The sequence below is a fragment of the Fundulus heteroclitus genome, chromosome 23 (assembly GCF_011125445.2).
Source record: "Fundulus heteroclitus isolate FHET01 chromosome 23, MU-UCD_Fhet_4.1, whole genome shotgun sequence".
Taxonomy (NCBI): Eukaryota; Metazoa; Chordata; class Actinopteri; order Cyprinodontiformes; family Fundulidae; genus Fundulus; species Fundulus heteroclitus.
This window is the reverse complement of record NC_046383.1, coordinates 28,148,328-28,292,506: the sequence shown is the minus strand read 5'-3', so window position 1 is coordinate 28,292,506 and position 144,179 is coordinate 28,148,328. Positions and strand designations below refer to the sequence as shown.

General features: G+C 40.3%; 7 protein-coding genes and 1 long non-coding RNA gene across 10 annotated transcripts; 7 read left to right on the top strand and 1 right to left on the bottom strand.

Annotated features, from left to right (window-relative positions):
- Window positions 1-64,047: 64,047 nt before the first annotated feature.
- Window positions 64,048-65,988, top strand: tmsb2 (thymosin beta 2). The gene is made up of 3 exons (XM_036127518.1): window positions 64,048-64,199; window positions 65,192-65,296; window positions 65,531-65,988. The coding sequence occupies exons 2-3, from the start codon at window positions 65,197-65,199 to the stop codon at window positions 65,566-65,568; spliced, it is 138 nt and encodes a 45-aa protein (XP_035983411.1). The 5' UTR covers window positions 64,048-64,199; window positions 65,192-65,196; the 3' UTR covers window positions 65,569-65,988.
- Window positions 65,989-70,536: 4,548 nt separating this feature from the next.
- Window positions 70,537-74,182, top strand: LOC105917074 (protein Wnt-8a). Of its 2 annotated transcripts, none has more exons than XM_021310171.2 (6): window positions 70,537-71,286; window positions 72,351-72,384; window positions 72,532-72,670; window positions 72,877-73,002; window positions 73,105-73,247; window positions 73,347-74,182. In XM_021310171.2, the coding sequence occupies exons 2-6, from the start codon at window positions 72,370-72,372 to the stop codon at window positions 73,911-73,913; spliced, it is 990 nt and encodes a 329-aa protein (XP_021165846.2). In that variant the 5' UTR covers window positions 70,537-71,286; window positions 72,351-72,369; the 3' UTR covers window positions 73,914-74,182. The 2 variants fall into 2 exon arrangements, with proteins under 2 accessions (XP_021165846.2, XP_012707218.2); XM_012851764.3 differs by lacking the exon at window positions 70,537-71,286 and adding an exon at window positions 71,613-72,243.
- A 166-nt stretch (window positions 74,183-74,348) lies between these two features.
- LOC105917077 (protein Wnt-8c) lies at window positions 74,349-76,032 on the top strand. 2 transcript variants are annotated; one of them, XM_012851767.3, is made up of 6 exons: window positions 74,453-74,514; window positions 74,598-74,631; window positions 74,709-74,838; window positions 74,987-75,112; window positions 75,201-75,343; window positions 75,427-76,032. In XM_012851767.3, exons 1-6 carry the CDS (start codon window positions 74,453-74,455, stop codon window positions 75,982-75,984), a joined length of 1,053 nt encoding a protein of 350 aa, XP_012707221.2. In that variant the 3' UTR covers window positions 75,985-76,032. The 2 variants fall into 2 exon arrangements, with proteins under 2 accessions (XP_035983262.1, XP_012707221.2); XM_036127369.1 differs by having other exon boundaries at window positions 74,349-74,631.
- Window positions 76,033-89,712: 13,680 nt separating this feature from the next.
- lcp2b (lymphocyte cytosolic protein 2b) lies at window positions 89,713-98,103 on the top strand. The gene is made up of 12 exons (XM_021310173.2): window positions 89,713-89,790; window positions 91,643-91,705; window positions 91,803-91,849; window positions 91,927-91,989; window positions 92,071-92,099; window positions 92,183-92,217; window positions 92,380-92,584; window positions 96,828-96,912; window positions 97,025-97,103; window positions 97,388-97,462; window positions 97,572-97,721; window positions 97,875-98,103. Exons 1-12 carry the CDS (start codon window positions 89,713-89,715, stop codon window positions 97,998-98,000), a joined length of 1,035 nt encoding a protein of 344 aa, XP_021165848.2. The 3' UTR covers window positions 98,001-98,103.
- A 6,307-nt stretch (window positions 98,104-104,410) lies between these two features.
- Window positions 104,411-105,095, bottom strand: syce3 (synaptonemal complex central element protein 3). Its single transcript, XM_036127486.1, has 2 exons — window positions 104,873-105,095; window positions 104,411-104,779 (listed from the first exon to the last, which is right to left on the bottom strand). Exons 1-2 carry the CDS (start codon window positions 104,976-104,978, stop codon window positions 104,598-104,600), a joined length of 288 nt encoding a protein of 95 aa, XP_035983379.1. The 5' UTR covers window positions 104,979-105,095; the 3' UTR covers window positions 104,411-104,597.
- Window positions 105,096-111,423: 6,328 nt separating this feature from the next.
- LOC118557464 lies at window positions 111,424-114,854 on the top strand. The gene is made up of 5 exons (XM_036127534.1): window positions 111,424-111,482; window positions 111,841-112,797; window positions 113,006-113,173; window positions 113,300-113,395; window positions 114,074-114,854. The coding sequence occupies exons 2-5, from the start codon at window positions 111,844-111,846 to the stop codon at window positions 114,389-114,391; spliced, it is 1,536 nt and encodes a 511-aa protein (XP_035983427.1). The 5' UTR covers window positions 111,424-111,482; window positions 111,841-111,843; the 3' UTR covers window positions 114,392-114,854.
- Window positions 114,855-115,505: 651 nt separating this feature from the next.
- Window positions 115,506-117,936, top strand: foxi3b (forkhead box I3b). The gene is made up of 2 exons (XM_012851771.3): window positions 115,506-116,542; window positions 116,668-117,936. Exons 1-2 carry the CDS (start codon window positions 115,942-115,944, stop codon window positions 117,234-117,236), a joined length of 1,170 nt encoding a protein of 389 aa, XP_012707225.1. The 5' UTR covers window positions 115,506-115,941; the 3' UTR covers window positions 117,237-117,936.
- A 20,989-nt stretch (window positions 117,937-138,925) lies between these two features.
- On the top strand, window positions 138,926-139,593 carry LOC118557424. Its single transcript, XR_004927864.1, has 2 exons — window positions 138,926-139,436; window positions 139,507-139,593. It is a non-coding gene; the product is annotated as an uncharacterized LOC118557424 (long non-coding RNA).
- The last annotated feature ends 4,586 nt before the right edge of the window (window positions 139,594-144,179 follow it).

Here is a 144,179-nt window from a genome sequence, read left to right as displayed (position 1 = left end):
ATGAACAAGAAGCCAGAAACAACATAAAAAGCCATATTAGAGTCTTCAAATGTACAAAGGGACAAATATCTTTGTTTTAAAGACATTGTCTGTGTTGTGGTGAAACAAAGATGTCAGAATCTATCCATAATAAATATTGTTACATTTCCAGAAAAACAGGTGAGTTTGCAAGCCTGAAAACACTACATGAAATATGGGGGAGGCAGCCTCCTGACGTGTGGGAGTTTTGCTGGAGGAATGACTGGTTCACTTCACAAACTAGATGGCATTATGTAGAGAGAACAGTATAAGAGAATACATAAGCAACAGCTTAAGACTTGGGCCTGGAAGTTGAAGCTCTAGTGAAAAATGAGACTTCCAAATGGACAATGACCCCCAAAGATGCATGTCAAACTACTCACAAAGAAGCTTAAAAACACAGAAGCCAATGTTTTGGAGTAGCAATTACAAAATGATAAAGTCATTCTGTATGTTATGCCCATACAGAAAATGTATGGGCATAACATAAAAAGTGTGTGCGAACCAGAGGGCCTAGATGTCTAAACCAGTTGTACCAGGAGAAATTGTCCAAAATGTTATTGTGAGTAGGCTGGGGAAGGATACCCAAAATGTTTGACCCAAGTCATATAACTTTATGTGGATTTCTGTGAAGCACTAGAAATGCATGTGAACTTCTGAATTTAATGAAGGTAAAAACACATCTAAAAACAATCATTCAGCAAACAGAGCAAACTCCAGTGATTAGAACTGACCTAAAACGGGAAACGTTTTGTCTGATTCATTTTCAGACAATGACAAAAAGGTTATATAACTTTATTTATTTAATTTTTTATCCATGTATTTTTTACAAAGTGTACATACATATTTAATTTCAATTGTACTTTCAGGTAAAAATTGCCCACTGGTCATCTCGCTGTTTAAGTTTAGGTTTAGTGGATGTGAGCTTTGTCTGTCAGCGGCATTTAGACAAATCACATTGAAGAGTCATAACACTGCATTACAGTTTTACCCTTTCCCCAACCATTGGATGAGTCATTGTAGTGGTTCAAAACTGAAGCAGTAAAGGACACTAAAGTGTGCCCAAAGTAATGTACTATTTTTCTGCACTGGCAGGGGATCATGTTGGTACTTAGCACTCCAACGAGGACTTGCAAATTTGTCTCATTTATACATCTCTTATGTAACAGAAAGTGTTGCTGTTCTTGGGAGTACTCACAGCCAAGAGCTGCTAAGGCAGTCCGGAAAAAGACGTGTTACACCTTTATCTGGCAAGATGAGCAGTAGACAGGTCACACTTCCTTCACACAAAACTAACTGACTGTAAAAACCCTTTATCAGGCAGCAAACCTGGGCAAAAACCCAACTTACTAAGTTAGACTTGAAGATATCTGTTCATCTGGCTGAGGAGAAAGTTAGAATATTTCCTTCAAGCATTACTGAGATAAAATGGAAACCATAAAGATATGGATTGAGAAAAACATACATACCATAGAGGTTTCTTTTAAAGCTTCTTGTGCCCATTTTAAAAAAAATGGAGTTGGGCTATTAAATCTTCAGCAACAGAATACATTCTATTTTATAAATATTAATCTGAATATCAATATATTTGACCTACTCAATTATACATTATCTTCCAGAGCAACATGGAAAGTCTCCAATTAGATGCTATTTAGTGTGTCATTTTTAATTCAATTGAATTTTATGTATATAGCGCCAATTCACAAAGCGTCATCTCAAGGCACTTTACAAAGTCAAATTCAATCATTCATACACAGATTGGTCAAAAGGTTTCCAATCTAAGGACATTTTAAAGCATTTCATCATCTATCAAAACATGCTGTAGTTCAGAAGGGTGCTTAAGCCTATTTTTTATTCTATTTTTTAATTTTTTAATGGAATAATACTTGAAGTAAAACATCTAAATCAGAGAGGGGACTATCAGTGTCGGTTCCCAGATGAGTAGCTGCCTCCTTGCCTGTTGGAACTAAAATAATAATACGAGCTATATAACTGTCCACCTACACATGTTGCACCAATTCAATTACAAACACTAGAAAAACCCATGGCCTAGCATAAAAATAGATGAGTTTTAGTAATTTTAGTCAGTTTTTTCTTTTTAAAGCCTGGAACGTTATAATTTCAGAAAGACACGCTATTGTAAAGTTAACTAATAAATTGACAAAATAGGTAATTAGTTGTTCTCATACAATTAAGGAGTAGATTTAAAAGGGGGGAATATGTGTGCAAAACTATAGTCTGGCATTAAAATCTGTTTTACATTTAAAGCTATTTTCTAACTGTAATAGGATTAAGAGGAACTCAAATGAGTGTTTCCTTGATGTATTTTAGCTGCCTTTAATGCAAGTCTGCCAATGATATTTTCATTACACTCCTTAAGACAAATAAATATTATAAATGTCAGCATCTGGTACTGACAGGTACGGAAACACAAAACTAACTGACTGTAAAAAAAAAAAAAAAAAATAACAAGAAGTCATTTCTGAGCTCAGATGGAACACATTATTTTGATGTACATTTCCTTTGAATGCATGTATGGACAGGTTTTGTTTTCTTGCTAAAAGTGAGGAGCGCAGACACACCAACAAAACCCTCCGACACGTTTCTCCCTATTTCATTAGTAGCTGCTTGTCTTTGTAATAACCCTCCGGCTAAATTTAACTATAGGACTCCAACGTGAACACAAACCTAACACAGCACAGATGGCTGAGACCGAAAAGAAAAAAATAGCTTTCAGTAGGTTGTTGACAGACACGTAATGATTCATTAACACACACACAACTACAAATACTCTATAATGTTCAATTTGTGAGTTGCTCCGACTGTTGCACAATAGAGAATTATGTATAGTATGATGCTTGCTCATTTAAACCAATGCAGCAGACTGTTGTACTGATGGCTAAAAACCATGCTAGGATTTTGTCTGCAAATCCATTATGTGAAGTTCTGCATTTAGGTCTGTAGCCAGAGTCGCTAATCCAGTTGATGTTAGCATGACTTCTTTTATTGAACTAAGTATTGAAGAATTCCAAATTATTTTCAAATCCTTCTTGAGGGAGCATTTTATGTACCTGGTTGAAAAGAACAATAACCAGGACTATTATGGAAAAGGCATAAAAAATGTATAAGCATTGCACCGATATACTGCCCTACACCTTGGCTCCATAATAGTTTATTTTAGTAATTTTACACACATATGGCATTAACCAGAAAAATAAGCATATTAAGAGTCAAATTATTAACAAGTCATATCAAAACAGAGCCGTCCCAAAGACAGATCACACCTACCACATCGGCAAACTCCTGAACATGCAAACATTGTCAGAATGAGTAAGATGTGAGTTTATTACAGCCAGTAGACGTATGTGTAGACAATTATGGAAAGAGGCCCCAGGGAAGATCAGGACTATGATCAGGACCTTTTGGTCTGGAAATGTTGTTGGACCTCAGGGTAACGCCTGAACCAATTATATTTGTGAACTAATCTAAAATTAGGAAAGGAATGGTGGACAAATGGATAGAGAAGAAATATCCCAAAATAATGTTGAAAATAATATATTAAATAATAATAAAGAATATTTATTGTTACCATGTTCTCCATAGTGAAATATTTTTGAGAGACACCAGCTCAGGATGCAAACAGATAACATGTAGCATAACAGTCCCTTTTTGAACAATATGAATTACTGCGTTGTTGCATGAATGAATCACTCAAAACTCCCTCCATGATTCACTCATGCATGCAGTAAATATTGTGCAATAGTTTTAAGTATACAAATAAACCAGAGGGGTCCATATCCAGTGCCAAAACAGCAAATCTAATACACAACACAGTATTTGTTTTTCAAAGAGGCTAGGATTATGATAGTAATGACATTCTTGCAAGTGGTATTATTTTATTATTTATTCGTTTATCTGGATTTATTTCAATCTCACATCTAATTATGTAAAATATACTTGGTAGACACTGTAAATCTGCCATAAACACACCAAGTAAACTTTCTCGACTTTAGATTTTACATCAACAGTCATATCCTATGCACTACTTTATATTCCCGAATCACTGACTTAAAATTCAAAAAACTGAGCTTTCACTACCCACAGAAGCTCGTCCTCACACTTTTCCTGCTTAGTCTATCCTTCCGCTGCGCCCACCAAAGCCATCGTCTGCTCCACCTCTGCTCTCCAACTCTTTCACTTTTCCATCACTCCATGTCACTCCCCACTCGTCACCGCCTCTATCTGTATGAAGCTGTTCCAGCGTGCGATCAAAGGCACAGTGTGCTTGAGCTCTTTCCTCCCTCTGTCAGAAGCACAGAGATGAGAGAAACAAAGCCCCCACAGTAGTCTACCACAAATAACCTCTTCACAGCGCAACGCTCGCTCACAGACACACCAACGTGCAAGTACCGACACAGCCCATGGCATTGGTAGCAAAAGTGAGGGTGACAGATCTGTCTAACGGCGCTGAGTCTATCCTGCCACTTGTTGGGTCTCTATAGTGATCCCCGGCATAAAAGGATGCGGCTTCTAATTATCTCCCATTCACAGCCAACTGACACGACATCCAGAGAATGACTTGACTGAGAGGGGAGTTGACTCCCTGCTTTGTGGTGCAGATCGGCAGTTTAAAAAATGTTTTGCAGACTAAATGACAGCGTGTACTGCTGAGAAGATATGTCTACGTTCAGACTGGAAAGCGGGCCCGTCCTGTTTTCTGATAAACGGCTACTGTCATTTCTTCACTTCTTCTGTGTTATCACAGGACCATTAAGGGTCACTGTGCGTTACGTTTCACTTTCCACTAGACAGGTCCTGCAGACGCCCATTGTGTAAGGTGGTTAGAGCAGACACACTTTACTGAATACATGCAAAACAGACCGGAGTTTCTTCGGCACATTTTAGCAATTTTCTATCTGCCTCCAAACCAACACCCACCTGCACTCAATTTTCTTCTGAACAAAACTGTCTGAAGTTGACTTTCAACTACAAATGGGCAATGAGCCGCATTGTGCAATAGTTTCGCCTTTGTCTGCGGCCACTTTAGGCTTTTTCCGATCACAGACCTGTATCTAGCTGAAACTTACAGACACAAAGCCTCTGAGAAAGAAAATGTGTTTTGGAAAGGGGGCTGGTACAACTTGATCCAATTTGTCTTCCATAGAAAATGAGCTTAATAAGACATGTGAATGTATACTTGAGGTGGACTCTAATGAGACCTAGTGTATTTTGGAAGTAGTGATGACGGCTCTGGATTCTTGACGACAAACAATCTTTGAAAAAAGACTGCCATGATAAATAGGAGGATATCTTACTCTAAAAATCAGCTGAATCGCAAAGTAGCCAATTTATTAAGGATCAAACACAGTTCTGTGATTGTCCCTAGTGTGGTGATTGTCAGATATGTGGCACTGTCACTCCGTGCTCAATGTCCGTTGGGTACTGGATATACTGTGTGGCTCATTACCCTTTATTAGGACTTTTGGGCGGAATCAGAGAGGAGGAATCTTCTGGCTGTATAATGAGCCTGGCTGAAATCACAGCAACCAGCCAGACAGAGCAGGTGCTGCTCGAACACAAACCGAACTATTCTCAGCAGCACTGTCAGCACTGTGGCATACAGAGTTATACAGATCGACAGCATACAGACTCCTGCTAGTCTCTTCACAGCCACAGAGAAAGGAGGCAAACATGACAGAAAGTCTTTACACAAACTGTTCAAGATAAAAAAAATGCAACATACCATAAATAGATTCCACACTGTAAAGCTGATTATACCTGACACTCTTGAACTACTTTATGGTTAATGGCTTGTACTTGTATAGCGCTTTATCAAGTCGGACGACCCCAAAGCGTTTTACACTACAGTCAGTCATTCACACCCCGATGGTGGTGATCTATGTTAGTAGACACAGCTGCCCTGGGGCAGGGAAACTGACAGATGTGAGGCTGCCATACAACAGTGCCACCAGACCATCAGCAGGCAAGCAGCGTGAAGTGTCTTTACCAAAGACACAATGACTGAGACAGTTGAAGAGGGGGATCGAACCGACAACACGGCAATTGTAGGACAAAGTCGCTAACCCCTGTGCCACTGTCACCCCTTACTTAATGACCATTGATCTTTTCATTCAGAATAAAGTAATCAGACCAGAGATACTGTTCCTTGTAAATCTGTTTATATCCATTAAACGTTTTTAAATATGTTATCCTGTTGCAAGCATAACCTTTAAAGTACTAAACTGTCTATCTATCTGATCAATAAACACAACCTACCAAGATGTTGTAAAAGCACAAAGCCTAAGTGGCTACGATAGTATGTCATGAAGACAAAAATAACTTACGTCTGGTCCGGATGACATACTCCCTTCTCAGTCTCAGCTTACATTCTTGTATTTCTGCACCATCTGTCTTCCCAACAAAATTAAAAGAGCATGACCCAAGTGGAAATCTACTGTATCATCACTGTCCAAACCTGACGGACACAACAGATAATCAGTTAATTAATCAAGAAAGCAACCAAAAGGGCAATGGGAGCTATGGAGGATCTAGAAAGATCACCAGCTTAGGAGGGGAAATGTGTGGACATGATAGCTAAAAGCTGTGCACTCCACAAATCTTTTCTTTATGGAAAGGTAGAAGGAAGAAAGCCATTGTTGAAGGTAAGCTACAATAAGTTATTTTTAGTATTTGACAATAGCTATGCTGGGGACACACCTAAGATGTTAAAGAAGGATATTTGGCTTGATGAGACCAAAATTTGCCTGCATGTAAAACACAATTTTTGGTGAAAAAATATCTATGCACATCACCCCGAACCCCGAGCACACTGTTCTCACTGTGAAACATGATAGTGATACGGTGATGATATGATGATGATAGCATCGTGCTGTGGAGATTTTCATTTCTTTAACTGGGATAAGAGGATTGGTCAGACTAGATGGGGAGATGGATAGAGCTACAAACTGGGAAATCCTGGAAGAAAATCTGTTAGAGGCTGCATAACCTTCCGACAGGACATTAATCCTAACCATACAGCAAGTGGCAATGCAGTGGTTAAGATCATAGCATGGTTATGTGTCAGAGCGACCCAGTGAAAGTCCGGATATAGATCCAATTAAGAATTTGTGGCAATACTTGAAACATGCTGTTCACTGATGTTCTCCATCCAATCTAACTGAGCTGGTTGAGGTGTTTCCCAACAGACTTGTAGCACTAATTGCGGTGAGATGTGGTTCTATAAAGGATTGATTCGCATTGAATCCAGTTGCATATCACACCTCTCAAAATGTGAAAACCATGGTTAATGTGCCTTACTTTTGACAATTTTGCACTACTTTGGTGTATCACACACAGTAAAATCCATTGAAATGTGTGGCTGTAACAGTACAAAATATGAATACTGCAGCTATGATAACTGTGCAAGGCTCTGTAAAACTTTTTTTTTTTTATTGATACATGATGTGTTATTATATGCAGTTATTGGAAGGCAGTATATCTGACTAACCCCTTCAACATGTAAACGTTATATTACTACACTATACTTTTAAATTATTCCTTCCGCACAGTCAGAGGTAGCACTTTGACAATTATTAAGAGATAGATGCATTTTATGACTCTAATTTCTACTTCATGTCCGCAGTAAACTTTGCAAATGGACAGAAAGCAGTTTTATTAGCCCCCTCACTCTGTTTATCTCACTTTACTGACATCAACAGATGGGCCAGCTTTTGTCTCAGCTCCAAATCCCTTTTTGCCAGACTGTAAGCAACTAAGAGCTATATCACCCATCAACAAACCGCCAACATGGGAGATTTAGCTCTATTAACTTTTTCAGTTTTTTTAGTTGTCAGTAAATTGTTTACACGCTGTGGACTGATCTCATGTTTTGTTCGTAATTGTTTTCATCTCAACCATATCAGTTTGAGCAGCTATTTGGAATTGTGTACAAATCTGGTATGAACAGAGATTGTTTGGATGGAATACAACAGGAGACACTATCTGAAGCTGAGCTAAATCAAAATTAGTCCATTACACTTTATCTACTCATAGGTTTGTGTAATCTGAACCACAGTGACCATTTAACCCTTGTACATTTCCTGAAGTTGTTGTAGTTGATGTTAGTTTCTCAGAAAATAATAATAATAATTGAACTTCATTGATCTCTCAATGGATAAATTCACTTCTGCATCTTAACCCATTCCCTTGGGGAGCAGTGGGCTGCCACTGTGCGGCGCCTGGGAAGCAATTGGGGGTTAAGGGTCTTGCTCAGGGACCCAGAAGCTTGTGGGAGTTGAACTCAGAACCTCTGGGACCGAAGCTCTGCACTCTAACCACTAGGCCACCACTCCCCCATACATAAACATAAACTAAGAAATGAAAACAATATATGTTAAAGACCTCATTTAGGAGCAGGACCCATCTTAGCCAATGTGAGTTGTAGCTTTTACAACCAAATATAACATTAAACGTCTGCTTTGTGTTTAAATGGTAGAAAAAGATTTATAGCTTTAAAGGGACAGTGTGTAACAAATCTGGCTTTTAATTGGTAAAAAACAAGTATTGCTTTTATAAATACATATTCTGGCAAAGTCTAATAACATCACATCACAAATGAAAGCATTCTAATAACTTAGAATTAGTAGTTTATAATAAAATAGGTGTTGGTGCACCCACTGTGAGGCACCATGTTGCGCAGCTATGTCTGATTTTAGTAGCGGAAAGGGGACAAATTGTCAACCTTAGGAAGAGTGTTTTCCCTATTTGTCTTCCATTTGAGGACGTGCTGTTGGTGGAGGAGTAAAAAAGGACGACCGTATATATTTTATTGCCGTTCTCGGTTGAAATGGAGGACCAACCATGCTCTTTGCCCAGCAAAGAAAAAGTAAAAACAGGGAAAAAACGAGAGCCTATATCGGAACAGCTATTACTAGGTGGGGTGGAAATAATTCTGAGGGCGAACGGACTCAAAACTGATGCAGAGGTTGCAGGCTTTCTACTGCAAAGGAAAGTTGATTTAATATAACAGTGAAGTTTAGTTTTGCCGTTATGTTATCGGCAACTATTCTGTCCTCCTAGCAGAAATGGGTCGTTTAGGACATGATTACACTGTCACACTTATTATGCCCAGTCATTTGTAATTCATTTAGTGCAACACTAGATGGTGCGGCACTGTGAAAATCTTACACACTGGGGCTTTAAAGGGACAGTGTGAAACTAATTTGGCTTTCAATTAGCAAAAATCATGTGTTGCTTTTATAAATGCATATTCTGGCAAAGTGTAATAACCTTACACTTTTTTATTCTTTTCTGTGGGTTGTCTTAAACTCTATCATGAATGTCAACTGTCTGATTGTGTGTGATCACCAAACCTTGCTGGACATTGGAGCCATTACTGAAAAAGTATTAACTAGGAATTTTACTAGACATAAAACCTTGACCCCAATATTGGGCATCGCAGCTCACCTGTGTCGTGCCTGGATTCCACCTTTCCGTAGAAAGCAAGCCCGCCGCCATGGGAAAAGCAGTGGCCGGCTGGTAAGTTTAAAGGCTGGTTTAGGGCGCTGTTCCCCAGCCTACTTCAAGATATGCAGGCTGGTGCCCCGCCTCTATTTCCCAATACGTGTAATGGACCCCGTGGAAGCCTGTCTGGTACCTGTCGTGGTGGCCAAAATGGAGTGTTCCAGCCCCACAGTCCCTGCTCTCCTCATGAAGCATCATGACCTACGGCTTCTGGGTCGGGAGTCCCGGACAGCAGCTGAAGGCGTAGACCCACTAGTCTCTTCCAGGATCGGTTTGATAAATACTAGGTCACTGGCAAATAAAACCTTTCTTCTCCTCTCAAGGATTAGATTTTTTATGCATAACGGAATCATGGACAAGTGGCTTTGGTGAGTCCAGCATTTCTAATGAGCCTTTACTGCAGAACTGCTGCTATTTTGATTCTCCACGGATGTCAGGTCGAGGAGGTAAAATAGTGACTATTTTTAACAGTTCTTTCACCTGTAAACATTTGCCTCCATTCTCTTTTAGTAGTTTTGAGCTTAACTTATTTGAACTTGGCAGCTCTCACACTGTGCTGTGTGCGGTAGTCTATCGGCCACCAAAGTACAACAAGAACTTCATAAATTACTTTTCTGATTTTTTGCCGACTGTTTTAACTTTACAATGTAAAGAATTATTGTATCAAAGAACAGTGAACATATTATGTCAGTTACTTAAATATGTGTAGGAGTTGACAAGTTCTAGTGCTGTACCATCCAGGGAGGAGATATTAAGATGACAGACAGTCTAAGGCAAATTCCAGTTAAAACTCATGAGTATAGTTTTGTTTGTGTTTGGAATAAGGTGAAGATTGGATAGGGCATGTTGAAGATTGCACTGTAAGGTACTCAGGACAGTGTTCAGAGTTGTACTAGATGTGTATAGAGTTGTGTCATCAGCATATGAAGGGATAAGTGAACAGACAGCATCATGGACAATATTAAGTGTGTATATCTTAAATATGGTTGGAACTAGTACAGGCCCCTGAGAAACAGGGAAGCACCAGCCGGTTGTACACGGTCAATGATGTATTTTTTACTGTAAACATTTCTCTGAGAAACCAGTATTTTTTTATTTTAAGATTAAGATGTGTTATGGTTGATAGAGTCAAATGCCTTAGCAAGATCAATCTACTTAATCTTGTGCTACGCAATGCAGATACTGACTGCACTGGTGAATATTCACACACCTCAGCATGCAGAATGCTTGGAGTGGCTCTCATGAAAACAGAGTCTAATCTATCTTCTGAAACAACTAATCAAATATTTACAGAAATGTGCCCACTTGGGGACATCTCTAGACTTTTTAGAAAGTAATACCATCCCCAATGGTAAGGTGATCATTAAGTAAGGAACTAAGAATATGACTTTGTGGCAAGATATGACTTACTCTCCAGATGTAGCAGCACTGTTTTACATCCTTTGTTTTAAGGGACAGTGTGCAGCTAATTTGGCTTTTGTTAGCAAAAATCAAGTATTGCTTTCATACAATAATACATATTCTGCCAAATTTTAATAACAGTCATATTGAAAATTAAAGCGTTCTCATAGTGTACGTCCAGCTATTTCTCTGTCCTCCTGGCAGAGATGGCTAGCTTGTTGGTCTTCGTCCCCCTATCTCTTCATCAGATGATCACTGAGCCTGCAGGTTACCAAAAACCATTTCAAACAATGGCCGTAGTTATTAGCAGTAGCTTGGTACCAAATACATGGACGATTGACTTGTTGGCATTGTCACATTTATGACACTCTGTTACTTCTGTAGTACTGACGCACTTAACGGCAAGGTTTTGCTGAGTGGTTTTGCCACAGATCTATGTTTAGAGGTAGAGGATGTGTCACTCCCCCCATCATTGGCAGTTAAGGGAGCCCAGCACACACACATATATACATACACATATATACATATACATATATATATATATATATATATATATATATATATATATATATATATATATATATATATATATATATATAGAGAGAGAGAGAGAGAGAGAGAGAGAGAGAGAGAGAGATAGATAGATAGATACATAGACAGACAGACAGAGGAAAAGTATATGGTTATGATAAAGGGGAAGTGGGGGGGGGGGGGTTCAGAGTACAGACTGAGGACCGGGAACAGAGTTTTTGTTTCTGAAAGGAGGGCAACCAGAGGCAAACAGTGAGAACAGGGAAGTCAAAGGTAGCACAGTGAAGTAGGCCTGATTACCAATCTGAGAGTTGGAAAGATCTAGTATCTACCTCAGGGAAACTGCTTCTCTTTAAGCTCATCCTTGTTGGCCTTGATGAGCTCCAGCTGTGAGGACAAACCTGACAATCACATACTGCAGAGAGAAAGGTAAGGCACACACACACCCACACACACACCCTTGTTTAAAAGACAAAATGACGACCTTGCTTTCACTTCCATTCCTTTTCAAGCCTTACAATGGCCTAACCTATACCTAATGACGCCTTAGGGCTAAACCTAACCACTAGCCCAGAAAAAAGTAGGACCAAAAACAAAGGTCTTCACTTTACTTCAAATTTCTCATTTCAAGGCTTCATCAACGATCAACAGTCCACTGGAACTTCTGTGATAAGAAATAGATATTTTAGTTATCAGGCTCCTCTCCTGTGGAAGCAACTCCCAGTTTTGGTCTGTGAGAGAGACACCCTGTCTATTTTTAAGATTGGGCTTAAAACTTCCCTTTTTGACAAAGCTTATAGTTAAAGTGGCTTAGGCTACCCTGAGTTATCTTTCAGTTATGCTACTATAGGCTTAGCCTGCTGGAGGACATCAGGATCTATTTCTCTCACTCTGCCAAGTTCTCCTACTGTTCTCCAATTTGCATTGTTTGTTGTTATTTCATTTTTAGACTTTTGCTCACCGTCTTTTTTCTCTTCATAGTAGGTATACCTGGTCTGGTGTTCTGGTAGCTGTGATAGTATCTAGGTAAGGCAGATCATCTGCTATTACCCTATAACATAGACCGGATTCCTAGATCAATGTGTGGTTCTGTGTTCTTTTGGTGCCTCTGTTCTTGTCTTCTCTAATCCCCAGTCGGTCGAGGCAGATGACCGTTCACACTGAGCCTTGGTTCAGCTGGAGGTTTTCCTCCCTGTTAAATGTGAGTTTTCCTCTCCACTGTCGCTTCATGCATGCTCAGTAGGAGGGATTGCTGCAAAGCTATCAACAATGCAGACGACTGTCCACTGTAAATGGTGCTTGTCAAGACTCAATGCAATCTGCTTGTTTACTTAAATAGGAAACAAAAATCTGTCTGCAGGATTTGATTGAATTTGACTTGGTAAAGTGCCCTGAATTGACATGTGTTATGCGCTATATAAATTATGCGCTATATAAATAAAGTGGAATTGAACTAAATTGAAATAATTTTTTTAATTCCAACTGGGGGTAAATAAAAAAGAGCGGTTTAATAATGGCAATTAAGCAGGCATTAGCCAAGTGAACTTGGAATGTTTTCATTCATAAAAAGCATTCCCAAAAAAACATTCCTTTGTGGTACATCCTACCCGTGTTGACTATAGGTTTGCACATGTAGAGGCTGCCACCCTGTGTAGAAGGCTCGGGCTGAGAAATGTTCAGCAGCTCAGCCATCTAAGCGCTACAAATGACCCACAATATGCCAGAGTGCACACAGGGGAAATAAAGCTTCCAGACATGAAACTCCATCATCACTGCATTCGGCTGAGGGAAGTAGTGGGGCATAGAGCATTTAACCATGCCTGGTTCGCTGGCCTCCCGTGTCTTGTTAAAAGCCAATGGGCACTTATGACAGAAAGGATAACTGAGATGATGAAATGTAATGGGCCAGGAGGAAAGGGGCTTGGCCGAGGAAGGCTGTGGAAGTGGGAAGGATGAAGACACAGGAGCAGATGGGAGATCTGAATGGTCTTAGCATAAAGAGGAAGTTTTTCTTTGCTCAGACTCAGCTAATGGTGATTTTCGTGCCTGGCCCCCTGAATTATTGCTTCATAGAAATAAAAAAGGGCGCATTTAAAAATGTGATTGAGCTTGAAGGTTTGATTTGCAATCAGGGTTTACCATTTATTTTAGATGGTTAGGTTATGGACTCAAAATAAACATGTTTAAATGTATACCGATTCACCTCAGTACATTACAATATCATCCAAAAGTCAATTTATTATAGAAAAGTTGAACACAAATATAAACATAGATAGATTTTTTTTCCCTGTAAACTTTGGTGATTATGGCTTACAGTTAATGGAAGCCGAAAATTGACTGCTGACTTGACAATAGTCTAGCAGGCAAAATTTCATTATAAATGAAGCTGGCCGTTCACAGAGCACTGTGTCCAAGCATATTAATAGAAAGGTGGGGTGGAACTTTGATTTTGAAGAAAAGTTCATTCAAAAATTTTAGTAAGGCTTAAACAAGAAGACTGTTGTTGGAGTCAATGCTTTGAAAGCCACCACACACAGATTTATCCAGGATATGGGCTCCTGCTGTCACATTTTATGGGTTCTGCTATTCATGAACCGGAAACAACATATGAGGCAATTTAGCTGGGCTAAAAACAAACTAGATGGTTGCTTAGTGATTTAAAGTTCTGTTTTCAAATGTATTTGTTTTTCACTGAGAGATCACAGTCCCACACTGAGAAGGAAGAGGTGAAAGAAATTAGAATACCCAATGCTTGAGGTACAGTTTGAAATTTTCATTTTATGTGATTATTTTGGGAGCCAGGTTATTTTCTGTTGTTGGTTGTTCACCATGTTTAATCAATTCCAAAGCTGGTCCGCCAGGAAACATTTCAGCACCTACTGGTTACTGCACTTGAAAAGGTTCATGAAGACACTGATTTTATTTTCCATTATTAAACAGACTTGGCACTTTTCTGGAGCTCCTGAGATTGTGGTAAGGAGTACTGAGTCACTTCCTTTTATCTGTTGCTGCGGTGTGGATTGTGGTTTGGTGTTCCAGACTCTCTCGATTTTATCTTAGATCTCTTTGCTGTGACATCTCTCTGTTTCAAACAAATAAGCATGTTTAAAACACATTCTCCGTTGCTGCACTTCACATTTGGTTCCTTGTATTTCACACGGATGCTTTTTTCTCAGCATGGTAAGAGGTTGCTAGCCTAGCTTCAGCCTTACAATGGCTTCCTTACCTATCGTCCTGTTATCTTCTCCGTCTCTAAGTGTCCCCCTCTCCCCTGCTCTCTGTGTCTGATGTTTAGTTATTTATCTACCTCCTTTAGTGACAATGGTACACGTAATAAATGTAGTGTTTTTGTAGCTTTGGAGGTGAAGGTGTCAGAATTTGAGGCCCTGCTCCGTGTTGTTGAAAAACCAACAGATAGCCAAGGCCCCTTAGCTAGCTAGCAGAGCCACAGAGATTAGCTTCATGTAGCGATCCCCCGCAGTACCCAGCCAGGTTTTCAGGCCAACTGGGTGACAATACGCAGGAACCATAGCTCTAGCGTCCAGCCCTCTGCTCACCGCCAACCTGCCTGCATTTCTAACAGATTTTCAAGACAACAGAGGTTGTCGAGACTAGATGCAATCTGCTGGGTTTTCTTAGTTAGAAAACGTTTTGATAATTTTTATAATTTGATTGAATTCGACTTTAAGTGCCTTGAGATGACATGGGTTGTGAATTGGCGCTATACAAATAAAATAAAATGTAATATTCAACAGTGCCTAAATGTATGTCCACTGACCATTTTCCCAACAAAGTCACCACACACAAGACCAATCAATGCAAATTACCTGAAGGCTGCCATTAAAGGGGCCTAGTCAAGCAGTAGCTCACTCTAGATGCCAACCAAGGTTTTTTTTCCCAAACCCTATTAGCTTAATATATTTTATTTCCGTGTTCAAAGCTTTATTTTTTCTCTATTTGTTAGTAAATAAAGCTCTCTTGTCACTATTACCAGGTGACACGAACTACAATATTGTTCATGCATGCAATGAGTGAACAAGGAGAAGCAATGGAGCCCACAGGCAAATGACTTTATAATTATGTTATAATAAATGAATACAATCATAAGTACTTGTTTATTCTTACCTGTGAAATATAATGCTAGTAGATCTGGTTTGTACTGTGAATAAGTAGGTACAATTCCATGCAGCACATGAATGAGGCCTTTTCTCCAAATCGCCGATCTATGCCACTTCCAATATGGCAGCAACACTGATGCGCCGTTCAGCGCTTAACAAGGCATCTACGTATATGTGTCTGTGAGGGAGCCAAGCGAGTCAGCAACATCCTGCAGAGGTGCAAAAGAAAGCGTAAGTAACCCTAAACCCAGTAAATCGGGTTGGTCTTCAACCACACCAAGCTGTCACTTCCAGCAATGCCTACTGTGGGGCAAATTTCTTTTCAGGATCACAAAGGACTAAGTAAACACTATCAGAAAGAGCACTTGGCACATATTGTTTTACTTGAAGATGAATGCATGTTTTTTTATGTTGTGCAAGAGTTGGCCCCTTTAAAGCAAGCCTTAAAACCTGATTTGTTTTCATGCCACTTAGCACTGATGCAGTAATCCATGCAAAAAGAGCACCAACTAAGTACTGAATGCATTTACAGCACAATACATAGTCTATGTAGATTGACATGTTTTTATTGAAAAATTATTGAGAATTTTTAGTTTTCAAAAGTTGTAAGCCCTAATAAAAAGTGGACTAAATATACACTTAAAATACATCACCCTGCCTTGAATGAATGTAAAGAATAAACAAGTTTCACATTTTGAATTTAATTACTGAAATAAATTAATATTTATAATAAAATTCACCATTTTGTGTTCATAACAAATGACTTTACGGTAAAGACGAATCATAGTATTTTTTTATTTATTTATTATTTTTTTTACAAAAGCTTTAACATAACTTGTAAGAAAAGAAATACTTGCAAGCTTCTTTGTTCCTTATGTTCAGGAAATGTAAAGTCTTACAGGCACAAGCTTAACCAGTTTGCAGTGAAGCCAAACTAGCACAAAGGGATATTGCTTTTGGCCTAATATGTTTGCATAAGGGAATAACATTTGCTCTGCAGGTTACCTACTGGCACATGGGTACATATGAAAGATAAATTTGCTTAGATAATTGCTACATTTTGAGTTATGGCAGATGTTGGCTGCTTTCATGTGAAACACAATAACAAAACACAACAACAAGTAGTTGTGTTGTATTTCTGTTTTTGCATTGATTATGAGAAAACCTTTACCTGCCTCTACATTAGATAAATGTAGGGGCAAGTTTAACTTCACTGCTGTAAAAGCTACAACCTGACCACAAAAGAGGACTTAGAAACCTGGAAGGTGTAGGGAAATGGTAATATATGTCTAATTATGTTTGAGTGTTAAACATCCAATCAGTCTCAATAATAGTTTAACAGATTGCCACCTCTTTCAAATTTGCCAATGATTAATCTTAAGTGTCACTTGTTTTACTTATTCAGTGAGCTCAAAGTGCATACTAGAACAAAATGAGATGTGAGATGAACGTATTATAAAATAGAGAATCACCATATAAACAATTAAACTGAATTTAAAGGGTGAGAAGACAGAGTACACAAAAAACTGGGAACGCTGTTATTTTCTTTGCATTGTGCAAACATGTCAAGCTTTGTGCTGACATAAAACAATATCCCAATAAAGTGCATCAAAGTCTGTGGTCATGACATGTGAAAATATGAAAGATTTAAGTTCAAAGCATGAAAATAGTTGAGCTGGCCCCTATAGTGGCTCTTTGCGGGGAAAAGTTTGCTTGATATTTTCTTAATTTATTTTCCCCAGACAGAATTTGGCTCAATTTACAAGATATTATGTTTTCAGTCCACTGTCAGAACTATGGATTTTTTTATATCAGGATAAAGGTATGCAGTAATTAGTTGTTACAAATCAGGCACTATTTCAAAATATTTCAAAATTCTAATATTATAAAGCAAAAAAAGAGAAAAACTTCCGACTCAAAGTGTACAACTCCTCCAGGAGTCTCCTGCTTCATCCGAATTATCTGAACTTCATCTGAACATGGTTAATTGTTCAGTCTCTGCCAAAGATTGAAACACTCTGACTTTGTCTCCTGACCAGCTCATATATCATGTTAAGGTTAAAAACCCACTTTAGACAGACCTGCTTCCCATCAAGCTCCAGATGGTTCCCTACAGTCCGATTGTCAGCGTACACATGTCGGCGGCGCCTTGTCTCTCACCCTGCTGCTAGAAGGTCAGCACCTCGCTGTTTCATAGAGCTGCGCACAGTCTACTCTGAAAACAGCCCAGCACATATTAACATCATTCAAAGCAACCATTTGGACAGGATAAATTCCCGGGTGAGACAGGCTGACCAATAAGTCACACTCTTTATCATTATAAAGCTGATGGGAGAGAGAGAGAGAGGAAAACATTGCCTGGGTCTGAATATACATAGTTTATACATAGGTGTGGTCTTGAATATGTAATAACACAGTGTATCCAGTAAGAGTGTTACTACTGCTGTGGCTTCGGTAGAAAAATTCCACTGGAGAAATAAGAAATGTCTTTTAGAGTAACATCTTTTGGCCTTTTGCTGACTTGAGCTCATAGGAGTTCAGACAGCTATATCCGTGCATTATTTTATCCACTACTTGTTTGGGAAATGTTTATGATGTAGATGTTTGAATAAAAAAACTGTGTATTCATGGGATGGTGAAATGGGATCTAAGGAACTAAAAGAGAAAAGATTTGAGACTTACAACTAAATCCACTCTAATAGACCCTTGAGAGAAAAACGAAACAATCAGGCCGAATATATTATTGTCTCAGTCTAGCAGTGGGTGAAATCTGCTTCAAATTATAATTGAAAACTGTGCTGCATACATAAAATACATAACACAGCAAGCTGTACAGTATTTATTTCTCTTAAAAATATTCTTACGGTACTTTTTTATTTCTTAAATAAACAAGCTTAGTATTTTGTGAAATGCTTCACTGACCAGTGTGGTCCATGCATAATTTCACATGATCACATTCACAAGCAGCTTTACCTTTTATGGGGAACTTTGAACTTATCGAGCCGAGCACACCCTACTCTAGCAATATTAAGTAGAATTTGGGAGTAACAGAATATAATATAATGGAATGGAATAGAATAGGAAAAAAAAAATACTTTATTGTCCCACAGTGGGGAAAGTTGAGAATGGCTGCGGCAAAAACATGTAAATCGGATACACCAGTGTTACACATTACACCAAACAATATGAATAAAATAGTGGTCCGCTTGATTTATGAATGTGAATAGTTTTATTATGATTCATGCGGGGAATATCTCAAATGATATGGACACTACAATGGGAAAGTAGGAAAGGAAAGGAAGAACAAGAAGAAAAAAACAAAAGGTGAAAGAAAGAGGAGATAAAAGGAAGAGAATGATAAAACAATTATTGAAAAAAACATGTACTTCGTTTAATTGAAAATATGCAGTTCCTATATTGTCCACGAGGGGCACTGTGTTTTAAGAAGATTATGCTTCAGGTGTGGAAAAATTTTAATAATTTCTTAATTTTTATCTGTTTGATGTATTTTGTCATGTAGGACAGCGTTTTTAAGTTCCAAAAAATGTGAATAAATGTTTTTCAGCATTGTACAATCACTGTGATCAGTTCTTATGCATAATGCACAAGTAAATGTTTAACTGAGTAAAAGTATTGTTGAAATTGCACATACTTTTCTTAAAAACGCTGAGGTTATTCATATTATATTGTGTAAAAGTAAAATTAATTTAATATAAAAATCAACAACAAGTTCACTTTTATTAGTTCTATTTAATCTTGCAATGAGTTTACTCGTGTGGCCCTCTTGAGATCAGATTAAGCTGTATGCGGCCCCTCAACCAAAATGAGTTTGACACCCCTGGTGTAAATGATTCTCGATCAGATCAGAACCCGTGCATCTATTAGGATGTTGTAAACACCCAGTTTGTTATGAGCTAGCCTGGCCAGCCAGCCTGAATTACACGGAGCGTAAATCAGTCTGGCAAGGCTCCATTCCCTCCAGCCCAAAACAAACCGGACCAATCACAGCGCGGGAGGCGGGACATAACGATGCGTCACTCTCAGCGGCAGGATTACCCATAATGCAGCAATGCTTTACTGCTACCATAGCAGTCAAGAGATTTTTGTTGCTTGGTGCCTTGGAAGATTTAGAAAGTGCACGTGAGTACACCAAACATTGTTTTCCCTAGAGAGTTCGCTCAGTGGCATGACATGTTTCACAAACTACAAATTAAAAAAAATAGAACGCCTCGCTTGGAGTTTTTTGCATCGCATACGTAGTTATCTGATTGGCTCTAACCTGATGACGCTAACCCCGCTTAGCCCCGCCTTTGAAATCGAGCTCCACCAGCTCCTTACCAGACTTAAAAGCCGTATGCACGGCGTATTAGTCTGGCTGTCCAGGCTAGTTGTGAGCAGCAGAGATTATAGAGACAGCAGCTGGAATGGAGGTTCTGTGGAAGCGCTCTTTTAAGCATCTGGAACGCTGCGGTCTGTCACAGAATGATCTCTCCAGTTCTGCAACAGCTCCATGCACGGACCAGTTTATTGTTCAGGTGACCAACCAGGTACTTATCAGAGTCCACCAGCTCAACATCACTTCTCTGGATGTACACCTGTGTCCGAGACGTGAGTCTGCGCCATCCAAAGTCCACCACCAGAGTCTTTGTTTTCCCTGCATTTAACATGAGATGGTTCCGCTGTCTGTATTCTGACTTGTATCTGTGATGAGACCGACTATGGAAGAGTCGTCAGAGAACCTCTGAAGAGAGATGTTACAGAGAAAGTAATGCAGTGAAAGTTGTAAATATTTCCAGTGGGAGGCTTGATCTGACTGTCTGCTATATGCTCGCACACCAAGGCTGAATAATAATAATTGTATGAGTCTTTCCTTGTTTTAAAGTTTAATATAAAAACACAAGTTTTTTGTTTTGGGCATCAAAACATATAGGTCAGACTGAGTTGTGTCTCAGCTCTTGGTGTCATTGGCGGTCCGAGGGAGCCTGCTCCCTTTAGACAAAGGCCTGCGCCAGTCAAGCTAAGATTTTTCTTGTTTCTAAACCGACAATTTTTTATCATGGCTTTCCTGTAGTGAAAAAAGTGCTTTTATTGAGGTGCCAGAGAAGGAGCCTGAGTTACTTCATGCCACAGTCCTCCCACTTTTTTTGTTTTGTCATGTCCAGCTTCAGCAAAATGGTTCTCTGGCTGCCGTAGATATGCCACGCATATTTGCTTTGCCAAGGGAGGCTTTATACCTGTAAGTCATCCCCTGGAACCCAACGCTTGATGATTTATTGACATTTTTGTTAAGGTATCATGTACAAACTAATGCCAAACATTATAAAGGAAGATGGGAAGATGACTAACAAGGACAGAGTAAAAAAAGTAGCAAAAGGACAGAGACACAAAGAAAACATCTAAACTTACAAATCCCAACCTGATTAAGGAAATATTTCTTAGTTAGTATAGCCTTGAGCTGTTGATATTCTAAGAATGTGTTGCGGCCTATCCCAAAATATGTTTCAGGTATATCAGAGGGAACAAAGTTGCCATTCTGGATTATGTATTTTAAATTCTTTACACCTTTGTGTACCATAACAAAAAATACAAAAAAAAACTAATGTTGGATGTCAGGGTCATTCCAGATGGGTGTCAGCTTGCAGGCAAGGAGTGAAGAATTAGTTATTGTAAGAAACTCCTGGGGCATGCGCCGATGACGCAGGGGCAGTGGGCACAACCCATGTACGGAGGCTTTAGTCTTCGACGCGAGCTAACCGGGGTTCGACTCCAGCCTGACGTCCTTTGCCGCATATCTTCCCCCGTCTCTCAAACCCCCTATCCTGTCAGCCTACATTGAAAAATGTGCTACAAAAACCCAGAAACAGAATAGAAGAGAAAAAAACTCCCACCCCAACACTTCCACTTGTTTCTGCACGTTAGCAGTATTGAAATGTTCCTCATTTTCACTTTACCTCACATGAAAGACACATTTTGGGACATATCATCCTAAATCTACCTTTGTAGTGGTTAAATACGTTGTTTTTTACTTGGAGTCTCTAGGAGTGCTGAAAAGCTGAATGTAGTCTGTCCAGGTGCTATGTAGATATCTTTATATTCTTTTTATGAACGATTATGTTACAGTATTTGCTGCGGAGCTGCTAAACAAGATCATGGACTTCCAGCTTACTAGTCTTTCAAATACGACTTCTTTTTTTTGCCTGAGCAATGTTGGAGCCAAAGCTGAAGGACGGATACAAGTGGATAAGTCAACACGGTCGTTCATTACGTCGTCCTCCAGCATACTACAAAAATGGCTGAACAGGGTGGAGTGACACGCTCTGCCACCTGGAGGGGAGCAGGGTGGGAACTGCCTCCATTTGATTTAAGGAGACATTAACGAGAAAGATTCAGACCAAAGCGTTGCAGTTCCACTTTACAAAGACCACAACTGGATGATTTCAATGTGAAAAGGAAGAACTGAGAGCATGACATGTCCTTTAAGGTAATGCTGGATACAGGTACTGTTTAAGCAGCTGGCTGCAGGCGGGCTGGTAGTCTGCCTGATTGACCGGTGCTTGGTAGTATAGTGGATTTGTGGTACTATATTAAAAGCACAATGACAAGAAAGAGATGAGAAAAACACTTGAATTACATTTCCATTTTTTAGTTTTAGTTACACAGTAAAACTGAAGTATTTATGTATTTATCCAAAAGGTTATCTTACTGTACTAATTTGTTAGCAGCCCATATTGTAAGGTTATGCTTACCCAAAACACAAAGAATGTTGTATTTCACATTTAACCTTTATTTTTTAGAAATGCTGGAAAGCATTCAGTTTTGAATAATTTCTGCCTTACTGAAGTACTCAGGATTTCTAAGCTGTCTGAAATGATACTTGTCAAACCCCTACTTTGGCTGTTTTCTGAAGTGTAACTAGGTGTAAAAAATAATAATAATTTATTCACAAATGCATTAAGCGTTGAAGGTTTGCAATATTTTTTTGCTATTTAGTGTTTTCAGTAAAAGATGTCTGTTAGCATATCCTCCAGCACTGTTGCTTTTTGCCGTGCCACATCTTCCTCTTAGCTCCCTGGAGAATTCCTGCCATTTTTCTGTTAAAGCAGAGTGCTCAGGGACTCATAATCTGTGTTCAGCTGTCAGAATGATTTATCCAGCAAAAACACGTGGACACGGGTGCATGTGTGTGGATGTGTGAGCATCGGTGGGTGCCTTCCACGCTGCGTCCGTCCGCGTTGTGTGCTCGTGAAGGATAGGCCGATCCAAACGGAGGCTGCTGCCGGTGGTGTCTCTCGCCCAAAATATTTTCCCTTCACAGTGTAATTTCAAGCCTCTCAGAGAGTTGTCGTGTGGTGCATTGACTAGGCAGAGATAACAGGCTGAGGCGAACGCGTGCGTCCAAGTCCCATTCAGTCTTCCCGTGCAGCCTGCTGCTCCCCCTTCGTGTGTGTGCGTGTCGTGTCCACGTCTTCAGAGACAGCAAAACAGAGGCTGACATAAAAGAAGAGCTTATGGTGGGGAATGTTTTATGCATGGCAAATAATGACATAGCTCAAGTCACTAGCTGATACCTGCTGTCACATCTTCTGCGGGTATGCGCACCAATACCTGCCATACCCACAGCAAAGTCAGCTAAGCCTGGTGCCCTTGCTCCCAAAGATAAACCCCTAAAAGCTTGAATGACGTGTTGAGGACTTTCAGACCACACAAGTACGCACGTACGCATACATACACACACACACACACTTGTTTTAAATACTTACTGAGGACCTAGCCTTGACTTCCACTCATTTTAACCCTTTCTATGGCCTTACCCTGACCCTAACCCTAAACCCTTGAATCTTATGGACACTTTAGGCCTAAGCCTAACCCGTAGCCCAGAACAAAATGTGGGGACCAACAAAAGGTCCTCACTTTCCATCAAAGTCCTCACTTCATTGACTTTAGTGAGAACTGTGCCTTGATTATCATATGCTTCCATTCCTCTTCAAGCCTATCTATGGTCTCACCCTGACCCTAGCCCTAACCTTTACTGGTTTATACCTAACCCTAATCTAAACAACACCTTAATCCTAAACCTAAACTCTAGCCCAGTAAAAAAAGTGAGGACCTTTATTCCAGTCCTCGCTTTACATCAAAGTCCTCACTTTACTAGTAAAACACACACACACACACACTTTTAATGTTTATTATCCATTGACTTTCTTGTTTTTCTGTGCTCAGAAGGGTCAACTTTGCTCCTCTTAAAGCAGCCGAAACACCGATATCAGTGCCACACTCAGCTCTTCTCCACATTTACGCCTCATAATCAGTGTGTTTTCCTTTTACAGCATCTCAGATTAACATCGATTGTAATAGGACCATCAGAGATTCTTTAAGCAATTAATAGATTGCTGATAGAGATAGCTGAGAAATAGCAGAAAAAAGTCTAAAGTGTAGTCGAAGGAAAATTCAAAATGTTAAGAGGACTTGAACCATCCAGTAATATTAAAGTTCTTTATTGATTGCAATGACCATTATACAGTACTACTTTGAAATAAACAACACATATAGAAAAATATGCAATAGTTTGCAGACATAAATCTAGTGCATAACAAGGAATATTCCTAATGAGCATATTGCATTATGTATAAATTTTATTCTTTTGCACACCCTTTAAAAACACTTTGATGAAATGCATTTAGATTTCGCTTTTCCGCTTTTATTTTCCTTAAGCTCACACTTGGCATCAAACATAGCTGAACGTCATAACCAGAAACAATGTACAGTGTTTTTTTGTTGGGTTTTCTTGACATTTGGTCACTCACATCTTTTATCTAAAGCCGTAGTTTTCAGTAGTTTACAAAGGATCAGGGGGATCTCGTTGTTCAAAGGAATCAGCCAGGGAAAGAATCCAAAAAATCTGATTAAATTTAACACGTCCCTGTAAGGAAAGTTATCAATAACTGGAGAAAATATGGGGTAGTATGGACATTAGAAAAACTGGACACTTCTCAGAAACTCGTGAAGACACTGAAACTAATGCGGAAGGCTGACTTAGAGGTTGACAGCAATTTGTAGTTGATACTGGATGTGGACTACATGTGGCAAAAATCTCCTTTATTCTCTACATTCTTGTGATAATGAGAAATACATCCTCAATGAAACACTTGGGCAACTGGCCACAACTTCTAATGAGAGAATTGGCACACACACACAAAACATGGTTCATCACAACAAGAACCATCTACCCAAGCTTAAACATGAAGTACTGTGACTTTTCATCACAAAGTCATAAACATCATAAACAGCGCTAAATGCAAGGCAGTTTTGACCCAAAACCTTCAGGCTTTCAGAAACTTAGGAACAAAATCTGAGAGAGATCTGTGGGTTCCCCTGAGCTGCGGACAAGATATTTCATCATCATCTGATACATTTTTAAAACCTTTGTAAAGTAGAGAGGGCAACTATTGCCAGGGGATGTTGATAGACTCCTACTAAAGTGGACTGAATGCAGAAATTGAAACAAAAGGTGGTTCAACAGAATATGAGTTTAAGGGTGATGAGAGTTATACAATAAATAGTTTTCATTTTCATCATTGGTGCCTTTAAATGGATCTGTGTTTTGTTGAATTGTGGATGGTAAATATATGGTAATTGTCAAATGATGAAAGATGTGAAATGACATATATTGTTTAGCTTTATATGCAATAAAAATCTGACATTTTAACGGGTGTGCGGATTTTCAAAGGGGACATTTGATGCAAAATTCCCTTTTTTAGCCCTTAAATACATTTTGATGTGTACTTGAAGTTGAATGCCGAAAATTTGAATGCGGTCTGTCTTGGAGCTGCATAAAACTCTTTGTATTCTTTTTGGGTCATAAGTTTTCAAGCTGTTCAGTTTTCTATTGTGTTTATTTTTTTAACAGTTATGTCATAGTATTGGCTCCAGAACTGCTAAACAAGGTCATGGGCTTCCAGATTTTGCAAGTTCGTCATTTTTATTTCTTGAAGCAATTTTGTAGTCCAAGATAAAGGAAGCCGAAGTCACAAGTAGTCAAAAATGGTTATTTTTTCTTAACGCCATAGTTGAACAAACTCCAAAAATGGCTGAATAGGGTGGAGCAGAACACTCTGCGACCTGGAGGGGGGCGAGGTATGAAGGGCCTCCTTTAGACTTAAAGACACAGCACCTCAGAAAAGCGGAAATATGTGCACAATGGCACTTTGATAAAGACATAAATCTCACTGCACAACTGGAGGAACATCTAAACTTTTTTTCTAAAACAATTTACAGTATTTCACATTTTGGAAAAAGATGAATTATACAACTGTGATGTAAAGTATCTGTCATTAAATAAGTGACTACTAACCACACTATTGCTTTCCAAATAAGAAATATGGATACAACTGTACAACTGTACAACAGCTTAAATGTTGGTTGAAATGTAGAGGCCTCAAAATTAGCAAAAGAAGCCCAACAAGCAAACCACCACACTCTAATACAAAGGTTGCTTCTAATCATCACAAATGCATGTATTTAGATGGTACACACCAGGATCTTGTTGTGTGGCACAATAACCAGAAAAGGTATTTAAAGGGGTTTTGTCGGGGGAAAAAAAAACAAGCACAAAAAAGTTAATTCATGTTCCAAAACAAACCCAGAAAAACACAACTACCAACTCACCAAAGTTACAGATGACTTTAGAGAAAAAAAAGCCCAAAGTCGCATATTATTAGCAGACTGTACAACACTGAAGCTCACATAAGCACACCTCATGAATTGTATGATGTTTTTTTCAGCTGAGAAAAGCCAAATAAATGTAGCCAGTCGCTGGTATCAGGTCTGGACATTCAAGTTTTGGCTCCTTACCACAGAGGAAATGTAGAGAGCACACAGGTGCCTTTGGTCAGATTCCGTACAGTAAAGTCATCTCGGTTACAAGCTCATATGCAACACTGTCATTTCTTGCCAGTCCTTCAAGGTTTAGGAATATCATTAAAAAAAACTCCAGAAAAAACAATATGACGATTGGTTACAATCGTCATATTGTGAGTCACTCCAGCAGATACAGGTAATCGATTCAAGCTGTCTAAATAGAATCAGAATTACCAAGTTGATTCATACAATGAATTTGACTTCTGTTCCACTATGCTCTAATTGATGACATTTTTATAAGAATATACAAAAAGTGTAAATTGAAATATTTCTCTTGTTAATGTGGATATATACATTTTCAACAAAATGAAGACTATATCATTGAATTGGTGCAAAAAAAAACATGGTATCGCTTTGCTTCTCTTATTGTTAAATCAGAGGAACCAGTCTGGAGGATGAAACTCATCCTTTGGCGGCTAGTTCTAACACTCTGTAGCATCGACCTGAAAGTAACAGCCTACAAAGTTTGTGTGCAGGATGTATGGGGTCTGTGAAGATGCTAGCTGCCCTTTTTCTGACGCCACACCTGTGCCTCTATGATGGAGGGAAAGTCAGCCCTGATAATCCCCTCTGAAGACCAAACTGTTTGTTGTAGTTGGAAACCTGCCCTCTTTTTTTGGATGAGCCAAATCACACAGTGATGAACGAAAATAGGAAAGACAAAATAACGGGATTGTAGAAGATGACCGGCAGCTCCTGTGGAAGGTTGTACTTGTTGAGTAGTACAGTCGTTGCTGGGATTTATTCTCAACAGCGTCTATGTGTGAGGACCATCTCTGCTCCCAGGAAAGGGTGGTTCCCTTTCTTCAGGAGGTTCACAGACAGGTTCCGCTGAGAGGCAGTCGTTTGTATAAAGAGAGGAGTAGGGAGAGAGAACACATTTTATATCTGAACAAACTTTATATCTGGATCTGGATCCAGAAATAAAGGAGATTTCAGAGTGTTTTAGTAAATAGTTTTTACACAGTGGTGATAAATATACTGTTGAGCTTGTGAGTATTAAATAAATGTTTTCCTATAGTACACGTCAGTAGTGAATTCCCCAAAAAACACTTATTTGCTGAAGAAATAACCCAGCACAACATCCAACTGCATGCTTTGAAACCAAAGCAATTTTTATTTTACTTCAACATCAAAGATGTTAATAATGTTATTAATAATGTGTGAATGGTTTGGTCTAAAGTTATTGAACCTGTGTTTTCACATATGTGCATTAAACAAATTAGTGAGTGGTTGTGGTTTGACTTGGTGTCAAGCATCTGCTTGTAGGAGGAAAGACACGAGGATGAAAATACTGTAACTCCTTGTTTCTTTTACAATATCCCATGGAAGGAGGACAGTTGGCTTTTTTCATTGTTAATACTTGCAGCAGATGTGTTTGAATGTATGCACAGCAATAACCAACAAGTAGAAAGCTACCTTCATTTTAGCAGACCACTGAATGAAGCAGCATCCAGCGCACTGACTCCCACGATGTGCACCAGAGGATTTGCTGCCTACAAGCCCGTAGCAAATGCTGAGGACGTTTCTATGCTCACATAACATCCATGCGGAACATCTCCAGACTATTTTAGCCGTACCGTGAATGTGCAAGAAACGGCTTAAGATCAACCTGTACCAGAGTGACAGCAACAATATGGAAACTGCTCAGAACAGCTCATGCGTGAAAGCAAGCTTCATCTGTAGCTACCAGGTTCCCTGAAAGGTGCACAAATATCTGAATGTTACCCAAATCTTTTGATTAACGCTGTTAAATACAGCTAGACAGTGGCTAAAAGAATGTGGTATAAGCCTTATTCCAACTGCTGATTTGTATCCATTCAGTACAAATTCAAGTGCCCATGAAATCATTGCATGATTGCATGTGGTGTTCTTTTGAATATTTTATATATTGTTTCCTATTTTTATTGCACTTCCCTCAATTTAACACCTCTACTTTGGGCTCATGTCAGCCATGTAACTATCACTTAAATATGTTCCGGGGAACTGCTGAAATAAAAATACACGTATCCAGTTCTTGGGCTGCTATTCAATGATTTTTCAGGCCCACCCCTCCAAGTCCTGGTGAAAGTGCACTTTCCCAGATAACCCCCGTGTTTCACTATAGTAACAGTAGGCTTGAGCAAACGCTAACTGAGGCAGAAAATAAACACACGCTCGTTGAAAGCTGAAGCAAACAGCGGTTGGTTGATGAGATCGAAACAGAACTCCATAGGAGTCATTCAAAACTCCAAAACAGGGAAATGCTTCGCTAAGAGGGTGATAAAACTTGAGTCTGAACTCCACTTGATCTACTTAGCTCATGGGTTAATCAGGAACTGGATGTGATTGAGTGGACATTTGAATGAAACCAAATGGGACATGTCAAAAGATGAGCGCCATCAGAATAATTGGATGATGCAAAGCTGCACCCTGGTGGTTTTAACATAACTTAAACATTCCCTCATTCATTCACGTGAATATATGATATACCATAGATAAATCATTTTGTAATCTTGAGAATCAATTGTCCTAAAGGTTATTGAGATAGTGATTTATCGACATCTTTGATTTGCGTTGAGATTGGGTTTGAACACATATTCCAATTGCTGTTTCTAAATTAGTAACAGCTAATTTGACCTCAATCCAAAGTCTTTAAAATAGATTTTGGTTCTAAACATAAGCATCCACACTGAATTGAGATACCATTGCATCATTAAATTGGTAATGGTTTTTAATCATTTGTATTTATCCTTTTGTTCCTTTGCGTTTACATAGTTAATTGTTTTTTTTTTTATTTGAATTGAATTTCACTACCGTTGTTTAAGGAGCAAAATTTCACCACTAGGTGGGCTGTAGAGCCTTGTCTGCAGACCAAAACAAGACGTGTGACAAGCCAAGCCTTTCTCTACTTCCACTCAAGCTGCAACCCGGCCCCTCCTTCCACCTTCCCTTCTCACCCGTCGCCTTGTATGCGCCTATTTGCAAAGGATAAAAACACAACACAACAGCACCACCTTTCGGAATAACATCTCTAGTGAATAAGTCACTAACTTTATAACAGTGTTAACAAGAGAACGTTTTGATCCGCTGGGCGCTTCCCACCATTCTGCTCTACAATACACAGCTCCGATGGTGCCAATTTACGGGCAGGGAGGGGCTAAGAGTGGCAGCTGTTCACATGGACGTACATGCACGTGTGGCCAGCCTGGCTATGTAAATAAGAGACTGGAGAACAACACAGAGCTTGTGTGTGATGTCATACCATATTCCATCTAAAAAGATACATTTAGTTCTTCATGTCACTATTTTTTAGTTCTTTCTATCTAAAATAATGAATTAATGCTCTTTGAGTTGTTAGTAGAAATGTTTAACTGAAAGTTTAATTATTTCTGTTGATAAACTCCTATATTATGAAGAGAAATCGTCACTGATGTATTCCATGTGGGGCAGACCTTGCTGTTTAATAATGCCAGAGCTGGAATAATCCCTTTCAGCTAGGGTCCTAATACGATAGCCCAACTGGACTGGTATTCACAGGACAATACTTGACGGACCAAAGGTCATTTGATTAAATATTGAATAACTTTTATGCATTTAATTGAATGACAACATCCTTTGGACATTGAATTCTGCTCTCTACTCAGACATCCCGGTGGACAATGTCTGGCCTTCGGTTTTATTACCTTAGACCCAGGGTTATTTCAGCCTTTTATGCAGCAGGGCAATGATCCAAAGGACACTACCCAATCATTCCCCTACAGAAGAAACCTATAAGCAGTAAAACATTTATTTCATGGCAATGCGTTGAGCATTTCACCCATGTGTACAAAGATTAGTATTATTATGATGATATGACAGAGAACCAAAGATATAAATGTCTTATCGTATCATTGTGTCGAGATGTGAGATCCTGGGAATGAGCCGGCGCGGCCATCAAGAAGAGAGCAGATGGGGGGACCTTTGAGAAGGGGGTGGTGACCCATGTTATGGTGAGGCTCAGATTTGCACCCTCCAGCACTTTCGACAGAAAACACCACTAATCCAACCAGAGTAGGTCATGTCAAGTATATGCACACACATTTAAGCAAGCTACACACATACACAACACCACACAAGCCCACACACGGCTTACTCATAGCTTTGGCAAAGGTGTGCAGGCTGCTCAAGCTTTGGCAAAATGATACGCTCAGGCGTGAAAAGGTGGGGGGGAGGGGGGGGGGGGGGTTGTACTTGTGGAGGGGGAGGGAAATTTATCAAAGGATCATTTAGGAACATCTGGGCCCTTAATCAGTATCCCCCTCCCTTCTAATTAACTTCCCCTGCATCCTCATTTCTACCCTCCATCCTGTCTTTTCCGTCTTGTGCCTTTCTTTCCCAAACCATTTTGTCGCCAATCCCTCCTTAACACTCTTCTTTGACGTGTGGCAGCAAGAAGCACAACCCCCCCCCCCCCCCCACCCCACCCCACAGTTTTGTCTGTGTCGGAAGCAAACGGAAAAGCTCGCAAACACACCGCGTAGACACGCAAACACTCCAAGAAGACGCAGACAAGCACGGGTTTGATGCAAGGTTGGATTCTAATGCCATCGTCATGGTAACACTCCCTCGCTTCTTTGTTTGCACAAACCAACGGCGCACACATCCCAGGAATCTGTGAGGATTCTTATGTAACCACACAGCCCCACGCACGGATGAAGAGACACACAGAAAGACAGACAGATAGCTAGACGGACGGGAATGAGTCAGTGCTACAGCACATATTGAGAGCATCTGCCGTCAACGTTATACCTTTCACTGTGACAAGAACAGTATGTACCGCTGTGTTACTTCAGGCTTATTATAACCCACATTCTAGCACAAAAAACTGACTAACACACACACACATACACGCACATCAGAGGCTTCTTCGGTGCTTTTTGTACGAAGCATGAGGTGGAGATAGCTGCTCAACTAGTTATGGTAACACCACTCATGTATCAGCATACTAATTACTTTGCTGTCTCCACGAGGGCGCCTGTGGCGTTGGGGCGAGAGTGGAGAGGAGTGCTGGACAAATAAGAGCAGGGTCAGCAGAGGTATCGCTATAGATATAATGAAAGGAGCAGTAATTTGTTCATGGTGGAAGAAAACTGTGCCGGAAACAGAAGGGGGAGAGATAACGCCTTGCGCTGGCCTCTTTTTCATTGCAGTGTATCGATCGGAGCGTGGTGGAATGAGCAAAGGGCAAGTGTGAAAACACATGCCAGTCAGGAAGTGAAGTAGCATCTCAGTATGTCGTGCCATACCTATTCTGCCATTTATCTTCTTTTTTTTTTTTTTTTTTTTTAATCAGCCTTGATAAAATATTCCCTCTGTGTGCTGGACACCTAAGAGAACCCTTTGATAAACAGAAAAACCAGGCTTGATTAGTACCGGACTTAACATAATTCATTTGGTCAAAAGGTTTTTTACCCCCCCAAAAATTTCTCCTACCTCTTGAACCTAATCAGATGTTGTCCCCTACATCAACCACAAGATTCAGCCTGTTTCAATGGGATTTTGTGTGATGGACCCACACAAACCAGTGCTTAATGGTTAAGTGAAAGGAAGAGAATACATGGTGTTAAGAAAAACCGTAGAAGGAATCTGTAATCATTCCCTTCTACTCAGAGACACCTGCATAAAATCTGGTACAACCAACTGCATTGGGAAGTTTTATCATTTAGAAATGAGTGCAAATGTACTCAACTCCACTGTTTTGTAATGGTCTCAGAGGTATTTTACATGATGCTGAATGAACAAACAGCATCATGGAGGACAAGGAACACACAGGACAGGTCAGGAATGAAGTTGTGGTTTAGTTTAAAGCAAATTTAGATAGTAAAAGCACATATATTATACGCTTGGAGCATCTCAATGAGCACATTGTAATAAGTAACATCTGCAAACCTACCAAGACAGTCCTTAACAACTACTGACAGGTAAGAGGATAATCGACAGGAATGTTACAGTCAATATATCTATGGTAATGTAAATCTGGAGAAGATGCACAGAGCTGCACAACCACACTTTTCAGATTTGTATTTGTCTGAAAAACGTTGAAGATTGTGTATCATTTCTCTTCCAATTTAAAATGACCCTTTGCTCCGTGTTGGTCTATTATACAAAATCCCAATAAAGCACATTGAAGTTTTAGGTTGTAACAGGACCATTTCTTTTAAGTTTAAGGGGTATGAATACTTATGCACTGGTCATTACAGTTTCAGCTGTTGGAAAGACGAAATGTGAGAATAAGAAAGACCAAAACTGTCTGCAACAGCTGCTCATGTGTCCCCCCACGAAAAGACTTGTCTGCGTGTAGAGATGAATCACTGCAAATAACAAGCACCAACAAAGCCTCTTCCTTCGCAAACGGCTATGACATCTCTTTTCTACAGAGCATGGAAATATAAATATTGTGACTGCAAAAAAAAAACATAGAACAATGAAACAAGGAAGACCTTTCCACTTATCTCGATGTGAGAAAAAAATACCCAAACTTACTATGTGCAAACATTGTGAATTACCACTTGTTACACGCTCCTCATTATGCATCTAACTACAGTTTCTACATAAGATACAGAGGTAGGAAGACCGAAAAAAGCCCTAAACCCTGCTTAGGAATTCAGCTTTGGTCTGAGCATGTTAGCCTGCTGCCTCTTTGATAGCTTGTGGTTTGTGGCTGTGCAAAACAAGTTAACATTCAGCTCTTATTCTAAACTGTCAGTATAGTAACAAATAGCTCCCACCTAGATGGAGACAAAGAGAGCGCCTCCTCTGTCAAGGCAAACACTCTCTTTTTGCCGTTTTCAAGAAACAGAGATCTGGATCCGTGTTAAATTTTAATGGCTTCTTCCTTCAGTGCTGGACGTGAGGGGCTGCTGTAGTGCCGGGGCGCCTCGCATTGCGCTGACTGAAATACATGGGAATCTAATTCAACGGTTAATCCCAAATAAATCACATCCCGCGTAAGTGAAGAAGATAAATAAGACATTGTTAGCCATGAAACTGTTAGGGAGGAGGACAGGGGGGAAGAAAACACAACCTAATGCTATGTGTCTCTTTTGCCCTGTGTAAGAAAGAAGGGTTAAGACTAGGATTAAGACTACAGTACAGATGGTCACAACAGAAGATAGCTCAGTATCATTTCATGCTCACATCAGTAACATCACTCATTCTGCTTATTTTTTTCAGTTAACTGTTCCTTTTTTGGTCTTCCTCACAAGTCCCTCCATTAGCTTCAGACGTTGAAAATTCAGCAGCACACATCACCACAACCCGCCCTTTCATCCGTGTCACTCCTGTCCTCCAGCAGCCACACATGGCTTCCAGTTAAATCAGCACCTGAATTCACATCTCTTCTGTACACATTCAAATCCATTCACAACCTCGGGCCTTCTTATCCCTCAGATCTACCGAACATTGCCATCCTCTCCCGTTCCCTTAGGCCATCCTCCTCCGTCCGGCCCACCGCGCCTTCCAGCCGTCTCTAGAGCATTCAGACCCTCTGCTTCCCAAATCTGAAACTCCCTCTACGTCTTCTTCTTGCAGAAGACGTACTGGATGTCTACAATGAAAGTTTGGAGAGATCCAAACGTTTCTGGCACAACCTTACCAACTTCCAAGGTGCATGAAGAGCATAAATGAACTGGTCGATGCAAACCTCAGTAACACTTGAAGGTTCAGGGACAGACTTTGACAGACCGATACATTTTGGCTTGTAGCTTCCTTCAGGGTCAATACAAATCACCACATTGTCTTTAAGAAGTACAATGCAGAAAAAATTTCAAATAAACCAATCACTTATTCACACATACATAAACTGAGCAATCAGCATACAGGGGGATGGAACTTGCTGACTGGGTAAACTGGTGCCCAATTAGGTTCATGCTGAAAACACTTCAGTTTTAAATAGGGCATACAATCCCACAGTACTTCACTCCCATAAAAAATACAAACATATAAGATCCACACATCGCAACCACAAAACCACCAGAAGTGACAGTATTGAGACAAAAAAACTCTAATTCCGTAAAAACAATAGGCAACACCAATGAAAACCATTAAAAAATTTAAAACAACACCATTAAAAATATAAATATCCATTTAATATAATTAAAAAAAGAATAAAGTCATAAAAATAACAATAGGGTCAGTCACAGAAGTTCATTAGTGAACAGTTCCTCATTCATACTGGTAAGAGCTAAACTCTTAAGGTAAAATATCCAGAACGCCTCTCTCTTTTTCCTAATGAAATTACTATTGCCCCTCTTGTACTGGGTTTGATGGCTTGAGTGCCTACAAAAATAACAATGATGGTGAGCTGTCATGTTCTTCATTAAAATATCTTGCACAGGACTAGGATCATTCCTCTTGATGGAACTCCAACATTTCCCCAGCACTCCAGTGGAGAACTGTAGCCTCCATAAAAAAATTATAAAAAAAAAAAGGTGATCTCCGATGGAGAATTTTACACGGTGCCATCACTACAAACTAGTTTTTATCCGTTATTAATCAGGGTTTTTTAAACGAGTGTCCTTTCTGCGGTCTGTCAGAAAATGTATTTCATGATTTTATGGATTGCAAAAGACTTAAGACCTTTTTTAGCCTTTTAGTAAGTGTTTTTAGACTTTTTGGCACCGTTTTTGCTATTTCTCTATTTATTACAGGAGTCTGCCAAAACAAAAAGGAGCCAAAGGCTCAACTTTTGAAGAGTTTTAATCAGTGAGGCAAGGATGACCATTCACAGACTGCAAAGGACCTAACCTTGATGCTGTGGCTCTGTGGAGGTACAGCGTTGAAGCCAGGATTAAGCTGGAGTTTCACTTCCACAGAGACACACAGAGTATGGAGGATTTTATGCAGTTGTGGGACTTTAAAAAGATTTTATGTAATGTGTCAAACAAAGAAAAACGTACAGTACAACTGTTTTATTTAAATAATTTTAAAAAAAGTTATACAAATGTGACACTTGTTTTTAACTAAATTGTTTTTGTATGATTTAACTCTTTTGTAAAAAAAAAAAAAAAAAGTGTTGTTAAAAGCCAAAAAAATGTTTGACAAATTTCTCAGACTTTTTGACGACTGTATACAAATAAATATTGTCATCTTAACAAATGTTGTATAGCTTTCATTAATGTAATGTTGGTGACTAAGAAAATTCATGACAAATAAGTACAGGAATGATTCATATTCAGCCAGTGGAAGCCCGGGAGTCCGGTTGAGCCGGAGAGAGGTGAATCCCATCCGAGTGAGGCTTGTATGATGAAACACGATGGAGGGTGAGCACGTTTGAGGGCGAGCAGGCTTCAATCACAGGTGAGTCCAAGGAAACAGGAAGCCACACGGCAGCCAGCCAGGAGCTCTGCTGCTGCAGGTAAAGGCTCGTTAGCTCAGCAAAGAAATACTCTGTAATTCCGATAAAACTTGCTCGATAGCCACGCTAACGCTAGTTTCATCGGCTTAAGCCGCCATGTTCTTTAGACTGAACTGTCGCGCTTCCCGTTGCGTCACACCTCAACCCGCCTCAAAGCCAACGCTGATTGGACGTTCGTTTGGTGAACGGCTCCAAATTTTCTTTAACGGAGGGTAGCCAGACTGATCTGCGAGTGAAACCTTGAAAGCTCGCGAGATCAGGATGGTCTCACGAGGCTAAGGAGCTTCAGCCCAAGGAAACAACTTGAATTGGTGTGAGATAACTCTGGAACTGGGAACCGAACTGGAGCAGAATCCAGTATTCAGGAGTAACCTAAGAAGTAAGTTAGACACAAGATCTAAGGGGCAGGAACGACAGCATGCTACAGTCATACTACATTGGTTAACACTAAGGTGAAGAAGGGCTGGCAGCAACCTGAGTGAAGTTGCCCCCCCCACCCTATTCAAATCTGACGAAATTGGTGTCAAACGTTTGTGCTACGTTTGTGCTGGTTTGTGCAGCAAAAATTTTCGTTTGTGCCGCTATCATTTTAAAGATATAGACAAATGTTTTTAGAGGTCATCAATGATAGCGGCACAAACGAACATTTTTGCTGCACAAACCAGCACAAATGTAGCACAAACATTTGACACCAATTTTCTCTAATTTAAAGAAGGTGGGGGGGGCTGGTTGACCTTTTGACCTTTACTTTTTCATTAATATCTTCAAAACGAAAGCAGCACAAACGAAAATTTTTGCTGCACAAACCAGCACAAACGGAGTCGAGTTGATTGACATCAATTTCGTCTAATTTGAAGAAGGTGGGGGGGCTGGTTGACCTTTGATGACCTCTAAAAACATTTGTTTATATCTTTAAAATGATAGCGGCACAAACGAAAATTTTTGCTGCACAAACCAGCACAAACGTAGCACAAACGTTTGACACCAATTTTGTCTGATTTGAAGAGGGTGGGGGGGCCAACTTCACTCAGGTCTGGCAGCAGGCTCCTAAAATACTCCTCTCCTGATGTGGCTTGATGTGTAACACCTGTCGCTTCACCCAGCCACCATGCTCGCTGTCACCATCTAGTGGAGGAATACTAGACTGCACCACCCAGAGGAGACAAAGTCTCACTGACCCCGACAAATTGTTTTGGGTATATTTTTTTGTAATTATACTTTATGGCCCTCGGGTACATTTCATATGGCAATTTTAACGCATGTGACAAAAAGTTTGGACACCCCAGCAACATCAGCAACACGTAGATAGTTTTCCAAGTTCTTTTGGAGGTAGAGAGACTGGAACTATCCCTGACTAAAGGCGGTAATCTCCTGCCCACAGCAGATATTTTGAATGGCATTTAACCGTCACATCTGTCAACGGATCTGTGAGGTCTTTGCTGTAGATCTACCAGGCTGTCCTAATTTAATGTTTGCCGTGCAATATGCTGTACGTCAAGCAGCAAACTGGAAAGTTGTTCTATAATTTTCAAAATGTCTATTTCCACATTAAACTGCCATAAAGAGAAGGTGGAGGTTTCTAACTTAATATTTTTAAATCTTTTTTGTAAAGGTTTGGTTTAGTTATGTTGAGCGACCAGCTTATTACACTGTATTTTATGCATCAGGCTATCATAGAATGCAAGTACATCAAGGAGACACCTTTAATCAAGGCTGTTCTCGTATGTCTAAAATTGTGAAGAGGAAAATTCACACGGTTAATGAGCTTCATAACAAGAGACAACAATAAAACATCTAAACACCCCCCAAATGAAATAACTCACAAACACTTGAACTCATCCTTGATCTGCAGCCCTTAATTACCCATGAACACATCCGAGTGGGTGATTTCTGCAGCCTGTTTAGAACAGGCGTGCAGTTTATTTTTACAGTATAGAGGACATGATTTTTTTAACCAGCTCTGTAACTGAATCAAAGCAGGAGCAAAAATCGGGGCAAATTGTCCGATGTTTCAAGGAATAAAGCTAACTGCATCATCTGTGTGCATTCCTGTCTGGCAATGTGGCAATGAGAATTGTTGTCTTAATGCCAAAAAGAGCCCAACAGATTTTACTTTTTTACTATTTTTTTTCTATATACAAATATAATAAAAAAGTAAAGACAAGAGAATCTGGTTAAAGTTAAGGGCGAGATGAATGGAGCTAAATACAAATCAATCCTGCAAGAAAACCTTGGAGACTGGAGCAGCTTCTTAGATGCTAGAAGCTTGTAGAAACGCACCTCCAAAAGCTCCCAGTGTTAAATCTGGGACACCGAATCCAAATGCACACTTTTAAGATATGTATTTGTGAAATGTAGGTAATGATATTTTGTTTTCCTTCCACTTTAAAATTATGCTCTAAAATTATGCTTTCTGTTGGTCTGTCAAGTACATCCCAATTAATTACGATGATGTTTAAGATTGTATTGTGATTTAAAAATAAAGGTCCAAGCGGTACGAAATAACTTAAGTAACTATCTAGAATACAATTACATTGCCCATGGTCCATTATATTGATGCAAAACCTGACGACAGTTCCCCCCAAAACAATGTTTCATTGTGTATCTGTTGTCATTCTTTAGCCAGGTGTGTTCCCTCCAGTAAGAACCAAAAAATTTGCCTGAAAATAAACAGCCTAGAGAAATAGTTAACTACAGAAATTAAGGAGCTATGGAGTCAAATCTGCAACACAGTTTGGGGAAAATAAATTATTTGTCACTTCCCATTGTAGAAAAAAGAGAGGGAAGAATAATAAAACGCAAACTGACAGGCTGACTGAGCAGCTGTTCACAGCGTACAGCGAGAATATCTTATTACCGTTCTAGTTCATGTCACCGAGGACGTGAACTGACGAGCTGCTCAATCCTTTGTTACCACCTGGTTCAAGGCGATCAGGTGAGGGGGGGGTGGGGGGGGGATGGTAATTGGTGGCCAGCGGCTCACACACAATTGGCCCCTGAAGATTGCTGCATCAGAAAAAGCCTCCTGAAGGAAGCAGGGCCCAATCATCTCCACAGCTCTGAGACAGAGCGTGTGTGTGTTTGTGGCACTGCCCACGGTGCATGAAATCTGACAGTTAGGGTTCGCTGAAGCACCTGCCTGCAGTCACGCACCGACGGATTCATGCACATGGACAAACACATGCCGAAGCTCATAATTGGGCTCCTAAAGCCAAAGGAAAGGAAGAAAAAAGAGAGAGAGAGAGAAGGAGAGAGAGAGAGAAAAAAAACAACTTCTTTGTGTTGTGTGTGAGTGTATGCGCAAGGGCTCTTGTGTGCTTCAGTTCGAATGCCCTGGCACACCGTCAACTTCATAAAACCAGGCAATTTCCTGTGAAGCCATCCAAGTGTGACAGCTGTAGGTGCCTAATAGGCAAGGCTTAGGAAACGAGGCATTACCATAATCCAGCGAACTCAATTGTATTAATTCTTAAGATTAACAGCTTTAATTCTCAACATGTTTCGTGTATAAAAAAAAGTCTTACTCCCCTGCTTAGAATGGGAGCAGGACATGAGGTGAATATCCAAATACGGTGATTTGCAAAAGTTTTCATACCCGCTGATGTTTTTTTCTCGTTTGGTCACATAAAAACCACAAAACTCCATTGATCTGTGGGGGACGTTATGTGACAGTTCAACACAAATTTATTTAAATAGAATAAAAGTAGTTGACATTAAGTAAGAATGATGCATGGTTTTCAACATTTATAATCATCTAGAAAATGTGGTGTGCATATTAACACAACTCCCCCTTTCATTGCAATTACAGCCGCAAGGTTTTTTGGCCACAATTTAAGTATTGCCAAATAATCTCAATGGGATTTATTTTCTGTCCATGCCAAAAGAAAATGGCATGGTGCTGTCGTGTAACATAAGTTTAACCTCACACATAATATATTACATGGAGTCCAAAAAGTTTAAGTCTGGTCATAACTGCCCAGAGCATTTTCTTGCAGTATCCCATATAAACTTTTAAACTTTCTTTCCTCAATTGCTTTTTGTTTGCCACTTTTCCACAAAGAAACACTGTATTTATAATATTTACCTTATTTACTTAGTAGTTAACTTCTGAAGATCATATCAGAAGAACACATCTCGAGCGCCTCAGATCAGCTGACCAGCTTCTGTTTGCTATATTAAAACCTAACCTGCTGCTCAGAGAAGATCTGACCTTTTCAGTCATGGCTCCAAAATGATGCAACAAGATGCCATAAAATGTTAGACAGGGTTCTTCTCGCACTGTTTTTAAGTCTCTCTTAAAAGACAGTTGTTGTAGTTTGTTGGTCTTCGACCATACCAAGCTGCCACTTTATTGTGAGGTATTGCAGAGGGTCAGGCACGGTCCGGTATTTATACTGTTTTATTAATTAAGCAAACCTTTATTATGATAGTTCAGCAATACTGCCAGTAGATGGTGCCACATCTATTTTATATCTGGTCATCATGCCCAGATATCCAGAAAAAGGACGGAGGCTTAGTGTATATAACTTTATTTTATCATGATCAAACGGTTTTTGGTCTTTTTTACAAGCATATAACGCTGCTCTATACCTTTAAATATGCTTTAAATTAATCCATTGGTTACACAGAATTTTATTTAAGGGGATCAGATTAAAGGTACCTCACACACAATGCTTTTTGGGTTTTTATAAAAAAAAAAAAAGCATGTATCCTTTTCCTTGTACGGCACAATCATGTACTACTTTTTGTTGTTCTATCACATAAAATCCCACTAATATACATTGCAATTCGTGGTCATGTCAGAATGGAAAAAAAATGTGTTCCTATAGGGGTGCCGGGGGTTAAGGGTGAATACCAGAGGTGGCTGCAAATATAGAACTGATGAAAGTGAATACTGAAATCAAAAACTGCCCGAATGAGGTGTTTAGAAAGATAGTTTGGATGGAGGAAGAAATGGCTCTCATCCCTGCAACCACAACAGTGTCTGGACTGCTGACCCTGTGTGCCTCGCTTTCCCATGCTACATGGTGGAGCGTTGCCTCACTGCTGCTATAATGAAAGAAAACAATTATCAGAGATCCTGAAGCAGGCTGAGGCTCAGGAACTGCATTCCAGGTTGGAGAAGAATACAAATGGAGATAAATGTGTTTCTTTCAATACAAAATCCCTGTCTGATAGCATTTGCTTCTTTCATATTTCCACAGAACGCCTGAAAAATGAATGGCCACATGGAGACTCGCCTTTTGGGTAGAATGAGTGTAGGAAAAAGTGTTTGCCTAGGAGAGGATCTGTGAACAATAATCACCTCAGCGCTACTGGTTGGATAGATGGCAGCTCATCAGGTTTTTTGTTCTTATGCACATGACTCGGTCACATGAGGGACAGTGAGTTTTTCTGTGATATATGTACTGACTTTCACGTATAAATTAACCTCACAGCGAAAATATTTGGAAGTACTGAGCAGAAGGTTATGCTGAAAATCTACAGGATAATCTTCAAATGTACTCAGACTGAATCGTATTCTGTTCTTGAATACTAAATAAAAAATTAAGCATATTTTATTGCTGTTTATCAAAATTTATACTATTGTCCAATGCTACTGTATTAAAAGTTTTCTAGTTTGCAGATTTCTGAAACTTAATTAACTTTTTAAACCCGTCTGGTCCGATTTCTCTACTAGCAGAGCCAGGTTTATTTTATCACGCTTAAAAAGTGGGTCAGAGACGGTCATGTTCCTTTCCTTCCTAAATACCTCTATGGAGGAGGCTTTAATGTTTATAGAACAGGTCCCATTTTTTTTCACAAATACTTTTATATTTTAAAAACACAAAAAATGTCATTTAACTGTATCAAACAATGATGAGTCTCTCAGAGAATGCTTTGCTGCACAGACATGCTTAATTCCACCCCTCCAAGGTCGATATCATAAAAACTATTAAGTCCTACCTGTTAAACAAGATACAGCATGTCTCTGTCATATCTGTGCCGGTGTTGTAATATCACTGCGTAAAGGATCTTACAAAACTCTCCCTGTGCGCACAGTGATGCACTGGCACTTGCTGCAGCTGCGACCACTTAACAATGTAACTTTCTGCAGCGCTGTTTTTTTCTCCTCTCTCAACAATGCAATGCAAAGCAATGCAAAGAAGTTAATAGGATATTCTTTAAAAAGAAATGGGTCATGGTTTATGTTTTTCTCTTTATTTTATTGATTTATTCTGGGCACAATTGTACATGATCATGAATCATAGTAAATCTTATTACCAAAGGCTTTGCCATGTGCAGAAGAAACCTTACAGTGAAAATCAACACTTTTATTTTACCTACTGTCCTTTTATAAGGTGAAAAACACATTTGGTACAGTTTTGGCTTATTTGGATAAACTATTAAAATCACAGTTCGGCATGAAACACTGCCTACTAAAACCTTTGTGAAACAAATATGCTTCAGCTGGTTCAGTCCACATTTGCTGCAATTATAGTCAAGATGTGGATATACAAATTGAGGCTTTTCCTATATTTTCAAAAAGGTTTTCATGTTGGTGTTTATTTTGAAAAAAAATGTAGGCTAGGCTGTGAAAATTAGATTTTTCTTTGTTTAATCACCTATAAATCAGACAGTGACATTTGTAATGGTGGTTCCACGTGAAAAAATATTCTTTAATGCCTTAGTGTCACAAATACTGAAAATTACATTTACACTTTATAACTAGAGCTGTACTTGATTTATATCATATATGTAATTTCAGGCAGAAATGGCCCTTGAAACCCTCTAGGCTTAAAGGGTTAACACTTTACCTCTTTTTAAATGGTTAATTTTAATGCTTACTTGTAACATATTGTTGCTTAAAGTTCACATGCAAGTTGCAAAAGGAGGTATTGTTAATGTGAAAAAAGGTTGTCTTTTTTTACGGGTGGGGTGAATACTGCAAATACTTTTGCAGTGGCCAAAACTGCCACCAGCTGAGGCACATACTTCAGTAGGCATCCTCAAGACTGCAGTCTTTGAGAGCAGAAGCATCAACAATCTCACACACAAATACACACAAACATAGCAGAAAGGATCAATGTTAACTCAAGACAGAGACAAAATGAGGTTTAATCTCCTTGAAGGGAGGTCTGAAGTCTAAGCCACGAACCCCCCCCCCCCCCCAAACACACACACACACATACTCACTTTTTTATAAAACAAATATTTGCAGTTTTGTTTCACATCAGCCGTTGTATAAAACATGGATGCATTGAATGAATGTCACTTTTTCATTGACACATTGTGTTGCACCTTAATGCGTGCAAGGAGCTGAACAGAGAAAGCGTCATTGTACAATGAAATTTGAATCTTTAAAAAATTCTCAATGGTGAGAAGTCGCTTCGTAATCTGTTCTCAAGTAAACAAACACAGAGCTTTTTTCCCCACTTGAACAGCAGTAAGGTGGAAAAAAAAAAAAAAAAAATGAAGGGTATTAAATACTTTTGCAAAGCACTGAATGATACAGAAGGTAAAAGAGTGTTGGTATAAATTTTACTTTAAAGAAATTTCTAGTCCATCCGTCATTTATTCTTGTTAATTATTCTCATTAGTCCTATGCTGACACCTACCGTCTTAACCTCTGTTTGCTCTTTCTCTCTAGAGACAACTGAACACTATAAGTTTGAATCTCTATCCTTAGCACCATCCTCTCGACACACACACACTCACACACACACACACACACACACACACACACACACACAAAGCTTTCAAATAAGGGATTTAGATTACAGTGAACACCGCTATAGTCCCACGATGATGGAGTGTGTGTACTCTGAGGGTGAGCCTTATTGGAATTCATATGATGTTTGTTGACTGCCTTCAAATAAACAGGTGGCTGTGTGGAGATAACGTTTCGCATATTGTGCCGATGACGATGCTGCCTAACGTGCGTGCCCGCCCAGACGTACGTAGTCATCCCATGTCGTGTCATGAGCTTGTGAGTTTTTTTTTTTTTTCACTTTAATCCTAATGCAGTCAGAGGGACATTTATTAATCTCTCTGTTTCAAAAGGAGGGCGACAAAGCTTTTCAGGTGCATGAGGGGGATCCCTCAAAGGGTATCGCCACGCATCCGCTCGACGATTAGCCGCGACAATGCAGCAGAATTAGTTTTGTTTTGTTGCCAACACTGCAGAAGGTTGCACAAAAACAGGCCCCTGGTACCCATCGCTCACTCCCAACCCCCTCTTCTTCCATGTATATTTGCTTTGAGTTCGTTATCATGGATCAGTCTCACCTACTCAAGAGCCATATGAGAAGGTTGGTGGTGCCTGACATATTAATAATCTCTGAAGAGGAAGGAAGAAGAGGGGTTCTTTTTGGATTTCAGAGGTATGTGCCATCACCCAGCCAAAAATCCTTAACATAAGAAGCTGAGGCAGCACCTCATTGGTCCATAATTCCTCTCTTCATATACTGGGAAAGGAAAACAGAAACACTGGGTGTGTTTGTGCGTTTGCCACTGGGTTAAAAGTGTGTGGGCAGTGACAAGGTTTCCTGTCTTTGATCCTGATGAAAGATTTTATTTTTCTCCTCCGCTGATGTCCTAGCTGGCTTTACTAAACCCGCAGCTCTAAATGCCGGCCTTGTCACTTCCGCGCATTGGCAGGTCAACCTCTTTGATTGATCTCTTGATTCAAAGGCCCTGAAACACAAGCTGACAGAGCTGAAGGAGGCAAGAAAATCCATTAAGAGTATATCCAAAAGATCTAGGTCTGAAGCTGAACGTTTAAGGCTGATTGTTATAGACTTTTTTACATTTTTTGTCTATTTTATGATTTCAGTCATATTTTACCATTTTTGAATGCTGCTGTAAAGTTTTGTAGTGCAAATTTTTTGTTTACAATGAATGTCACTAATCATGTTAACTTATTTCTCCTACATTTGAAAGAAGATACAAATTTTTTTGCCAATTTAATTTTCTTTATCTTTTTGCAATAAATGCAGTTTATATGTTTTTGACATTTTAATACATAGTCAATAGATGTGCAAGAACAAATATTGATGGAAATGGTGTAGGCCTTGTGCTTTCCAGTTATTTCTTTTTAAAATTTTCCGACATCAGAATCCACTTATTTGCCAAATTTGAGGATACAAACAAAGAACTTGAATTCAGATTCCAACACACATTGTGTAAGGAAAAGACAGACAAACAGAACAGCAAACTACAATCTACAAGAAAAAAATAAAAAAATTTACGGGGGAAAGGTAAAAACAGGGGCAATATGTACAAGAGAGTGCTTTTTCTTTTTTTGCATACATACATACATACTGTATCTGTAAGTATGTATAAATGTGTAGCTGTACATATATACAAACAAAGGGTTAGCCGAGTTAGTGCAGATATGCTTACTGGCTCAATGTTGCCTCGTTTTAGCCATCAGCGTAGTGCCGACCTGAGGGTAAAAGTCTAAATAACCTGAACAACTATAGCCCCTACCTTATAGTGTTGACTTCTCAGACGACAACCACAAGCTGCCTTATAGCATCGATGCATCGATCCCGCTTGGCTCCACTCTATTCCACTCGTGTTGGTTTTCAACAAACCTGGTATGGACAAAAGGTGGTGAACGACTCCTGGGGGTGGCTTTAGCCTTAGCTCCAGCCATCAGTGTTGTTAGCCGTTACTGTGTAACATTAACACTTTATAGAAATCTGCAAGAAACGGTGAAGAATCAAAAAGCAAATAAATCCATCCATTTTCTAACACGTCTATCCCTCGTGGGGTCCCGAGGGTTGCTGGTGCCTATCTCCAGCTGTTAATGGGCGAGAGGCTGGGTTCAACCTGGACAGGTCGCCATTCTATAGCAGGGTATCACAGAGACAAACAGGACAAACAACCATTATTGCATACTAAGGAGAATGTAGAGAGACCAATTAACCTAACGGTCATGTTTTTTGGACTGTGGGAGGAAGCCGGAGTACCTGGAGAGAACCCACGCATGCACAGGGAGAACATGCAAACTCCATGCAGAAACACCCAGGGCAAGGGTAGGACTTGAACCCAGGGCCTTCTTGCTGCATGGCAACAGCGCTATCCACTGTGCCACCCTAGCAAATAAATCATTATAGATAAAAACATAAATAATCTTTCCTAAAGTCCACGGTCATCTCCACTATCTTTAGTGGGTTTCACTCCAGATGGTTCTAGGCACACCAGTGGACCAGACGATCCACTCCCTGTCTTTATGCACACTCACCATCATCCTGGATCAGCCCAATGACAGTGGTGTCATCTACAAACTTGGGGGGGTTTTCACAGACGGGTCCGCAGATGTGCAGTCATTAGTGCACAGAGAGAAGAGGGGAGAGGATGCACCACTGGGGGGCGCCGGTGTTGATTGTTGTAGGGCGGGGGAAGATGCTCCCCGTGTCACCTGCTGCTGGCGGTTGGTCAGGAAGCTGGTTATCCTCTGACGGATGGAGGTGGATACGGTGAGCATGGACATTTTCTGGTGGTTGATCGTGCTGAAGACCAAGCCAAAGTCTACAAAACAGGATCAGTTTGTTGACTAGCAAGCTGCTATTCCTGCTGTTTTGATTGGTTGAATTGTATGATTGACAAATAAAGATAGGAATAACAGAGTATTGGACACCAAGATAAAAAAAAAATAAAAAAAACATAACTTGCAGACCAGGGCGGGGAAAGATTCTGATTACACATTATTCAGTGTAAATAATTATCACCTAATATGTGAGATTTCCAGCATGAGGAATGGCTGTGATTTTGAGACTGGCACAGTACAAAGCGACTCCGCACAGCATGTAATAACATAAAAAAAATTGTTTTTACATGCTGAAGAAAATTTGGGACCATTTTGCACATTGCCATAAACTAGGAAAGATTTTATCATCCTGGAGTGTCATTTTCCATATATGGTGGGGAGGACTGTTTTTAACAAAAAATTATTATATATATTTGACATATATATCTTCTTCTAAACTTGTCAACATTTAACATTATGTGTTTATTTTAGTTTTTCTGTTCACATATATTTGTGTCCTGGGGAAAATTGTTGGGACAAAACCTTTAAATTGGATGTGTTAATTACAAAACTGATGGTGTAAAACGCATTGTGCCGTAACTTTGCTGTAGATGTCCCCAAAACTGAACTTCAGTAGGTGAGCTGCGTTAAGACATGAGACGAGGTGGCGTTTCAGTTTCTTGATCATCAACAGATATTTATACAACGACCTATAAATAACCTGGCCGGTGTTTAACAAATAATTCCCCGAAAAGCCACTCTGACTCACTCAGCCCACACAACAGTAATGTGAACAATGCAGTGAGCACTAAAAGCTCTCTTACTGTAAAGGGGTCACCAAGGACTGCATCATCATCATCATCATCATCTGGCTACTGAGAGAAAAAAGACTTACTGACATGGCGATGGAGCACAAATAACATCTCTCCGATGCTTTGAAAAAGGGTGGCTACTATACTTTCTTGGTTATAATAGAAAAGGGGCTTAGCAGCAAACTATGACAACTCATTTCTTGAAAACATTTGGAATTGTCAAGTTGTTTCTTTGGAACTGGCTTTTGTCTCCCTCAGGCACACATTTTAAAATTTTTTGTCCAAGCAGCAAATCACGCCGTAATTCAGCCACAGATCTCAGAAGGAATCGGACCGAACAGGAAAAAACGATCAATGCTGGTTTCGCACGCCTCAAGTCTTTCTCAAACCCAGAATTAGTTTTGTTGTCAGTAGCTCGACCCTCAGAGACACCATCTAATGTTCTGCTTCGAAGACCGTAGCACAATCTGGGCCGAATACTGCAAAGACACAATACAAGAGGAAGATTTCTCTTCTTGCCTTTAACTAGAATTAGATCATTAATACAGTGCCATACAAAAGTATTCATTCCCCTCCTAAAATAATAAAAAAAACTAACACCTAGCTCATAGAAGTTAAAGGACATTATCCTTTTCTGCCTTCTTGACGGCTTATGTGTGGAGCTATAACTGGCTGAAAACTTTCCTACCTCTTACCACGCTTCAACAGAGGATGATAACAGGAAACACCACTGTGGAGCTGCTTGAAGCCGACTTTGTCCCCAATGATTTCAAGTACCTCGGCATCACTAATTTTAAATTATCAACACTATAACCCTGTTTAGCTGCAGCAGCTTAAAAGACATTGCCAGTGTTCCCCTTAAACATGGACATTCCCATGTTTGTTCATAAACACATATTCAGATGGTAATGGTATAGTGTCTTTCTTTCTTATCTCCTGCTCTTGCAATGTTAATGGTCTCCATTAGCAAATCGCAAACACTGCAATTTTTGACCGTGTAATATCCTCTGCACAAAAAATATATGCAAAACCTGCTTCCCTTGGAGGTTTAATCTCTACAAACAGGTTCTGAAAGGCATGTGATTTTTGTGGGAGTTTAGAAGTAAAATTTTTAGCTTTTTAGGTTTAAAAGTGCAGCAAACTGAATCATAAATTGCTAATTTAATCACAACCAAAATATATATATATATATATAATTTTTTAACCATTGTGCGGCCATATTTTTCATGTTTTTTCTAATGTTGCGCAGCCAGACTACACCAGTGTTAGCTGTAAACATACAATGGAAAATAATCACAAATTGAATTGTAATCACAATATTGCTTTGAAAAATTGCTATAAGATTTTTTTCCCAAAATTGTTCAGCTTTATTACCCAACAGATTGAAATCCACTGGACTAAGAAAGTAGAGCACATCACCACAGTTCTTACACTAAAGTCCTTACACTGGCTCCCTGTATCTCAGAGAATAGACTTTAAAATACTTCTGTTAGTCTATAAATCCCTGAATGGCTTAGCACCTAAATACATCACAGACTTGTTATCAGTGTATCAACCCTCCAGACCACTAGGTTCTCCTGGCTCCAGCCTGCTCTGCTGAACCAGAACCAGAACCAAACACGGAGAAGCAGCATTTACTTTCTATGCTCCACTTATCTGGAACAAAAAGAAAAATATAAAAGTGCTGAAAGCCTGAGTTCTTTTTAATCAAGATTAAAAACACATTTGTTTGGGATTGCCTTCAACTGTTCTAGTTAAACTGTTTTACTGAAACATCATTAATTTGTTTTACTGAAACATCATAAATTTGCCTTGCCTTGCCTACTTCCAATAAAAAAATACAAAAACTTAAAATAAAAAAGATAATACTATATTATTTCAAAAGTAGTAAATCACAGCTGCAGTTCTGTGTAAAAAGAAAAGCACTAGTAAAAAAAAATAACTAGCAAACAACAACACGTATAGTAGTAGCATTCTAAAATTTCAGACTTACAGCCCCATACTACTACTGCTTTGGCTCTGTTGACGTACCTTTATCATAAAAATAAAACTGGTATTAAATGAATTGAATGCTCATAAACGAGGCTTTATAGTAAAACGACACGAGCATCTCACAAAGCCTTGTTTAGTCCTTCATCTGAATACTAAAAAAGTGTGCCTCAACTGCAGTCCCTGCCAAGACATGGCCGTCCACATAGACTACTTGTAAACAGAGCATTATTAAGAAAATCAGCAAAGGAGCTCATAATATCTCCAGAGAAACGCATCTCAGATGGGCGAATCGGTCGACAGGATAAACTTCTAATTGCGCAATCCAAAAATCTCACCTTTATGGGAGTGAGACAAGATGTTGGATGAAAGCCCTTCTGCAGTTTGCCACAAGCAATATAGGGGACACAGCAAACATGGGAAAGTAGGTGATATGTTTAGATGCAAATTAAACTCGTCACCATACACTGTGTGGTGGGGAAATAGTCTGGATCCACCTCTGAATACAGCAAATCCACCTTAAGACACTGAGGTCCCAAATAAGTACATTGAAGTTTGTGGCTGTGACGATTGAAAGCTGAGTACTTTGTTTTTGTCATACCTTTAGCCATAACTAGACCAATAACATATGCTTAAAGGTTCACATTTAACAGTCATCATGAAGTAACATGATATTAAGTGATGTGATAATGAAAAAAAAAAAAACTCAAATTAGAGATCTCACATGAATTTAAAATCAAATCAAATAAATTATAGGAGTAAAAATATTCACCACGTGCTCCTGGCTAGTCTAGCCAGCACCATCACACTGGCCCAAAACAGACACGATTCACTGTCTGTCATTGTTCTTCCCTTTGAGTGACATCCTACTTTTTTTTCTTTTTTTAAGATTGGCATGAATTCTGATCATCTGCATTAATCTCACACAATATGCAATAAGTTTCAAGCTGGTGGTGCATTTGATGTCATTTTAGCTCCCTCTTCTGTTCATTTTCATGCTACATTTCTACATCAGTTGTGTTCATTTGTCAAGTAAAATGGTAAATGGTAAATGTCCTGTACTTGCACAGCGCTTTATCAAGTCCTGTGGAGCACACATTCACACGCTGGTGGATGTGTGCGTGAATGGGAAAAATAAATGGCAGATGAACTTCCAGTGTGAGCATGCTACCTTGGTTTTGTATTCTGTGTTGGATATACTGCCAAGGTAGTCAAAAATACATAAAATGTAGCTGTAAATATAAATGAAACAGGCTCAAAAGATCCAGGCTTATAGAAGATACCTGGGGAAATGTTTAGCCTCTGGCTACAAACATACAGGACAATTTATCTTCAATCAGAAAACTGCAAGTTTTATCTTCAGTACGTTTATTTAGTTTGGGGAAAATCCCTCCATGGCATACCTGTTGATGCCCCTCTTTATAACCCCCTATTGAGTTAATTTTCTGCTACACGGTTTGAACATGCAGAAAGGCTGATCTTTGACCGTTCTACTTTCCACAATTTTCTAGATCATTCAGGGTCCAATGTCATCTCCTAGATTTTTCATAGTTATGTGAGAGGACTGGAAAACAGTTGATTTGGTGTCTGGTGAACAATTTCTGGGTGGATTTGGCAAGGTTCTTTTGGATCATCATGTTGCTGGAAGACTCACGGACAACCCATTTTCAGTTTAGCTGTAGTATCAGTCAGATTTTGATTTAAAATCTTGTGGTATTCAAAGATAAATTGTCAAACTATCTCAAACCTGCCTTAGAGTGTTTATTGCTGAAAAGTTCAGTTGAGAAAAGCACATGTTTCTAGTTAAAATCTGAGAACAGTTTGATGTGTATACAGTACATTAGAGATGGTAGGACAGATTAGGCCTTTTTTGGTATCACTTTAAAACAACTGCATGACATGAAAGTAGCATCTACTGGTAGTTATGGAGACTTAGCTACAGGAAATGATGAACAACTGATGAAAAAACGTCCTATATATATATATATATATATATATATATATATATATATATATATATATGTATATATATATATATATATATATATATATATATATATATATGTTAGGTTTCATTTAGAAAGTTTTCACTGTTAGCTATTACCCATCAGTATTGCCATAAAGGCATGTTGGTTTCAATCAGTTTTATGATTCAAACTTTGACTTTTTGAACCTTGTGAGTGAAGAATCATACATTTTTCAATGACAGGTTTCAATCTCTGCACTAGTGCAGCTGAAGTAACTTTTAAATGGTGAGTTAAATTTATTTTCATGGGTTTTGTTTTGTTTGTTTTGCATCAAAGACAGAATTTGAAAGAGATAATAACCAGACACAGTGTGGTGTTGCATTACTGGGACCATTCTTTGTAATTGTGATGAGAAACTATGCAACAGAGTGAGCGCATATTCTTTTAGTGGGATGATAAAAAAACAGATTAAAAAATTAGTAGTTATTTGATTCTTTGGGGAAAAGAAACACACAAAATGTGAAATTCAAATGCAAGAGTTTTTATTTTTTCTTCATTTTTGTGGCCCAAAAACAAATGTAGAAAATGTTATATTAGGGTTAATTTGTTTTATATTTAAAATATTAAAATGAGAAGATTTCTGCCTCAGATAAATCAGAAAATTAAGTATATTTGCATCTTTCTAAAAGCCGGAACCTACATCATTTCTGGGACCACCTTACATTGTGCCTCTAGGAGGCACTGTTTCTTTAGCACACCTGCAGAGCATCAGTGCACTGCACCCAGAAACACAGAGATCCATCAGATATCACAGTGGGTAAAGAGAACAAGTCTGTAAACGTTATGTTGACTTCCTGAATGATATCAACACAGCAACTTTAAAGAAATAGATCAGTTACAGCATCTCACTTAAACTCCAAATGTTACAACCTTGCTCTGACATGCATGCAACCCTAAATCACCGCACATTTTTATCCTGTAAACTAAATTAGGACCTTAATTTAACCAAGTAAAAACTTTGATGTTCTGTATAAAACTCTTTCACGTGACTTCCCTACGTTGGAGGATGTCAGAAAAACATTCAGCACTGACATATTATGGTGTCTGAGAAGTGACGGATTTTATACACCTAGAGGTAGAGATAGGTTCAAATAAATAGAAATGAGGTAATTTCTTTAAGGTGTATACAGGTCATGTTCATATTTTCTACTTACAGCCGTCAGAATATGTAATCATCTGCAGCCTACACAATCCCCAAGTAAGTGGATAATAGGTTGTATAAAAGCATTAAATGTAAGCCGCAGTAACATGTACGACAGCTGTGCCACACGGTGCCATATCATAATTATCTATAAAGCACTTTCAAATGAATTAAAGTCCAAAGAGCTATAAATAAGGAGTAAAAAAAGAAAACAATATTAGACAGGTTAAAAACAAACAAGTTAAAGTAGTTGAAAGTAGTTAAAAAACAGTCAGCTTCTCAGGATGTGCAAAAAACTTCAGCAAATGCATATGTTTTAAGAAGATTTAAGGGAAAAAGAAAAAAGAAGAAGAAAAAAAAGAAGATTCTTGTACTTAAAAAGAGAAACAGGCCCGTCTGACATGGAAGGACAGATCGTTCCGTAGCGTCAACTTGGGGCAGCTACAGCGAAAGCACGGTCGCCTCTAAGTTTAAGCCGGTTTTAGACACGTTGAGGATCTGCTGCTTGGCAGACCTATATGGCGAGGGCGGTTTGTGCGGCTGCAGCAGCTCAGAGACGCCGGTGTTATTGCACACAGTGAGCATAAGTTGGCAGAAATAGGAACAGGTGGGAATGAGATGAAATCACAGACACTGGTCTGATGTTCTGTATATTTATCAGTGTCCAGCAAATGAATGTGTTGCCTGATATGATGTCATAATATGTTTAAATCTGAGTGAGGCTTTAATGAATACAAATAAGAAACAGGCTCACAAAGTTGCTTTCCCTATGCACCATGATAGACTGGCTATTTTTTTTCTTTTTCTGGACACAGCGAACAGTCTAACGCTTTACTGTATTTACCACGCGCAAACAAACCAGCCCTGTTCTCGTGGTGCATTCCTGTCAAGATGTGCTGAAGGAACAGCTCCTCCTAAAGTCACAATATGTCACCAGAATCCAGTGCCTGTCCAGAATTATGTGGGGGGGGGAGAAACTGGTCCATTTTCTTTTCTCAGAGGGTTCATGTGTTTTTCATATATTTAATATGAAATTAAATTGAAACTAAATGTAAAATTTCCCTAATCCAATTATTTGGCCAGAAAACAACAACAACAAAAAAAAAACTGCTCAAATCTCTATTTCACATTTGTAATTTAGGACAAAAACCAAACAACTAATTTTCCTCTGCTGAGAAAATCCAATCACCAAAACGTGCATGGACCAACACCCTCATTTCTGCTGCCTTTGAAGGAACAGATTACTTTTAAAACCCCTGCTTTCAGCATAAGCATATGAGCAAACTTGTGGAGTAGTGTGTGTAATTTACTGATGGAAGGATTTAGGAAACCAATCATCGGTTTAATCCACTCGAGTCCTGTTGTTTAATGAATGAACACGCTGAAATGAGGGAGAACGTTGACAACGTTGATGTTTTTGGGGTTTTTCTCCCCCTGTTGTATTTGCAAACAAATCCTAAACAGTCCTCCTAAAAAAAACAAAGCGAGATCTAACATAATACGAACAACAAATACAACCAGGAAAACAATTGTGGTCTAAAACTCCACAGATTGACATTTCCCCCCACATTACCTGATAGAATCTAGTGAAAACACGCTGTCCGTCTCAGCGCTCTAACCTGTAGAAGATCTAATCTGTTTTTTCTCGTCTCCTCCCACCTCATCTATTGCTCTATCTTCTGTCCTCCCTCCTACTTTTTTTTCCCATCTCTGTCACTGTCCTCAAGCTGGCGAGGTGAGATAACTCCTCAACACGGATACACTCGAAAGCTTATTGGCTGGATGATGGAACACGGAGCTCCGATCGGACTCTGCATCATCAGTTTTGAAGATCGTGACCCTGAGCAGAGGCTGCTTATCTGGTTTTACTGAGCCTGCATTGTCCTCATGCATCAAGCTCCCTCAAAAAAAAAAAAAAAAAGAAAAAAAAACATGGAAGAGTGGATTTCCGGACAAAACTCACTTTATTTTAATGGATTACTCAAGCATTGGACAGTTCAGCACTCTTATGGATGGCAAAGTTTGAAAAAGAAATAAATTTTCAAGGCCTTTGCCTCATTTATGTGAATGTTTGGTAATTACACTTCAGTCAGGGTTTTTATTCAATGACCATATCAGCCTTTTTTTTATTTTATGTTAATGGGTTACAATGGCAGAAAATAGTCGTCTCTGTTTTGAACTTTCCATCTGCTCGGATGACGAAAAACCTCCACCGTTACTCTGAACGGCCAGCCGGATTCCTTTGCCCACCTGACCGCAGAAGCGATTCAAGAAGAGCATCTTCAAGGGCAAGTGGCTTCTCTTTTTTTTTTCATTTTGCAGTTTCAGTGAACGTTAGCAACATTTGACTCCACATTCAGACCAAAAGACTCACCCCGCTCCAGTGCCAGTGAATACATATTCAGCAGGATAGCTGGATAAACATCACTGTATAAACTAGTTGATGTAGCTGATTTTGCTGCAAATGTAAATCCTCCAAAGGATTTCATAAAAACATAAAAACATCACCTTTTTGTAGGGCGTTGTTTTGGCAGGCCAGATTTCCCCCAGTAAAAAGGTTGGGTACGGTAATGATATGTGGCTCTAGTTGACTGCACTCTGATTGGCTTCAACCATATTTGGGAAATTGTTCAACCACTCCCCCTCCCCCCCCCACCCTCCATCCACACTTCTCTTCTCAGCCCAACACTCCGTCACAAATCTTTTATTGTGGTATTGTGGCTAGTAGAAGTATTTGTGTTGCAGGATGTCAGGCAGGCGAGGCCAAGCTGACCAAAGGCTTTAACCTGGCAGCGAGAGTCATCATCCACACAGTGGGACCAAAGTACAAAGCCAAATACGGAGAGCTTCCTACATAGCTGCTGCAGGAACCTCATGCAGCTGGTAGCTTTACTGTATGGCTCTGGAAAAACAGGCATAAATGTAGTTATGTACACACTGCTGAGCGCATACATAAGACTCAACAAGTCGCCGTTTTTCTGCACCACTATCTCGACACCACTCGACCGAGTAAACCTTGGTGTCAGATACAAAGAAAGATTTTATGTTTGAAAATATATTCACAATAGAGCGTTTGAACGAATGAGGCTATCATATGTTAGCACCACGGGCTCTTTAGGCAGTGTTTCTGACAACAATCAGAAATTAAATAAAGTTCTGGGTAATGACAGCGTTTTAGTCGCCACCTTTAGTATTTGTATAGAAGGTTTTTTTTCGACATCAGTTTGTTCTAAAACACCGATTTGAATTCACCCACGTCCAGAGAACAATCATCAGTAAAGTCCACTGGACATAGTCTCAAATAGGGGTTATGATCGTCTGCTACTTCCCCATAAACAAACTTCAGCCACTCTTCTCTGATTCTCTCATCTTTTAGGAGGAAGTGGAAACTTCCATCCGTTTTTCAGCCCCTTTGGACATAACAGCTCCCCTTTATTGTATCCATCCTCTGCTCGAGTGGAGCAGTCAGATATGCTAGCACGACTCACCGTTAAATTAGCCAGCCAGTGTATCAACCGGGGAGAGGAGGGGACAGATTTCTTTCTTTTAGCACAAGCCTAAATCCGACATAGTAAGGATGGTGAACATTGTCACTTTCATCATGAGAATTATGGAACAGTTTCCATACTTTCCCAATTTAGAAAAAATATTAGAGAAATTATTTGTTAAGCAATTGGATTTATTTATTGACAAATGTATAGAATCAGTATGGCTTTAGGGAGAATAGAACTACTACCAGTGTTGTAATGGAGATAGTAGAGGAAATTGAAAATGGGGAACTCTCTGTTGGCATTTGATACAATAGATTACGGTATATTATTGAGAAAATGGGAGAGGTCTGGTAATATTATGAAATGTCATGATTTGCTCTATTACAAGACAATGCAAGAAATGTATAGAGCAAAATGAAACCTATTTCCTGATGGTGCGCAAATATTTCTTTACATTATACATGGACTGATGCAAGCATGGATTTACTAATGTGCAATTCATTATTGGTCTTTTAAAAGATGATAAGAGGGACAATATTTGAGGGCTATAAGTGTAAATAACTTTGCGTTGTTATGCTGCATTTGGTATTGTTCGTATTGGGTTTTTTTTGTTTGTTTTTTTGCACTACAACTCTAAATGTTGATTCCTATATTTAAGTAATTATATATTTGTTTTATTTTTCCCCTTTTTTTTCTCTCTTGTAGTGTATGAGTGACGATGGGTAGTTTATTTTGAAGTGTAGAACAGCCACATGGATTGACGCATTATCCTTAGCAGTTATTATCCTGTTATTCTGTGTCATGTTGTTTGTAGTGTTGACAACTAATTATCTGTAGATTGACTGAATAAATACATAATCTAAATGAAAAATAAGTCATTCAGTGACTGTGGGATTTAAGCAGTTGGAGAGGAGTGCAGCTTGGTCTATGAGAAGCTCAGAGTTTAAGCAGTCTTGTGCTGCCCTCCGGTGTTGCTATTACAGCAGGACATGACTTGCATTCTTCTTTCTACCAAACTGATGCAGACCTGCTACCTCCTGGTTGCTGTGTTCTTGTTGAAACTTCAATACGTTGATCTCAGGCAATGTGATTCATCCGAGCCAGGTCAAACAGCACATGGAACGGTTTGAAAAAGGTTCACCAGTCCGTCGTCCACCCGCCAACACGCAGTGGCTTGTCAGATTTTTCCTGACAGGTCATTTGGCTCGGAGTCTGACCTTTTGTCAGGGAGCATCTCATCTCTGAGCTTCAAATGTGATAACATTTTAAACAGAAAAGGTTAATAGGAGGGCCGGGGCAAGTCAGAGAAGGTCAAAGATGTTTGGACTTTCCACTGTATCTGGAAGAAACAAACAGCTCAATGGTAACACGAGCGGTGTGTAACGCGAAAAGCAATGAAATGCAAGGAATGCTTAAGGCCAGTCCCATTAGTATATGGTCTCAGTGCTGTATGTGACATTATCTTGAACTGTAACAAGGCTACGGGTAATTATGAATATTATTATTCATACTTCTGTTTGCTGAAATCAGTGAATTTCAAATTAAGCCTCATTTATGAAGCTGTTCTGCTGTATTGCCAATAGGAGGTGCTGCAGTGTACCTAAAAGATATCTTGTGATCTTCAGTTGAACCATCCATGGTGTTGACATAATCTTCAAAAATGCAAAGTCATCCGGTGATGTCGATGATGTCACACAGAATGCCGGAAACTTGCCGTGGTTGTCATGAAGAAAGTACAAGGAGATGTGCGCTGCTCTGATAAAAAAACAAAAGCAACACTTTTGTTTTTATCAGAATAAAATAAGATGTTTTTTAAGCTTTGATCTGGTCAGTTCAGTAGCAGAGCGGGTTGTTAATAGTGTCAGCTGTTCTGGTGGAAATGAAAGCTAACAACAGGGGCACTAAAGGGGCAACACACTGCCTTCTCTGCGTTTTTACTTTACCTTCTTTCTTTATTTCTTTTAGTTGTAGCTCTTAGAAAAAAATGACAATACTACTTTAGATCAGAAACCCCCAAGGATTTACTTTGTTTATTTCTTATTATGAAAAGAAACAATTAAGTACTGTGACTTTATGCTTTCTGTATGTTTGTTAATGTATGGATGGAAACAATTAAGCTTTGAATGTTGGTGATGAATCTTGTTACAGTGAAACTAAAGAAGTCTAGTCAAGGATCTACTTAGCTTATTCCTTTGTTAATGTAATGTTTTCTTTTTTATGCAATATTTTCCTCTATTGCTTTTCTGTTCATGAACATCACTTTGAATTTTTACTAAAAAGTTCTAAATAAACTTGCCTTTGCCCTTGCCTTGCAGTGAAATAACCCCAAAAACAGGAATGCAGTTGCAGATGGCACAGATATTTTTTTCCCTCCTCATTTTTTGACTGCTTTTCAGTAGTTTTGCCTTTGACCAATTTAGGTGTAGCATGAAGTGATGCCTGGACCCTACAGAGGTTGGACAACTCCACCACATCTATGCATGCCATTGCCAGAAGGTTTGCTGTGTCTCTCAGTACCGTTTCTTGAGCATGAAGGAGATTCCAGGAGACAGTTGGTTACTGTAGAAGAGCTGGACAGGGTCGTCGGAGGTCTTGACCCTTTCAGCAGGACTGGCGTCTGCTCCTTTGTTAAAGGATGAACAGGATGAGCATTGCCGGACCCCCGCAAAGTGACCTGTAGTGGGCTGCTGGCGTTAATGTCCCTGACCAATCTATTAGGAACAGACTTCATGAGGGTGCCCTCAGGGCCCGAAGTTCTCTGGTAGTGCTCTCACTGCCCAGCAGTGGGAGCAGGTTCACTCTGAGCTAATGCGACAGACATGAAAGGGTCTGGAGAAGCTGCGGTGAACATCATGATGCCTGCAACATGGTTCAGCCCGATCTGTTTGGTGGTGGGTCAATGTTGGTCTAGGGATGCATACCAACGGAGGGATTCACCGACCTGTACAGGATAAATGATGGCACAATGACTGCTACTAAGTATCAGGATAAAATCCTTAGACCCAGTGTTAGACCCTTCACTGGTGCAGAGGATCCTGGGTTCCTCCTGGTGCATGACAAGGTCCAGCCTTACGTCATAAGAATATGCAGGCAGTTCCTCTAAGATGAAGGAATTGATGCCATTGATTGGCCTCACGCTCCCCTGACCTTGATCCAATAGAACATCTCTGGGACACCATGGTCAATCCAAGGCCACCAGGTTGCTCCTCAGACTTTCCAGGATGAGGATACCTTGGTCAGGACCTGGGAGGAGATACCCCAGGACATCAGCCACGTGACAGCTGGTCCCAGAAATAGGTACCTCCTTTTAGAAAGAAGCAAATGTGCTGAATTTTATAATTTATCTGAGGCAGAAAACTTCTCTTTTTAATGTTTTGAATATTAAAAAAAAATTACCCAAATGTAAAATTTTCCACATCTGTTTTGGGACACAAAAATGAAGAAAAAATTGTATTTAAATTTCACATTTTGTGTGGTTATTTTCCCTCAAAAAAACAAATAACTACTTTATTTCATGTGTATTTTTGATGATCTACAAACTGCTGAGAATTTTGAGTTGCTACAATGAGATTTCATCAAATTGGACTAGCCTGCCAAATCCATTTTCCAGTTTGACTTTGGTTGTGACTTTGGATCAAGCCCTCATCTTCATTTTAGTCAAACGATGAGGTATATTTTTGTTTGTAACAGTTCACCCATTCCTTTTACAGTATGGATGTCAGACATGTCCTTTGTTTTGTTTGTTATTCTGTTGACATCTGATGTGTTTTTAAAGTGGGGGTTGGTGGCGGGTGGTGGTGATTGGGGGTGGGGGGGGGGGGGGGGGGGCGCATTTTTCTTATGCTCCAGTATTTTATTGAGGACAAAATGAGCTATTATTTAAAAAAAATACACACTCAAAGACTCACTCAAACTTCCATTTATGTCAAAAATTTTAGAAAAGGTTGTAGCTGAACAACTCACTATCCTAGAGAACCATGGGCTGTTTGACAACTATCAGTCCGGTTTCCGTAAAAAACATTCCACAGAAACTGCATTGCTGAAAGTCTCGAGTGACATTCTGATGTCAGCTGACTCTAAGAAATATACAGTTCTGGTTCTCCTGGACCTTTCATCAGCTTTTGACACTGTTGACCATACAATAATGATAAATAGACTCCATGATTCGGTTGGGATGTCAGGTTCAGTTTTAAAATGGTTTTCATCTTACCTTTCTGGTAGAAGTTTTAGTGTTTACGTAAACCAAATCATGTCGGAAACAACGCAGTTGTCGTGTGGGGTACCTCAGGGTTCTGTTTTGGGACCCATCTTGTTCCTTTTATACATACTTCCACTAGGTCAGATAATCAGTAAATTCAGTGACATATCTTACCATCTGTATGCTGATGATATTCAACTTTATTGCTCATTTAAGGACACTGAATTTCATAAATTGTCTTCCTTAACTAACTGTATGGCTAGTATTAAACAGTGGTTAAGTGACAACTTCTTGCTTCTAAATTCACAGAAAACAGAAACACTAATTATCACACCTGAATGTAAAATCCCTCAGATAAAGCAATATATTGCCGACTTAGGCTCGTCTGTTCAGCCGAGCCTCAGGAGCTTAGGTGTTGTGTTCGATACAGCAATGTCCTTGGAGAACCATTCCAAACAATTAGTTAGAAACTGTTATTTCCAACTAAGAAATATCTCCAAATTAAGACCATTGGTATCAAAGGGTGAGTTGGAAATGATTATTCATGCTTTTATCTCCTCACGGTTGGACTATTGCAACAGTCTTTTTACATGCTTGAGCAAGAAGGAGCTAAACCGTCTTCAGGTTGTCCAGAACTCTGCTGCAAGGCTTTTAACTCACATAAACAAAAGAGATCACATTACCCCAGTATTAGCAGCTTTGCACTGGTTACCGGTCCAGTATAGAATCCAGTTCAAAATTCTTGTACTTACTTTTAAAGCCCTGCATGGTCTAGCTCCTCCCTACATTTCTGAGCTGATACAGCTCCATACTCCGACCCATAGTCTTAGGTCACTGGGCCAATCATTGTTAGTGGTCCCACGCACTTATTTTAAAACTAAAGGGGATCGCTCATTCCAGGCAGTGGCTCCGAGGCTGTGGAATGTTTTGCCTCTCTCTTTACGTTGTTTGAACTCTGTTGCTTCTTTTAAAAAGCAACTAAAGACGCTGCTATTCAAGCAGGCTTTTTATTAGATATGTGGGTTTTATGGTTTCGTTTGTATGTTTTTCCATTTTGTTTTAAAATGCTGTTTAGTATTGCTGTATACTGTTTTTTTTTTTTGTTGTTGTTTGTATTTGTATTTTACTGTGAAGCACTTTGTGATTTTTATCTGAGAAAAGTGCTATATAAATAAATTTTACTTACTTACTTACTCATATTAGATTGAACAGCTGTTTCTAATGCTACTATAAATGGATAAAACTGTCCAATTAATTGCTAAAAGTAGGGGTGTGTGGGTGGAGCATGGAGGGAACAGAGATTGTTTCATATGAACTGTCTGATCATTTCTGACTGCCTGAGGTCATGTTGACTCACGCTGTTGTGAGGTGAGCAGTCTTTTCTAAGCCACGTTTCCTCAGCAGCTTGGTCAGCAGGCTGTAACCAGACCTCAGGGAAGATTAAAGGCTAAAGAGCAGCAGTGTGTAGTGATGGAAGCACAGCATAGTGAAGTCCTCGCATCATGGCTTTATTACACTTTAATGTGACCCAGAATTGCTTCAAAGGCTAAAGAAGACAGACCACCAAATATTATTCTGAGAAATACTATTTTATTTGACTGTTATGGACAAAATGTAATAGTGTTTTTTTATGGGAATTATGAAGAATTTCACCAAACATACCTAAAAATAAACAGAAATCTTAAAATGACGGCAGTTTTTTTTTCTAAATCTTAAAACAGCATTTAGCATTCAGCAAAAAAAATATAAAAAATACACAAAGAAAAATCAAAAACAGTCAAAATGATGACCGCTTCTTCACATTGAAAATGAAATATCATACTAAACAGTCTGGTTTGTTAAATAGCTTTTACTATATCACAGTCCTGGATGATCGCATATCAACTGCATCTCAGTGGTCATTCAGTGTAAAAATATTCATGTATAAATAGTACCTTTAGACATTTGAAGTAACTGATTCTTAAAGACCATTACGTATTGATGCTTGATGAGCCATTTGAATGCAATAAATATACATATATAGAGAGAGATTTATTTTGCAAACCAAAGCCAGGCTAAGGTATAAGTAAGCCATCTAACCTACTCTCACACCAGCAGCCCCACCTCCGGTAAGAAAAAAATTGCAAAACCGAATTTTGCAATTGGCAATTTCTATTTTATAAATGTATGTTTTTTTTTTTAAACCAGCATTATTCATACAAAACAAAAGTTTTATTCTCTTTGAAAACCAAATTTGTCTAGAAGCAAAACAAGCTCATTATTTCAAGCGGCATTAAAAATCACGTAGTGACCGATGTGGTTGGAGCAACCCACATTCTGGTTACAGTGTAGCATCTTTAAGCTATTTTAAATTATATAAATGGGAACAATGAGGCAAAACAATAGGAATAAGTAATCATTGTAATAGATGATCTAAAGTGAGGCAAACCGATGTAAAAGGCTGAAAAGGGAAGTTTTATAAATATGGAAATAAATGTTTAAGAAATATTACATTTATTCAGAGTTGATCAGTCCCTCCAAAGTACAAGGACATGGGTTTAATGTTTTAGGATTGAGGGGAAAGAAAAGGAGGAGGTGAAAGTCTTGGAACCACCAGAGCCCATCATCTTCCAACAAAGCGCCCCTCCAAGGTCTAAAATCAGACTGTTTCATTCACAAAACCTGCTGAACTTAGCTTATTTTAACTTAACAACCACTTAAACTAGCAGGCTATTAGTTCTGGTAAATGTATTTTGGATGTCTTAGTATTTGATTTGAAACGGGGCCGGATGTGAAGGGAAATGACCCGAAGAAAGACACTCAGTGATGCTGGAACACGTAGATAGAGGAAAACTGGGGTCTTGCATTTATGCTCAATGCTTAATATCTCGACTCTTATACTGTCATCAGGCAGTTCACAGATGTGTTCGCAAACGTAGCAAATGAAGCAATACAACGAATAACCATGGAGGCAGCAGGGCGCGGTATACCTCAAGGGAGATCAGCAAAGATAAAGAAGAAGAAGAAGAAGAAATCAATGACATTCCAACTTAAGTTAAACAAAAGCATTTGACAGTGACACTTGACAACGTTAGAACGTTACGTAAAGGGAGCATAAATGTGTCTTTACACAAAAAATAGGTAGTTCTATAGCAAATTGTGTAAACAAAAAGCTGGATTGCAACTGAATATTAAGGGTTGATCTGATGGGGTAAGGTTTGTTGATGGCTTCTTTCTTACTGAACCCCTGTATGCTACTCTCTTCTCACCAGCATGTAGTTTCCAAAGAGGGATTGCCTCAAGGAGCTGTTCAGAGGCAGAGTCGCGGTTACATATGAGCATTTTTATCAGAGAAACTTAGACGATAAGAACAGGAGTTCATTAAAAACTTGGATGGATGCCACTTGTGTGTAACAAGAGGTTATTCTGGCTACGCCTGAAAGTGTGGCAAGGACATTTTAAAGAGACCTTAAGCAAAGTCCTGAAGGCAGGGAAAAGGTCACATCTGAGGTGTCACTTTAGGTTACAAAAGGGTCATCTTCATTCTTTTACGCTGTTCATAAATTTTCAGCTGGAAACCACAATAATGTTGCGTAAATGTACAAATATGCATAATAAAGTCAATATTAGCTGAGTTGTGGTGAGTGATGGTAAGTGGAACAGCCCCAAATGTAATGCTGCTTAGGGCCTCCTATAACCTGGGTCGGTTATAGCCATTACTGTTGAGCCATTACAAATATTTTTTTTAAGGGAATAATATGTTTAACATTCACTAGAGAGATAAATCCCTTCAGAGCATCTGATTCCCAGCAGGCACTGTATAAAATCTCTAATAGGCTACATGTTGTGGCTCATGTAAATAATATTTGTGGCTGATCTCATGAAATCTATATTGAATAGCTGTCCAATGTCAGTGGTTTCTTCCTCATGTCTTTCCCCTTAAGAACATTAATATTAATGGAAGAAGAAGGCTGACCAAGCTCTCAGTCACTCTCCCTCCTCCCCCTTCCCTCCTTCTTATACGCAGACCCTGGAACCAGTAAGGCGCACACACACACGCCGGCAGCCTGTCTCAGCTTCCGTACCGCTCTAGTTTCCGTACCTCCGACCCTCCCTGCAGCCTTCTGCCTTGGATATCAGCCCGCCTGCTGCGTGGATCACCGGTAAGAAAAGCTTATCTCTCCTTCTCTCCTCAGTTTCGTCTTTGTCCCTGGGACTGATGGCGGCTCCGGTTCGCCGTGAGTCAAACAAAGGGCTGGGGTGTGGCTGGATGGGAAGAAGCTTGGCTGCCGATGGCAACAGTGAAATAACGTTAACGAACTGATGCTGAGGATGAAGATAATAGTGGCAATGACGAGCAAAGCAATACTGATGGTCTTTTTAGGGGTTTATAATGGTTGTATCGTTATTACCTTGTGACACAGATAGAAGGTTGCTTTGATTAGCAATAAATTCATATTTAAAGATTCTGCATTGCGCTCAGTAAGCCTGACACCACATCAAGCTGAACGGTTAGGCCCCGTTCCAGTCCACAGTAGTGGGAATAATCTAACAAAAGCTCGTCCTGCTTACGAAGCTCTGCGGGCTCGTGGGCGTGAAACAAATCAGTCAGACGTACCGGGATCTGGGCAGCGACAAGACTGATCCGTTAGGTCTGAAGCCGTAGGTCTCACTGCGGTGGAGCCTGCGGACGGATCGTGCACTGCATCCACAAAGCTGCAAGAGGGGGATGCAGTAGAAAAAGAGACAGGCAGAGTGAGGGAGGATGCAGCGAGAACAAAGACCGAAGCCATCAGAGAGAGAGAGGGTGGAGGGGGTGGAGGGGGGGTGGGGGGGGGGGAAGAAATCAGACACAAAAGAGAGAAGACACAGCTGGGTAAAACAGGCACATGTTAGCCACAGAGGCATGTGAGAGCAGCAGACATGCATGTAGACTGAGCATGTGTGGGAGGCAACCACTTGTCAGAGCAGCACATGTTGTAGCCACTCCCTTGCAAGACAGCTGACGGCCCTCACTTTGGATTTCCATTTACCTCAAATGGCATTTATCTTAAACGGCAGCCTATATGCAGCGAGCTGCAGTGCACGTTCCACATGATGCTTGAAAAGAGAAGGTCAAAACGGCGCGCTGAGTTTCCTGTCTCATCCTTCACAGCCAAAATGTCGGACAAGCCAGACATGACTGAGATCGCCCGTTTCGACAAGACAAAGCTGAAGAAGACCGAGACGAAAGAGAAAAACCCCCTGCCCACCAAAGAGAGTGAGTGCCACCCCCCCCCCCCCCCCCACCACACCACCTTAATCTGCATGTACCAGTCCTTCATCCTCTGCAGCAATCCCCACCCTCCATCATCACCTTTCCACATACTCAGCAAAGACAGCGGCGAAACAAATGGCTGCAGTCTGAGCAAACCAAAAAAAAGCTGCACCTACTTCCAGGTTCACTGCAATGCGAGCCTAAACCAATAGCATCTTTTTCTCTCTTCTTTTGCAGCCATTGAGCAGGAGAGGAAAGGCGATGCCACACCTTGACTTGAGCACATGAAGAAAAGGAGCTGAGATGCCACAGGAATTAAGCACTTTCTTTTTGATTATCCCAGTATTTGAATTTCCTACATTGTCTTCAGAAAAAGGGTGCTCTCTGAGTTCCCCTGGGGTGCTAAAAGGATATTTGGCATCCTAACATGTGGGGCTCTCTTAAAAATCTGAAACACTTCAGCCTGGGTGCCCGTCTTGTGCTGTTAGCCTGTAGCTAGCATGTCTCCATTATTGCCAAACTAGGAAGGGGTGAAGTGATGTAGCACAGGGAGAGAAGCAAGGCATCCAGGCTGGAACGTTGCAGGGGGTGGGGGTTGTCTGTGGACGCAAGGTCAACTGAAATCAATCCATGTGGGCTTTTTTCTTATCAAACTTTTTACTTTTCTTTATGTAATAAACATGAAGACACGGAAAGCAGTCTGTTTTGTGCTTTTTGAGCCCTAATTTGTGTCAGTGTACAAATTGTTAGTATATATTTACACTAATTGTGGCGAATTGATGTGCTGCCTTAATTTAGAACAATGCACATAAGGAATCAATCGCAAATGGTTTCATAATTTTTCGAAAATCAGTTCTGAAAGATACATTTGTTCCTCCCCAGGCGAGCAATTGATGCTAACACTTATTCTACACTACTGCTACATGGGAAGGGAGAACATTGTCTAAATGAGAAATCTTATCTAAAGCAGTTAATTGTCGATCATTTAGCATAAGTTCACTGCTCTCTCAGTAGATTTAGAGAAAGAGGTTTGCGGGTTAGAATTCTGATTTCTAATGCCTAACCTTAAGGGGTTGGGGGGAGTTTGGGTGAGAACCTAAAGTAATTCAGAGTTTATCCACATTAATTTCTTGTAATGGGATTGACTTGCTCACAAAACGAAATTAGACTTAAGTTTATGTCGCTCTTCGGTTGTCACCTCATCTGATGGAGGAAAAATCTAATCAGATTTTACAGATTGGGTCAGATTTTACAGATTGGTCAAAAAATCCTATCTAAGGAAACCCAGTAGATTGCATCAAAGTCCCAACAAGCAGCATTCACTCCTGAAGAAGCATAGAGCCACAGGGAGAGTCGTCTGTATTGTCCATGGCTTTGCAGCAATCCCTCATACTGAGCAAGCATGAAGCAACAGTGGAAAGAAAAACTCCCCATTAACGGGAAGGAAAAACCTGCAGCAGAACCGGGCTCAGTATGAACAGTCATCTGCCTCGACCGACTGGGGGTTACAGAAGACAGAGCAGAGACACAACAAGAGAGACAAACAAGCACAGAAGCACACATTGATCCAGCAATCTGTTCTATATTAGATGGTAGTAGTGGGTGATCTGTCTTCCTTGGATGATGTCACAGTTAACAGAACACCAGACCAGGTGCACCTACTATGAAGAAATAAAAATGACAGAGAACAAAAAGTTATAAGCTGAAATGACAACAAGCAATGCAAATTGGAGAACAGTAGGAGAACTCAGCAGAGTGAGAGAAATAGACCCTGATGTTGTCCAGCAGCCTAAGCCTATAGCAGCATAACTATAGAGGTAGCTCAGGGTAACCTAACTATAAGCTTTGTCAAAAAGGAAATTTTTAATATGTATATATGTATTAATATTTTTGGATTTTTTTAGTTGTAGCTTCCAGGATTTGCACAGGCATCTTGACATCACTTGACACAATCAGCCAATACATTTTCAGATATAATAATTGATCACTGTCACATGAGAGAAGGGTGCTGCTGCTTCTGCTATAGTCTACTGCGCATAAAAAACAATAAAAGAGTCTCATTTTATTTAAAGGTATTTTAAATGTTATTTGACATGTTTAATGATCAAATGTAGGCTGGGCCGCAGCCCTACTGGTTCCGCGGTCCTTAAAACCACCAATAAGGAACTGATAATGTCCTACCTCAGATCCAGAATTAGTTGTTCAGTTACTTTTCTTAGAACAGACTCTGTACCTCCTATGTTTCTCAGCTGAAATGGAAAGTCTCGACAACTCGTTCTGTTCTTTCAGCCTGAAAGCGGTTCTGTGAAAGGGAGGTATGGCAGGCTAATCTGGGTCCAGGTCAATTGATTAGTCCAGAACCACAATGGATGCTTGGGAAAATCTTTTCTCTAAAGAAACTCTCCGAGGTGCTTTAAGATGAGCACACTGATATATATATATATATATATATATATATATATATATATATATATATATATATATATATATATACACCTTCTGAGGTGCCCTCTAGCCTGTTAAAAAAATAGCACAACCCTCCAGTGAGCTGCATCTAAATGTTATTTTATTCAATTGCTCTTTCTTTTTAATCATAGTTGTATTTACATAGATTTGAAATGACAAAAGAAGTAAAAACATGTTTATATTACTTAAAGTAATATAAACTAGTTAAGGTGAGCTTTAATTCTTCTATTCCAAAGGTCAGTACAGGTAGCCCTTCGTATCACACAGTACCAATGAAGTAGCTCTCAGTTTCAAAACTGTTGGTGACCCTTGGTCTAGCTTATACAAGATAGTTTTTCTTTTTGCTCTCTTTTCATTTGTGAACCATAACTTCACAGTATATGTTTGTGACTAGGGCTCTAAATACCCTTTATAATGACTTCTAGCTGCTGGTCCTAGTTCATGTTCCTTGACCTTTCACGGGATCAAAAGTACTCTCTATCATGGGAAAGAAAGGAGCTTCGGAATGCTGTGCCGATTTATGGACAACCTTTAATTGCGACGTTATTACGTGACGGAAACGCACACGGATGATGAGAGACAAATCCGGGTCTACAGCTTTACCGAAAATGAACTACAAAGTGCGTGCACTCTTCTCTCTGGACATTTTACGTTGATTTCCGTGAGGGGGTTGTGCTGCTATGTCATGCTACGCAGAGGATTGTGGGATACCTTAAGGCTTACGGTCACAGGGTTCCTAGGCAAAACTAGCCACGAGAGGAAGCTTACAGGCTTCTTTTCCTACCTCCTTCCTTACTGACTGCACTATTTGGACAGCACTTATCATGGCGATCGCTGACACACTTCAACTTTGGCTAAAGAGTCCTTACTCAATAAGGGTGTTTGGATGATTCATTGATTGATAAGGTACTGTCCCCAGACCAGAGTTGCGTCACATCCAAGGTTTCCAACGTGTAGTTATAACTAATAAAAAGACACGTTTAAATTTCAGAGTTTAGTGTCCTCAACGTGAACCAATGTTGGATTCTTTTTAAAAATGATAATTAAAGTTTTCTGAACTGGTTAAATTTGGGGAAATTTTATCATTTATGTAACTGATGCTTTGACACATTTTACATGCATTCAGACAAGACTTCTATTGAGTATAACACCTGAGGGAAATACAAACATCCATTCCCTGAGATTCAGAAGAACATGAGACATTGTTCTGGTTAAAGCAAATGGTTATGTTAAAGATGTTTTTAAAATACTTAAACATAAGCGGTTTTTATGGGTGACAAATAACAACACAATAACAAAAAAATGACTAAATGCATTTGCATATGTATTTGATTAAAACTAGTTTACTGTTAGATTATTCTAAAAAAAAAAAAAAGTTTCTATGTAAGGCACGGTGGGAGGATTTACTGGACGGTAACCAGGGAGCTTCGAAAATCACAAAATGCTCCGAAAATCATTGGGGTCATGTTGGCGTCCAAAATCTTTAACTTGAGGATCATGATGTCTTAATACATCATGCAGAGTCCCTTTTGCTATTGTCCTGTTGAACCAAACAAGCACGTTGTCAAACACCTATGAACACTGAGCAGGTTTGCCAGTTGTGTTTTCAGAGGGAACATGGACTTCACCATTTCTACAAATGCTCGTTTTCAAACTTTGAGTAGAGTCAGAAAGACGTCAGGCTGCCTGTCCACTTTTTTTCCTGTTGATGAATCTGATTTCCAAATAACATAAAACATACATTTAGACTACTTAGGTGCATTTTACTTTTTTGCCTCAGTCCTGCCTATAAGTAGGAAGCAACCCATATAAGTTAGTCAATCTTAGTTTTTTTGCTTACTCCATTATGCGTCTTTTAACAATGTTTTATTTATTTATTTATTTATTTATTGATGTTTAAAATGTGCATACAAAAACATTTGAATAATTTTAGATGTTAAATTGTTATAAACGATGAACATTTTCTTCTGAATTTACTAAACTCAGCATGCATAGGAGGTTCTGCCCTAGGTTGCCGATGTCATGGGTTTTAAATCTTGTTTTTTATCAAGAATGTATTTCGACATGAAAAATCTAAGTTTCATAAACGGATCTGACATCAAGGTATTTTGCAAGACAAACAAGACCAAATCATAAACCTGATGTGGTCCTAACTCAATACAAAGTAAGTTTGTAAAAGGTTTAAGTAATTTTCAAGTCAAGGAATTTAGTTTACTAATAATTTTCAGTCTTCCCAACTTTCTCATGTGTTATTTATTGAGGTTTTTTGACTTAGATTTGAGAGGAAAAATAAATAAGTAGATAAAACGGAAAGGTTTGTTAAATACTAGAAGGATTATTATTATTATTATTATTATTATTATTATTATTATTATTATTATTATTATTATTAGTAGTAGTAGTAGTAGTAGTAGTAGTAGTAGTAGTAGTAGTAGTAGGAGTAGTAATGGTGCCAATACTGTTACTGAGTAATGTTATTCGTATGGAAGAGCAATTTAAAAAAAAAAAAATCATAACAGGAAAAACCTGAACCTTAGCCACATTGCCTAAATGATAAAATAGCGCTGAAATTTCACTAATTAAAACCGATCAGAATAGACAAAATCACCAGTAAATCCATAAACTAATAATTCAAGCATTAGTTTATGAAGAGACATAAACCACTTATTGTTGAATTCAATTACAGCGACTTCAACCACTATATAGGGCCATTTAGTTAAAGATCACCTGCCATTACGCCCCCTCATGCCCCCCCCCCCCCCCCCCCCCCCCCCCCCTCACACCCCAGACCTCCAGGCTGGCGTCTCCACTCCTGCCACCCAAACTCGACCTGTCAGAACTGTCACCTTGTGAGCCTTTATTGCTCCATTTCTCTCACCTCGGATGGGAGAGAAGATGTCTTTACATATCACATTGTCGACGTGTATTCCAGAGGCAATTTATTTAAAATCTACAATAAACCCTCTGTATTCGTTAAATTAAACGTGTATACGTTTTTTTTTTTGTTGTTGTTGTCCTAATTTGACATGGTTGTAAAATGTCTCTGTGAAAACAACCTGATAATGGGTTGAAAAGAGGTAATAAAACTTGATTGCCACTTGATTTCTAGTTTCGATGTCCCAGAGCCGTCCAGCGCTCACGCTGACAAAAAATAAATAGGCTTTTGCGCGTTGTCATTATTAATCAATTAAAGCATGAAATCGACTTTTAGTTAAGCGGGGATCGTGGAGCTGGTGCTGAAGGGCTCTTGGTTTCAGTCTTGCGGGACAATGAATGAGGGTGATATCTAATTAGAAAGGATTATCCTCACCCTCGGCCGGCCCGGCCACTCCCCTATTGTCCAGCGCGCTGAGTGGATTGTTGTTTTTAGGGATTTTGAGTGTTTTAAAGTGGATTTAATGGGAAATCTGGAACGTTAATCACTGGCTTAGACAGATTCAGTAAAAGTTTGTGGAACGGCAGAAACTGTCATGATGAGTTTTGACCATGGGACTGATTACGTGGAATCAAGAAAATTAACCGGAGGGGTAAGTGGATTATTTGTTTATAATGAAAATCCAAACTACATATTATTACATTTTGTTTAGTCATTTTTTTTTTTTTTTTTTTTTTTTTTTTGGATTGGTCGAATTTGGATAATGTCCAATAAAATGACCACAGACCTGAGCGGTTCGACCCTAAAACAAATGCGCTCATGCGCCTGTAAATTCCAGACTTTTTTCGCACCGAGTTGTTTCCCAGGGAAACATCTATTATCCTATTATCACGACCGTGTCAATTTCGCCGACGTGTCAGGCGGTATTTGCATGACTATGTTGCGTCCAGCCTGAACAGCTTCGAGGCTTTGTAGTGCCACCGTGTCTCCCGTGACACCGGTGCCATTTCCCAAACATCCCCAACAAGCCGCACTGGCTATGTCTGGATGTGATAACTGTGAGCAGTTTTATGTCTTTTGGGGGACCAGGATGGGACGGTTATTTAATGTTATGGTACCGTAACCGTTTCAGAAACGTGCGGCCGCGGATTAAGAAACAAAACTGGCCTGCGCGCATCCGTGCGTCTATTTAACGGCGCATAATGAGCGGCGCTCTTGTTTAATTCGATTGCATGGGCTTGTATTCGTGGGAAAAGTATATAAGGATTGGAGTCTGAGAGCGACAGGTGAATGAGGGGCTGTTTAGCCGTCTGCGCAGCTGCTTTGAAGTGCACTTATGCACCGACGGCCCCTGTTTGTCAGTGGGACGCGGCAATTAATGTCGTCATTGACGCATTTTCACAGCAAGTCGTTAGCTGGAAGACAAATCTGCCAGCCAGTGGGGCCGGAACGTATAAATATCACCAGAGAGCAGGGATTAGTTGTTCTTCCAAATTCTCTCCTGGTGCGCACATCTGAACACAAGCAAACTAGCTGCCATGGCACAACTGGATGTCCTCTCAGCCGTGGTCTTGTCCATGCTCTGTCTCTTTCAACTTGCCTCCACTTGGTAAATCAGTTATTGATGAAATTAATTTCTAACAGCTCATAATTTGTTAGTTTTTTATATGTCTGTCGTGCTTTAATGTGAATCTCTTGTTTTGTTTTTCTCCGCAGGACAGTGAATAATTTTCTCATGACTGGCCCAAAGGTAAGTATTTGTTTTCCTCGGACTGTGTTATGCGTAAAATCTATTCCGTACGCGCACAAACTATTGCCCTTAATTCGGTTTTATGAATATTAATTATTTAATGAACAATTTTGTGGTAAGTGCTAAAACATTTTCTCTCCCCTGAAGGCATTTCTGACCTACGCCAGCAGCGTGCAGATGGGCGCACGGAGTGGAATAAAAGAGTGCAAACACCAGTTCGCCTGGGAGAAGTGGAACTGTCCAGAAAGCACGCTTCAGCTTTCCACGCTTAACGGCCTCCGGATGGGTAAGACAAACATATCCACCCGCAGCGATTGGCGGTTAGGAGTAATTATCTAGACATTCGATTCAATGAGTGCATCTACAGCTGAATTTGGTGGCCGTGCGCTCACACGGCCTTGCGCATACCCGCCGAGCTTTTACGCATCTATGATACCAAATGATGCATCCAAGTAAATTCTTTTGACTGTTTTTTTTTGTCACATATTGTAGCCACAAGGGAGACCTCGTTTGTGCACGCCATCAGCGCTGCTGGGGTGATGTACACGCTCACCAAGAACTGCAGTTTAGGGGACTTTGATAGCTGCGGCTGTGATGACACGAGGATTGGCCGTACGGGTAATGAATTATATCAATATTCTATTTATCATTAACAAATGTAAAATAAAAAATAGCAATAAACAGTGCATTTTCTCTTTATTTTTTATGTGTTGATATTAGGAGGCAGAGGATGGATCTGGGGAGGTTGCAGTGATAATATTGCGTTTGGAGAAAAGATCTCCCGACAGTTTGTGGACTCCCTGGAAGATGGCCATGACTCACGTGCAGCAGTCAACCTCCATAACAACGAGGCTGGAAGACTGGTAACATTTTTTGAGATGGTTTATTTATTGGCATTTGCGTACATAAAAAATATCAAGGCTGTGCCTAATCAGCGCCAATGCTTCGTTTCTTTTTGGCAGGCGGTCAAAGCAACTATGAGGAGAGCCTGCAAATGTCACGGAGTTTCTGGAAGTTGCAGCATCCAAACCTGCTGGATGCAGCTGGCCGACTTCAGAGAGGTGGGGAACTACCTGAGGATAAAGCACCAGCACGCCAGGAAGCTGGAGATGGACAAGAAGCCACTGAGAGCGGGTAACAGCGCGGACAGCAGGAGAGCCATAGCGCACGCCTTTCGGAGCATCTCCAGAGCGGAGCTCGTATACCTGGAGGACTCCCCAAATTACTGCGTCAAGAACCAGAGCCGTGGGGTGCAGGGCACAGAGGGTCGGGAGTGCCTGAAGGGCAGCAGGAACATGTCTCAGCCGGAGATGAGGAGCTGCCGCCGTTTGTGCTACGAGTGCGGCCTCAGAGTGGTGGAGAGGCGAACTGAGGTGGTCAGCAGCTGCAACTGCAAGTTTCACTGGTGCTGCACAGTCAAGTGTGAAAAATGCACGCAGATTGTCAGTAAATATTACTGCGCGCGTAAAGACGGTGCGAGGAGACAGCACAATAAAACCAAGCGCAAACCAGTGCCGCGCCAACAGTGATTTATCGATTATCTCCGGACATGTGAATACTTTAGCGTTATGGATTTTTCTGCAAAGTTTTGTATAATAGATGTGTTATTTGCAGTATAACCTAACGCCCATAATTGCACTTTTTATGTTTTTTTTTTTTACTTTTTATTGAATGTTATATAAAAATTTAAAAGTTTATATATATAAAAAAGAAGTAAGTGAACGCTCAATTTAGAATTTGGAAACATTTGCTTGATTTTTAAAAATGTGTAAATATTTAATAAATATTTGCTTCAACATTCAAGACGCAGTCACGTCTTTCAGCTGTTCAATTTTGATTTGTATGTCGGTGTCCTGCAACCTCTCGGAAGGGTGGTGGGGGGGGGGGGGTCTCCCTTTTGAAGTGCGCATATAGGCGTTTCTCGATCCAGACACCCAATCAGCTTCCCTGAGGGCCTAGCGAAACAAAACACAAGTCTTCCTGTTGTTCCTCGTTGAAATAAAGTGGAAAGTTGCAGCGCACGGGGCCAAATTACCGAGATCTCCTCAGGATTACGCTGCAGATGAAGATGGTGGATTTAATGTTTTGGCTACTTTTTCTCCAACTAGAAATGCACCCGGGGCACGCCTGGTAAGACACAAAGACTGTGCATCTTATTTAGAAAATGATAACAGGGAAAAAAGGCAAAACCGTTTCTGTATTTTCTCTCTTAGGGTGGCCGGTAACTTTCTGATGACGGGACCGAAGGTAAACAGCGCTTTACAGTTTGCAACTGATTCCATTTCACGGACACTTGATAAATCAGATGGTGTCTTTTTTTTTAGGCCTACCTTACCTATGCAAGAAGCGTGCAGGTGGGCACGCAGAGTGGGATCGAGGAGTGCAAACACCAGTTTGCGTGGGACAGATGGAACTGCCCTGACAGCGCAACCCAACCCAAACGACTGAGAAGAGGTACGGTGTAGTTACATCCCTAAGGGTTTTCAAAGTACTTGGAAACAAAGAGTGACAATCAAATGGTTGTTATCGCATTATGAGCTAGCGCCAACTTTAACATTTAGGAAAAAAACTGCTGGCATTTCACGCACGTCTCTTTATTTAGCCACCAGAGAAACATCTTTCGTCCATGCGATCAGTGCTGCAGGAGTCATGTACACTCTGACCAGGAACTGCAGCCTGGGGGACCTTGAAAATTGTGGCTGCGACGTTTCCAACAATGGGAAAATTGGTGAGGTTCACCATATTTAATGTAACACAGACCAGGGACGTAATTTCTTTTTAATATGTATAAATTAACTTGAGATCTCTACATGCAGGTGGCCGGGGGTGGTTATGGGGTGGCTGCAGTGACAACTTGGATTTTGGGGAAAGGATCTCCAAACAGTACGTGGATGCGCAGGAGACAGGGCAGGACGCAAGAGCTGCGGTCAATTTGCACAACAACGCGGTGGGACGCCAGGTACGTCAACCCCGCCGCGGACCTTTTCACCTAAAGCAGCCCAATTTAAGGTACCCGCGCTAATTAACTCGCTTTTCCCACAGGCCGTGAAGGTGACGGCGAAGCGCGTCTGCAGGTGCCACGGCATGTCCGAGAGCTGCAGTCTGCAGACGTGCTGGACGCAGCTGTCCGATTTCAGAGAAATCGGCGATTACTTGAAGCTCAAGTACAACCAGGCGCAGAAGCTGGACATCGACAAGAAGCGCGCGAGGGCTGGGAACAGCGCCGAGAGCCGCGGCGCGCTCGTGGACGCGTTCGGCAACGTGGCCCAGACGGAGCTCATCTACCTGGAGGACTCGCCCGACTACTGCAGGAGGAACGCCAGCTTGGGGCTCCACGGCACGGAGGGCAGGGAGTGCCTGCAACACGGAGCGGGCCTGAGCCAGTGGGAGCGCCGGAGCTGCCGCAGGCTGTGCCACGAGTGCGGCCTCCGAGTGGAGGAGAGGCGCACCGAGGTGGTGACCAGCTGCAACTGCAAGTTCCACTGGTGCTGCAGGGTGAACTGCGAGGACTGCTCTCAGGTCATAGTCAAGCATGTGTGCGCAAAGAGGGAAGCCGGGGAGGGCTACGCTCTCAGGCGAAGACACCGTGGACCCAAATGAAAACGAACTAGTTTCTAAAATAGTTGCACTTTCTATTCATCAATGTTCCTGTTTCTTTATGCACATATTTATGCTTTTTTTTGTCTTTTTGCTCTAATAAAACAAAGAAAAGTTGAGAGGTCCAATTGTTTTCAGTTATAATGATCTTTTGTAGAAAACAAAAAATACAATACAAAAAAAACTAAAGTACTTAATAAACCTCTTAGCTACTGCATCAAACTAAGACATTTGCATAAGAAGTGGCCGAATCCACTTAAATTGAGGATTACACAGCTAACGTGGAGCAGATCAGACCTGACCAAGGTGTTGATCCAGTGCTGATCCCCTCTCACTTTGATGTCAATGCGTATTGGCCACATTCAAAGAGAGGAGATGCTTTCAAAGACAAATTAGGGAATGCTTTGCAGCAAGAAGGCATTTGGCCCGATAATCCCTCTCAGGACTGACTAGATCCTGCAGGCTGTGCTGAATGTAGTCGATCAATGCATCACGGGTAAACGGAAGTGTTCCGATCCACATGCTGCACTAATTGGTGTCCATTTATTGCATTTTTGAATGCAAGTAGATAGCGAAAAACATTTACTATCTAGTAAAAAATTAAAACTTCTAACCTTTGAATTAGAAAGTTAATGAGAGGATTGTTATCTCGGCCCACTGGCCTGAATGAGCCTTTCATTTGTTTCCTTCTCTTGACCCCCTGTAACTCTAAAAATCTTCCCCTCAGCTGGATGCGTCATAAATCTGTCAGGCTCTTATTTAAAGGAGAGATGGTAAGGATATTACATTCTTCAGGGGTCTGTGCCTGGGGGGGCATTGGAGGGGGTGGAAGTTTACCAGAAACGAGGCTGACTAAAGCGCTCTTTACGGGCTAAAACCTGAAGAGAATGTGAACGCAGATAGGGGGGGTTACGATGTCAATAAAGCAATCCAAAAAAAGTAAGCAAATAAACTGTTTCCAATGCAAATAAGTCATTAAAATTTTTTTTAAATAAATTAAACAAGTGTGCACACTTTCCACAATAAAAGCTTATGTCAGTCAGCATAAAACTTTAGAGCGGTGCGTTCCCCATGCTGACCTACTGTGCAGCGATGACGATTTTACTCCACCGGAGACCCACAGCCCTGCCCAGGTGACCTACTGGTTCCATAATACCGACCTGTTCTTGTTCCATAAAATCATATCGCTTCTGTTCCATCCACACGAAAAGATTCCCGCCTTCAGTAAACCCCTTCATCCTCACAAACAGTTGGATAAAAATAACAAAATTCCCCACTGGCAGCAGCACTTCCCAAGCGTTCGGGACTTCCTGAAATAGTTTCCTGAACACCACCTCACTTTCTCTGGGGCCTTACCTGGTTTTAAATCATACTGTATCCCATGCCTCATCCACAGTTTCCAGCTTCTGAGGGGGGGAGCATGTTCTCTAATCTGGACAAAAGAGGAAAACAGGGAGAGGGGGTGGCAGGGGATTTCCCACTGGGACCCCCCTGGGCCACTCAAGTATTCATCCAGACAAGCCTGGGGGTCTGTGACAATCGGAGAGTGATTGATCACCCCTTCTTCCAGCTGCCCTCCTCTGTCACCTGGGTGTGAGATACCAGGAGGCCTAACACAGGTCGGGGCTGCTTCTGCGAGACCACATTGAACACAGCGTGTTACAATTTAGAAAGAAAAGACCTAATTGACTATTTAAGCTTGAAGGTTTTGGATCCGCGTCATGTAACGCTTAAATGCATTCAGGCCTTTCTAAAAAAAAAAAAATAGAGCCTTAAAAGGACACTTTGTGTCATTTTAAAAAAAAAAAAATGTGCTTAGAAATACCTGAATCAAAATGCTAATTTAGTGTATTAGGAGCTAGTTACATGAAGGTAATACAACGGCATTAAGAAAAAGATAAGCAATGATCTAATGAAAGGAAAAAGACACTTATGTTGCATGTCAGTCAGGACATGGGGGCACAGCCACTTCAAGACAAATCGCAATCAATCATCATTCAGAGACAAAGATTGTTTCCAATTGAAGAGCATTTTAGGCAGCTACGTATATATGCTGTATTTCCAACTAAGGTGGACGGACATGTTCAACTCAAGTTCAAGCTTGACATACTGCAAATTTTGAAATACAGTGTCTTGCAGAAGAATGCATATCTTAAATACATGGTTTTAAATTCTGTCCCCTTGCAACCACTAACATCAGTGTAGCTAGTTGGGAATTTGGGAGACTAACACAAAATTATGCAGAATTTTTAAATGCAAGCCCGGTTTTTCAAAGTTTTCTTAAATTTCACAAGGGTAGCATACAGTCCCTTGTAAGTTACGTTCTGTAAAATGCGGTGATTTCAGGGTGCTGTACAACCTCACCCTGATTTCGACTTCCCCACAACTCTGTTCCTGACTTGTCTGGTGTGTCTCTTGGTCTTCGCAACGCCGTCTGTCCGTTAATGTCCCCTATAACAGCCCAGAGGCTTTCACTTGAATGGATGGCTTCATACTGAGATTAAAGGATACACAAGTGCACGCTGTTTCCAAAGTAGGGGACTTTGGTTCAGCGGTATCAGATTAAAGATTGCATAAGAATACATAAGCATTTTAGACACCACACAACATTCTCTACTTCTCAGTTTTCTACTACTTTGTGTTGGTTCACATAAAGTCCCAGGGATCCTATTGAAAGATGTAGATCTAACCAGGGGCGTAGCTATGGGTGGGCCTAGCTGGGCCTAGGCCCAACCACTTTGTTGGAGAGGGTTTTCACAAATATTTCAGAATAACTCTAATTGACAAAATCTTTTTAATCTGTATTAGGCAGCCCAGGAAGAAGGTAATGAGTCAGGGCAGAGACCAGGCTGCAGCACTGACAGTCAGGGAGAGATAGAGCAGACAGTGATAGAGCAGGACATGGATCTTTGTTTGATTTATTTGTTAAATATTTATTTTCAGATGGTATTTGACACTTACTTTATTTGCGTTCTTAAAAGAAGCAGGAATATGTCCGGCCCTTTGTCTTGATCTAGATTCATTTTGCACATCTGTTGCATTTGACCACTGTCATGGTTTAAGTTGTCTGGCCTCTTTCTTGTTTTGTAGTTCACCCAGCTCTCCCTCCCACAGCCATTAGTCACACCTGTTGGTAATCAGTCAGATGCATTTCACCTCCTAGTCTCCCTATTTAAGCCTCCCTCTGTCTCACTCTTGTGCCGGTCCGTCTTCAGTCACCACCTCTCCATGCCAGTCTTCGTTTTGCCTTAGAAGATTTGTTCCTGTCGTTAAGGTTAGTCCAGCCAGTCACTCTAAGGACTGTTACCCTCTGTGTTTTCCTGGAGAAGTTTCTGCTCTGTGTCTTGGTGTCTCTTCAGAACTGCTAACCTGACTAGCCGCCCAGGAGATGCGCTGCTCTGAACCAGTGTCTCCTGAGAACTGCTACTGTGCTCTCCCTACTGTGCTTCCTGGCCACATTGGTCGTTATGGACTCTAGCTCCGGGCCGTCAGCTCCTATCGTCACTTACATCTCTGATCCTCTGCAACCCTAACCCTCTGGACTTCATCATCCACCATCCAGCAACCTCTTGTAATAAAACTCTTTAAAAACCTTCAGTCCCGTGTGCGCGTCCTGAGTACACCGGTAAACAAACATGACAACCACAATGTGGATTTTAGTATTGTGTCACTCTCAATGTCCATGCTAATACATGAAATTATGTGGCTTATTTCCCTGTTACCTTGTCGCTCCTTTTCCAGATCCGTGTTCAATTGCTGATGGAATTTATACCCATTTCTTTTCGATTCTCGTAAGCAAATAATTACAATAATTTGCTTACAGGATTTATTTATTTTTTACCACACATCTCATCTTCACTGTTTTAGAAAACAGCAAGCTTCATGTTCTCAGTAAACCGGCGGCACAGAGAGGAATTCGCCTAAGAGCCACGGGACAGTAATAAGCCAAATGCAAGGAGATGCATGTGAAGGTGGAGTTGGATATTGACATGATGCATGCCAAACGGGACATTCCTCCTAGGGGGCACAGAGAAACAGAATTATTTTATGGGGTCGGCTCGCTGTGGGGCTGTTGCACGGTAATGTTGGTGCGTACTTTTAAGGGACATTTTTAGAGTCTTGCAACATTGGGAGCTTCAGCACAGAACCCTCATCCCTCTTAGTCCGTCTTTGAAAAGAGCATTTTACAGTCTGTATTTATGCATTTTACCCGCAATGTTTATCCCTTACACGCAGCGCCAAACTGAAAAGAATTGTTTTTATTACCCTCACAGCCTCAACCGGGTATTGTTATGGATATTAATAATTATCAATTAAGTGAGCACACCACTCATGAAAACAAATGATGCATCGTTTGTCTTTAATTCAAAGGCATGAGCGTTTGAATGTCTCTGTCCCCCAACGCAGTCAGGAAACAGAGCAATGAGAAAAAGAACACACTAACTTTTATACATTCTGGGTTAACAAAGAAAGTGGGAGTTATCGTCAGAGGAGTGCAGCCACTGGTACGATCCAGTTCCTATCTAACTCAACTCCTCTCTGTGTCCTTGGATGTGGAAACACAATAGTGAATCTGTGAGCATTAGAGCTTCTTTCACACGGGAAATATGCAGGTGCATCTAGACAAGATATGATCAGAGTTACATTCATCAATAAAATTTTCACAACAATCCTCTCTTCTGATGCTGAAATCATCACATAATAAAGAAAATTTTCAAAGACTGTGAGCCTGTAATAGTAAAAAAAAGGAAATTGTGTAAAAAAAAAAAACATAAGCAAAGTGAAAGATAAAGAAAATAAAATAATAAAAAAATAGTTAGAAAGAAAATGTTAAAACATACATCTTACTGAATTTTAAAATACTAGAATGCTGAACATCAGTATCAACTCCCCATCTGGCTTAGAGTTATTACATCATTATAGCATTTTAAGTAATGTAAAATCCATCTTCATCAGTACTGTCATCATCTTTTAATTTAGAAACATCATACTTCTCCAAATTATGGTCAGTATAAACAGAAAGCATGTCTGCATCATTATTGATCTTCAGCATAGTGGCATAAGTCATTTTCATTACCGTTCTCTTAACAATTGGAATAATACAACATGAAAGAAAATTCAAAATCAAAAAGAAAATAGATAGAATTCCTCCAATCTTTATTAACCAGGAGGTCCAACCACCAGAAACGAGCCAAGACACAGGATCCCAGGATGAACCAGTATTTTCTTCCTGCTGGATTGTCAGCAACTGTTGTAATTTATCATGGATATTGGTCATGTTGTGAGACACATCAGGAATAAAAGTGCAGCATTGTTTCCCAATTATGTGACAAACACCTCCTTTCTCAGCTAGTAGGTAATCTAGAGCCAGTCTGTTTTGCAAGGTCATTGTTCTGATAGCCTGTTGTTCCTTTGTCAGAGAGTAGAAACCTTTTTCAGTTAAAGCAGTGAGATTTTCTAACTCAACAGACAAGTCATTGATTCTATGTGCTGCATTAGCAACACCATAATGAGAAAATAAAATACCCAAGATCCCTTTTGCTGTTTAAGCCTTGCCTTCTGTTCCAGTAACGAGTAAATTGAATCATACATAGTAAGGGCAAGTAGTAAATGAGCTAAAAAGTACACTCCAGACCAATCAGCAGGCAGATGCAAATATGATCTAATTCCACACATCCAAACCATGTTCTTAAGACATTAAAATACATCTCTGCTGGGAAAATTTTAAGTTACCTGTACCATGCAGTTTACTTCCATCTGGCAAAGCTGTAAGATTAAGGGTTAAAACATAGCGTGCTGGAAATGAAGATCCTGGAGTTGTATAAGGGTCAGATTTAACCACACATGACTTGGAGGAGTGACTTCTATGGGTCATTGCACATGAAGCAGGTATGATTACTTTACAATCTACTGTCATTCCCTGAAAATCAGGTGCGGATTCTTACTGCACTAAACAGATGTCTGGATCGCTTATGGGATTTCTACTACCTTGAAACCTGTAAAGAGTTTCTGTTATGGCACAAGTTAAATTAGTCACATCAGAAAACTTCAGTATCCTTTCGGTCTTATGGTGTAATTTTTTACCCACTAAAAATGGTCTCTAACCTGTTAGATTGATGACTAGGGAAAAAGGTTGCTAGAATATAGGCAGTGTCAACAGAAACAGGTAACAACAATGGTTGGTTGTCAAGAGCATGTAGAATCAAAGATAAGCATAACAACTGTCATTTCTCGTTTTCCGTGCAGTCTGATGTATAAGTTGTCACTAGATGTTATGAGCATGATCATGAAAGTCACTGAAGTGATGGGTCTCTCTTTTAGTCAGCCGATGGGTATGATTGGTGTGATTACTTAGTTTAGTCATAAATTGTTCGTGTTGTACCTTTTCTTCAGTGAGCACAGGAGTGATAAAAATGAGTGTGATGCCAATCACCAGTTCTAAAAACTTCAGTCTTCCGTACCGCTGCATGTTGATCTTGGCTGTGGAGTGGATTGTCCTTTCTTCTGGTACTCAGTACTTTTTTTTTTTTTTTTTTTTAAACAGAAACGAAAAACTAAATAAAAATCCCGCTGCCTCTCCAGAGTGGCTCTGCGCTTCACGCTGCCCTGTTACCGGCCTGGTACAGGTGGGCGGTCGTTGGAACCCTTTGTAGGCAGAGGGTTCGGATCCGGATGCTGCTCAGGTGGTGTTCCTTGGAACACTTTGCACTGTGTGGCATGGATCCAGGTGTTCCTTCCTTGGACCTTCATGGCAGTGTGGGTCACCAGCAGGATCTGGAACGGACCAGTCCAACGCTTGTCTCTCCAGTGGCTCCTTCTGGTGTCTCGGATCAGCACCCACTGTCCTGGCCTGGAATTGGTGCAGGATTTTATCAGCCACTGGGGTTAATGCAGCTCTCACGGCCTGATGGGAAAGAGAAAAAGAACGTGACAGAACCTTACAATATTCTAACATTGAATATTTAAAATGAGCAGTTATTAATGTGGATAAGTTAGTATTGGGTCCTCCTCCCCTGTGCTCGCAAAAAGAATTTCAAAGGACTTAGATTAGCTCTGGATCTATTTCTTATCCGCATGTACAAGAGAACAAGGGGGAGAGCTTTTCGCCAAGATAAATATGTTTCTTCACAACATTTAGCCAGTTTGCTTTTTATGGTGAACTTTTTTTTTTTTTCTACAGCTACTCCTGATTTGGATGATAAGCACAATATGTTTTTAATTAAGGTGGAGTGGTGGCCTAATGGTTACAACAGTGAGCTTGCACTCAGAGAAGGATGCAAGTACCCGGTTTCGATCCCCACAGGCCTGCACTCTGGGTCCCTGAGCAAGGACCCTTAACCCCATGATTGTTCCCCAGGCAGCCGCACAGTGGCAGCCCACAGCTCCCCTAGGGGATGGGTTAAGATGCAGAAGTGAATTTATCCACTGTGAGATCAATAATGTTCAATTATTATTATTATTAATTAGAAACTCAGAAGTTTGCTGATTTCCTGCAGAGATTTGTTTACTAAATATGTCCCATTATCACTGGAAATTAACTCCTGGACCCCCCAGCATGGAAAAGATCTCCATTAATAAGGCTTTAGCGACGGCACTGCTGTCTGCGTGTTTCATTGCAAAAGCTTCAACATACATGGAAAACATGTCCACGACCACTAGACAATATTTATTTCATTCAACAGGTGTCAGCTTAATCAAATCCATTATCAGATGTGGGAATGGAAATTGTAGAGGCGTATGTGCAGTTTGTGGCTGTGCAGGAACCCTAGACGGGTTGTAAGAAGCACAGATCAAATACTTTTTGCAGTAATTTTTCAGCTACCACTGAAAACCCATTTGTGTACCAATATTTTTTAACCATATCCAGCATCGCCTCTCTGGACGCATGATCCAATTCATGTGTCCATACCACAGTTTTTCCTTCCACCAACTTACAAGCCTCAGTTAAAGCGATGAGTTGAGCTGTTTGAGCAGAATAGGAGTGCTGTAAAGGACCTGAGCGTAAAACACCTGAGTCAGAACACACAGCAAACCCATCTCAGTTTAAACCTGGAGCAGAACGGGAGGAGGAGCCGTCAACATATATTCGAGGTCGGTGTTAGACAAAGGAATGTATTGTAAGTCAGGACGAGGGGTACAAACAACATTTAAGACAGCTGCGCAGTCATGACTTTACTCATCCTCCTCTGTAGGCAGAAGTGTGGCTGTGTTTAAAATACTGCATCGTTTTACAGTAATGTCATGTATGTCCAATTAAATTTAGGAAAGTTTAAGCCACCTTGCTGCTGATAAATAAGAAGTCTTTTGTTCCAGGAGGATGATAGAAACAGGATGTGGAACAAAAACTGTCAGAGAGTTGTAGCCAACAATGTCACGTGACGCTAACACTGCTTTCTCAGCTGCAACAATAGCGCACAAACAACCAGGTAAACCAGCTGCAACAGCGTCAAGTTTACTGGAATAATAGGCCACAGCTCGCAATTTGTCACCATGAGATTGCAACAAAACAGATGACATGAAATCAGATTTTTTATCCATCATTTAAATAAATGGTTTGTCAGAGTTTGGCAAAGCCAGCACCGGTGCAGAGGACAAGGTTGCTTTCAAAGAGAGAAAGCCAGTTCTGCCTCAGACGTCCATGTGATTCTACCAGCAGCTGCTAGTCCCCATCCGTGTATTAAAGCAGCCAACGGAGATTCAAGCTTGGAGTTGTTTGAAATGTGAGCTCTGCAGTAACCTGTCATACCCAGAAATGAAATAATTTGTTTCTTTGTGATTTGTTTTAGGATTTTTAGAGCCACTTTGATCCGCTGAGGTGACTACTTTTTGCTTTTATGTTAAAGAACATGGCCCAAAAATGTGACTTTCTCCTGCACAAACTGCATTTAGATTTTGAGACTTTATGGCCTTTTTTAAAGAGATGTTAAAGCTATTTCAACATGTCTGTCCTGCATTGATTAGCTGATTCGGTACAGATTAACAAATCATCAATGTATTAAATGAGAAAGTTTCCACAAGTCAAAGTCAAGTCCGTCAGACACAAGGGGAATACTATGTAAGTCATTTGAATCATTATGTCACTGTCAGGTGTCGCAGCATTTACTGCTGAGACAAGATGTTAAGGCACAGGAGCAGCTGGAAGCTTCCATTCGTATGCATACAAAGATTTATCTAGGGCCCAAAGTACTGCAGTAAAGTCAGAGTCCTGAGTGTGAACCGTCAGTCCGTCAGAGGTTAAAATGATAATGTCCAAACTACACATCAAAGCTCTATCCATAAGATTTAAAGGACACAGACGAGACACCAAAAAAAAGGAGAAAAAAAAATTGCTTCAGCTTCACTCCCTGCGGAGTGAAACACTTTAAAAGAAACAGAAAAACTTTTCCTAACTGAAGCTGAGACAGAATAAACATAACAGCCACTGAGCTTTGGCTGTTACTTGATACATTTAGCAGATAAAAATGAGTTACACCCGAGTCAACAACAAAATAAATTTCTTCACCTATTACTAGCGTAGAAAACATTTTTGAAGGCATTTTTTTTTTTTTTTTAAAGGACAGGGGTTTTTGTATGGAGATGTGTGCCTGTTGTAGCAGCTGTGGCACATTCTAAGTGTGTGATGGCCTCTGTGAGCAAACTATGTGGATCAGTTGAAGCAGGTACCATTTCATTCAAACACAGGTGTAGCGGTGTGTGTGTGTGTGTGAAGCCTCACGCCCCTTGGCAGGTCCCTTCTCAACGAGGTTGGCCTCCGGATCAAGGGTCCGATCCCCCACCTGTCAGTTGCCGGCACCAGGCTGCTGCGGTCCCTGCGGGCAGTCGTTCTTCCAATGTCCCAATTGTCCACAGTTGCGACATGCATCAGAACGAGACCACTGTCCACAACCTATGCCCTGACGTGCATGACCATGTCCACGATGGTTAAATCCTCCCCGTTGAGATCCATCAGAAAACAGGATTAGGGCAACCTTGTGCAGATCAGTGTCTCTTCTTTTTTCTTTCCTCCACTGATGACATTACTGCTGAGCACGTTTCTTTGAATCAGCCAGATGCAAAACTTGACTCCAGTCTCCAGACAAAGTTCACTTTCTGCAGCGACCTTTCTCCTTCCTCTCTGGGATTAGAGAGGAGGGCAGCGCTGGGCTGGATGTTAGCTGCAGTCCTTGGTCTAAGCATGGGGTTCATTCGCTCCCGTCACCTCCAGCATGGGGAATTGATGAATCTGTCCTTGGTTTACTCGCTGTTTCCCATTTCTCTTGCATGTGAAAAACAGAGAGGTGCGAATAAAGTCCAGTTCTGGCTTTGAGATGACTCTTGTGTCTGCTCTGCCTTGGGAGTGACTGGGTCTGATGAGGGAGGGATCCTCCCGTAGTTTTCCACCCGCTGCTCCGTCAGAGCCGCCCTGCTTGCTGAGCTCGCCTCGCTCCCCAGCCTCGCCTCGGTCCGCATACTGTTGAACAGGTTGATGTCTTCTCGGAGGGGGACAGGAGTCCAGATCCGGGTCAGCCACCTGGAGGGCCTGCAGCTCCACCTGCAATGGAGCATATGGAAAGGAGGGTGAAGCACCACATGTCTATATGTAATTTTAAACAAAGGGTCATCAGCAGCACAACCAGTATTGTCAGTCTGTTACCATGTCACCAGAAAAATATTTTCCCCTGCCCTCTGTTTCAGTTCAGAATTTAGTTTTAGCATTCATTGCAACACTTTATTCATTTTTCCCGCAGATCTAGATCCCTGTTTATATATATATATAGATATATATTATTTTTACTTTTTACCTAGTCTCTCTCCATCAACTGTTTAACCTTATTTGACTGATTTATAACTTATAAACTTATAAACTGACCTATAAACCTATTATACTTATAAACTTATAATAACTTATTATAACTTATCTTACCAAATGAAAGCACATTCAACACAATCATCTCCACTTTTCCCCCCATAATTTTATGTATTGGAGAGTCTGGAGGAGGGGGAGACACCCCCGAGGCCTTTGAGGTTCCGGAACCCATTTTTTTACCACAGGCGGCACGTCTGCCCGTCCTGGCTTTCTCCTTTATGAGGTGTAGAAATGCTAAGACCACCCGCAAAACCCTTTGTCTTGCTTGGTCCTATTGTTACCAATAGACCGGGTCCTATTGTTGCCAATAGACCAGCCCTGTTCTCCAGACAGGGTCAGGCCCTCGCGCTGATGTTCCCACTCCACCAACTCTGCAAAATTAAACAAGTATTAGGAGATGATGGTTAATGTACAATAAAATGGTTTAGAGCAGTGTCTCACTCAGAAATTATGACAGAATTTTCTTTGATTCGGATCCGATCAGCCAGGAGCTGCAGGCAGGTTCCAGGACTCCCCTTTTTTTCAATGTAGGTGGACTGAAGATAGGTCTTCAGGCTGGCCAAGCATCCTTATCCCTCACCATGCAGTCCTCCTGGCATGTCGGATCCTGCCGACAACGCCAAATTGTAATGGATATTAATAATTATCAATTAAGTGAGCACACCACTCATGAAAACAAATGATGCATCGTTTGTTTTTAAGTTATTTAATTCAAAGGCATGAGCGTTTGAATGTCTCTGTCCCCCAACGCAGTCAGGAAACAGAGCAATGAGAAAAAGAACACACTAACTTTTATACATTCTGGGTTAACAAAGAAAGTGGGAGTTATCGTCAGAGGAGTGCAGCCACTGGTACGATCCAGTTCCTATCTAACTCAACTCCTCTCTGTGTCCTTGGATGTGGAAACACAATAGTGAATCTGTGAGCATTAGAGCTTCTTTCACACGGGAAATATGCAGGTGCATCTAGACAAGATATGATCAGAGTTACATTCATCAATAAAATTTTCACAACAGTATCATGGAACATAAATTATGCTGGGACCAGACAATCAATTCCCAGATAGCCTGTTTGTTTTTCTATAGCCATCTAGGCTGTGTAGAAAAGTGAGACGCAGTGAAGCGCAGAGCCTTCCCATTAGTTTATTATACTAATAAAACCTGGGGATACAACATAAAAGTGCTGTTTCCTATATTGTTATTTCCTGCAGGCTTAAGACTAATGCTGGTGGGTTAAAGGCGAAGCAGGAGTCCATGCCTCACTGGGTCCGCTTGGAGCACAAACACGAAACATCTGCTTGGAGAACAGCTTCAAACTCAGCCTTTGGCACACGTAATTACACACTTAGAGGCACTGTTCGCAAATACAGGGGAAATAATGTCTGGTCAGGGTGGAGGTTGAGATGAGAAACGTGTCGCTGTGAAGGGTGACGACCAAGGTTATGAAATGTAACAATCTACAAGAGCAGGAGCAGATCAGAGGAAATCTGAGCAGTGTGATAATACCTAATGAAACAGCATAACCCCCTTTTAACTGGTAACTGTAAAAGTTACCAGTTAAAAGAAAATAGCAGAAGTTTCCCAGTCATTAAACTGTTTTTGTGTGTCCTGGGCCTCTGTATCGATGAAGCGATGGCGGCCGTTACTAAGTGATGTTGTGTTCAGAAACAGAAATAATGACTGACAGGATGCCGCAGTTTAATTTATTCAGAAGCTACACTGCCATGTTTGTGGCTCTAAATCATCTTACATGTGATGGGTCCTGATTATTTTCTTCCGCTGTCAATTCAAGGATGTTTACTTGAACACAGCAGGTATTTTCTCCTTCTCCTCAGCCTGTATCTTCTCCACAGTGAACTTACAAACGTGCAACTTACAAATAAACTTACTTTCAACTATAATTATTTGGTCCACCCATTTTTTATTTGGCTCAGCCGAATTGCCAGAAAAGCAATTTCTGGCTATGCCACTGGTTCTCACTTGACAGAATGTGAAAAAGGTCAACAGGTAAGAGCGCTTTTCCACAGCAAATCAGGATGTTACACGATCAGGTTACAGTAAGCGTGATAACAGGTCAGAATAAGAATAATAATTCCTTTACTGTCCCACAATGGGGACATTCGGGTGTGACAGTGGCAAACACACGGACAGTTACTCACAGCTATAACAATGATGTCATTTTGTGAAAGCTGTGTTTAAAAGGAATGCACACGAACCATAAACAGAGTGCAAACCTTTAGATAGAGATAGGATCATTAAAACAGGGTGTTCATATCATATTATGTTATGCTTCAACCTAAAAGTAAAACATGATTATTAGACCGTTTTGATACATAGACCCCTATAATTATAAAGGTGTGCTTTAATATAAAAGGTTCACATCTGAATTTTCTTCATGTCTAGCAGATATTCTAAGTTCTGGTCTTTAAGTTGTTTTTTTTTTTTCAGAACACATTATTTAGTTATGGTAACACCTAAAAACACACAATGCTTGTTGGTAACCTCTGCCAGTGTGATGGAAGAGTGTGGACATTAGCAGTTTATTTAAACAGGAACAGTTCCATATTTGTGAAAGAAATCAGTTGTTTGGGCGCTTACAAAAACCAGCAAACTTGTGACGGTGTATGCTAGTGTGCTAGCATGCGAAAGGAAATCAGCAGCCTTCGTGTTTACACTTTGCGGACACCAACAGCACTAAAGATAGGCCTTCACGACCACTGAAACTTTCCTTAATTATACCAGAGGTGAGAAAAGGATGTGTCAAAAGTCTCTTCGGTGGAGGAGGCGATTCTTAAGATCCGTTTTTAAGAGTAGGTCTAATGTGATGTGGAGACAATTGCAACAAGCCTCGTTCGTTCGTTGTTGGTCTGCCGGTAAGAAACAAGCATGAGTTTTACTGACGGTCCCGCCAAAGAAGAGGTGATGACATGGGACCCAGAGAAGTTAGCAGACTACGTGAGGCGGGTGAGTTAAGGATGTGCATGTGTAGAAATGTAATCTTTCGCACTTTATTTGACAGTTTTGCTCAAATGTTTGCGGTGTTTTCAAGTCCACAATTTCCTCTATATAGCTGTCAGATCTAGGTTAATTTAGCAGATCAGCTAGTGTGCCACAGTGTGTTGGATGTTTTCAGAGGTTTCATACATTTCCAGAAATTAGTTAACTGGTTCCTAGAAAGTCAACGAGCTGCACGTTTGTTTAAAACTAAGCCAAAATGGGTGTTTTGTAAAAAAAAATAAAAATAATAAAAATCCAGGCCTCAAAGGCTTGTAGAACTACATTTAGCAGCAATAATCTGAATATTTGTCTTAGATCTTATTGTGGAGGAGTTCACAGCCCATCATCTTTTAGATTGCGTCACTTCCAGGAGATGTGGATATCTTCATCTACTGATGCTGAATTGTGACCTTTGAGGTTCTGCAATTTGTTTAACCTTGGCTCTCTGTGACCTCAGCGTGTAGTAGTTAGGGTGTCTCCCCCAGAGAAAGCCAGCAGCCACACAGTGCCACTGTGTTGGGTCCAATTTGCCTCTTACTTTTCGAACCGCTCTCATTATTTGCGGCATATATTCAAGAAGAGGCCAGAACCATTGCTTTGAGATGTTGGTCCGTACCGAAATGACGGCCTCATAAAGTTGCTGCTGATTAGTTGGCTGCAGATGCATGACCTAAAGCTCTGGATCTACCGCACCCCAAATGTGTTCTGTTGGGTTGAGATTTAGTGACTGTGGAGACTCAACGTCATATTCAAGAAACCAGTCGGAGATAAGCCGAGCCTTGTGACGCGGTGCTTTATACTACTGAAAGTAACCATCAGTAGATGGCAACAATAAGGTTATAAAGGGATGGACAACACTTGGGTGGGAGGGAGTATTGAAACAGTTCTCTGTGGTTAATACTGGACCCCAAAGTATGCCAACAAAACTATCCCCCACGTTGTTATATTGTTACAACCACCATCTGGAAGTATTGATGCAAGGCAGGATGAATCTGCGCATTGTGCCAAATAAAATCCAGACACATCAGACCCAGCAATGTTTTTTCTTTTGTATTTATCTGTTATCGTCCAAATCTGGTGAACAAGCTGCAGTCTCGGTTCGCTTTTCTTTGGAGAGACATCGCTGAGCTCTTCTGCTGTTTTAAGCCCATCTCAGGAGCTCAGAGATGCTCTTTGTGGCGAGTTATTTGAGCTGCTGTTGCCATTCTCTCATCTGTCTTCAGAGTCACTTAAAAGTTACCTTTATTCCACATTCTGATATTCAGCAAGCCGTCTTCACCAAAATAAAAGCCCTTCCACTTAGGGATGTTTACCAGATGCATTGGATGAGCACCGTCTGGCTTTTCCTTTGCCTGGAATTTTCTTTAATACTTTATATGGTGTCATGATGCAGCGCATTATGTCACACGTTGTTATCACTCTAAAGTTGTATTTAACTAATTTAACAAGAAGTGAAACTCTTTCAACTCTTCCTGTCTGGTTATGTCGAACCTCAGGATGCAATGAAAGCTTTGAGGCGCACGGCATACTTCAATTTTGCACACACCACCAACATCCTGGCTCTCTTTGATGAGCATTGGCAGGGTTGTATTTATCTATTTTTAAGACAGCAGAGACTGTGTAATTCTTTGTGTCTGGTAATAACGTTAAACCTTAGAATGCAAAGGCTTGAATAGTTTTAATTTGTTCCCCTGAGTTCATCATCGTCGCGGTTTAATAGTGAAAGGCCGGTTTTATTTTCTGCCCAGAATATGTTCAACAACATCCATTTAAACCTTATTTTGCGCTTTACAAAAACCCACCGTTTTTGTTTCCTCAGCTCAAGTTATTCTGCTGTGACAACGTAGTGCTGAAGAGGGCTATAACTGGAGCCCAGTTCATGGTGAGTCAGTTTGCCGCTCTTGCCGTCTTCAAGATTCAGAGCGATGAGCTAAATGAGCAACAGATTTTCTTACTTCCGAAACATGCAACTCGTCCAGCAAATGAAGCAGCACGAGCTGGCAGTGTTCCCAGTCCTCCATGTCCCGTGAGTGCATCCCACAGTTCTCTGACGTGCTCATGGTGTTGGCGTTTTGCTGATCGCTTGGCTCTCATCGTTTCCAGGATGCTTGCAAAAATCCAAAGAGATCTCAACAGGCGAGAGATGAGGAAGGGTTTTGGGTCAAAGTGAGTAAAGGGATGTTATTTTTGTCATCTGAAAGTGAAACTAACCACAGAAAGCAGAACTCACCTTCTTTTTATGTGCAGGCCTAAGACGCAGGGTCGCTCTGAAGAAGGTAAACGACTCAGTTTAGCTCTGTATATAAAATCAGCCATCTTTGCAACCTGACTGTTCTTTTGAATGTTTGTTCTTATGCAGTGCAAGGTGAAAACGTCTGGGATCAAAGGGAGTTAGTAAGTGAAACGCTGTCTAGTTATTTGTTTGGTTTTGGTCGCATAGAACAAAACGAAAACAGGCAATATCATTGTCTATGTGACGTGAAGAAGTGAAACATGACTGATGTAATCAGGCTTCAAAGGCATATTAGTTAAGCCGGATCCCTTTGCTCCATTTAGGTGAGTGAAAATGATAATGACTATGAGAAGTTTAACCCGGACGCAGCAGAGGGAAACTACATCGTTGCTCTTACTGAGCCACACGCAGCGGATAATCTGCATAATGCCAGAGCAGGAGAAGATCACAGGGTTAAGGCGATCGTTTCACACAGGCTGAAAATGCCTGAACCCCAGAAGCCGTCTAAAGTCCCCTACCGTCCCAAAGGTAACCAAACGCTGCTATGAAGAGAGATGTGTTGAGAGCACAGAAATTAAAAGAATTATGAAAACAACATGAATCAACTTCCTTCCACTGTGTTCACTCCAGATGGAAAATACATGTATTGTTTTAGTGCTGCTGAAAGAAGCATATCTCCTGACTGTGTTTATTCATTTCATGAAAGACGTTTAGTGCCATGTGACATGTTTGCATGCAGTGCTTAAGGAGGACCGGTACACAGCACCGGCACTGTAAGGTAGTGAGGTCAAGAGTCAGCAAGGTGAACAAAAAAAAAACAGCACTTGAGTGGACCAAGCCACAATTAAACAGGGGAGAAAAAAACAAAAACAAAATCTAAACCGAAAAACAAGGATAAAATTATTTATCTAATTTACAAACTCATCTACATAATGAAATGGTCTGCAAAATACACCATGTAATACAAGACAACTCAAAAGTTACTTTGAAGAAAAACAAACAAAGCACTACTCAAAAGAAAACCCTCTAATTGGTAGAACCCAGCAAAGCAATCAGTGACATCATCCAGACATTTAAGCGGGAAATACTGGGCCGGTTCCTCCCATACTCCTGCCCTGCTGCAGATCTTTAAGGGACAAACAATCGTGAGTAGAAGGAATGCAAATATCATACTTTGAAATCAAATAAACAAGTTCAACCAATAATCCAGAAGTAGTAGCTTTAACCGAAACATATAAATAGATGGAAACTGCAACATAGTGCTAACACAAACAAACCCGGGATAGTAAGTGAACCTAAGTTGGTTGCAAACTAATGTTTAAATTTAAGCATTATGACCAGCTACAGAAAGTAAATGAATCAGAAAAAACAATAAGTGGTGAACACAATCTGAACCACTTTGTCACAGGCACTACTAGGTTTTACCCCTTTAGGGCACCGGGACTTTTTTCTAGCGACTTCTACCCACATCCCCGTCAGTTTGCTACGGAGCCCTAGAGGGGTCATCGCAAAATGTTTTGCATGTTGAAAGAATGTGCGCTCGTTTTACTACATTGTGCACTCGTTTACTAAATCAAACGCTCGTTTTACTAAATTGTGTGCACAATTTACTATATTGTGCTCTCGTTTTACCATAGTGTGAGCTAATTTTACCAAATTGAGCTCTCATTTTAAGCACAGTAAAACGAGGGCACAATTTATTAAACGAGAGCACTATTTACTCAAACGAGAGCACAATTTAGTGAACATGGTTATAGAACATTGTGTGCACGATCTACTTAAACGTTAACCTGACAACAGCCAGCTGCATGTATCGCTCCGCCTAGCTCCACTCACATACATCTGGGACACCGCCATAGGCATTGCCTTTACTGAAGGCTGGGCCTTATCAAAACTCCTTGCATATGATTGGATAAGCCACTTGTCTGTCATCTTTATCAACGTGCTATTTCAACCAGTCACACCGAAGCTAACCCGTGACGCTGATGAGACCGACGCCGGAAAAAAAAAAACCTTTTTTTTTTTTTTATGTGTTTGCGGCTCTAGTGCAGGGTTTCCCGCAGCGCTATCTTGGCGAGGCGGCCGCGAAAACGTGTCGTCCACCCCCCCTCTCCGCTCCGCGAGCCGGTCCGCGGAAAACGTGTCGTCCACCCCCCCGCTCCGCGGACAAAAAGTCATCCACCCCCCCCCCCCCCCACCCCCGCTCAGCGAGTCGGTCCGCCTCGCATAAGCAAATCCATGCGGGAAACACTGTAGTGGCACGCGTTTCATTGACAGTGAGCTGACAGGAAGAGGGGGGGGAAGACAGGCGGCAAAGCGCCGCGGGTCGGAGTCGATCCCGGGCGGACCGCGTTGAGGACTAATAGGCCTCCCAATATGGTTAGCGCTAACCGCTAACCGCTCCGGGGCGCGTCCGCGTTGAGCGTCCCCGTACGCGCCCCGGAAAACAAAACTTGCCAAATCCGGTCGGGAGAAGGGCGAAAACATGGTTTCCACCAACAAAAGCCTTCAGAGCCGTTCTCTGATGTTCTTTTAATGAAACAATATCAGATAGATTGGACAACACGGAGGAAATAGCAGCATCAATGCTAACGCTTGCTTCCTCGATGCGAGCCGCCATTGTTGTTGGAATCTCACGGTGGCTTCTCCACTACGTCACATCCATGAAACACCCGCCCTGCGTCCTGATTGGCCAGACCAAAAATTTGGTTGGGGAAATCATTTTCAATGAGCCGTGTCCCAGATGTATGTGAGTGGAGCTAGGCGGAGCGATACATACAGCTGGCTGTTGTCAGGTTACTTAAACGTGGCAACAACATGTAAAACGTGCACTCAATATTGTCTTAACACATGTAAACATGAGCACGTTATAGTATATTCGAGATCTCGATCTACCAAAACGCACCCACGAATAATTAAAACGTGTGCTCGAATAAGTTTTATTAATTCGAGTGCTCAATTAAATGAAAACGTGCTCACAAATTATCACGACCTGAAAAAAAATATCACTTAAAGTGAGCTCTCCCGGGCTCCGTAGTTTGCAGCTTGTAGCCTATTTTTTGATAATAATAATTTAAAAAAAGAGGAAATCGCCTCAAAGAAGCCCATTGGTTTGCCGTACGATGTCTGCTCGTTTGAGTGGATGTAGGCGTTTTGGGTGAGAGAGGAAAAGTGGAGGATCACGGCTATGATGTTTAACCGGCTCCAAGAGGACCTGAACTGGAGCAGAGCTGACAGATGACTCTGAACATCCTTCACTACACAAGGAAACAGAGGTCGGACTCAGCCTCTGTAAGATCAGGGGTGGTGCTTGCCATGTACAAATTAACTATAATATTTGTCAGTGTGTTTCTCTTTATTCCCAAAAGAACATTTTAATATTACTGTTTTAAAACAGGTACAATACGTAAAATGAGAGATTAAGATCTTGAACAAAACATTAAACTAGTTTTGCATCCACAATGATGCATGAACTTCAATAACAGATAACTCTGTTTAACCTACCAAAGAGGAAGATTAACTGACATTAGATTTTAAGTGCTATTTAAAATGATCAAACAAATAAAGTAGTATGAAAATGCAAAAAGTGGGGAGTGTACAGAACGAGGACTCATTTTAAAGTGCTGTTAGAATGAGACTTATCTTTAGTGCTGCTTTTACGTGTGTTTGTTTGATGCAAACCCCTAAAACACCATAAATGTCAGACTTTGCAAAGGAAACTGACCAATGTGATCGTGACAAGTTTTGTTTTCCTGAGAAAGATTCAATCAAACCAGCTCATTAAAAATCCTCAAATCTTTTATCAAATTTTAAATCCTCAAAGTCTGTAGAACTTCTACATATTAGAAAGACATACATCTTTATGGAGCATTGCACATTTCAATGAAATTTGTCCTGGGCATTCAACCCATACCCAAGGGAGCAATATGCAGCTTTTATAGCGCGCGGGGAGCAACTAGGGCTTAAGGGTCTTGCTTGGTAACCCATAGTGGCAGGCAGGCTGCAGGGATGGAACCGGGTCTCAACGTTAGCACGCTGCTCTAACCACTCAGGTCAGAGCTCCCGCTGCAGATCTACATTCACAGACCTGTCCACCGCTGTTCAGACAAAATCATTTTTGAATTAAGACAGATGTAAGAGGATGCATGTTGGATCAGTTCTCATGTCTTTGCTTTTACATTTCTTATTTTTCATCTGTTCAAAGTTCAGCATAGCTTTTTTTAGTGAATAACTGCGTGTGAAATGATGCTTTTTTTCCCTCTACAGCAGCGAAGTTATTTTTACATTTGTTATTTTTCAATGCATCAACTCAGGACTGTGTTAAAGTATCACCTATAGCGTAGTTATCTATTTTTTTCTTCTTTTTTTTTTTTAACAACTCAATGACATACTGGGCACACGGTGGGCAGCACCATGGGAGAGACGGGCGAGATGTCCACCTTTTGCTTGAGCAAATATGTTTGTATTGCTTGCATCTAAAAACATGCTTTTTTATTGTAAATATGCCGTTGCTATAATTACCATACCTATGCTTTTACACCGGTTTCCTCCTACAGTCCAAAAACATGAGTTAAGTTAAATTGGCTCTCTACATTGCTTAAAGGTGCGTGTCTGTTAGTCCTGTGTCTCTATCCCACCCTGTGATGGACTGGCGACCTGCTCAGGGTGTACCCCACCTGCTGGAGATAGGCACCAGCACCTGGACACTTAAAGTTAAGTTTGCATATAATAAAGCATCTATTTGTTTCTCACGTTGTTGGTAATTTCCCAGCAGATGGCGCTGTTACTATGGCCACTGGTTCACTTACCATCAGGCGCCCACCACCAGTAGTACCTCAGCGAAATGTGTCCAATAGGTAAATGACCGGGACATTTGGAGTCCAGCAAGTGTTTTTAACTTCTTTACTGCAGTTGTTTACGTTTCAACAACTTTTTTCCACCCCCCTTTTTTAACTTCTTCTCTCCTAGAGCAAATCATCAAGTTGCACGGTTTCCTGCACTAACTCAACACACTCATCCAGATCTATCCGTAAGAACATCCCGACAGGTAAACAAGCACGTCCAGTAAAGATGAAGGCGCTTTACGCTGAAGTTGAGCAATAGGCGCGTTTTCAGTATCAAGACAGCAGATGGCGCTGTTGTTGAAAATACAACAGAACAAAAACGGATCAGACAGAATTACCTTTTTTATTAAGAAGCCAGATAACTGTCACTATCAAAGCTACATTTCCTTTCAACACAGTTGCAACATTAACAAGCAGAAATACAAAGATGGTCTTATTTGTCTGTTTTTTTTTTCTTTTACTGTCTTTTCTGTCACTGTGAGTCCAGGGCTTGGATCCCAGGTGGTACAGGGGGAGGATAAGTCGAAATCAAGCTGAAGTTTCTCTCTGGGAGGTGAACAAGGTTAGGTGTTGCATCGTTTTCCCTGTAAACATACAGACACGTTCCAGTTAGACTTTAGAAAAATAACTGCAGTTTCGTAAGCTCGTGTGTGGGGTTTGCTGTCTTGAAGGACGGAGCGTTCCTGGTGAGGGACAGCTCACACAGCTCAACACAGCACCCCTACACTCTGATGCTGCTGAAGCAAGGCAAGATTTACAACATTAAGATCCAGAGACAGAACGACTTCTACTTCCTGGGAAACGGCGTGAACAACATCAAGGTAAGCTCGAATACGCTGCATTTTGTGCTCTCTGTGATTAAAACTGAAAAGTTGCCATGTTGTGGCGCACCTCAGGGAAATCTTTGATGTTGACTTGTGCCGCGCCGCGCCATTAGCTCCCCGTCGTTTTCAACGCGTGCCGTTGTGCTTTAGAGGTTCCTCGGGGTGAAGGAGATGATCGTCCATCACATGAACACCCCGCTGCTGCTGGTCGATGCCACACACCAGTGCTCTGAGGAGCAGCCGCAGTGCTGCCTGCTGCACCCCGCGGGACTCTGACCACACCAGCAGCCGGCCTAATGCGAGGCTTCACATCTGTCTCTGGTCTCCCTGGCATGCTAATTTCTGCGTGTGTGTGTTGCTCTATTTTTTTTTTAAGAGTTTTTTTTAAGAACCTCTGCAATAAATGTCACTATGTTCACAAGCTCAAAAGGTCATTGTTATGTAATTCCTCTTTTTGCTACCTTTTAGTCTTTCTTTTAGGAAAAACAAAGAGAACAAATTGAAAATCTTTCACGTGGCTTATGGGTATAATTTTTGTATTTTTATTTTTTACTATGCACTGTTTTCACACAGATTACCTCTGCTCCTCACGCCTGGGTTTAGGCTCAAATTCGGGGCTGCTGCTGCTGCTGCTGCTGCTTCACCGCCTCTGGGATTCTCTGGAGGAATGCCACTTTGTCAGGGTGGTTAACGCAGACGATCAGATCGCATTGCTTCAGATGGGTTCGCACTGCGCAGAGAAACACAATCTGTTTTGTCACTGTTGCCTCAGGTCAGCGGCAACTGTTATTGAAGCTAAAAACCAAGCAACCCGAGCAGGGAAGAATGGAATCGCATCCACAGTGTCTCTTTTTAGTCCCTCCTCCCATCAGTCTTTCGTGGACCTCATTTGCATGCGGGCATCTCTATGACTTGCGGTCAAGTGTGCTGTCGTAAACAAACCGATCAGTACCACAAGCACATCGCGTAAATATTTCAGTGTGCCTTGAAGTTCTAAAAATTGTAAGATTTGACTCGACACCTAATGTGTTTCATAGGAAGCTCCTAAAGCTGGAAAGCTCTGCAAATTAAGTTTGCTGTCAGACAGAAGGTATACGGCACCTGGCTGAAACATCCACTTCACTCAAACCTTTATTTTTACTTTTTGATAGACCATAAATTAAATGCATTTTGTGGCACTTTATGTGGAATACTAGCACAAGATGGCACATAACTGTGAAAGCTGAAAATGATAATTGGTTTAGTAGTAAACGTCTGAGAGTGCGGTGTGCCGTTGTATTCAGTCCTCTCTACTCTGGTACCCAGAAATAAAATCCAATCTTTGAACATCTTACCAAGCCATTCACCTAATATCAGCAAATATAGGAGTATGGACCCACTTCAAACCTACGAAGACATGGCCGTCTTCCCAAAGATAGACTGAGAGCATTAGGCAGCGTAGAAGTCAACAGGCCCAAGGTCATTCTGGAGGAGGTGCTGAGATACACATCTCAAGTGAGAAAATGTGCTGACAGGACAAGTATTCGTCACGCATAAAATACACAATAATGAGTTTGTTTTTTTAAGAGTGTTAAGAAGAAAGCTATTGCTGAAAGAAGCCATAAGATGTCCCATTTTAAGTTGGCCACAAGCCGCGTAGAGCACACAGCGTATGTGTAGAGGATGGCTTTGTTCTTAGCCTACTAGGGTTCTCATTCAAATACTTGATCCCATTTCCGATAGTGTGGCAATTTTTCTTTTAACAGTCTGGGTTTTTTCTAGTTAATGGAAAATAGTTGATTAATTACAATGTCACAATATCTTAGTTTATTTAATTAGGGCAAAACCAATAAATAATTCAGCCCTTTTTCAGAAAATAAATGTCAAAGTTTCTCTTTCCCGTTTATCTAAACAGTAGACAAGATAACACAGCGTAAGTGTCCATTTTGAAAGTATGTACCTTTTCTTTTGCTGTGCAATAATTTTTTTTTTAATAATTACTCATCTTTAGTGTATCACTATGTGTTTCTATTTTCCAGTCAATTTGATGCTCATAAAAATAAATGTTACAACTACAAAAAAATGATCTAGTGCATACAAAACATATATTTTTTTACAGTGTAAACAAGAATCTGTTCCATGCAAATGTTTTCAACATGCCCTGAACAAATTCTGTCGTTTTGCCAAATGTGCATAATATTTCCTTAACCCGGGGCTCATACTGACTACGGTGTGGGTTACGGTCCTGATCCGGGGCCGGCCTGCCGCAAACCCAAACTGCTCCAAGGGAAACAGCGGTCAGCTGCGAATCCGGCTGGAAAGTTGCTCACGAGAACAGAAGTCAACGTGGTCCTTTCTGTTGCTGTTCCTCATAAATGTTCAAAAAAACATCCATGGTTTTTGTTTTCTAGAGCGAAACGCATAAATATCCCATTTCATTCTCCAATAGGCTCTGTTTCCCCGTGTTTCTGTGTTTTTGTGCTTACACTAGTCAAGTAAGCGTAAGTTGGGTGAGTTGATTTTATTCTGAATTTCACCAGAACTTTCTTCTGTTTAGCGCCTAATTTTTTCTGTTTATCTGGTGAAACTCTGGAGCGTGAGCCGGGGGTCCAAACATCCTTCTTGCAGAATTTTTTTTACAGGACTGCACGGCCTCGGTAATCGTACTCGCACCTGTACGTGATGTGAGTCTACACACTGGTTTTAATGATTCGGGTTCGTTGCGGCGCCTGCACCGTATTCAGTCTGAGCCCGGCGTTATGAACTCCAGCAGCAGGGCAGGTTGCTACGGGTTCTTACTTTTTCTGGTTTAACTGTCAGCTAGAGTCTGGCTCCACCATCACCTGTGTTATTGTTGACCACTTTAGCCTCCATTGCCTTAACAACTAAACAGAGGAGTAATGGAGGGGGTGCCCTGGTTTGTTTCATTCCTTCAATGCTTATTAGCTACCTGAGCTACCGCAGTAGAACTGAGTGTTGTGCAGTAAAGAACTGAACGTCTGGGATGCACACCTCGACAGAGGAGCTCAGACTGACAGAACATTGGGCTGTCTGTGTCCTTGAAGCTAATATTTAAACAGCTAGCTATCTAGCTGTTTAAATATTAGCAGTTAGAGGAGCTTTACAGACCCTTTTAAAGGAGGAATAAGCAAATTCCTATCAATTAAATTAAATTAAATTAAATTCAATTCAATTTTATTTATATAGCGCCAAATCATGAAACATGTCATCTCAAGGCACTTTACAAAATCAAGTTCAATCATATTATACAGATTGGGTCAGATTATACAGATTGGTCAAAAATGTCCTATATAAGGAAACCAGTTGATTGCATCAAGAAATTGTATTTTAGATGGAACTAAAAAAATAGTTATGTGAAGAACTAAAGGTAATGCTTCAGATGGTCTATGGTATGACGTCACACCGCATCTCTGTGTTGTTCTCCAGTCTCGTTTACGTAGCCGGGCCGGCCGCACGTGCACGTACGTGCATGTGAACAGCTGCCACTCAGGGCTCAGCCCCTCCCTGCCCTAAAACGGCGGAGAGCACACGCAGCAGATCAAAATATTCTCTTGCTAACAGCATTATAACATTATGAGTTAGTTCTTTACTAGACATGTTCCTCTGACAGCTGAGGCTGTTTTGCTGTGTATTTATCCTTTATAAATACCTGCATGAGAGCCTGTTTCTGCAGCTCTGCCGAGTGAAGAAATTAGTTTTGACAAACGCGAATGAGTAAGTGTGCAAAATGAGTATCATCACATAAGTTATTTCCTAGCGTGTTAGAATTTCTTTGTCCTGACCTAAAACTAAGTGAGAACCTGTGTTGCTGTTAACAGATGCAGTCTTCCAACCAGACTGAGATTGAGCTCTTCTGCATAGAATGATTAAAAACATCTGTCTCTACAGGTGCAGAGCTTGTAGAGCTACACCTCCGAAAACACCTGCAGCTGGTATTTCAACAGAGGGAGATTTTTACAACGTTTTGACTCAGGGAGACCAAATAGAAAAGCACCTTTTTATTTATATATATAAAAAAAGAAACGGAAACCGACATGCATATTTTCCATAGATTTGGTTGATGCAGCCATACATAAATCTGGTCAAGCTAAATACATTTAACAAAAATATCCCTGATACCTGCTTTAAATGCACCACCGGTCAGGAGATGTTTGTGGACTGTGTCTGGGTGCGCAGCATTATTAGAGAGCTTTGGGCGGAAGTGATCAATATTACAAAGGCGATTTGAATATCCTGTTAGATGCACAGATGGTTCTACTACACTTCTACCCAAAGAATCCTGAATTACACCTCCAACAGCACAAATGTATAGACTTTGCAATATTACAAGCTAAAATTATTATTAAAAGAGCCTGGTTTAGTTTCATGGCACCATTTATGGGCATGGAAAGTATAACATATCTCATTAAAAACAAACAAGAAATTTGGGTTGACTGATTGCATCATTTAGAATATTGGTCAATTCTTCCATATACTATAAAGAGAGATTATTTGTATTTCTTATTCTTACTCCACTTATTCTTCTATATTAATGGGAAGTCTAACTGGTAGGAGTTAATGCATATTGATTTACAGGAACCTTATAGTACTGACATGATTTTTATAGTAAATGAATTTCACTTTTACACAATATATTATGAATAACCGCAGCGTTTTTAAGAAAAGTATGTGCAATTTTAACAATACTTTTAGTATTGGAAATACACTTTTGTTTGATGTTTCTTATAAAGATGTGAATTAGAAAGTGAAACTTTGTTTTGTGTTGGGGTGGGAGATAAGATTGTTTATTATAATACTGATCTATTGTAAACTATTTTGTAAAGCATGAAATTTAATTTACAACAACTCATGCATATTTTTCCTTCCACTTCACAATCGAGTGGCACTTTGAGTTGGTCAATCACATAAAAATTTAATTTAATTTAATTAAGCTTTTATGTGTTTTTAAGGGGACAAAGGCTGGAAAAGTCCAAGAGTTCTGCAGACCGAGTCTTCCTTCCTGCTCCAAAATATACATTTATTTATTGCATAATCCAAAACAACCGTTTGTCATAAAGAGGTACAACCGCAGACTATCCCCATTCCAGGCATCCATCAAATTTAGTTCCAAAATACAACTTTGAGTCTGTGACATGGAAATGAGCTGATAGTTATTACTGAACATGATTAAAAAAAAAAGAAGAAGAAAAGAAAAGAGCACGCTGCTCTGACTGCCAACTAAACCACAACCATCCCCTAGGGCAGAACTAAAGTTGCAACATCACAGCGAACATCAGAGCCACTAACAGACAACCATCTGCGTAGAAATCCTTCAGTTACCCCTATCTACCCATCAGCAACTCCTGCTCTGACAGCCATTGCATCACATCCCATGCCAATCTGGACTGCTGATATCTGCAAGGCTGAAAACTGGTGCTTGGAATATTCAGAGCGTCTGATATTGTCGGAGCTGGAAGAACGGCTCCCTTTAGACGTCTCTGGGAAAACGGATGGGGTAAACGGTTAAACGTACATGCCAGCTGATCCATGCTGTTAGACAGCGACTCCAACCCTCTCAGGATGTTTTCCATGGCAGCGCTGGCCCGTTCTCCTTCCTTCTCTGTGTTTTCCATCTGCAAAAAAAAAAAAGTTACAAGAGAGCAGTTGGCGCCAACCATTCGCATACACCGATGTGGCATAACATTACGACCACCAACGGACGAATGTACCAACATCAATTATTTCTTCTGGTTCTGGGCCAGAGGACATGAAGCATCACAGTTGCAGATGATGCAGAGCCAGAGACAACTCAGGCAGTGGCGGAGCCAGGCTTTTTAATTTTGGTGGGGGGTGGCTAAAAAAACTGCAGGTCTGTTTAGAACATTTATTTTTCCATCTTCATTCCAAACTTTTCTATATTCCAAGTCAATAGGCCTACCTGTGAATACCTGTCTATATTTATGCTGGTTTATGATAAATTCTCAAACCGTCATTCTTTTTTTGTCTACCTCTTTTGCTGCCTCTGGATAACTTATCTTATTGTTTTGACTTATTTAATTTCTACCCCCCCCCCCCCCCCCCCCCCCTTACCTGACTTTCCCATATGCGACTCTGTGCTGACCACCACAGTTACAGCACTTTTCCTGCACACCATCTTAACATTCTTTGAATTTATGATCCGCACCACATTTGGGACACCTCTGGCCTCCTTTTCAGGTGGCAGCTATGTGTCCATATCTTTGACATCTTCAATTCTAGAAAGACAGCATAATCGTTCTTCAGTTCTTTCTTCGGTTTTTAATTGATACTTTGTTTATTCTCTAATTTACTTTTATGTAAAGTTCTTCCTTGGTTGGATTGCAACCATTTGTGTGACATAGTGCCGACTACTACAGGGGTGACCTGTTATTGTGATATGTCAATCATCTGGAGGCCAAATCAGATTTCTGTGGGGGGGGGGCATTGACACCCCCCCCCCTCTAGCTCCGCCCCTGCACTCAGGGTACCCAAGTTAGTTATACCAGACTCTTTTAATTCACTTCTTTTTTTCATTTAAATTTATTTGCAAAGGACGCTTTAGTATTCTTAATATAACAATACGCATGTTTGATTGATTTTTATAAGACTTAATATGTTGAAGTTTGTGTTTAAAAAAACAAACAAACAAACAAAAAAACAAAAAAAACAGAAGACATTGTAATTCATATATTAGCGTCTTTGTTCAAATCTATAACCCAAACAGATTACAACAGTTTAGATAAGGATAATAGTAATAACAATAATAAAACGTAAACTATCAGTTGTAATAAAACTTATTTTAACAAAGGCAACCAACAACAACAACAACACTACGAATTGACACGTTTAACTTGAACGCAACAAATCAGAAAATGTTCAACTCTGTGCTGAGTCAGCATCCTCAGCCCCAGCGTTCATCTCCGGCTCCGGCGGTTCGGGCTCGCCGAAGACGGCCGCCATGCACCGGCGACACGCCTCCTCCAGCTCCCGCATGGACGCCTCCACCTCGAAGCCGGTCCGCAGCGTCACCATGTCGTAAGCCATCCAGGTCAGCTGCACTGCGGGCGGACAGGGGACACGGACACAGGGCGTCAGACGAGCGGAAGGCTCCGCTCCCCCCCCTCCCCGCCCAGCATGGAGCCGCTACCCACCTGCCATGTTCTCCACATCCTCGGTCATCCTCTCCAAGTCCTTGTTCAGCTCGTACATGTCGGTGCCGCTCCCTGAAGCCGCCGACGGGCGAGACGAATCCTCCATCTCTTATTACAAACGGCCAGAACAGATTTAAAAAGAAATAATAATAACCCGTGTCATTATGTGCCCGTTCACCCTAATAAGACGTCGCAGAAAAAAAGTTATATTGTAAGCTAAGTCGTTTTATTTTATTTCATTTTACTTTGTATGTCGCCGCCGAATTGAAAACCGTTATTTCGGACGGTTGGGTTAGCATGATTAAACTTGTTCAAAGTTAGCTTGGCAGCTGCGGGTAAAACGGCGCGGCATGAAAAAAACACGACAACGACGGGCTGAAACTTAATTCAGGGGGGTTATTTCATTACCAGGTTTAGGATTGTATTTATTTATTTTACTGTGTATTTATTTATTTAAAACTTACCTTCAGAAACTAGTCCAGACAGTTCTCGGCCAATTAATAATGCGCATGCGCACATGGTGCTTGCCTCGCGCTTTACAAAGCTTATTTTCTTTGTTTTATCGGCCTAACCTGCCTTAAAATGTGAGGTGGCGAGTTCATTAAAAGCTGTAGAAAAAATTAATTTGACCCACGTTGATATAAAACGCCCCTCAACGTACTGCATTAAAAATTATATTAATAAATTTTTTTTGGGTTTGTTTTAAAATAAATAAATGTCTAAAGCAACTGTTTTCACCCACTTCTTGCCACTTGGGAGAAGAATAAATCTAAAGCAAACACGAGCAACCTCTTTCTGGTTTTATACTTTTTTACTTTCTCATTTTTATGATAAATCACAAGGGGTCAGTCCCAAGTTGACAGAATTTGATTTGTTGATCTTCCAACTACCACAAGACCCGCAGCTCAACTAACATCCCTTTTATACTACTCCTCTTTTCTTTTTAACACTTTAAATTATACTTTTATCTTAACCATTAATCTGTGCATGTTATAGCAATCTGTGTTCTCATCCAAAACCTGCACTGAAATGTTTAAATGAGTTTAATTTAAGTTCTCAGTTGTGATAACCACACACTGTAAAACCGAACAGTACAAGTGTGTTAAAAAAAATAAGTTTGTTTAACTCAAGAATTTAAAAAAGTTAGTTGACCTCAGTTTGTTTGAGTTGATATAACTTATTTTCAACTTTAAGTGCCTCTTACTTAAATCTTTAATTTCATTTTGTCAGTGTACTTAAATAATTTGACTGGTATGGCAAGCCGTTTTAACATAAATTCGGTTTCGTCTGACTATCCGTAATTACATTCCAGATATCTTAAAATGCATTTTGACTAGACAAAACTACATTTTGACTATCCGGAATGGTAATTTAAGATATCTTTATTTACATTCTGACTAGGAAGAATAATAATTCAAGATATCTTCAATTACATTTTGACTAGTCAAAATTCCTTTCAAGATATCTCAAATTACGTCACCGGATTCGTCATTGAAAGCGTCACACATCCGTAGATGTAATTTAAGATATCTCGAACGTAATTATGACTAGTCAGAATTACAATTTAAGATATCTGAAATAAGACATTGCGTGTAAGCCCCTTATTGGCTGTAAGCTGCCCAAAGCTGCCTGAACATTCAATGGCGCTGGCTGTTTTCGACAAAATTGTAAGAAAATGCCACAATATAGAAAGAGCTTTTTAAGTATGGGATATGCAGAGAGGGCGAAAATAGTATACTTGAAGAATGCTTAAGAAATTTGCAAAGAATTTCGGATTTACTTGCTGCCGACGCACACAATGCACTGAAAAACGGCTAGCTGAAAGCGCTACTGTCGACTCATGTCCAAGCTGGAAATAAGGAATATTCCTCAGACCGGACCAGTTCTGTTAATAACCAGATGCAGTTTTTATACTGTGGTAAAGCATCTGCCTCTTGGGAATTATGGTAAAGCCAGCTAGCTCTTGATTTTCACATGCGAGACGGCACAAAGCATTACAGCACCCTCCTTTAGCTTCTCTGAAAACAAAAGCGGACGCCTCCGGTTCCTGTGTGATGACATATGGCAAGCCGTTTCGTAATTCAAGATATCAGTAACGTCATTTTGACTAGTCAGAATGTCAATTTAAGATATCTTAAATGGAAAAGCTGAATAATTCAAGATATCTCTAATTCATTTAGAGATATCTTAAAAGGAATTTTGACTAGTCAAAATTACAATTCAAGATATCTTAAAAGGAATTTTGACTAGTCAAAATTACAATTCAAGATATCTTAAATTAATTTTTTACTAGTCAAAACTGCATTTCGCCTATCCAAAAATACATTTAAGATATCTTGAATTATGGTGGCATTTGAGATATCTTTAATTAGAATTATGACTAGTCAAAACTCAATTTAAGATATCTTGAATTGTAATTTTGACTAGTCGTAATTTAATTGTAGATATCTGAAATGGGTATTTCAGATAGTCAGTAATTCATTCGAGATATCTTGAATTGACGTCTCCATACAACTCAATGGAAAATCTGATGTCATTTCGACTAGTCAGAATGTAATTAGAGATATCTCGAATAGGTATTTTGACTAGTCAAAATACAATTAGAGATATCTTAAATTGCTAAAACGTCTAGTCATAAAACAATTTGAGATATCTCGAATGTAAGGGCGATAAAACCTAATTTATGTTAAAACGGCTTGCCATATGACTGGTTCTTCGGTCTGTGTGACGTCACTTCCTTTCTTCGGTCCGTATGACGTCACTTCCTGCTGATTGGAAAAGTGCGCCACATTAACGGCTCGTTCTGGGTTAGGAAAAGTTCAGCGGGAACTGCCGTCTGTGAATTTGGACGTGATTCTTACTGCCTTCTGTCTTCATGACCTTCTCATCTGCACTTTGTTTTGTGCTAGTCTCAGGTAAGTTGACATTATTTGTCGTTTTGCCTCCATGTTCACCTAAGATTTACTGTACTTTAAAGCGGAAAGTTAGTGTGCTATTTGTTCCTTGCTAAATTCAAGCAAGCTAGTTGCATGTCTGGGCATGTTGGCACCGAGTCATGGGCTAACATTAAAGAAGAATTTTAATTTTATGGCAAAATGTTTATACGGTTAAGGTAGTTAACGTCGTAGATGTGTTTATTGATAAACCGCGCCCTCCAGTGCTGCTTTGAGACGCTTGTAAGGAACAGTGCTCGACTGTAATAAGTTTAATGGGGCTCGCACGTGGCGCAGCGGGTAGCAGGACCCATATACACAGGCCTTAGTCCTCGACGTGGTCGACCCGGGTTCAAATCCGACCCGCGGTCCTTTGCCGAATATCTCTCCCCCTCTTCCACTCCCCTTCTCGTCAGCCTACTTTAAAAAAAAGCGAGCCACTAGAGCCGCAAAAAAAAAAAAAAAAAAAAAAAATTAATGCAAGTCCGGTCACTTTCCGCGGTTTTTTTCTGTTATATTAGGACGCATTTGTTTACATCGAAGCCGTTGCGAGATCAATATGTAGAGGGATGGATTATCATATATGCGTTTGTGTTACTGTGCCACCGCAACTGGAGCCACAATTTAATATAAGCTAAAACCAAAACCCTGGTCATTAAGTAGTGGCAGCCTGCTCCTTAATATTGTTTTGTATACGTTTATGATCTATATCAGCATCCTCTGTCTCACTACATGCTATTTTGTTGTCAACAAACACACGTGGTTATGTGTCCTGCAGCCACTCTTTGAAAAATCCTAAAGGAAAGCCTGTAATGTACATATTAGATCCTGAGTCTGTATGGTCGTCTGTGATATCAGTCATATTTCTATGTCAGTATAACTTATGTAAATCTTCTGTCTTTTAGGCTGAGACTGAAGAACTGGCTGGGCTTTTTCAACTTGTCAACAAACTGGTGTGTTGATTTTTTTTTTTTTTTTTTTTTTTTTTTTTTTTTTTACAATTTTGACATTTATTGCTAAAACCCATCCTTATGCATTCCTGTCAAAGTTAAGGTTTTGCCACAACACTCACTTTTGCGATGTCTTGGAAGTGTAAGCTTTGTAGCGCAGCCTTTGATCAACGGGCACACTCGTTTGAACACTATCGTTTGCGTCACAGCAATTTGTCCACAGCAAGTCCATTGCCTTGTCTTTATGATCATTGCATCTGCACATTTCAATCGGTAAATGCTTTGAAAATTCATTTAACACGGTCACATTCAAATACAGTTGTGCTAAGCGAAAGTCAAGAAGGATGTGTGGCATTCATCTGCCCGAAGTGTGGATTTAAGGAGCCATTCAATGAAAAAGCACTTCTTAGTCATTTAAGATCACATTTAAAAAAACACGAGATGATAGAATGTCCGTTCAGAAATTGTCAATACCGGACTAATGTCTATTCTTCATTCAATGCACACAGATGTAGGAGTCATCCAAATGGTGACATCACAGATTTTAAGAATGAGGTTGTGCATACAAACACTGATGGCCAATCAGTGCCAACTGATATAGAATCTGATGAGGGTGATACCCTTCAGAGTACTCCTGTGTGTAATCCTCCAGAGTCTAGAGATGACAATGGTGCATTGCAAGCCCAGTTGAGGAGCAACTTGGGTTCTCTGTTTTTGAAAATGCACAGTGTTCTTCATGTATCAGAGATGGCTATACAGGACATAGTTGAAAACTTGTCACACATATTCTCATTGTCTAAACCTCTAGTGCGAGACTCTATCAAAAGGGTTTTTCAGGAACATGATCAGGCAATTAGTGACTCCCTTCTCCATGAATTAGTGGAAGCTTTGATGAAAAATAATGTTTTTGTCAGTGCCACATCAGATGGTGCAGAGCTGTCCACTGCTAAGCGCAGGAAAACATTTGTAAGAAGTAACTACCCTCTGGTAATGCCAGTGCAGTATGCTATAGATTCCAGTGGACACACAGCGGTGTATGTGTCAATACTACAGATGCTTCAAACAATGTTTAGCAATACTGACATTCTTGAGAAGATTCAAGAAAACAAACCATCACCTTCTGGAATGTACGCAACTCATGAAGATGGAACATACTTCAAAGAAAATCCACTATTGTCAGAAGGTGGAGAGTTGAAACTTTCCCTGATTTTGTATGTGGATGACGTTGAATTAGCTAATCCTTTAGGCACAGCTAGAAAGATCCACAAGCTTTGTGCCGTTTACTGGTTACTTGCTAACGTACCTAGTAAATACAGGTCCAGTCTGCATGTCATTCAGCTAGCTCTGCTATGCAAAGTACCTGATCTGCAGAAATGCGGTTATCAGAGTGTACTTTCACCTTTGTTGAGAGACTTGTGCACTCTTGAGCAGGATGGCGTGTTCATTGAAACTCTTGGCCAGTGTATCAGAGGCACTGTATTGTGTGTGGCAGCGGATAATTTGGCTGCCCATGGTCTTGCAGGTTTTGTGCAGAGTTTCCGAGGAAACTATGTCTGCAGATTCTGTTGCTGTACTACAAGTGAGATCCAGTCCAGTGAAGCTTCTGAAGCGGGCTTAAACATGAGAACAAAGGCTTCTCATGATGTTCACGTGCAGAATGCTGTACAGGGAGAAAGTGCACCTCACTTTGGTGTTAAATCTGAGTGTGTTCTTAGTGAGGCATTGCAGCATTTTCATCCCATTACTGGTTTCCCACCTGATATACTTCACGATCTTTTTGAGGGCATAGTCCCAGTTGAGTTGGCGCTGTGCATCCATGAGATGATCCGCCATAAATATTTCACCCTTGAGTATCTGAATGCACAAATCCGGAGATTTCCATATCAGCATGCTGATAGGCTGGATAAACCACACGTGATCCCCAAGAATTTTGCAGCTAAACAAAGCATCGGTGGGAATGGGCATGAAAACTGCACTTTGCTGAGGTTATTACCACTCATGGTAGGAAGTAAAGTCCCAGAAGGAGATGATGCCTGGGCCATATTGATGGATCTCAAAGACATTGTGCAACTGGTATTGTCTCCATCTTTCACAGAGGAGTCCATACAGTACATGCAGACTAAAATTAGTGATCACAGACAAGGTCTTAAGGTTCTCTTTCCAGACTTTAAGCTACGACCCAAACATCATTATGTGGAGCACTACCCAGAACTGACAAAGCGGTTTGGGCCACTTGTTCACCTATGGACCATGAGGTTTGAAGGGAAACATCGCTTTTTTAAAAGGGTGATACATGGCACACATAATTTCAAGAATGTCTTGAAAACTCTTGCTACCAGGCATCAGCATATGATGGCATATCATTTCAGTGCCTCAACATTTTTCAGACCTGACATCCAAGCTTCTAGTGTTGCCTTCATCCAAGTTGACACACTACCTCAAGTGGCAAAAAACTTCATAGAGACAAAGACCAGTAGCCAGAGCATTTACAGCACACCAAAGGTCTCCATAAGTGGCACAGAGTTTGCAAGGGGGATGTTTGTTTCAGTTGGTGAGACTGGAGGACTTCCAAAATTCAGCAGGATTGATCACATACTGCTTGTGAATGACTCTATTTACTTCCATTGCAGAGACTACAACTGCTGGTACACTGAGCATTTACGCTCATTTGAGGTGACATCCACAGACCACTTCTCTGTCTATCAGCTGTCGGACCTCAACGACACAGTCAGTTTCCCAACATACAACATTGATGGACATTTGGTGCTGACGCTAAAAAGATTTATTCTGATCAGAGGGTTAAAAGATTAAGAAGTGGGGAACTGTAGAATCTCGTGGAGAAAAAACACAAGTGTAATCTCACATCCAAGGTGCCATAACTGACACTACTGTGTCCCCACAAGCCTAGACGAAATGAACTAAGCAATTGTTTGTTTGTTTTTTATTTGCATAGGGTATACATTTGAAGTTAATGATGATGATTTTCATCCAGAACTGATAATGTGCTTGACATTGAACGATTTGCCTGATGTCAAAGCTCATGTTGGTCATTAATCCTCTTTTTTTTCTTTCTCTTAAATTATAGGACATGGCGGCTCAAAATCTCCTTCTTCATGTCCATGTTTCTACTGACATTGTCAGGAAGATGACCTTGCCTTCACGTCCAGAGAGTGTAGATGAGCTGAAAACCAAGATAAAAGCCAAGTTCCAGCTAGACTTTGACTTTAGCTTATCTTATGAAGACCCAGATTTTGATGGGCAGTTATGCTCTCTTGTAGACATTGATGAGCTTCCGCAGAAGGCTGTATTAAAAGTGATTACGGGTGAGAGTGATGGCAGCTCTGTAGCATCAGATGAAACCATCATACTTCCCCATGCAATGACCCCACAGAGAGTTGATAGATGGCCCACCGTTTTTCCAGTGCCCACTTTTTCATATGAGGTGGAGCTTATACTTGGAGAAGGAAATATTGCATTTGAGAGAACTGGGAAAACTCTGAAATTGTCAAAGGGCCAAAAACACAACATCCTTGAGACCCTTGCAGGTAAAATGCATGCTTTTAAAGCATATCCCACTGATAGGGAATTTTCAGAGGTCGCAAAAGCACTTGTGACTAAACATCCGTGTCTAAAAGAACCAGGATCTCAGACAGGATGGTACGGGTGGAAAAACAGTTTAAAGTTTAAAATGGGGAACTATAGAACAAAGTTGAGTCAAGCTGGATTTAGTGAAGTAGCCATAAATTCTGGAAAACGGAGCAAAAACAACCCTGACAAACAGCCTGCCCACAGTAACATTAAAAGACCAAAACGGGCAGAGGTGAATTTTCTCCCAAATTTCCCAAGAGGGGAAGATCTTGGAAGCTTGGAGCAAATCAGACTCCAAATTGTAGATGAAGTCAAGATAACCGCCAAAAACCTCACCCAGATTACAGCTCTGATGCAAACTACTTTTGCCTTACGGCGAAAAGAAGTCGTCAGCGATGAGCTACCTGTTGGAGAGATCTTGGAACGCTGGCCTGCCCTTGGAATTGAGTCCCAGGTGAGTATTTTTTAGTGATAAAATCTAAAAAAATAAAACAATGACACTTGGCTTATAATTTCCTAATGTTCTACATAAACCCACATCTGAAATGGAGTTTCAGTGATTTGCTATTATGCTTGAGATTTTCTGTTGTTTGTTTAGTTCTGTATTCATTATATATGTGGCACATACTTAGGCATTAAACAATCCTTTTGTGTTTGCACAGATTTGTTCAGAGTTCCACAGGATCACGAACATCAACCTGAAAAACAATTTCTATGCTGAGCTGGATCGACATGTTCCTCGTCTCCAGAGCTTGTTCAGAAAAAAAGCTGCACGCACAGGGAAAGTGGCCGAAGCCCTTGATAAGCTCTTCAGTGCTTATGACCTCCAGGTGAGTTGACTACACTTCCTGGTGCTTCAGTCATGAACTAACAAAATGGCAGCACCACACCGATACAAACAGTGTGGATATTGTCTAACATCCAAAGTAAATCAAGACTATGGTCTCTCACTCAAGGAGCAAGTTGACGTCCATGGAAGACGTGCGGTTGTTCTCCGTGCTCTTCCTCCTTATCTGTGCGAGGATGACTCCAAGTTCCTGAAGATGTGGGATGTAAGTCAGCATATTGTTTTATGTTGTGTGTTCTTTTGTTAAAAGTTTGCTTGTTTTATGAATTTCGAAAGACTCAGAGTGGTAACATCAGACCACTTCACATCAGACTGTTTTGAGATCTATGAGGCAGAGATGCGAGCTGCCAAGCCCACACAATGGAGGTGAATGTTAGATACCTCCCTCTCACAAAATCCATCAAATACACAATCCAACAACTCCACTCACAAGTTGTGACCTGCACATTCTCCACACTATGAAAGAATAGGGTAACGTTACGAGACAGAGCAGCTAATGCGTAGCCGGAACTGGAAAGTGCTTTTGAAATCACTCCACCCGTCTGGAAAGTAGTTATGTATAGGAATGATGGAAATTGGCGAATTTGCAACACTGGTGAACAATCCCTTTGATTTATTTATACTGACAGTCAATTTATACACAAGGTAGTGGATGCTCTGACCTCCTATTAGCATTTAACAAACTAATTGAACAACTGGACAATTAACATACTCAGTATAAGTAAATCACATAAAGAGGCAAACGGTTAGTTTCACATTATAATTATCAGAACATGGCCAGATATGATTTTATCATCTGTGGTCTCCATACTATAGCTTGTGATGCCATCACTTTGTATTCAAGTATGCTAAGATGTGTTTCTACTCTCTTTCTCATCTTCAGCCTGTGGAGTCTCCAGAAATGGATCTTCATGACATAGCAGTTGGCATCGTTTTGAACTCTGCCAACTCAATTGATCCCACATTCCTCGTCCCAGATACGGTTGAAGTTGTCATTGAGGGTAATGTAGTGATCACCGTGCCCACACTCGCTGATGGATATGTTGTCCTTTTTGGCCTGATTTATGCACTGCATTTAGATTACCCAAAAGAATTGGCCAATACTTTTGACTTCATTCAGAAGGTCTTAATGGGCCTGGAAGATGGAAAGTTGAGACCCAGAGTGTTGAGCCTGAAAAATGAACTTTTGGCACGGGAGTAATCTGGCTCTTGTTAACAAAGTTGCTTGAGCAACATATCAGGCACACACAACTGAAACAACTTAATGTTTTGACATTATTATTGTTCACCTCCAACTCAATGTTTGCCAGTTCATCTTAAAAATTGTATTAGTATGGATACAGTGTCATGCATAGGCATATTTGTTTTTCTTGGTCAGTTTTTGAAAATACTCTTTTGTGATGTTTGTTTGTACTGGAAGCTGTTACTGAAGTACACAGTTTCATATCTTTGCTCTTATGTGATTTTGAAATATGATAATGTGATGCAGTGCTTTAAATGTATTACATTAAACTGAGCTCTAATGTTTATTAGTAAAGTTGGACATGTATGACAGGTTCCTTTTACTGTCCATTTGAAAATGTGATAATTCCGAAAAAAAAAAAAAAAATGTTATTGTACTAATTTGGGTATTGTTTTACTCAATAAAATGGGACTGAATTTAATCTTGTTCATGTATTTTTGATGTGTTTTGGGTGATTTTGAGTTAAAGTGACCTAAAATAATTGATGTAATCGGTTTCATAAAATAATTCAAGTTCTGGTATATCTTATTTTGAGTTAAACCTAAGTAAGTTCTTACTGAGTAGTAGAGTTGGTAGAGATTCTTTTGATTTGAAATTTTTAAGTAAACAAAAAGTGATAAGATTTTTTTACAGTAATGAAAACATTTAAGTTAAATGTACTTGGTTTTGTTTGTACTTTGGAAACAAAATTACTAGTAAAACATACTTGATCAGAGAAGTTTGCTAAACTTGTCAAAGTAAGTTAATGCCACTTGTAATTACAAGTGTAGATAACTGAATCAGGACTACTTCTTAAACTTAAAAAAAAAAGTCAACTGTAATTAAAAAAATTTATGTAATCAGTTTCAGCAAATTTTTTGAGTTCAATGAACTTGTCGGGTTTTACAGTGCACAGTGTTGGAAAAAATATGAAACATCAGAAAATATTACAATATTGGGATTTGGTTTGATCAGTTTGAAAAGTAATAATATATCCACATGAAATTAAATACCACATAGGTTTTATGCAAAGTTAAAGGGCTTTTTTTCAAGTGGGATATGTATTGTATTGTACTGTGAACACAAAAGGATATTTATATGATGAGTGAACTGTGTTTATGCTAGACTATCAACTTGAGTGGAAAAGTATTTAAGTGAAAGTGAAGAAAAAAAACCCTGAGGGGATTGAATTAGCTGACAACAGAAATAACAGGAAAGAGAAACTCATAGACGTCTCACCTTAGAAAAGAGCCAATCAAGATACAAAGGGGGCGGACCAAGAGAGAAGATATAGTCAGTGCGACAGGTGACACCTTGACATAGAGCAAGGACAAACAGATAAGGAAGGATTGGAGAAGAACAGTCAGCCACTTTAAAGCCAAGAGACAATTATTTGGATGAGCAGTCTCTTTTGGTGAAGATTGAAAAAGAAAGACTTTCAGGAACAGATTCATCCAGAATTCTACACGAAGAGGAAGGACAACGAAAAACACATTAGAAGAGGGTGCGAGGCGAAGAGAAACTTAACGATGTCTTCGTTTGAGACGCAGAACCAGTCTCCTCCTCGTTGCGGCCCACAGTTTCCCAGCCTGGGCCAGGAACCTCCGGAGCTCAGCATGTATGGTGAATGCTACTACCCTCCTCCCTCCCTGCCGAGTCCTCAGCGCACCACTCCTTCCTCTTACGAACTCAGTGACTATGCCACCTCATCTCCAAACCCTTACCTTTGGTTTAACAGCTCTGGGATCAACTCCTCATCGTACCTGTCTAGCAATGGCCCGCCCGGTAATCCAGGCCCACCATTCGTACCTCAGCACTACGGCCTACAGAGACCCTACCTGGGTCCAGCCGGACCTGGGGGTCCGGGAGGGGAACTAAGCTGGTTCTCTCTTCCCTCGCAAGAAGATCTGATGAAACTGGTCCGACCGCCTTATTCCTACTCGGCTCTGATCGCCATGGCTATCCACGGAGCCCCGGACAAGAGACTGACACTGAGTCAGATTTACCAGTACGTTGCAGACAACTTCCCGTTTTACAACAAGAGTAAAGCCGGCTGGCAGAACTCCATCAGGCACAACCTGTCCCTCAATGACTGCTTCAAGAAAGTGCCAAGAGACGAGGATGATCCAGGTAATGCATTCACATCATGAGTCTCACTGTTGTGCTTGAACAGTTCTTGAATGGTTCTTGCTATTTGACAGAGTGATGTAAACTGTTATTTAACGTGTGATCTCAAAAACAATCTCACCCGACAGGTAAAGGCAACTACTGGACACTTGACCCGAACTGCGAGAAGATGTTCGACAATGGAAACTTCCGCCGCAAAAGGAAGAGGAAGTCCGACTCGCTCAACAGTGGCGATGGCGCTTCAGGGCCTCAAGAGTCAGGAGACAGCGAGAGGGGAAGCCCCAAACACCCCGCCCTTACCATGTCCCCGACACCGGACAGAATCCCCTCCCCTTCGCTGTCGGGCCCGACGCCGTGCCTGAGCAGCTTCTTGTCTGAAATGTCTACGGTATCCACCGGAGCAACGAACGACGTCGGGGGAGACGGGTTGAGCAGGCCACTGCAGATTAACCTGCCCTTAGACGGACCTCACAGAGCCGCCCAGCCGGGAAGCTTCAGTAACTATTCCCCCAACTCAGGTGTCTCAGAGTGGGTACCGCAGGTGGCAGCTCCCCCTGTGCTCACTTCCTCGCCCTCCCACTCTTCTCTAGGTTACTCTAGCCCCATTCTGAGCCAGTACAGCGGCTCCAGCGGGCATTTCTATCCCACCCTGAGCTCCACCGGAATCATCTATCACCGTGAGGGCACAGAGGTTTAAGGAGACGTCAGGGGAAGGAATGTTGTCTTAGGAAGGACTATTAGAAGGACTCTTCAAACGTCTGGTGTTAGTTTTGGCTCTGAGAATAAAAAAAAAAAAGAATGTTTTTTTTTTTTGCTGACAGAGCTAGGGGTGAACACTATAGCACGCGACCTTAGCTCAACTGGGCTCAGTTCCCACAGAAAAAAAAGCTGAATCAGGCACAGCGGGCTTTCATTGTCTAACCGTAAAAAGAAAAAAAAAAAAAAAAGCTTCTTGCCTCTCTATCAGGTGCTGTCAGCTTTTATTTTAGATATATCTCTGTAAGAGCTGAGTCATTATTAACCGGCCCAGCGCTAATCTGCTGACACCGTGCCATTCCGCGCTATATCGTTGATGGTAAAGCACAGACAGCACATTTTAGAGGGGTAGTTAAATTACAGTGGTGTCACAATTGTGTGTTTTGTTCCTGCACTGAAGGAATAAACAAGTGATATTGAGATTTTCTGTCATGGTCTTTTAGTGCTGCAACAACTGGATTCATTTACGGTCTGGGAGTGTAATATAGAGGTGGTAGTTGTACTCTGTATAAAGGTTCACATGTTGTGGTTTGTTGCACCTGATTGTTGGCGAAACTTTTGTTCAACACAATGAGTTTGTAAGGTATCACCACATGCTGTATGTTGTGTTTTTACTATGAATAAAATCTTTTTGATTTAAAGTTTCCCTTTCATAAAATGTACAGATAACCCTATGGGAATTGAGCAGTTTATGGGAAAATAAATGGATTAAGGAGTCAATATTAAGCACTGGGACTATATCATAAATACACACCCATTCAGACACCTCAAAAAACTCTTTAAGAAGAGAAAGTGAGACCATAAACACTGACAAAGAAGAAAAAAACTGTCCTGTCAGTAAAAGCAATGACCAGTAGTGTGGAACCAGCCTGTCAGTGTAACTTGATCTTTGTTGATGGATAGTTAACTGATTCTTCTAAACTGTGAAAAGCTACATTCCCATGCTTTTACTCTCTTCTCAGCACAACACAGTAAAATCTGTGGCTGTCCCGTATTATTTATATAGATGGTGCTGACTGGAGAGGTGTAAAAGTACGGACTCAGCTCAGTTTATAGGGTATACGTTTGGCTTTTCACTGGCACCAAACATATTCCCATTAAGTCCTACACCATCATGTTTTTTTTTTTTTTTAAAGAAAGATGTACATCCTGTGATGGAACAGCTTGTAAACCCTCTTTAGCAGCAATAACTCACTAGTTGTTTTCTTTTGAATTCTTCACAAGGACTTTAGGATATATATATATATATATTTAAATGAGCTTGGTGATGACCAGTTTTTTTCTGTTCGTTAACAGCACCTGGCTGCTGCTGTCTTTCATCATACTGATGAAAGCAGTGAGGGTGTACTTAGTTTTCTCTTATAGCTTTACCATTTTGGTTTCAGTGTTCGTCTATTAAATATTGACAATAACAATTGTACCTGTAAAATTGTAAAGTTTTCTTCAACTGAATAAAAACAAAACTGAAGTAATAATATTTGGACCAATAGAGGAGAGATCAAAAGTTAGCACACAGCTTCAGCTGCTTCAGCTAAAAACCACCAATCAGGCCCGAAATCTGGTTGTAGTGATGGACTCAGAACTGAACCTCCAAAAGCATCTAAAGACAGTTACAAGGTCGGCTTTCTATCACCTGAAGAACATTTCTAGGATTAAAGGACTGATGTCTCAGCAGGATCTAGAAAAACTAATCCATGCGTTTATTTTTAGTCGAATAGATTACTGCAACAGTGTTTTCACAGGTCTGCCTAAAAAGTGGATCAGACAGCTGCAGCTGATCCAGAACGCTGCTGCCCGCATCCTCACTAAGACTAAGAAAGTAGAGAACATCACCCCAGTTCTAAAGTCCTTACACTGGCTCCCTGTATCTCAGAGAATAGACTTTAAAATCCTTCTGTTAGTCTATAAATCCCTGAATGGCTTAGCTCCTAAATACATCACAGACTTGTTATCAGCGTATCAACCCTCCAGACCACTAAGGTCTTCTGGCTCCAGCCTGCTCTGCATACCTAGAACCAGAACCAGACATGGAGAAGCAGCATTTAGTTCCTATGCTCCAATTATCTGGAACAAACTTCCAGAAAATTGTAAGTCTGAGTTCCTTTAAATCAAGACTAAAAACACATCTGTTTAGGATTGCATTCGACTGCTCTAGTTAAACAATTCTCTCTAGTTCAACTTTTTTTTAGTCCAACTGTTTGTTAATGCTCTATTTTGTTTCTACATCTTATTCCTACTTGCTTTTGTTCTGAGTTATTTTCCTGTATTTTAATCATGTAAAGCACTTTGCATTGTCTCTGTACTGAATGGTGCTATACAAATAAATTTGCCTTGCCTTACCTTTGCAGAAAGTGAACCAGCTAATAAATCATTCGAAATAGTCTAAAAATATTAGTTAATTACAAATGACGGAAACCTTTTCATTTGGCTGTGGCAAAGCCTCCCAATCTAGTGACATCCCCTGGCTAATTCTTACAATAAAGAATGATACAACACAATTCAACATAATAGAATATCTACGGTCACATTTTGATGTGCAAAAATATGTCCTAAATAACATTGTCTAACACAGTCAGTCCATACATATATGCATGGTAATATCCAATTAGTAATAGTTATTTTACTGAGCTGAATATAGGAGAAAAGAAAATCAGATAGTCTTATGTGGTTTTATTTTGGTCAGGGTGATCTGTGTGTGTGTGTGGTACATAAATAAGTACAAAAGCCCTTTTATGACATCTCCTTTAGGCCTTTATTTACCCCGAAACACAGGCAGCAAGACAGACATTTACACTAAACACAAGGACAAAAAAATAGAAATGGAGAGAGAAAGAAAGAAAGAAAGAAAGAAAGAAAGAAAGAAAGAAAGAAAGAAAGAAAGAAAGAAAGAAAGAAAGAAAGAAAGAAAGAAAGAAAGAAAGAAAGAAAGAAATTGCCCTTCAGTTAAATCAAGTGGAATTTACCATCTTGGCACTAATGATAAAATGTCTCAGGGGTAAGGAGGTCAACCTGTTAAAATTTGCATAACTGATTTCAAAACAATAACACAAAAGGGGGACGAGGTTTCGCTTGTATGGATCATAGATTCCTGCTCCCTTACTGGTGTCAGGCATGTGCCTATATCAGATTTAACTATGTGAAATGTCACGAGTCAAAGGAGCACCCTTTAAAAATCGGTCAAGTTGTTGACATCCAAACGTCAGGTAAAAAGACAATAAGTACCCCAGCAGACAAGTTACTGTAAAGCATATTGTAAAATACACGTACAATTTCAAAACTTCAATTTATATAGCTCACCCTGATAAGCTGTACATGTTTACTCAATGCAGCAGTAATAAAAATAATGTCAGTTTCACATTTAGCTTGAGCATGGATATTTAAATCAGTCTAGATAAGCCACTTGAATCAGTCCTGGATGCTTTTCCAGCAGATCTACACATTAATAGCCATCATTATCTGGAATGTATTTAATCTCGTCTTTGCAACCAAAATTGAAATTGTCTTTACACAGAACGGAAAGTCACCTTTTTTTTTTTAACCTTCTAACAGAATTTTGCCTCCAGGGGTGGGGTTGGTGGAGCGGGTAGGTGGGTCGGTTGCTCTACAGGGTGTACACCTGTTTTTGCTGAGTAATGTCTGGAGATAGGTGGTATCTTGGAGCCCATAACTAACGAGAAATCCTAAAGAAAACGTCAATTGGAAATAGGGACAGTGTTTGTCAGCAATTAAAAGAAGAGTTTGGCTGTATAATTTCAGAAAAGATGAATATACATAGCTATTTTAAAAAATACTTGCTCTAATCTTTTACATATATATGCTCTAATATTTTACACACACACACACACACACACACACACACACACACACACACACATATATATATATATATATATATATATATATATATATATATATATATATATGCACACATCATTGTACATATATCAGCTTTTGTCATCTTTCTTCTCCCCATATCATGTTTAGACGAGGTGTTGACAGCTACCAAGAGGTGCATGAAGAACAGGGGGGCTTTTCCTTTCCACCCACCTATCTTTCCCTGTGCCAACTGAAACATTTTAAGAGTTTTTTTTTTTTTTTTCCTCTCTCTCCGTGACTTTATTAACAACAGAAATCCCTCGGAGCCGTCTTATTCAGGCAGTTTCAAACCGATGCAAATTTCCTAACTGCTAATCGCACCTTGGAAGGGGATGACAAGTTTAGAGACGGGCCGACGGAGTAGATGAGGGTTTCCAGATAAACGGTAAAAGTGAAGGGAAGAGACCTGAATCCCAGGAAACCAAAGTCACTTTAAGTTTAATGAAACCCACAAGTCAGTTTAACTCTGTACCTCGGGACTTCCCTTATCGTTCTTTTTTTTTTTTTCAGTTTCAGTTTGCATTCCCCCCAATTATTCCCCCCAACCCCCTCTTTTTTTTTTTATAGCAAACTTGACATAATTATGTTTTCACCTCCTGGCATTTCTTTCCCCTTTCGGCCTTTCTCCCAAAGCGGAGCAGCACTTTCACCTCTGCGCAACTGTCATCACCTGTCAAGAGTACCCATTGTTTTGACCTAATTGACAGAAAATGACTGTGCCTGTCGCACAAAAAACACAAGAGGCGAGACGGTTGAGGGGCAAGCTAATCCGCAGGCACCGAGGGACGAACAGACCTCTCAGTGTTTGAGGGATACCCCGGCTCATCATCCATCAGTCATGCGCTGCCGCAGCGCCTTGCCTGAGGCGGGAGAGTGATTGCTAAACAGATTGATTACATCTAATAAAATCCTCCTCCTCTCCACCTGCTGCCTGGCTCGTGGCAGTCTTCCACACACCTGTCGAAGTAACGGAACGCATCCACGCACATACACACACACACACACACACGTGCCTTCTCCTGCGAGTCTTTGTGCGTGCGTGCCATGCAAGACTGTGGTGTTTATAATATAAACTCAAGCAAGGAACGATTATCCTACAACTGATATGCATGTCAGATTTGTGTAAGAACTGTCCTGATTCCACATTTGCACTGGAGGATCCCCCCCCCCCCTCGCCGGCGCTTTCTGCCCTCAGCGAGGAGACATCCACGGTGTCACCTTCAGCAACCGTTTCCTGATCCAGGGGGCCAATATTCCTGGTACCGACTCAACCCAAAACACACCAGGACACGCTCGCACGTATGCCCCGTGTTTCTACTAAAACACTGGAGGCCTATCAAGGCTGTTTAGTAAACGGCAGGGGCGAACGTCAAGCCCTTAGAAGACGTGTCATCATGCCCCCCCCCCCCCCCTTGCCAGAGCAAGGCATCGCCAGCTAGGTGTTATGTGTAAACACCCACACACACTCCCGACACACGATTGCAGGTGATGAAAGGAACAAAAGAGGTTTCCACCGGTTTGGAAGTCACTCAACACCCCCTCCCCTTCTTTAGAGGTCAGAGAAAAAAACTGCCAGACTCGGTGCTCTCTGCTTTTTTTTGCAAAAGATTTCAATATAGGTTTTCTGTTTTCCAGTATTCTGTGTCCATTAAATAATTCCTACAGGGAACAATTCCATGCTTCCGATCGTGATAGCCCCGCATGAAATAAAAGTCTTCACAAGATGTGAAATACTTAGAAGCGCAGCATCTGACAGCAACGCAGCCGACAGTAACGTCCCCGGGTTGTTAAAAGTCCGTGAAAAATGCGGCAGCTGCCTCCTCCGTCGACCGGTGCATCCTTGTCCCGTTCTGTTGGAGTCCAGAGAATAAGAGATCGCCGCTTCCTAAACATGGTTTATATACACGATTTGGGAAAAAGCGAAGTTTAAAGACAAACACGGAGCACAGCGAGACGCTGTGTATATTTGAATCATCGCTATTTCACCCTAAAATATTTTTCATGTCAACATGCAGTAAACATGGAGTTATGGCGGGGGCTCTGCAGCGAGGGAGGGAGAGAAGGAGGGAGGAATCAAGCATATATGAATGAGATCTTGCATGTCAGGACGTTGGTAGTGTTTTCACAGGTAACACTCTTGTCTTTGGAAGTCCAGTGTGATAAGTTATCGTGGCAACATCCTGTGATGCAGCTGGAAATGAGTTCATACTGTCCACTCTGAGACTGGACTGTCTGTTCCTTTCTCCCGTCTCATCCATCGCCCTGGCTTAGTAGTGATCATCTTATTTTAATTTTTCTCCTGACAAAAAGCACCCACAGCATAATGCCGCCACTACCATGTTTCTACATTTTGCTGGTGTGTTCAGGGAAATGTGCAGAGTTAGTCATTGATAGCATTTTGTATGTAGTGCAAAAAGTTAAAGTTTGGGCCCATTTGATCAGTTTGGCAAACTTTAAACTGGATCTCTTACGTCTTTCCTACAACAAGGACTTTATATTTCCACTCTTCTAGAAATATCAAATATGTGGTTGCATAACTAACAGCTGTCATGTTAAAATATTCATCCTTCCTGAGCTGTATATGTCTCCAGTTCCTCCAGTGATACCGTGGGCCTCTAAGGCTACGTTCACACTGCAGGTCTCGTTGCTCATGTCCTATTTTTTGCTGAAATCCAAATGTTTTTTTTAGACATCCGTCTGAACGGTTCAAGACCGCAAAGCGACACACAGAAGGAGACGTCACTCATCAGCACACTATTTACAGAAGTAATGGTGAATGTCATTGTTTCTAAAAGTGTTCAATAAAGTTTTGATGGGGAAAAAAAACCCTGCAGATACCTGCCAGCATCTCTCCTTTTTAGCATTAGAAAGCTGTTGTGCAATCAGAGCAGACGAGACCAAATCATAGAAAAATTAAGTAGGTAAGAAGAAAGCAGCACAGCTTTTGATGACGGCCTTTTATGGAGCGCTAACTGCTGCTGTTCACTACTGCTAATACGTATCTGAATTAGTACCACACATGGAAGTAGCCCAAATCGGATGTTTGAGGGAAGAAAAGATCGGAACTGGGCTGTTCACACTGCCATGAAAAAGACGGATATGGGTCTCATATGGGCAAAAATGGCAAAAAGATCTGATTTAGGTCGCATTTCCCTGCAGTGTCAGTCACTTCTCTGAATAAAGCTCCCCTCGGCCGGCGTGTCCGTTTACAACACAGAACAACTGTATTTATACTGAGGTTAACCAAACACAGGTGTGCTGTAGTTATCACTGAGGTGATTTCTTAAGGTAATTGTTTTATTCAGGACGCATTCAAATAAAAGGAGGTGAATTCATTTGTCAGCGACGCTTTTCAGATTTCTGGTCATGCTGTATCTGAAAAAAATGAAAACCATGTTAATCTTCTTTCCACTTCACAGTGAGGTAATTTTGCCTAGGACTGACACAGGATGTTACATCACCCGATAAATAGAACATGAGGGCAAGGTCAGACAAGAACGCACAAACACGCCTAATCTCAAATCCTCAGGTGAAAAAAAAAAACAAACAAACTCAGAATCCAAAAGATAAACCCCGTAGACCATGACCTAAACACGGCATCTCTGCTCTCTGGATTTAAAAGTACTCCATGAAATAAGTTCAGCATAGTTCCAGTCTTTCGTTTCATGTAGACAGTTGAGTAAACAAAAGCCCCTTTGTCAGCTCTGTGTGGGGAAAAGGAGCGGTGAGCTACAAACGATCATTTGAGCACAGAGTAAGAATTCCCGCTTATCCATTTGATTAAATCGTAGATGTAGGAGGGCATCAGCCTGAGTATGGCCTTATAAATGAAGGTATACCAATGTTCCAGCCTCCTGGTGGACAAAGAAGGCCATCCCCCTCGAGAGAACTGCTCACAATGATGGGTCACGGCTTTACAGTTACAACAAACATCAGTGTTAAGTGTCAATAGGACCACATATACAAATGTTTTTTATAATCTAAAATAGATTATAAAAAAACCCTTTTTCACCTAAAAAGACAAACTGCATTTATTTAGAAAGAAAAAGCCCCATTTGAGTTTGTTAAGCTAATATAAGATATTTCAACTCAGCATAGTTTGTTGCTAAAATGTATTTCCCAAAAGATGTTCTAATTTAAAAAAAAATCATTTGAAAGTTACGTTTGTGTAAGTGAGATCCTTACGCTGTGGTACTGTACATAAACAAACCCATTTGCTTGTAATGCCAATGGCACATTCTTCTTTGTAAAACTACCTTATTTCCTGTGCAGGCATTGTGCAAACAGAGCTTAGATTCTGCATTTTACTTTACTGCTTGTTTAAAATCTCCAGCGATGCCTGCTAAAGCTGACACAGGCCAAGAAAAGCACAATAAACAAGTTCCTCTGTTGTTCCAGGAAGGCTTATTTAATATTGTTCAATCTGGAGGGAGACATAATGGTTTTCTGAAAACACGGTACAACTGATTAAATTCAATTCCACACAATCCTTTCTAAGTCCTAAAAAATGGAAGAGGGCTCACCGTAGCATGCAGTGTAAGGGCTTTACCTGTTTAGCAAACTGGTATTGTATTAATACACTCCATTGAGTTCAGGTGGACTCACATTGATAAGCCTAACCTGTTATTAAAAACTCATCAGAGTGCTTCAGCAATATGCAATTTGAGTTCATTTAGATGATGTGCTGCTTAAAAATAACATCCAGATAGAAAATGATTTGGGTAAGTCTCAAAGACACTTACCTAACCTTCAGGTAAGTAACCTTCTGGACTTCAGCAATACTGCCTGAGGCGAACAATATGATGACAACATCCACACTCGTGAGGTCTGGCAATGCTTTGGTGTAGACCAGGGATTTGTTTATTTTTCTCAAACATATCACAAGAGGAGGAAAATGAAAAACAATAACCTGAATCACCTCTCAAGGTTTTATTCTCTGTGGAAAAACATGCAGTCTTTACATTTATCTTAACTATATATGTATGTATGTATGTATGTATGTATGTATGTATCTATGTATCTATCTATCTATCTATCTATCTATATATATATATATATATATATATATATATATATAAATATAGATAGATATATAGATATATAGATAGATAGATATTGATATATATATATATTAGGGCTGGGCAAGTTAACACGTTAATTTCGCGTTAATTCATTAGACTATTAACGGCAATATTTTTTTTATCGCGCATTAACGCATGTTGCTCACATGCCAGTCAGTGTCAGTCAGCATGCGCGCTGACTGCAGCGCGCTGTCACGGCAGCACTCTCCCGCTCCCCCTCCCCTCTAGTACATGGCTCAGCGGCGCCAGCCAATCAGCACGCAGGCTCAGCCTGGCCCGCCCACTCAGCTCTCACACAAACTTAACACACAAACAGCTGAGAGAGACCGCAGCAGCGGAAAAACATGAACAGGGGAAGTAGCACCGTTTGGCTTTATTTTAATACCGTAAATGAAATCAAGCTGTATGTTTTGTAAAAAGCCGGTTCATTTCAGTGGAAACACAACAAATTTATCTAAGCACGTGAAAAAACATGAAAACGTCGAGCCACAGAAACGGAGAGAGGAGACGAAACTTCTGTCATTGCCCCGACAGACCCACAGACGTCTCTGACTGAGGCGTTTCAGTCCTCCATGGAACATCCATGTAGATCAGTGGTCATCTTCAGCAGCAGTTCATGTTAACTTTCAAAGTAGATATTATCTATCATATGTTACTGGAGCCCACACATAACATGTAATTAAGACCTTGAAAGAACCCAGTACATATATTAAAAAGTGTTATTTAAGATAAGATAACATTAGCTAATCCTTTTTTTTATCCCACGACGGGGAAATTTATAGGATTAAAGCAACAGGCAGGTGCACACAACACAGACAAAATTAGATAAGGATTGAAATATATAAGAGGTGGATTAGCGAAAAAACACTGAACATAACATTATTGTTATTATTATTATTATTATTATTATTATTATTATTATTATTATTATTATTATTATTATTATTATTATTATTTAATTGTAATAATAAAATAAAAACCACAAAACCCAGAAGGTCAACAGTTTCATGATACATCAAGCTTAGGGACTGGCTAATATACAGCAGGTCAAAAAAGGCCATATTTTGGCTGCAGTGCTTGCTGTTCTCTTATGAAGAAAAGATCAACTAGTGCACTAAATTCAATAGATGGGTTGAAAATATCCAGTATAAAATAAGTGCTACAAATGTTACAACACTTTTGTTCATATGGCAGCAGAACATTAAAATAAAAGTGCTCTTTACACTACTTTTGAATTCATTCTTGGAGTTTGCGCATACAATGCGATTAATCATGATTAATTGGGCAAATTATGCGATTAATCGCGATTAAAAATTTTAATCGTTGCCCAGCCCTAATATATATATATATATATATATATATATATATATATATATATAGATAGATAGATAGATAGATAGATAGATAGATAGATAGATAGATAGATAGATAGATAGATAGATAGAGATATAGATATAGGGATAGACATGTTAGAAAATGAATGGATATATAAATATAATGTTAAAATAGTTAAAAGCAAACTAATCTTCTGATTAGTTGCATCTTTACTTTTTAAATCTATTATTTGATTTAAACCAAACCTATTTTTTGTGTAGAGGGGTGCAGGTGCCGATCTCCAGCTGTCAATGGGCAAGAGGCGGGGTACAACCTGGACCAGTCTATCACATGATTATGTGTATATATATATATATACATATATATATATATATATATATATATATATATATATATATATATATATATATATTATGTTAAAGCAGCAAAGAGCAAACTAATGTTCTGATTAGTTGCATCGTTACTTTTTAAGTCTATTATTTGATTTAAATCAAACCTATTTTTTGTGTAGAGAGCAAATCCTTTATCTCCCATTTGATGCATTTATACAGTCATAGACTTTCTGAACCATATCTAATGAATATTTAATGCACAGGCTATAATGAGGAATGTTTGGATGCGTTTGTGTTTTTAGTTTGTATAGAGGGTGACTTAGTCTGATTTAATGAAGAGAAATGCACACAAACACATACACACACACACACACACACACACAAAGAGAGGTTTTTTTAACACGTGGACTAACTTACCACAAGGTATTGCTCCATGGCATAGGTCAGTGACAATTTTTCTCACCATTGTGGGCAATCGCTTCTCACTGAGAAGCCTTGGGTGTGAGGACATTTAGTCATTGACAATGCCCTTACGGTTACCTGTGATGAGTGACAGGGTGAAAAAAAGGAAACATAGCAAAAAAATAAAAGTTCTTGTGTGCCCAGCATATGCCTTCATCCTTCAAGCCCTCATAACCATTTTGCCACGATTCACTGCTTGTTACATGCCATGCTGTTAGGGGCTTTCCTAAAGGAAAGTATTTCTAACACAGAATCGAGTTGGAAAGATGACACAAGAAAATTCTTTGCACAATTTACTGACCCCTTTCTGACTAGAGTTACATTTCAAATCTTAGCCTGTCTCGCTAAATTTGCAGAGGATCAGCCCACATGATTGACAGTGTTTTAGGAGCCTGTATGGGAAGTGACAGTTTAAACTGATAAATCTCCATAAAAAGAGTTTTCCATACGAGGGAAGGACTTTCTTTTAAAGTTCAGAGCAAGAGCAAAAAACAGCAAAACAAACCATGAGTTTAAAGGATCCTCCTGTACAACATTGACAGTAAAACACAGCACGGCAGTTTTGCATTGTTCATTTACTCACATTACTATAAATAAATACTATTTGTGCATACATTGTAATTTATTAAGTAGCTTACGAAAGCTGAACTTTTACTGGTGCTTGAGTATGATTTAAACGTGGTATTTTACTCAGTTACCTTTTAAATTACATCCGTTACTCAATAAAAAAAAAAGAAAAAGAGAAACAGAAAAAAAAAAACGGAAAAGTGGCTTCAGGTCAGATCAGATACCAACATAGAGGCACATAAATCAGACGTTAGCGTCGCTAATAAAAACACATCAACTACAGATGTTGGTTTTTTTGTGTTTTTTCGCTTGGAAATTAACCATCAAATAGAAGAAAGTATATTGAGTAATGTTCAAGATATAGCTAAAAAAGTGAGTTACGTTCACTGCTGTTTAAGCCAGCTGAGTACACTGGGACGGTTTATTTTAAAACTGCACATAACATCTCCAAAATATTCACTATGTCATAGGATGACATGTTTTATTGTTGTGTAGCATTTTCATTTTTAAAATTACTCCCTTAATTAAAAACTGTTTGAGGTCAATGTGTCTTCTTTTCCTTTGTGAAATGCACTAGAGGGACCTTTTTATAAGGTGTGTTTTCCTTTTTCTTGAATACCATTTTCCAAAGGTATCTTGTATTTGAATAAACTTTTATCAAAGTAACTGTACTTTTACTTGAGTGCATTATCGTTGTACTCTTTCCACCTCTGTAAGCTGCCGCCAAAGGTGCAAGAAAAACAAAAAAACGAAAACATAAAATGGTCTCACAAAGAACCAGACAGAGCCGTTGAGGTGGTGCCAGCAGATAAATTTCCCAAAGAGTATTTTGAGAATTGTTGTTTCTGAGAACTTTTGGCACTTTAATAGGAATGAAATCTTACACCCTCCCCTAATACAGTGGCCCTGTCTTTAAACAAATAACCCTACCCACATGAGTGTGAAGCAATCCGAACAGTTGATGGAACAAAGATCTGGTATAGAAAGATGCCCTCTAGTGGTCAGTCTGTATACTAGGTCTTTATACTAAGCACTGGAGCACAGTACAGTTGTTTCGAGGATCCTGTTACAGTGTGATACTAAATCAAAGCACGGGAAGCTAACTTTATTTGTAGAAAACCCTTAATGTAGAGTAATTTAAGGTGCATTGCAGGGAAATAAATGAAAAAGCATAAACAATTACAGTGAAGACAATGTTAAAAATGAAAGCATAAATTAATATTTGGCCTTTATGGGAAAGCTGGTGTAAATTTGGCCCAGGGAACATCGAAGAAACATGGAAATTTGGATGTATGGTACAAGATTTATAGCTTGGTGCAAAATAAATGAGGAGCAGGACATAAAGAAGAAGACAGTTCATTGACAAAGCTTGGTGAAATGCTACCAGGGGAAAACACCAGGTAGCACATGCAGCTTTTAAGTGTTGAATAAATGAATTTCCTTACCCACAAGAGTTGTTAAAACAGAAAACCTACATAGACTAGAGGACACTAATCCAGTTAAGACCCTAGAGCACAATGCCCTGTTTAAACAGTATGCCAACATCCAACAGAGCTGATCCAGAAAGCATAACTCAAATCCCCAAATCTCCAAATGTCTGTCAAATGAAAAGAGGATGGCATATAATTTGTTTTTTGTTTATTTCATGAATAATTTATATAGTAGAATTCCTAAGTTCAAAATCTGTGCTGACAAGATGAGGTGGGCTGCCATTTATATTTTTAATTCTCTGTAACAGGTTATGAGTTATTGGGAATATAATGTATTCCTGGCAGGTTAAACCACGAGAGGCCAACATGTTGAAATTAGCTGAACAACTTGACTGGGATGAGCTTTGATGATGTAAGGAAGATGGTGGATTGCTGGTCAATGAGATAAGGCTGCACGAAGGCTAAATGAGTTGCAATTTTATCCCTTTGCATAATGGGAAGTTTGGATCTACTCACTGTCTCAATGTAAGACAAAAAAATATGTACAAATAATATGTATGCTAAAAGCCAATATTTTGACTTCTCTGTTAGAGTGTAAACACTAAACACACATGTTACAGAAGCATAGAATTAAAAATGCGGGCGATTCTCTTAAATTGATCATTAACGTGTTTTATTTTTTGTATTGCTCTAATCCAGCAGTTAAAGTTGTTGTACTTCCGTGTACTTTCATCAGGGAATCTGACCATATTTAATTTAGAAAATATGTCGTTCCTCCCAGCAGTTGACTCTTTAGCCGTCGCTGCTCCTAAGGAAGCCAATTAACTTGAGTTCACTTTCCTGCTTTTCTTTGCACAGGGTTCCATATTCTTGTACATATTTGTTATGCTTTACTGTTTTTGCACAAATGTAAAAAGCCCATCCTATTACACTTGTACGTGTAGTAGAATCTACATATGCAATTGTTGCATTTCTGTATTATAATTTGAATTGTAGGTATGACCCTGAGATCCTATTCCCAATGTTTAATCTTTAATTCCTATTTTTATGGTTCAATGCCTAGTTTTGTCTGTCCCTATATGTTTTATTGTTTTTATTTGTAAAGTACTTAGGTCGCCATTATTGGCTGAGTACCAATGAAACAGTATACCAATAAAACACTGATTGTACAGCCTTTCTTTCTCTCTGTTTTTGACAATATTGTAGTCTTGATTTAATTCTTATTATTATTAGCCTACCTAGTTTAGTGAGTTTCCATACCTAGTATGAAGAGAATAAAGACAGAAAGAACATGAAGTTAACAGATGAGACAACAACAAACAATGGTTGTTGATGTGCTCCAGCAGCCTAAGCCTATAGCAGCATAACTACAGAGATAGCCAAGGATAACCTAAGCCACTCTAACTATAAGCTTTATCAAAAAGAAAAGTTTTAAGCCTAGTCTTAAAAGTAGACTAGGCTTAAAACTTTCCTTTTCCTTTTCACCTGTGCCTCCAGCAGAGCCAAAGGTATGAGGCCAAATTCTCTCGAGATTGCTAAGTGAAGGCATAACCGCAGTTTAATGGGCACTGCAGTTTCCCATGAATGGTTAACACTGGCTAGTTAAGACCCACTGTAGACCAAGGAGCTACACCAGAGATGTCAAACTCATTTCTATATGGGGCCACTTTGGCGTCATGAAGTCATTAAAAGGGCCGGTTGCACATAGACGATACTTTTCATTTCATAATTTCATTCCAGTTCACATAGAAGTATAAAAAATGCACAGTAACATAAAAGTAGCAACCTTAGGCCCAATTTATACAGTTTATCTGCAAAAAAAGTTGATATCGGGGTGAGTTACACTTACAGGAGGCACAGTTTTAGCCACTTTATACACTTTAAAAGGATATATGCCTCTACTTTATGAGATGATATGCTGTTTTTTTGGCTCTTGATGGCTGGATAATTTACCTTGACGGGCTGGATTCGGCCCGCGGGCCTTGAGTTTGACACCTGTGAGCTACACTGATTCCTTTGGCAACTCCTGCTTGTACTTGTTCTTTATGAGATGTGACAGGTGTTGATAACACACTGCTGTTTGATCTCCTGGGAGCAGAAGGAACAATCTCTTTTATCCCTTCCCAGAAGTGAACTTTTATTTCCTTGTATAACAATTACTATATTCAAACTTGCATATAAAGTGGAGATGTTATTGATCACGTAAACTTCATTGCATACATTAACCTGAGACTGCGAGTAGCATGGTAAATATTGATCCACGTCTTAAGGGGTTGCGTTCAGATCCAAAAGTTCTCTGGTCCAAAAGCAATTAGGATAAAAAGCAAAAAGGATTATAATCACTGTGAGCTCTGTTGCTTAGACCCCTAGAAATTATCTCAGGTCTCTAATTAAATAACTTTAGATATGCTGGTAAGATTGCTAAAAATTCATTTGCACTTAATAAGAGACTGCAATCGTCTATGGCTTCCCGATTCCTGAAAACTGGCATTTTTACTACAGAAGAGTGGAAATGTATAACCCACATGACACAGACTTTGCATGATCAGTAGTACGCTGATGTTGAAAACTAATTTCATTCTGCTTCTGGATGGTTTTATTTACAAAGATTCATGAAAAGGAGTTGTAATGGTTGCGAGAAGGAAACAAAAGCAATTACTTGAGTTTTAATGGTGATTACTCTGTAATTGGCCATTTAGCTGATATTCCCTCAGAGTATATCGGAGGAAAAATACAGCACAGCCTAATGTTTCTTGTTGTGCACAGGCGGCACTCACAGTATGAACCTTTATTTCCCCACTGGGCTTCTCGGCTGGTCTCAAGTAAATCAACTGGGGCATGCTAATTTGTGTCTCAATCCCTGTGGCATGAGGAGAAAGTGTGCATGTAGGTGTGCACGCGAGTGTGAATGTATGTGTGTGGGCAGAGGAGTCAACTGGACCGTGTAGATAAGTTGGATCGTGCTGCTCCTGGTAACATCCTTCCTGGGTCGTCTCGTGTCAGTGCTGTGGATCAAATTGGACTACTACCGGTGTGTGCTCAGACACAAATAAATTCTGTAAGAAGGTGAACACATTTAAAGACATTTTTCCAGAACTATCTCACTATTTACACAGCCAAAGGTATTTTTCATGGATTATTTCAGGAGTGTAGCTTTAGAAACGCCTCGAGGCTTGAACACACAAAGAGTTTACTTTACGTCCATCAATCACTGCAAACACAGCGTTAAATTATTTAGCTACACCAGATGAGGGGGGGAAAAAAAAACCCTGAACATAAATATTTCCAGGAGCACTGACTGCCCTGGACTCAGGAACCTGTGACGGAAAATTATAGGCTGGGAATATTTATTCTCGTGAGAAAATCCATACTTTTTTATGTAGTGTAAATTTATCTCATTTTGAAAAACCCAAACCCTGTTAAACTGCAATATAAAGGCTCTTCTCAGTGCTCTTGGTTATTCCAGCTTGCTTGATGCAGCCATAATGCAGAACATTATACAGAAATTTTAGGGCAACACATCCCTTAGAGGTGACATATTTTTCTGGCAATGGTCATGCATTTTCAGCAAGATAATACAAAGCCACATTATGTAGTCATAAAAAGCATTAGTGCAGATAAAAATACTGGTAGTAGGCTGAGTTCTGAATCCAGCAACTGTGAGCTCTATATTATTGTACTCCATGTGTTTATTGTTATTATTTTAGTTCGTTATTATTCATCTCTCTCATAAGGTGCTTTACCCCAGGCTTTAAAAACAGCAGTTATTAAAGCACTCTATCTGGACAAATCACATCTGAAGAATTACAGGCCTGGGGCCACTGGTCCCTGGGGCCCATGGCCAGTTCCACTTCAGCGTAGCTGGCTACCGGCGGAGTCCTTGGGCTAGTCTCCGCGGCTCCTGGGGGCTTCGGTGTTGCGGCGACTGGGGGGGTTTCCTTGGGGCCTTCTCTCCTCTTGGTGGGTGGGGGCAGATTTCCTGTGTTGGCCCCTCTTGGACACTTTTACTTTGGGGGTCCCTTTGGGCATCTGGGGTTTTGGGTCCCCCGGCGCCTGCCTCGGTGCTCTGGGGGGGGGGGGGGTCTTTGGCTATTCACATCCACTATTGAGCATTTTTCTTTGCAAACTTTACATACACAAGCACACTCTCACAAACAACTACAGGTGCTTGGTTCCAGGTACTTACAGATTCAGTAAACCCTTATTTTTATCTTCAGCTGCCACGTAATACATGTTGTATTAAACACTACATATACTTCAGCGATGGTATCAAGGCGTTACTTTATTGTATCTGTAATTCTATATCCGTTGGTTGTGCTGTTCTTTTTACATCTCTCTTTGCAGGTGATGAAGCAGACTGAAGACGTTTAATCATTCTCTCCCTCTTATCTCCTCTTTCTTTCACCTTTTCTCCTTTTTTTCTGTTCTTGTTTTTCTTTTCCTTTTCTCCTTTCTCATTGTAGTGTCCATATAACATGAATACTCCCTGCATAAATCTTAATAAAAGTATTTACATGTATAAATCAAGCAGAGCACTATGGCGAAAGCGGTACGGCTCCGCTTGTGAAAGTAAAATCTGTTGGGCTCTTTTTGGCATTAAGACAACAATTCTTATTGCCACATTGCCAGACAGGACACTATAAAAAAAAAGGAATTACAGGCCAATCTCCAACCTTACATTTATCAGTAAAATTATTGAAAAAGCTGTGTTTCAACAGTTATTTATTTATTTATTTTTTTTGTATGTGTGTCTCAACAGTTAAATAGCGTCCCTACAATGACCAACCACTTTAATCTTTTTCAGTACAATTTTTCATGTTCACCACAGTACTGTGACCGCCCTCGTTAAGGTTTTCAATGACATCCACGTAAATACAGACTGTGGGAGAACCACAGTGCTAGTTCTGTTGGACATCAGCACAGCATTTGACATTGTTGACCATGATAAATTGTTAAAGTGACTGGAGAGCGGGGTCGGACTCTCTGGTACAGCACTCAGTTGTTTCAAATCCTACCTAAAGAACAAGGATTTATATGTGTCAACAGGCAACTTCTCATCTGAGTGGACAAAAGTCACATGTGGGGTACCCCAAGGTTAAATCCTGGGACTCCTTCTCTTCAATATCTATATGCTTCCACTACTTACCACTTAGTTACCATAACTACACAGATGATACGCAGCTCTACATTACGATGTCACTAGGTGACTCTGAACCCATCCATAAGATATAAGATAGGCTTTATTGATCTCACATTGGAGAAATTCACATGTCACGTCGGCTCAGAATCAGTAATAATAGGAAGAAGGTGTCAGTAGGACGAGGTGCATTATATTTATACAGTGTGTCCTTGTTATGCCATGGATCAAAAAGGAGTAGGTAAGTAAGACAAAGTAACAAAAAAATAATGCACTGAATGGATGCTTAGAACAAATTAACGCATGGATACGCCAAACTTTCTCCAGCTAAACAGAAACAAAACTGAAGTTATTAAATTTGGAACTAAAGTGGAACGAACTTGAGTCAGTATGCAGCTTCAGTTATTACAACTACAAACTAGGGATCAATCCCAAAATCTGGGTGTAGTGATTGACTCAGACCTGAACACAGAAAGACAGTTAAAAAAGTGAGCTTTATATCACCTGAGACATTTTCGGGATTAAAGGACTGATGTCCCAAAGAGATCTAGAGAAACTCATCCATGGGTTTATCTTTAGTTGCATTAATTACTTTAACGGTGTCTTAGCTGGTTCTGGTCTATTCTGCATGCCCAGAACCAGAACCAAACATTGAGAAGCAGCATTTAGTTCCTATACTCCTTAAATCTGGAACAAACTTCAAGAAAACTGCAAAACAGCCAAAACACTGTGTTCCTTAAAATCAAGACTGAAAACCAACCTGTTTAGAATTGCTTTCGGCCCACAATAACAGGAACATTGACCAACATATTTGATGTGTATTGTTGTTTTCACTTGATACAATTTAATGTTTTTTTTCCCTGGTCTCACAAGTAGTGACTGTTTCAATGTGTTTATGATGTTTTTATGTTTACATGATGTAATGCTATACAAATGAACTTGACTTGAGTTATTTTTACCTTATTTGGAAATTAGCACGTTTGAAACAACAAATTGCTAATAGTTTAGAAATCCCCTCAATTACATTCTTCAGTAGTGTGATACTCCTCCCATGTCAGTCAGTATACTGTTTGTTCTTGCATTTATTTACAATATTGAACATTTATTTGTCAGTTACAGCACTGAAACATTGAGATGTGATTGCTATTTATTACTCTATTTAAGGTTTGAACACTATTGGGTGGCTTAGGAATCCTATGGATCTTAAACGTAGACTGTCAAGCATAGTCTTCATTGCGCTCACAACGACGGACTGGACAGTATGCACTACTGAAGCACTTCCGGATGAATGCAAACTGCATTTCATTGCTTATACTTGTGACAATGACAGTAAAGAATTTTAATTCTAATTCTAAACAGTTTGTAGCAGTGACTACAGTTTTACAGCATGGACATGCTAAAACTCAAAACAATTGGTCACAGGGAAGCATTAAGGGAAAATTAGTTTTAACAGCGCAGGCTGTTTTAATTAAATGCTGTCAATGACTCTCATGTGACGTCATAAGAAGAAAGCTGGCATCAGTCATTCCAGCAGGGAAGATAACAGATATTTAGTTCTGCTATGAAATTTGATCAACAAAAGTGCATTTAGTTACAAAAAAACCCTCAAGAATTCAATCTATTTTTATTTGATAATAATTTAAACAAATAAATAGTTAGTTATAAACAGGGTATTTAGCAACAAAACAGTCATATCTATTTTAAATCGACAATCCTAAAACAGATTGAAGCAGAATGTGCATATAAACTGTTGTTGGATGAAGGTGATGGAAATCAAATGAATTCCTCATTCCCCTGATCTTCTTCTGTGGGAATTCAATAAGATGCTGCTCAGGTCCAGATGGTAACCACTCCTGACATTCGAGTCATCTGAATTTCAAGTAGAATTGCAGAAAAGACAGGGTTTGCTCTCGAAAGAGTGGGGAGTGGGGGGCAAGGGTGACGCTGGATGGAAGAGAATGTGTCAGTAGACTGATTTTAAGATTGCCATTCTGGCAAGGTACTGCACAAGGAGGTCTCTAAAGACAGGAAAAGCTCCATACAGCTTGTTCAAAGACTGGGAGAATCATTGCTCATTGGAGACAACATTGCTTTTCTAACAACAACCGGGAACAGCAACCCTTATCAGGCTAATGATAATGGTTGCTGTACTTGTGAAATGTTGCATAAAATTAGAGTACTTTATATCTTTGTCTAGTTCTGTCTCCGCCTGCACGTTGATGCCAAGGCATTGGTGGATTAGATGACAGAAATCAACAAGATGTCCCCTGAGATCTACCAGACGGCTTGATGGCTTCACACTTCAGTTGGTCAATAAAAACACATTAGAAATCTTGGAGTGAGGTGGCCAAAGTGTTTCACTTGAATGCCCAGAGATGAAGTGATATATATAGAATAGATGGGGGGGTGGTAAAACAGAAAAGAGAATGGGATGGATCAGAACCAGACATGGTTGATCTTTGTTTTGGTAGACATCAGATTTCACTGCCAGCCTGGTGAGTTCAAAATGCAAACCTAAAACATGTGCAGTCGTGTAAGAACATCTTCTACTAATGTTTGCAGCTTAATCTGTTGTGTCTGTTGGGAGACTGAAAAGATAAAGAAACCAGAAGCGTGGCTCACTGAAGAAGACTGAAGAGAACAATATGCAGCTAATTCCCTTCAAGCAGTAAAGTAAATACACATTTATCCAGAACATCAGTACTCTGATTATTCCCATAACCTTTAGCACATAGATCATTACACTGCACAGCAGTGTTGTTCAAACATAGAAGCACATGTTTGTTTCCAAGCACAGCTGCAACAGTGAGGTCAATACGGAAAATTACAGAACAAGAAATAGAAAATAATGTGGATGAATAGAAAAAATTCACACACGACCACTTTATTAAGGGTATTACATTACTTGTTCGCTAACCAATATAGCAGACAGGCCAATCCCATGGCTGCAACTAAGTGTCTTTAGGTGTGTAGATGTGGTGGAGACAACTTGCTGACTCGTAAACGGCATTAAGGAAGAGGAAAGGCATAGCTTGTTTGTGTCATTACGGCTGTTGCGAATACTTCATTCATGATCTACTGGATTTTTCACACTCAGCCATCTCTCAGTGTTACCGAAAATGGTCAAAAAATGAAGAATATCTGCCAAGCAGCAGGTGTGTAATTGAAAATGTTTCTGTTGATGTCAGAAGAGAATAAACTGGCTTGACATGAAGGCAACAATAGTTCAAACTGCCATCTACAACCAAAGTATGGTTAATATAGTCTGAACAACAGGAAAGCATTGACGCATCCTGTCTCGTGTCAACACCTCAGGATGGTGATGGTGGAAGTGAGTGAAGGATAAGTTCTTGGAACACTTGGAAGGCCTTACACCCAATCAATCGTAATTAAATGCCACGGTATTTGTAATGATTCTGGCACTGGAGCTGATTCATTTCCCCTTCTTTCTCACCTGCTCAGTCTCCACCTCTCTGCAATTAAACGTTACTGGCTCCACCTGTCTCCAGCTGCATAAAAGCCCTGTCAATCTCAGTCTCCAGTGCCAGAACGTCTCTAGCCTTTTGCCGAGAACCTTCAAGCCTGTTAATCAATTCCTGCCTGTCTGTTGCCGACCTGATCTGTCCTCTGTTTTTCCCGAGCCTGCCGAAGCCCTCTCTGGTCCTGTCTGTTCGATACCTGTCTGTCTGGAAACCCTTCCCCCTGGACTGTCTTCCCGTGTGCCGAACCTGGACCGAACCTGAACCCGATCTCGGATACCCCTTCTGGCGGATCTTTGGCCCCAACGTTAACGAACCCGGACTGTCTTTGGATTTACGCCCCTGGATTGCCCCAAACGGACTCTGCCTGCCGGTCTCAACTGTCTGCGGACGCCTCTCATCTCCAAGACCATCTTCCCCGAACAACCCAGCCCGCAATCAGGTTAGTGATCCAGCTTTGCTGTTTTCTCACGTCTGCCCCGCTGGTCACTAACCTGTTTCCTTGTCTCCAGGAGACTGCCGGCCGACAAGCCGCAAGCAGCGCGTCCCGAGAGCCCCACTTCCCCTCTCCTTTTAAATAAACAAACCTCGTAACGCCACTGACCTGTTTTCGGGTAGTTTTTGGGTCCAACTCCTGTTCGTCACAGTATTGTTGATGTGCCCATCTCTTTATGGCAATAGCATACTTCTGAAGGCTAATTCCAGCAGGAGATTGTGCCATCACACAATGCTCACATACATTCATCTTGTTTTCTTCCTCATAACAGTGAGTTACCAGTAACCTCCATAGTCACTGGATCTTGATTCAATAGCGCACCTTCGGGATGTGGTGAAACGGCAGATTCACAGGTTGGATGTGCAACCGACAAATCAGCAGCAATTGCAACATGCAGTTATGTCAGCAAGGACCAGAAACTGAGACATTTTCCTGATACCTTGTTGAATCTGTGCCACGTAGAAATCAGGCAGCTCTGAAGAAATAAGAAACCTGGAACTAGCACTGTGTACTCAATAAAGTGGCCTGTTATTGTATCACAAGGATTCCGCACAGAGAGTAGTTAGCAGTTAAAAACCTCTCCATTACGGAAACTTTTCCCACTTTCTCAGCATTGGTATCTATATTGTTATTACTTAAGGCCCGTTTACACTACACTTTTTTAACCGAGCCGCGACCAGTCCGGGCTCGGTAACCGAGATAACTCTTGTGTGTAAATGGTCAGCAGACTGAACTGGACCGCGCTAAACATAACCGTACCGCGCTAACTGCAGACCAGTTCCTGAATAGGTCTCGGACTGTTTTTTTATCCCGGTTATCTGATAACGAAGAGCGCATGAGCAGACCGCGTCATCCCCTTACAGTCAGCTGACTGTCCGCGTTTTTGTCTGGCTGCACGTCCCGATTTACACTCCATTCAGACAAATTTCAGACATTCATAATAATACTAGCTTCCTTACCGTGCCACACGGTTTCCAGAGATGATTCTGCTTAGCAGTGTGATGAACCTCAGTGTCTGTTGTTGTTTCCTGTGTCTGTAAATCCTTATTAGACGTTCATTTGTCTTATCCACGTCCCAAAAGCAGACTCTGTCTAACCATAATATCCTGAATGTTACGGGCGTCGCCATTTTGATTTGCTCGGTCCCGCCTTCAATCCCAGAGAGCAGCAGTACCGCAGATCGTCACTAGGAGGCGAGGAGCAACTAAGGAACCGGGATAGTGTGGTGTGTAAACGGTCATCTTGGCTTGGTTAACTGATCCAAGCTCAGACTGGTCTCGGCTCGGCTCGGTTAAAAAAGTGTAGTGTAAATGGGCCTTTAAAGGCAGAGTCTGCAATTTTTCGGGAAATGTAAGTTAAAAATGCGCACGTCCCGTTTTGAGTAAGGGTGCATGTGCAAGACTATGTTACCTGTTCTTCCTCACGGGAAAAATATCTCCCAAATCCACTCTGGTCTTATTTCTTTCTTACGAGACCTTCTTCTTCTTCTCATAAACTTGCGAGAGCGTTTGCTTCTTGCGACTCTTAAAAGTTTTTAAAGTATACGTTGAGAGCAGTGGAGCTGCAATGAGCGGCTAACACTGAGGCTAACCGCTAAGCTAACCAGATACATAAGCCCCATTTACACTACCCTTGTTAAACCGATCCATGCCGAGCTCGGTTTGACGACCTTTTATATATCACGCTATCTTGGTTCCTTGGTTCCCCACCTCCTAGTGACGATCTGCGGTACTACTGCTCTCTAGGATTGAAGGAGGAAATCAAGCAAATCAAAATGGCGGTGCCCGCAACATTCAGGAAGTTGTGCTTGATTATTATTATGATATTTCGTTGTTTGCAGAGAGTCAGGCAAAGAAGGCAACTTTTGGTGAATTTACTTGACAGAGTCGGCTTTTGGGAAGTGAATAAGACAAACGAACGTCTAATAAGGATTTACAGACGCAGGAAACAACGACAGACGCTGAGGTTCATCACACTGCTAAGCAGAATCATCACTGGAAATCATGTGTGACGGTAGGAAAGCTAGTATTTTTATGAATGTCTGAAATTTCAGCTGGCTGTAAGGAGATGACGTGGTCTGCTCATGCGCTCTTTGTTATCTGAGAACCGGGCTACTGAAAAACCGAGCCGAACCCACCTATTGAACTGGGCTAGATTTAGCGCGGTCCGGTTGTGTCTGTCACTTTGCAGTTCAGTTTGCCTTCCATTTACACTCGATAGTTATATCAATTACTGAGCTCGGACTGGTCTCGGCACGGTTAAAAAGGGGTAGTGTAAACGGGGTTTTAAACACTAGAATTGCGCAGCCAGCAAGTGGAAACTAACAAGGAACGTGCATGCATATCGGCGTTACATGAGCGCGTCAGAATGATTGGCATGTAGGACAACCAATAGATAAGGCAACACCCCTGGAACTTGGGGATCAGAGGGTGATTTTAGAGTCCTGCAGCTCTTACAGAGGTCTATTTTTTTTATTCCCTTTTCTGAATACATAATGTATTGACTACTCTCAGGATGGAAGGACCATTTCACCTAGTAAAACAAAAAGTATTCCTGAACAGGATTACCAACTACAGCTTTAATGGCAGTGCTTTGCAAAGGTTTTTACACCTCTGGAATTTTATAGCACATGATAATTACAAAATTGAATGCCTTTTTAGGGTGAATCTCCCAATGACAGGGCATAATATGTTTGTTTTGAGTAGAAGAGGTGGATATTTCTGAGAATAGACCGAAGAGTGCAATTTATAGGTTAAAGTGATGATAAAGTGATAAAGGACAGGGGGAAATACATAATCCCATTGTCAGTTGTCCAGGGTAGTCTAGCTCCAGATGGTGTGTCCGTGACATTGAAGGTTTGGAACTGAGCAGAGAAGCGCTGGGGATGAAGGGGCTGTAGCGACTTACCATGCATGGTTTGTTACTGAGAACAATTCAACATTTTGTTTTCACTTTCCAAGTAGGCCCTACTTCACCCTATCACATAAAATCTCATTTAAATACATCGATATTAGTGGCTGTAATGTAAAAAAAATTATAGAAGGTTAAGCAGGTCTGAATGCTTTTGGAAGTCACTGGTATATCTCCTGAAGAATTGCACTTTAGATTTTTAGTGCATTTCTGTTTGCAATTCAATTACAATGAACGTGCACCAACACAAAAAAGGTAGATTGAAAGACTATAATGCTTCAGACTCCCCTGCGGATGGCTTGTTTGATGGCTTAGGGAAAACAGTCAAATCCCACAGCTGTGCGTGGGAATGGTAAACCTCGGCTTTCTTCTATGATAGGGAGAATTCTAACGCCAGTGGGTCTCTCCTGCCCATAAAGATGAGCTTTGAGGTTTTTTTTTCTTCCACTGACAGGTTAAATAACCCAATGCGACCTTTGACTGAGCAGAATGAAGCTATTGGGCAGGTGAGAAGGAGTTGTGGGTTTTCATCAAACAGACACTCACTGAGTTCTGTACTATCAATGTATCACTGCACAGCTGCATTACTGTCAAAGCTCAGAGTCAGTTCGGGGAAGATACAATGACAGCAACGCTTGCCATACATAATAGTGATTTAAAAAAGATTTGTATTCACAACAAAATTACCATGCTGGTATACCTTCCTTAGAAATAATCTGTTTAACTGCCTATAGTGGTGTAAAATTATTCAACAATTGTAATATTACCAATTTAGCCCTGGCTGTCTGTGAGTTTTAGCATCAAAAGATTTGATATTTAAATAAACTTGCAGCTATTCAAAACCATACTGATATATTTCAGCATACTGATGTCTCTTTTTTTAACCTCCAACACCAATCTGGGTCACTTAAGATAAGGCATTTGCTGATACAGAGCTTCAGTCTGATATTTCTTTAAATCGACGTTATGTCTATATTAAAATAAATAAATCTGTTTTATCATTATTTTCTAATTGCTGCACTCTCCTCGTTTATTTTCTTGGACAGTCTCAGAGGTTTTGCCCAAACTTAAATTTTTGCAGTTCATTGTGAGTATGCTGGTCCAAGATAGTTTGTTAAGTCCTGTTTATGTTCATTAGCTTCTTTTGCTCTCTGTTTTGATATAACTTGTTGACATCCAACAATACAGTAAAAGTAGTTTTCCTGCTTGATCAACTCAGAGATTTGCTCTGAACCCTGGATTTTTTTTTTTTTACGTGTCCTGTCTGGCAGTGCAGTACTATTAATTTGCTTTCTTAGTGCTAAAGAGAGCCCAACAGATTTACTTTCACAAGTGGATCATTGCTATTCCGCTATTGTGCTTCGTATAATTCTCATGCAAAAAAAAAAAAAAAACAACTGTTAGGGATTATGAGATTACAGAGACTGGACTGCAAAGTCGGCTAACATGGAAATTATGGAAAGACAACGGATTCTGGAGACACAGACATACTTAGATTGGACAGAATGACTGATTAGGGGAAGACATGTCAGCTAGGACACGTCTGCATTATAGCATGATCTTCTCCACCAGTGTGATGAACGAAAAACTGATATCATAGTGGGCACTCCCCTGAATGGGGTCCTACTTAATGTCTGTGTGAGGAATGAACGGGGTGCTCTCTGGTGTCCGGAAATCATCCCGTTGCTTTGTTGTGTATGGGAGTCCAGTACTCCCATACACAAAATCACTGTTTTTTATCACAACAGAAGTTTACAATAGAAACACCACATTATTCAG

Bases quoted from the DNA above. Each gene is read 5' to 3' on its own strand.
- syce3 (XM_036127486.1), bottom strand. From the start codon at position 104,978: ATGGAGGATTCGTCTCGCCCGTCGGCGGCTTCAGGGAGCGGCACCGAC. The intron at 104,780-104,872 runs GTGGGTAGCGGC...GTCCGCCCGCAG, and splicing joins GGATGTGGAGAACATGGCAG to TGCAGCTGACCTGGATGGCT.
- LOC105917077 (XM_012851767.3), top strand. From the start codon at position 74,453: ATGGTGGATTTAATGTTTTGGCTACTTTTTCTCCAACTAGAAATGCAC. The intron at 74,515-74,597 runs GTAAGACACAAA...TTTCTCTCTTAG, and splicing joins ATGCACCCGGGGCACGCCTG to GGTGGCCGGTAACTTTCTGA. The intron at 74,632-74,708 runs GTAAACAGCGCT...CTTTTTTTTTAG, and splicing joins TTCTGATGACGGGACCGAAG to GCCTACCTTACCTATGCAAG.
- LOC118557464 (XM_036127534.1), top strand. From the start codon at position 111,844: ATGGCGGCTCAAAATCTCCTTCTTCATGTCCATGTTTCTACTGACATT. The intron at 113,174-113,299 runs GTGAGTTGACTA...CTCTCACTCAAG, and splicing joins TCAGTGCTTATGACCTCCAG to GAGCAAGTTGACGTCCATGG. The intron at 113,396-114,073 runs GTAAGTCAGCAT...TCTCATCTTCAG, and splicing joins AGTTCCTGAAGATGTGGGAT to CCTGTGGAGTCTCCAGAAAT.
- lcp2b (XM_021310173.2), top strand. From the start codon at position 89,713: ATGAGTTTTACTGACGGTCCCGCCAAAGAAGAGGTGATGACATGGGAC. The intron at 91,990-92,070 runs GTGAGTAAAGGG...TTTTATGTGCAG, and splicing joins AGGAAGGGTTTTGGGTCAAA to GCCTAAGACGCAGGGTCGCT. The intron at 97,463-97,571 runs GTTAGGTGTTGC...GCTGTCTTGAAG, and splicing joins CTCTCTGGGAGGTGAACAAG to GACGGAGCGTTCCTGGTGAG.
- foxi3b (XM_012851771.3), top strand. From the start codon at position 115,942: ATGTCTTCGTTTGAGACGCAGAACCAGTCTCCTCCTCGTTGCGGCCCA. The intron at 116,543-116,667 runs GTAATGCATTCA...CTCACCCGACAG, and splicing joins AAGAGACGAGGATGATCCAG to GTAAAGGCAACTACTGGACA.
- LOC105917074 (XM_012851764.3), top strand. From the start codon at position 72,173: ATGGCACAACTGGATGTCCTCTCAGCCGTGGTCTTGTCCATGCTCTGT. The intron at 72,385-72,531 runs GTAAGTATTTGT...TCTCCCCTGAAG, and splicing joins TTCTCATGACTGGCCCAAAG to GCATTTCTGACCTACGCCAG. The intron at 73,003-73,104 runs GTAATGAATTAT...TGTTGATATTAG, and splicing joins CACGAGGATTGGCCGTACGG to GAGGCAGAGGATGGATCTGG.
- tmsb2 (XM_036127518.1), top strand. From the start codon at position 65,197: ATGTCGGACAAGCCAGACATGACTGAGATCGCCCGTTTCGACAAGACA. The intron at 65,297-65,530 runs GTGAGTGCCACC...CTTCTTTTGCAG, and splicing joins CCCCCTGCCCACCAAAGAGA to CCATTGAGCAGGAGAGGAAA.